Below are 144,179 nucleotides of genomic sequence, written 5' to 3' on the forward strand. Positions count from 1 at the left end.
TGTTGAATAATAAAGCTGCTTTGACCAAGTATTCACTTTCAGGTTCAAACTAACCTTGCTCTTAACTGAAATACTGTATTTACGTAGTGTTGGATCATTTAATAAATAGTTGCACGTTTCCTGTGACTCCATACTTCTGCACAGTTCTGTAGGCTATTTTATGTATTTAAAGAAAAAAAGAAAAAAAAAGAGGAATTTTTTTCTCAGTGGAACAAAATGAAATAATCCCTAGATATTCATTAAGAGAGTTATAATTTGTAGTCAGACGCACAGACTTTTTTCTTTTTTCTTGCTTTGACTGTAAAAAATATGCAAATGACGGCGGACGTGCAGGCATCTGAGGACAGACCTGCGCACTCCAAAATGGCGAACAGCAACAAGGGTAAGTAGGCCTAGAAATAAAGTAGATTTTTATCTGAACAAGAAGTCAGCGACCTTCGGTAAACACGAGTCGAATATTAGATGTGTTTTTCAACTTTAACCTCATAGTTCTGAATCTTTACATCTCTGATTCTGCTTCTAAAGAAACGCCGAAGTCTTTGAACGCAGCGTTAACTTTTCGGTGTTAGCTTCAGTTATCTGGAGCTAACTTCTAATCCGGCCTGACAACTTTATTAAGTTTCAAATGCAGCCGGTGACTAAACTTTCGTTAGGTGTCTCTAGTCTCGTCTTGTTTAAATAAACGTGTCGTTTAATCGTTTGCAGTTTGCTACTTATTAATGGATAATTGGGTTCAAAAGATTTCTGTTAACTTTGCCACTGTGGTTAAACCTTGACTTTGTGTAGCGACTCGTTGCTGTTGTATGCTAACAGTTATATTTGCTCGTTACAGAACTGGAAGAGGAGCTTTACGACAAGGTCGTAGATCTGACAGAATACGCCAAACGTCAGCGATGGTGGAATCGCCTTTTCGGAAAAAATTCTGGTCCTGTAGCAGAGAAATACTCTGTGGCCACGCAGCTTGCCATAGGAGGCGTGAGCGGATGGTCAGTATTTATTCACCATGCTAACGCATCATGCTGCCTTCATGGGTCTCATGTCAAGTCTATACTCTATTATCTCTGTGGGAAATCTTGTGTTCAGCACAAAACAAAAATCCTGAAATGGCTTATATAGAAACTGTTAAGTCTGCCTTTTTTTCATGTTGTCCCATATCTCTCTTAAATTCCTTCTGCTTCCTGCTTCATGAATGGACAGGCCTGCCTTGTGCTGCCAGGCAGCAGAACATCTGAGATCATGGCCCAATTATGAAACACTGGGCCCCTGAAAACAGACACGTAAAATGTCATCCACTTGTCCCACACAGAAGTGAAAGTGACACAGAACAGTAACAATCCATGCTGATACAAATTGTGATTTATTTGTGTCTCGTTCATTATGTGCATCATTTTGCATCACATTGTGCTTTTTACATCCCTTTGTGGGCATTTTGTTGACTACGTTTTAATGTTTTGTGTTTTCACCTTGCCAATTTGGTTATATGGCATCTATATTTGCAAAGGTCCATCAGGTCCCTTTGCAGTTTACCATGTGCAGAAAAACACATAAACCCTGGCTACACATGGGTTTGGATCAATCTCTATTCATAAAAAATGTAAACTACATACCCAGCCTTAAGGTTCTTGCAGGCTGTGAGGCTGCAGCAGTCTTACAAGTTGCGTTGTGCAAAACATACTTGAACAACTTGGGTGCAACATCACGTTGGACATGAATGATCTGTTCCTTGTGTTCCTCTGTCATGCTATGTCACATTTGGTACTGTCACGATAAGAGACTGGAAACTTATAAGCTTACAAAAAGCCTTTGCTGAAACTACTCTGGTAGATTTGTTGACACCCAAGCTAGATTATTAAGCATGTTTTGATTCTTTCTTTTGCTTCTTCATTTTTCAAAGTTGCAAAAGTGTGGCATTGATCTGCGCTTCATCATATTGCATCCTTATTGGGTAGTTTGTTGACATCGTTCACAGCAGCCGTCGCAGTGCCAGGGCTTCAGTTTCCGTCAGTATTTTGTCAGAATTTTCTCCAGGCTCTACATTGTTGTACCAGAATTGAAAAATAGCCATTCGTGGATCTCTCACATCATTTTCTGGAGCCATAGCCAGATATTGCATCACAGCCATTTCTCTGTGGTGTCTCAATGCTCAAAATCACACAGTGTATATGTACCTTTATGACTTGCTTTGTAACTGTACCGAACAGTTTAGCTGTTCTGTTTTTAGCTTTTTGGCCATTAATTGCTGTGCTAACCTAATAGTAGGTGCTGCCTGGTTGTGTTTACCTAAGGAGTTCAACTGAGCGACTGGAACAGCTCAACAAGACCAATTAAATCCTTGTCCTTGTCCTTGTCCCAGTATCCAAGCCTGGGAAGGGAACCAGTGTATGTTTGATTCCACTGTGATAGGAGGTGATATGTTCCCATTCATCCTGTTAATGTTGGGATTTTTTTCCTGGTTAACCTATCAGGTCACAGATGAGGTCAACTGCTACCATGTCCAGTCTTATTCCTTGCTTTTGTTATAAATGAGAATCACCCTGTCCCTTGATGTTACTGGCTTTTTGCTCTTCTGTGTACTGACTTGTGTTTTTTCTGGGTCAAAGCCCAGTACAGGAACTGTGGAGCATGCACAGTGCAGCGTGGCCAGTTTTGATTCCAGTTAAGTGTTTTCATGCAAGAGTAATTTGACCCCTAGCTGGGTATATTAGTCCTACTTTCAGATATACAGTTAATCCAGTACTAATTAGATTTTTAAAAGTTTGGTTTATAAGTGTGTATCACGTTACCTTTTTGTTACAGCAGTCATTCACAAATAAATCAATAGCACTTCATAGACCATAAATGGTGAAGTGCGAACAATAGGACCCCGTCACATTAACCATTCAAGTTGGTAAAGCAGAAGGGGCACAGCTAAAATATAATCATTTAATACAGGCATGTTTATCTAAAAGGTTAAAAAAATGTCAAACTGGTATTTTGTTTACAGTATCTAAATAACAAACTGCTTCCAGTTTAGGAGCTGATTCCAGTTCGATCTGCAGATCATTCCCTGCAGATCTGACACTCTCAAGGCGCAAAGCTCAGTTCACAATCACTGCCTGGCAAAAAATAAATAAAGTGGCCACTTAGATTTAACTAAGCAAATAAGTTTTAGCATCCTATTGGATAATTATTGCAATGTGATCATCTTTTAGTTGGAAACAAGTTTTTGAACTCGTAGCTTCTCATTTCTTAAACAACCATCCTTTGGTCGTGGAAAAGGTATTTCTTTTTAAAAAGAGTCAGATCATTGCCATCTAAGGAGATGCAGACGCTACTAAAACTGGGTTAAGAAGTGTCCAACACATTAAAAACTGGAAGGATAGTGGGGAACCATTGTTTTCCATTAAGAAATGTGGTCAGAAAACAGTCCTTAATGATGGTGATCGGTGATCACTGAAACGTTTCGTAAAATCAGATAGATGGAAAAACACCAGTAGAACTCAGGTCTATGTTTTAATATTTAAAGTAAGAGCATTTCAACATGAATGTTGCAAAGGGAACTCAAGGGATTGGAACTGAACAGCTGTGTAGCCATAAGAAAACCACTAATCAGTGAGGCGAACTGGAGAAAAAGGCTTCAGGTTGCTAGGGAGCAGAAAGACTGGACTCTGCAGCCATGGAAGAAGGTCATGTGGTCTGAGTCCAGATTTACCCTGTTCCAGAGTGATGGGAGCATCAGGGTAAGAAGAGAGGCAGACGAAGTGATGCAGCCATCGTGCCTACTGTACAAGTTGCTGCAGTTGGTCTTTAAAGACGGTCTTATGAAATAATGGAGTGTGACATTATTATTATTATTAAACCCTTGAATTTCTTTCTCTTTAACTAAAATTTTAACATTTCATTGTCATTGTTGTAATGGTGCTGTTATAACTAACGAAATGTTGTTTGAACTCCCTAAGACTGTTATAAAAGTTATTAAAGTGTTAAGTGTGCCATCTCAGGTAGAAGCTAGTGCATTTGATAAGTTCTAAATGTCTAATGGCCTTTTTAAGAAGGCTGCTCAGAAGTCTTGATTTGGTATAAAGTTTTTAGATATTTTGAAGAGGCTGTTGTCGTTTTAACCCCCTCCACCATGTCTGATTTCTTTTAGGTGTGCAGGTTATCTCTTCCAAAAGGTTGGAAAATTGGCTGCTACCTCTGTAGGTGGAGGTCTTCTGCTGCTGCAGGTATTTCTACATCAAAATTCAAATGCTTGTTTTTAAACACTGCAACAGACTACAAACCATTTTAATGAATCTGCTGCCACTCGTCTACTTTTTAAAAATTTTCCACTTCTCTTTCCAGATAGCCAACAACAGTGGCTACATCCAGGTGGACTGGAAGAGGGTAGAGAAGGATGTCAACAAAGCTAAGAAGCAGTTAAAAAAGGGAACAAATCAAGCAGCTCCTGAGCTGAACACATTTTTTGAAAAGGTAAAGTTTTTTTCTAAAAACTGATATAAATTTTTGTCAGTCTTCTTGGAACATTTTTTTTTATTTAAATGAAAAGTTTGTCACTTTTAATATGGGTCTTGTTTGAAATTTTGAAGCTTATACATTCATAGCTTTTTGAGTATTCCTGTAAATAGACGTTAGCAATCAGAGAGCATAACCTCCACTCAGCTCACCTTTTATTTCCCACCTAAACCAAATTCATACTAAAGTTTCGTTGGATCTTCCACCGCTCTCCATGTTTCCTAAAATTCAGCTCGAACACATACATGTACATTTCATGTACAAGACAACTCAGTGCTTACATAAAACATTAAAAGGTACATTTCAAATAGAAGAATTAAAACAATCTAAAAAGAATAAAATAAATGAATGAAGCAGAAATAGTGTGATACAAGTAAAACAGGATATCACAATTACGGTGTTGTACACGAGGGACAATATATTCAGAGAGGAATAGAAAAGAAAAACGGCGGCAAATCAGAGTTTTCAGGTTTGAAAGAGCTTAAGTTTGGAGCAGGCTTCAGGTTTTCTAGTTTGCTCCAGATGTTAGAAGCATAAAACCCAAATGCTGATTCTTCTTGTTCAGGTTGAACTCTCAGGATGGAAACAAAACCTGACCCAGGTGGTCTTAGAAGTCTCAATGGCTCATATGGTGGTAGCAGATCAGATGTATATTTTGGACCAGCCAAATCTTTGGCCCATAGTGTAGAGATCTGAGAACTGGAGTGATATGCTCCCATTTATTTTTAAAGACACAAGTAAATAAAAGCAATAAATTTATTCTTCAGACCAATTAATCATGAGAAAATAAACCTGTCTTTGTCTCAGCAGGTCTGATTTAAACTGAACTCTCTTAGAGACCAGAAGTATTAACTTTTCATGTTATAAACATGACCCGTGACACATTATTTTGTTGATTTAAAGAATCTTTGTTGCACCAACTTCCTTTGAAGAATTTTTCCAAAATCTTAAAAGAGAGCTGTGTGTCTTCTGTAGTGTGTTTGAATGAGGAAGAACCATTTGTGAACTGTACAATGTTTTTTTTGTCCTTTTCAGTCCACTGAGTTTGTGAAGAAAAACATTGTGGTCACAAGCGGCTTCGTTGGAGGATTCCTGCTCGGCCTGGCATCTTAGATTCTGCCAAAGGAAAAACAGTCTGGACGTCTGATGTTAAGAGAATCTCAAAATCATTGATAGGGGGTTTTTAATTGTTTTGACAGCCAGTTTCAGTTTAGCTTCTATGTATATGTTCTACATGAGTCATACATCTTTTAGTCTGTAATACTGTACAACCTACATAACAGGCAGACTGGAATCTCAGACCAAAAGGGCCCTCTTAATACTAACATGACGATGAATATTATGCAGAATTATTTTACGAAGGAAAAAACAAAGGCCACCAGAATGTTGCTATTTTGCTATTTATTTATTTTTACCAAACAGATGTTCCAATAAGAAAACTTGCACTGTTTTGTGCTCCTGGGTAGCCATTCACACGTCATAGGACTCAGTCAATGCAAGTGTTATATTTTTTCTATGCCAGATGTTACAATCAATCTAAAGTGTGGTAACTTGAACGTGTTGATGGACATTGGATTGTTATGCCTTTCTCAGAGGTGCTAAATGGGTTATACCTGCCTCCCCTGCATCTCTTTTGTTTTTTGTTTTTTTATGTATTTGGTTGAGCGATGAATCAATGCATGTGGTACAGAAGACTGTGGTTTACCTACTCTGTAAGTAAATAAAAATAACAAAACAAGTCCATTCTCTTATTTTTAAAGTTTTGGTCTAATTCACTTGTCTTAATTTATTACTTAAATTTGAGGTTTAAACAAAGTATACAAGGTCCTGTAGTCATAATGCAAGAGAACGTGAAAGTATTTTATTTGGTCCACATGTTCATTTGCTTAAAACAAATAGCTGATCAGCCAAAACAGCAATTCAATGCATTAATGCATGTTTTATGAGATCACCTGCTGAAGTTCAAAATGAGCATCAGAATGTTGAGGAAAGGGGATTTAATTGACTTTGCATGTGGTGTAGTTGTTGTTGCCATACAGGCTGGTAAGAGTGTGATCTACTGGACAATATGAAGCAGAGGGGCTCGACAGAAGCAGAAGACCACACCGGGTGTCTTCTGTCAGCTCAGAACAGGAAACTGAGGCTACATTTCACACAGACTCGCCAACACTGGACAATAGAAGATGGAGAAACGTTGCTGGTCAGATTTCAGCTCCACATTCAGATGCTAGGCTCAGAAATAATCAAAACATGGAATCATAGATCCATCCTGCCTTGGATCAACGCTTCAGGCTGCTGGTGGTGTAATGGTATTATCTTGGCCCACTTTGGGGCCCGTAGTACCAGCGTGGCCTGGTTTAACCAGCACAGCTTACCTGAGTGTTGTTGCTGATGCTACTTCCAGCAGGATAATGCACCATGTCACAAAGCTGAGATCATCTCCATTCTCCCACCAATATTTGTGGTGTATAATTATAAGGGAAAATAATGTAGATGTATAAAAAAATAGAAAAACATGCAAAATGTTCTGATTTTATGTCAGTATTTTACCTTTTGGATGCGTTTTGCTTATTGTTTATATGCACAATTTCTTCTTTTTTTTAATTTTCGTTTTAGCTCTGTGTATATTTATTCCAATGCCTGGTCATGGAGGACTGGAGCCTATCCCAGTGAGGCAGGGTACACCCTAGACTAGGGATCACCAACCCTGTTCCTTGAGGGCTACTATCCAGCAGGTTTTTATATATTTCCCTGTTGCAACACACCTGACTTAAATCAATGGATCATAAATTGTGCAGAACTTGAAAAACTGTTGGGAAAATCCATTTAATTTGAATCAGGTGTGTTGAAGCAGAGAAACATCTAAAACCTGCAGAATGCAAGCCCTCAGGGTCCAGGGCTGGTGAGCCCAGCCCTAGACAATCAATGTGCAGTATATCAACATACATATAAATGTAAATATGCAGTCTTATAGCTAATAACTGTGTTTTTATGAAAGAAAAAGTTATTAATCCATTCATTTTTAAAATGTTTGTTCTAGTGATCTAAGTTTGAAAAACACTCCTCTATTATCCTTAGATTACATATTACTTTTAGGAACTTAATCCCAGGCAGTGATGAAATTCATAAAACATCTGATGTCTTTTTCAAATTACAAAATTGGCAGTTAATCCTAATATTAGTAACTGATGCAGCTTATCTGTTTTCTCTATTAGATAGGAGAAGTTGTATTGTTGCCTGATTTTATGTTTGTTAAGCCTAATTTTTTGCTTGTGGAAATTTAGCCTTTTGTTGTATAAAAACTTCCTGATGTGACTTTTAAATCTGCTCCTTGAAACTTTCTTGCAAAGCAAATGTGGACGTTGCTCCTGTGGCTCTTGCCCTTCAGACGTTTCATCAGGAATTTCTTTAACATAGACGGAATCCTTGTTTTGTTTTGTCTTTTATTTACTATTTCAGAAAATTTTAATTGATATATTTCACACAATCGGCTTCATCAGTATTATATAATCTGTAATTTCCTCACGCGGTGTAATATTTGATCTCCCTCCTCGGTCGCTGCTAGGAGACGCCACAAACAAATCGCTTCCATGGTAACCAGCAAGAGACTGTTGGAAGTTAACCGCTGAGCTGTTTGCTGTGGAAAAAATAACTCAGGATTAAGTTTTATTATTATGGCTTTACCATTTCTGCCAGGAAACTCTCCCAATGTTAATGTAAGTTTTTTTTAATAATGTATTTTACATTTGGTCTGTTTCTCAGGACTGCACTAAGCTAACAATGTAGCATTTAAGCTAAATTATTTCTTTAAGCAAACTTGTCAGACAACTGTTAGATAAAGATATGAGTTACTGTTCCGCTTTGATAATGGGAGGTTATAAACTGGGATTTATCTAAAGCAGAGATAAGCTACGCTTTTGATGGTGTTATTAATTTTTATAACGTCGTCAACCTGCATGGGAAATAAAAATTTGAGCTCAGGTACAGTGCTGAGCTGTTTAACCACCTCTCATTTCTTAATATATGTGCAGCAATTTATTGATAACTTGTACCGACACTACCCAAATGAAATAACAGTTTACAAAGCTAAAGTAGAGATTGTAAAATTCTAACGAGTTGAAAGCTGATATTTGGTCTGAGCAGCTTTATTCTTCAAGTCTAAACTTTCTTAGACAAACTTTCTGTAATTTCTTAAGGAATAATTCAGGCTTCTTGAAGGACTTTACAAAACTCTTCCTTGGATGTTGGTTGCTTTTGTTCTGTTATCTATCAGGATGATCCCACACTGCACTGGCAATATTTAAGTCCAGGCTCTGGCTAGAAAATATCTCTCCATCAGATCTGTTGACACTGATTTTTAGCCCAGTTCTTGAGTCATGTGGCGTACTGTCCTCTCTGACCTGTCCCTGACCTTTTCTCCCTTTCTAAAGAATGGCTTCTTGACAGACACTGTTCCATGGAGACCATTCCTGATGATATTCCCTTTATTTCTTAAGGATATCACTATTAGATACTGTTCATCTACTGTAGTTTTGTAGCCCTGACACGTCTACTGCACATCATGCTGAGCCATGCCAGCTTTTGCCAGGACAATAGCTCTTTGAAAATCACTTTGTTGCTCTAAAAATACAATTTTTGTTTGTCAAACTATGTTATTTTTTTAATGGAATCAACTATAGAAATGGGAAGAAATGATGTGTCTTTGTGACAGGCTGCTTGTAACAAAAAGCCTGAAGATCCTATTTAAAACTGGTTCTTTGCTATCTGTTGATTGAAATGCCTTGACGAAATAAACAAACAAAAGAAAAGAGAGAGGATAAAAGAAAAGAAAAACTAAGTCTGAAAATCATGAAGTACAATAGGATTCAGTATCTTGGCCAAGAACTTTATCTTGTGAAGTAGAGGGGGGCTTAAAGGGGGACAGATAACAGAACCGGTCAGCCAGACAAACTCAGGAGAATCAGCTCACAAATACTTAATGTTACACAATATTATATTACTACTAATTGCTGGGATAGTGGGATAGGCTCCAGCTGCCTTGCAACCATGAATTGTAATAAGTGCTATAGAAAGTGGATGGATGGATTTTGATACGTATTCCCACAAAACAGAGACATTTAAATCAGAACATGAGTTTTAATAAATTCTTAATAATTAATGTCATTAATGCAACTACATGACAGCATGTCTTTAGAAAGTATGGAGATGATTAGTCTTTTCTGTTCTACAGCTGGGAAAGGAGAGATTTCACAAATCCCAACATTTTGAGTGTTTTAATGGACTCCCGATGTTGGTGGAGTTAGACAAGCCGGGTATCGGAGGAGAACGTTTATTCGGCAAAAAGATGAAATCAAAGTATTCTGTCTACCCCAAAGAAGATGGCCGTAATCTTCCATCATGGATAGCCTTTGACAAAAAGGTGGGTTAAAACTGATCAATTCTGCACACATACTGTTCACATAATAAAAGGTTTATTTGATACTACCTGCATGTTTTTGGTTTATTTTCTTTGTCTATGAACACACCAAGTGCTCCATTTGATCAGTTTATAACAATACTGCACACACAACACTATAATCATAATTTCATAAATCTCACCCATGACTTACACTATTTCTATATATCCAGGTTCTGTGCTTTGAAGCTTATTTTCATGAGGAAGTGCTGGTGGCCCAGGATGAAACGTACAGAATCAGAAAGTGCAAGATCTACTTCTACCTGGAGGATGATACCATCCAGGTGGTGGAGCCACAGCGCAAGAACAGTGGCATCCCTCAAGGTTTCTCTTGGAATGATTTTCAAGTTAAAATATCTATTTTTCATGTACTTTCAACTGACTAATTAGATCATCTTCACAACATAAAAACTCAGATATAATGAGGATTTCTTTTAGGAAATGTACGTGCTGTTTACTAATGCTGTGTTGGTGATGTGACAGGAACACTTATTCATCGCCACCGTATCCGTCTGCCTCCCCCAAATGATGATGACTTCTACAACATTTTCCATTTTAACATCAACCAACAGATGGTGTTCTACTCTCGCACATTTACTCTGACAAACTGTGATGCCTTCACAAGAAACTTTCTTACAAAACTTGGGGTGCGGCTGAATGACCCTGCCACGGTGCCTGACGATCCCTTCAGCAAGCAGCGGGAACAGGCAAGCATCAGTCACACCCATGGTTTGGAATTCACCCCTCAATTTTCCGCGACAACAGCAGAAGCAATACAATTTAAAACTAAAAATAACACCAAAATATGATATTTTGTAATGCAAGTCAAATAGGTGAACAACTACACATATTCTCACTGTGAATCTCTTTATTAATCATTTCCAAATTTCTGATCATTCAAGTTTCTCACAGCTGCCATCGTGTCAAATTAAATACACCGTTTATCAATGAGTTAAAACATCAGACGGAGATTCCAGCTCTACTGTCCTCCTGTTAAATATAAGATGTCCCTTTTCAGCTTGAGGAGAGTATGAAGCCACTTCGCCCTTACGAAAGGCACAACACTCTGAAGAAGTTCCTGGATCATGACCGCAAAGTCCTTCGATTCTTTTGCTTCTGGGATAATCCCGTTTACAGAGATCCACAGGAGCTCGTACTTCACTACTTCCTGGCTGATGACACTGTATCGATCACGGAGGTGATCCCATCAAACCCTCGAAGGCCTACTGTTTCCACATTCCTGCGCCGCGGCAAACTACCTAAGGTGAGGAGTAAGAAAAGAGATGATGCTTTACACCAAATATTTAAATTTGTGCTAGCGTGTGAGGAGATATGACTTGCAGTTTGGGGAAGAACAGGGAATTAGCTCAGGTTACACAAACTAGTAATGTCCCTACATCTGATTTATGGAGCAGACTAAACATGAGGTGACTGAGACAGAAAGGTGGTAGCATTCTACCGATGGGAAAGGTTCTGTGCTGCAAGCCCCACCTTGAAAACACTCGGCACTCTAAAAAGTAGTCTCCTGACCAGAGGTGCTTTAGGAAGTAAAATATCTTACCAATACATCATTTGGTCTGTTGTTCCTATGGTGGAAGTACAGGTCACAGAGGAACATTTCAGAAGTCCTTGGTCCCTGAAGAGAGTTCCTGCAATCAAAAAAACATAATTTGTAACTTTGAGGTGGCAGAAACAAGCTTTCACCAGTAGCTAAATCACAGGCAACCGTGAAGTATTTAGTATATACTCTGTTACAATCAGAATTATCACCAATTTACTTTTTTGTTTTGGCAGCTGTAGCTCAGGAAGACGAGCGGTTTTCTGCCCATCAGAAGCTCGGTGGTTTGATCTTTGTTATCACTTCTCTATCCTATAATCGTGATGCAATTGAAATATTCTCAGAACTTAATTGAAAAAGACACTGAACCCAACCTTGCCTGTTATATGCACTCATTTGTGTATGAGTGTTTGTGTGGTAGAACACCTCACAGAGCCTGTCACACTATATATTTTAAGAAGTTCTAGGAACTAGAAAAGTGATATAAGAGTTCATCAACTATTTCAGGGAAAGCGTAATTCCTACATTATATTCAGAGTTGTTTATGTATCAGTCAAAGTGTTCAGTATGAACATTTTCACTATCAGAAAGAATATTTTTTTACTATCTAGGTGTCATAAACCAGGTCTGATCTGGACACAATCGCAGGACACCAGACTGCAGATAAAAGATAAAATTTATTTCTTTTTAAAGGATATGGCATAGGAGATGTAATATGGTGGCTTCAGCATTCCAGCAGTCTTTCAGGGCTCTGGCAGGTCTCACAAGGCAAGGGGTAAACCCATAATGCAACAATGTGGCATCAGGAAAACTCCAGCAAGAAGTAGTCTCATGAGTAATCAGTACAAAGGACAACAGGTGGGAATATTTCCAAGTGGCCTCATGTGTGAGCGTGGAACAAGCAGCACAAGGAACATGACACTGGGTGTCTATGATGAATTATTGGAAGTATTTTGTTATGATTTATAAAATAGTAAACTGTGATTAATTTTTTACGTGTGCTTCATTGGTTCATTTGTGGCTACTTTTCACGCTTTTTTGTTTTTTTAATCTAAAGGCTTTCACTGTCTTTCTCTGTTATGATGAGTTCTTTTCTTTTTTCCCCTCCCCGTCCCTCCCTCTTTTCTTTCATACCTCATTCACTCTGACAGGACTGCTGCAGCATCCAGTCTCCCTCAAGCATTCTGGCTTACTCCCCCAGTTACTGACTGAAGCATAATTCATCTTGAAAGACACACAAACTCAATCATGATTGTGTTTGTGTGTATGTGTGTGTATGTTTTAGTCTAGTAATTTTGTTTGCTTTGATGTCTTTTATTAAATGTCAGGCTTAAAGGTTAACCAAGATCCACTGTCCAATGGAAAACCACCACCCCCTTCATTACAGATCGTTCCATCTCTTTCTCTTTCTTCTTCTCTTTTCTGTGTGCATCCATGTTTCCAGGATCCAGAACAGCAGTCACATCTGTGTAATATGTTTTACGAACCGGTTTTATTCACATCCTGTGTGGGGTTGTTTGGTGTTTCACTGCAGCATGCTCCAGCCCAAATGAAGCAGCTTGGACAGGTCACAGACCGCACAGTTCTCAATGTGTTGGCCTCCGAGAGCCAGGGAGCACGCTTCATGCTGGACAGCCTCAACGTATGTCCTGTTGCAGGTGGCCACACACAACACAGGCTGACATGACAACATGATGTTGTGTCAACAGATGCCTAGGCACTGATGTTGCAGTGCTGTCAGTTATCCGTTAACATGCTGTTAAAAGACATTTATACAGTTAATGTAAATATTCACCATCTAATAGAATTCAAGCTATGCAATAGAACTTTGTTTACACCCAGTTTTATAACGCATCACTTTTTAATCACATAATTATTTGTCAGCATTTTCTCAACCAAAGAACATCTATGTTGCGCTGCATTACCTCCACCCAACATTTCTTGCAACCGATCAGTCAGTCAGAGTCTGTCAGGAGTTGTGTCAGACTTGTTGGATAGCTTAAAGATGAGCATTACTTCTACAAAGGTTTAAAAGTTGAAGTGCTTGGGCTTTTCTATAATCTTTGCTCATTTTTGCTGTCCCGTAGTTTATGTTTTGAGGTTAGACTTTCAGCTCCCAGCTGATCAGAAGAAGATATGTTGGACAGTCAATGTGCGTCCAAGGATGTGTGGCAACATGCATGTTATCCAGTAGAGTCAGTGCCTGTCTGGTGCAAAGGGATGCAGTTTAAAACTCATTTTATATAACCTTTGCTCAAGCCTCTACATTATTTTAAGTTTGAGTTGTTTTCTGATAGAAATAAAGACCTTCCTGAAGCAACCGTCTAAGCAGCTTTAGTTTGGCTCATCTGTCTCGTAGCTGACTTTCCAAACTGAGAGCACTCTGCCTACGTCCACTGACACTACTACACATAAGTACTCCACACATTTCAACAAAAAAGAAAGAAAAAAGATAAAACATTTAAAAGTAATGGTTGGAAAACCAGAAAAAATTCTGATATTATGTCAGTTCGTACTGATTATTTACCTAAACAGAAATACCTAAAAAACAAAGAGAGTTATTTCTCTTCAACTCACTCTCTCCTTTCTTCTTTCACTTGTGTGCAGACCGGAGCTGTCGATGAGGACTTTTACAAGGACTCAGATCTGGTTGTCGGTGGGAAGGTGAATGTGTGGGGAAGGAAAGTAATTATCACTGACTGTGATGAATTCACTAAAAATTACTACCGCTCCAAATATGGCATAGGTAAGGCAGAGGTAACCAGGCCTGCTACTTTTACAAAGGTTTAAAAAGTGCTTGTGCTTTTCCAGGATCTTTGCTCACGTTTTCTTCTAATACTGCTACAGACACTATGTTTCTTTAGACAACATGGGGAGTATTTATGTTTTACTGGCTAAATTATCAATAAGAAGATCCTGTTCTCATAATGAAGAGAACAAAATCCACTTTAATGCTGATAGCTGTTGCATTGCATGAATCTGAACACTTGGGGGCAGTAAGATCAAACATCAGTGAGAGCTGTTATCTCTCTGTGAGGCTGATTTCTAAGACCACTGGTACAGAATACTTTTGTTTTTATGTTAACGTAAATATATCTAAAGAAGAGCAAGTTGAACTGAGGGGGTTATGTGTTTTATTACCCCTTGTTGATGAATATTGGAAAAAAAATGAAGGAATCCAATACCAGATAAGCAGGCATCCAGCAGTTGTGTTTCCATGGCTTCATGGTTGAAGGTAATGGAGGCCCAGGAAGGTTCCCGGCAGCAGAAACCCAAGCTTTTCCTGGATGTGTGTGCCACTCCGAGCAGGTTTTTTGGGCTTTCTGCATTCGTCACAGTAGTAAAGCAAGCACAGCCCCTCCTGACAGGCTGCTGTGATGAAAGGTCCTGTCTGAGTCAGAGCAGTCAGAGGTCAGATCAGGGATGGATTACCTGCTTCCTTCTGATTGTCTCAGCTCTCCTCCTGGGTTTCATTCTTCTTTTTAAGTGTTTTGATTTTTCTCTCTCCTCCTTCCTTTTAGAGGACTTCACCCCAGTGCAGTACAAAGCTCCCCTGGCCCCTAAGCCGCCAATGTCTGTGCCCCCCTACAACGGCTTTGGCTCAGAGGAAGACTCCTTGAGCTCATGTCAGAGCATTTTGCTCAAACCCCATAAAAAAGATTTCCACAAATTCATGAAGAAAGACGGGTGGGGTGACTTACAGCCACAATCAAATTACATCAAGTATTCCTGTGTGTTTGTGTATATGCGTTCATGTTTGCAGAAACCCCAACTCTGTTGTGTATATGTCCCCCTTGATGTGGCCTAAACAGAAATGTGCTGAATTTCCGTGCCAAAATGATGACCACTGATCTGGTTGACAGAGACAGGGTGTTCATCATTTCCTTCTACCTCTGCGATGACTCCATGAGTGTGTTTGAACAGCCACAGAAGAACTCAGGTAGGAAAGTTTAGAGCAAAGCTGCATTAGAAATACACCCAGGATTTGAAATGCAAATCTATGACTCTCATGGTAAACATTAAGATGTCAGATTCAGTTTCCAGGTACAGAATCTCATGGAAACAGATGACGTTTAGTTTGTAAATGTGTATTTCCATTGATGCAAGATGCTCGCAGTGCAGAGAGTTCAGGGACTTCTCAGTATGGCTTCAAATAAAATCCAACCATTTAAAGCCATGTAAAACAAAACGAAATCAGTGGAATTTTATTTAGCTTTGAGAAAAAAGGTTTTGCCAACATGATATAAAAATTAATGCTAGTGTATTGAATGTATAGATGAATATAATTCAGTGTCTTTTATCCTGCACTAGGCATTCTTGGTGGGAAGTTTCTGGAACGCTGCCGGGTGAAGAAGCCAGGCCAGGAGCTGTTTAAGAGCAAACCCTCTGAGTACTTCACAGCTCAAGATCTGCATGTCGGAGTCATCCTTTCCATCAATGGTCACAACTTCCATCTTCTGGATGCTGATGAATACACGCTGAAGTACATGGAGCAGCATGCTGATGAGGTATGGAAGGAACCGAGGGAAGAGAAATTTTTTTTTTCTTATTCTTATTATAAATTGTTGTTTTTGGCTCAGTAATGTGACACAGTCATTTTGTTTCCTGAGGTGTTGTTAAATGCCATGTGTGGTTTAAAAGTCAATGTTTGTGTGTTCTTGTCAAAAGTTTCCCAAAGCCAACACAGGCAGCATCCTCAGCAAACTGCGTTCCATTTCAGAGGGAAAACAGAGCGAGATCAGGAAGTTTCTGACTCTCAGTGACCCCACCAACACCGGCTTCATCCCATATGAGTCATTCAGGTACAGTCATAAACCAAGAATGGGTGCAGTTCACTCCCAACCCTACCGCTTTATTTATTCATTTTTCTTCAACCTTTATTAAAGTAGGAAATATGACCCTTGAGATTTACAATCCTTTTAACAAGAGCGTCCTTGCCAAGAGAGGCAGCAGCTCAGATCAGCAGTAACAACAGAACAGAAGAATATACTCAGATATATAGACTAAACAAGTGTTTAAAATATAAATATAAAGAGTAAATAAATTAAACAGAATTATAAAGAGGAAAAACAAAGAAGAAAAAAAAATCTAATTATTTTGCATTCATCATAGATCATAAAAGGGGCAGTGGCTGTCTGTATTTGCAGCAGATGCTCCTGCCTGCAGTTAGTTTAAACTGGTTTAGGTTTAGCTAACAAAATTTCTCAGAAGAATTTGATATAATGCAAGGACTCAGGATGATACAAATGGAACCAAAATTTAAAATATAGGTTCGAAATGGCAGAATTCTCAGGGTTTATATTACCCTGAGGATTTATTTTATTTTATTTTTTGTAAGTCTGAAGTGTGTAAGCTGAATTTAAACAAGTAAAACCCACTGTGATGCCACCTGCTGGGTTGAAGCTTTGTATTAAACATTCAGCCTTTCTGGAGTCAGAGGTGACAATTTTTGGATAAGGAGATGGATTTAAATAGTGATGCTTTACATTTAAACTAATGTGTGTTTCTTTAAAGACGCATATCTATATCATATTAAAAAAAAGCAATACATTTTTTTTACTTAAGACAACGGCATCAGAATTTAAAGTGGATCTCCAGACATTTCAGAGATTGATCCCTAAAATGCTTGAATTCATTTAGAGAAACCAGCTCACTAAGATTCAGGTGTTTTTGCAGCTAAATTCAAGGAGCAACATTCTGCATTTGAACTTAGTTTTTCCCAACTCAGTTAAGTCTTTAGGGACACATAAAAGAAATGAGATGCAGAAGCAAAACCTGTAGAACGTCCTGTTTACTGAAGGATGAAGATTTGTGGTTAAGGTGGAAAAAGACCAAAAGATAGCTTTTTAAATGAAAATATGCTGATGGTTTGGTTTACAGAAAGACAGAGCAAACCAACCAACAAGAGCATAAACTGTGCAATTGTGTTTTAGTGTTCATGAAACAGCTTGTGGAGTTATATTTGCTCCAACATATTTAAACATTTTCTTTTAAAAGAAGGCTTGAGGCTTCTCTCTTTTACAGAAAAGCCCACTTTTATTCATCAGCACCAGTGACCTAATCATGCTCCTCTCACCGTTCCATGTCAGCATTACTGAAATCTGAAAAGTGTTTTGTTGGATGCCCAGTTAGGCTTTTTTCTTTTTCTTTTTATCCCAGAGGGCAGAATGTGTCGTTAATTTTACCCTCTGTCATTGCTGGACCAGATACTGATATATAGAGGGTATTTAGTACAAGAAAAATCATATAAAAACACTCACTCAACATAGGGTTTAGTCTAATTATAAGATTTAATCCAGACTTTCATTAATCAAATTATGAAATTTGATCCAATGATGCTAAAAAAAAATAGTTAAAACAAAAGATGTGTTTCTCCTGAATCCAGGATCTTGCAGTAGTAACGTGGTTGCACCACACAGCTAATCTGCAGCCAGTCTTTTCTTGTCTGAGAGATCTCTATAAGACAGTTCTAGCTGTCATGTAGACAAGATACTGTGTTTACTGACATTACAAGATGCTTAAAGAAGCTTCTGTTGATTCAGTCTGTTAGCCTACCTGGTTATTGAAAAGAACTGTGTGTTTCTCTCAGCATCTCTCTCTCTTGAGTCTGGCATGATGTTGCACACCGATCCGGATGTTTGTTGTATCGTGGTTATTTTTTTCATTTTCTGGATATGCAGAGAGTGCAACAAACATAGCACCTGTTTCCATCTTTACAAGCCTCACAGTTCAGATGAAATTCTAAGTTTAGTTTTAACCGTGAAACAGAGGCAATAGTAAATATGAAACAGAACAGAAACATTTGTAGTATTTGTGTGGGGATTCTGATGTTATTTCAGAGCTCAGAATAACATTAATATGTAGGAGTTTTAGGAGTTCTGATATTGCATTTGAATTTTGGTTTGTTAGCATGTTAACAGGTTTTATATCACACAAAGTATGCTGGACAGCATTAAGATCCACCTGTAGTCAGCCTAGAGTTTGCTAACTGTAGACTCAGAGAAGGGCATCAAGATGTCATTAGAGTGGAAATGGAAATCTGAGACATTTCGGTCAGGCTCCTAAAGAAGAAAAATGAGCAGGAGTTGTACCAGGATGGATCTCTGGAGAAAACCACTGGTTACACTGAAGTAACCAGAAGTGATTCTTTCTGCTTGCCTGCATTGAAATCTGTAAGACGGGTAAGTTTCAAGCCTTTCAGAAGACTTTCTAGTGAAGAAGACAATACAAAACAAAACATCAAAGCTTGAATAGTGGATAATTGTCTGGATATAAATGATAAGTTTCTTTAGTTTCTGAATTCCTTAAAGGTTTAAATACTGACCAAAAGGAGCAAAAATAAATCATGAACATAAGATGTAAATCTTTTATGTGTGCACCACAGGGGCCTGCTGATGGGCCTGGACTGTGGTCTGTCGGAGCACGAAATTCTGGTTCTGGGCCGATGTTTCTCAGAGAACAAGCAGCCTGAGGTGGACGTGGGCCTGATGTTGGCCGTGGCCCAGGACATCCTAAAGAGGAAGCACTTTGAGAAGTTCCCAGAAATGGTGAAAGTATTTTCACACCATGACCGACGCAAGTAGGTGACACGCATACTTTATTACATGCATTACACACATTAGTGTATTGTTGCAATAGAAAGGCACAAAAACCCACAGGCAGATCACATCACAACAAGGCATCAGTCTTGCAGCCAGTGGCTTCATATCTCAGAGCAACAATTAGTTCCAGCAATGTGAGAGAGGAGCATTGGAACCAGATGGACCCTAAAGACCAGTATGGCATGCAGTGCTACAAGCCACAGGACACACAAACTCAGCCTGCCTTTGTCTGTATGTCTGACTCTGTCTGTTCCTTCCTTTTTGTCCATAAAATCATCCAAAATGAGGAAACATTTAACCCACCTTTAACAATAAGGTTAGCTGAAATGGAAGGTTACTGTTGCTCAGTGTTACGCTGATTGTTATGTGACTGTTGACACCCTCAGTTAGTGTCACATTGTTCATCAACATCCCTGTAATGGAGAAGGCATGACAAGAATGGATTGTCTGGCATCACTGAGGAAAAAAACAGTGGACTAAGAGCACAAGCATCCTCTATTTCACCCTCCCACATTATCTTTAATTCAACATCAGCTTGAGACATTCTATATGATTAATGAGTCTTTATTGAATTTTATTAGAACTGCAGTGTTTTTTTTTTAATAACAACAACAAAGACCAGACGGCTGTTAGTGATAAACGATGAAACTAAAGCCATAATTTTCAGCATTGGGACGGTGCCTCTTTTAACCTGGATCACCATGGTAGCCAATGCTGAACATCTGCTCCAGAAGAGGTTATACCAGCTATATAAAGCATTAGCCTTTCAGTAACTCTTTCCCAAAAGATATAGTTTAAAAACCTACAAATTCAAAATGAATCTATACTCACCCCACAGAGATTAAGTTATACAAACATGTGGAGCTGTACAAAAGTAATACAAAAAACTGAATGTATGGAAATCTACAAGTATTCAGACAGTGAACCAGAAGATGCATTGAACTAGGATTTGGGACGTAAGCTTAGTAACTTGTATCTCCAGTTTAGCAACTTTTATAATTCCTATCGCTTTATGTGAAACTATAATAAGTACAGGTACAAATCAAATCTACAAGTATGGATTAATTCTGCAAGTTTCAGTGTTGATTTGATATCAAGTCAGCAAGGAGAAAACACAACAGGACAATGTTATTAGAAGACAAAACCTTTAGCCAGTTAAGTTCATTTCACTTAGATATGGCCAAAAACTAATCTAAGACCTAAATACACTCTCATAGTTCTTCATCATAACTAATTGTTTATTTTGTCTGAAGTTCAAGGCATTTATTGACTGAAGAAGCAAAATAAGCTTAAGTTTTAAATCAAAGTCAGCTTAACTATCAATTCTGCAACATGAACAGGACAAGCAGAGCATTGAAATTCAGGTGTTCTCAAACCTTAAGGGACTTTTCTTGATGGAAACTTTTCACTTAAATAGAATTAAAAACCTCAACAACAATTTACTTAAAAACCTTGGATTATTGGTTTGAAACAGATCCTGTTTTCTTGAATTGTATGAAAAGTAAAGTAGAGGCAGCTTTTTTCCTTCTCAGATTATGTTGATTTGATCTACAGACATGCTCCTGTTTCCAGTATTATACTCAAAATATCACTCAGTCTCTACATTCATTACAGAATATTTCTCTAAAACTCACTGTCGCCTTGCTTTTATTCAGAGCTGTGATAAACACTTGTGTCTGTTAATGTGTACATGTCTCACTACATCATTCACCTCCTGTCTATAAACCCTCTCATGCTCAAGTCTCTGATTATCTGCTACTTTCTCAATAATAACTGAGAAATCAAGATGATTTTAAAATATTTAGATTAGATTAGATTATATTAGATTAAACTTTATTGATCCCACGGATGGGGAAATTCACTTATTACAGCAGCAAAGCAGAAAAAGTGAAAAAAGAAAGAATAAATAGATAAACTTAAGAATTAAATATAACACAATAAACATAAAAAACAATAACAGTATAAGGTGACGGTATAAATGACTCATCTCTATCTAAAACTGTGTCCACTACGTGTTGTACTTTTTTAATTTCTTTAATATTGCATTACCTCTAAATGATTGAGAGTGAAGGTAAACAGCTATTTCTGTGGACAGAAAGGTTTGAATGTATGAATGAATGTGTTTTCATGCTATACTTTGTCTCCAGAATTGGCCGTCTCTCCACCAAAGAGACAAGGACCTTTTGTAAAGCCTTCCAGCTTCCAGTGCCTGGGAACCTCCTCGAAAGTCTGCTCAGCAAGTAAGAGCCCACTTATCACCGCTGGGTTCATGGCAGAGCCGCTCAAGGTCTCACATTTTGAAAAAAGGTTTTGGGAGATTCATTTTGACGGCTGTAAATTATAGTCCAGATTATTTGCCCAGAAATTTTTCTTGGCATATTTGAATCATCTCTGAATGTTCATTCAAACTGAATACCATGAAAACCGTGCACTCGTAGTACGACACAGTCGGTAAGTTAAAGGCCTTTTCTGGAGACTTTAAGAGGATGTATCTGTGTCTTACCTGAATTTATGTCTGCTGTAGGTTTTGTGATGGAGACTACATCGACTATCATGCGTTTATTGCTGGCCTTAACTGGTTAGAACATCCTGCACCACCAGTCATGCCCGAGGACATCCTAAGGGTAAGTGAGAGGGAGTTCCGCAATTCATAGAGAAAATGGAACAACTTTTCAAATGAGGGTCAATCAGGAGGACACAGTAAGTAGTTTCACAGTGTGTGTGCAGATTTTTAAAAAGATGTAATTGAAAATCAATCTGCATTTTAGCCCAGCCTGTGATGACTCAGAGAATAAGTCAGCCAAAGTAAGAATTAAGTGAGTGGAAAGGAACACTCAAATGGGCAAGAGGACAATTTATTGTGAGCACAACTTGATAAAAAGTGGCGCACAAAGACAGAGGCGATAAAAAATTATGGAAGCACTGCAGCTCCTTCGTTCCTCCTTCTTTGCACTTGTTCCTTTACTATGTAATGCTGATTTGGAACGCCTCAGCAGCACAGCCAGACCTAAGCAGAAACAGCTGAGCAGGAGAGGTGTGCACTGGAGCATGACAACAGAGAGAAGCTCTGCGTGGCTGGAACCAGATTGGACTGAATCTGTGTTTGGTTGTGTGTGCATGTGTCTGCACCGGCACAACGCTTACTTGACTGTCAGTTGTACCCTGCCATGGTTTCCAGCTGCCTAACTGGAGTGTAAGCCTAAACTGGTTGCTCAGTATTTGCTCAACTTCTCCTCACTCCAAAAAAGCTTGAATGTAAACCCTTAAAAAAAACAAAAAAATGGCCTGTTAACCTTTTGTATCTTTGATGGTGTTAAACATGGCAGGAATGTCATGCTGACAGGCTCAGACTAACAAACTTCTCCTTGGATGCATTTTTGGTATTTGTTTTACTTTACTAATGTTCCTGTTATCTTTGGTGTTTTTAATACAATATTAAAATTGTCCCAATGGAGATTTACAGACTCATAAAGTTCTTTATCATAAATAAAATAATAATGAATCAATTAAATGAGTTTGCAAAATTAAAAGAGGAGCTATAAATTCATGTTATCAGAGTTTTGCAGTGACACACGTCCCTTTTTGTCTCCAGTTTGAGGTGAATCTGAGGTTTGACAACGGAGGAGCTGCACTGAAAAACATCAACTACTCCACACTTCTGCAGGATGTATTCAGCTTCAATTCCAACATTGAGGACCCAACCACCACCGTCTCAGCATAGACACTTAAAAGCAATTCTTCCTCAAGAACAGTAATTTTTCAACACAAACACTCATTCATGCATCACTCATTCCTCCATTAAAGAGCATCGGCTAAGCAGTCTGTGTTTTTTTTCCGTTGTGTGTCATGATGTAAGCCACAGGGGATAAGATGAGTGTGAATAATTTGAAAGCTTATTTTCTTGTGTACAGATAGTTTAACAGCAGAGGCCCCCCTCAGTCCATTTAACTGGAAAATGGGGGCTTTAGGGGAGAGAAACTCTGAGAACACATGCTTTTGATGTGTTTGTGTGCGTTCACAGGTGTTATTGTGAATCCAGACAAAACTAAAAGAACAAGGTGTTAAAGCAAACCATATTTCTGTTCTGGTCAACGTTTATACAACAGGGTGTTACAGTCTGTGCACCGAGAGATAAGTTGATAAGGTGCAAATTGCTGCTGGAGTGAACGATATGTTTGACATGTTGAGTTTTCTCTACAAACACAGAGTATAGATGGGCTAAGACTAGAAGCCAGAGGCCACATGGACCTCATATGTTTATCATCAGAGAAAAATTTAAGGGTGGAGAATTTAGCAGGGGAAATTAACACAAGAGTTTATTTCCTTTTTTCTTTCATTGATCTCACGTATCTGAGATGCTTATCTCCAAATTACATAGTCCATTTCAGGGTTGCAGTAACAAAGCAGAGACCTCCTCATCCCCATCAACTTCTTCCAGCTCCTCCTGGGGGACACCAGCTGGGTGAAAACATGCCGCTTTTACATAGTGGGCCTGCTAAATCAATGCAAAAAAGACACCCTTTCATGCTGCTGACGCTCACTAATGCAGGTTCATATTGACCAAATCAAAATGTTTCTGACAGCAAGAGCCAGAATCAGCTGAGAGCCAGCAGCACGGGTGTTCACAGCAGCATCTTGTATCACGGCTCTGTGGCCACATCTTCTGCTAGTTTAGCTTTTCATTTTCAGTCTTCCCTCAAACAGGCAATGTGAAAAGGGCTATGATTTCTCTAGTAAGTCTTGGGTTGACCTGTGAGCCTTCACTCACCTGGCTGTGCCCAGTAAACCTCTACTGCTCCAGGTCTTAGACGTTTTCCTGCTTTCACTCACTTGAGTTCAAATGATTGAGTTATTGTAAGGCTTGTGAAGAACTTGAGGACAAGCTGTTGGATAGATCCAGTTCATTCGAGTCAGGTCTGGAAGAATCAAAAAACATCTTTGGACAGCAGCATTTGGAAATTCTGGCTCATATTTTCCTGTCCATGAAACTGAAGGTTCTGCATTAATGCCTAGCATGCTAGTATACAGTAGCTCTACTGCCAGTAAACAGGGACATAGCAGCACAAACAAGTGGTCACTAAATCCCTGCCACAGACTCAGCTTAGGATTTATTCATATATATAAGTCAAAACATACAGAAGAGAAACAGCAAGAGTGAACTCCACAGGTCTAATTTACAAGCAATGGCAACCTTATGATGTGTGCTGCTTTCTTTGTGTGGCAGCAGTAATATATAAAAAGGCACAAGTGGTTCAGGCTGAGGCACCACTGTAATCAGAGCCTGCACTGCAAATTATAGTAAGAGGTTAGTCAAACGTTAGGTAATCAACCACCCAATCACCTCTCTGTAACCACACACATTCACACCGCTTTGCCCCCTTCACACTGAGTACAAAAAAAGAGCATTACATCAGCCGGGGCATTATCATGTCCTCTCTGTCTGCTTTCACACATACTAAAATATTAGCCTCCTCAATGACACACCACCAAAACACAATGGGTGACGTTGGATGCGGTTAGTGGTGGCAGGGAGCTTCCCGAGTGCATGCTTGGCCTTTTTTTTGCCTTCAGAAGCATGCTGTGAATGAGGGTGGAATTTTCACAGCTCCCCTCTCCTCATCCAAGCCCTTCTTTTCCTCCTGTCAGTCGCTTTCTTTTCACACCCATTTTCTGCCCCGTCATGCTCTGTTGCCCAGCAACAGCAAACTGAATGAGCTGCGTCGTCATTGTTGGTCTCTGACATCTGATTGCACCATATGACAGAACATCTCCCACAATTAGACCAAATGGGATTATGAATTTCCAATTTAATGTAAAGTATGAGGCTGTTGTTGCCAATAAATCCATGAAAAGTCCAAAACCAACTATTTGTAAGGAGGATTTATTTCATGTCTTCCCCAGCTTCTCAACCCGAGGGTGCATATGACACATGCTTTGGAAACACTGGTGATACTTCTTGTTATCTAAAGGTGTGAATGAGTGAAAATTGTGCATTTAATGTAAAATATCGAGCTAAAAACCAAGAAATTATATTTGTGTGAAATAATGGCTGTGTCTTTTATGCATTAATCCACAGTGTCAACAATATTATTTCAAGGCCTGAGTTACTTACACTGAGCACAACTGAGATTCAATTTGCTTGTTTGAGTTCATTTGTACACACAGAACAAGTGTAATTACAGTCATTAAGGCAGAGAAAGAACCTTTACTTAGTACCTGTTTTAGTACGTTTAGTTGTCAGAGTATCTCTCTGCAACCATAAGGTTACTTATGTTACAAAGATACTTTTGGAGTCTCTAAAGCTTTATGGGTAGTTTTGTGAGAAGGAAAGTACTGGTGAGGGAAGTATTGGTGCAATAGAAAAAGAACCAAATGATCTAAAATACAAAAAAAAAAAAACCTACCATGTGCATATGCAATGATTAATATAACTTATTTGAAATTTTAAGTAAATGATTGAAACAAAAAAGTTAACATATTATATCTCAAACTGTCAGTGTAAGAAACTGTATGTTTTCCAGTGGGCTCAGCAGTTTACAGGAAGAGAAAGAAGATAATGAAATCATTTTACCAAACTTAACCACGTTTACTGCCACGTGAATCAAAGTTTGCACCAAATGCTGTCATGAATCACCCTCCCTAAAGATGTCTCCTCTCAGCATGCGATGTGTTGATGTGGTTTGTGTAACTGCTTCCTGTTGTCTCTCCGTCTCCACTCAACACAAACACAACATGGAGGCCTGTTGTACAGAATCCGCCTCTCCTGTTCTGCCCTCGTTCCACTTTACTGCTGTTCTGCTCGGGACCGCCGCACAGTAAAAACCGATATACAGGAAATTCATAAACGTCTCTGGAGTGAGGAGGACCTGAACATGTTGCACACAAGCAAATGTGCACATGGATGTGTGTGCGTGCATGCATGTTGGTGTGCGTCATGTTCTTAATGGAAGTCTGGTGGAGTCATGGCTAATCTATGAAGTCTAAACAGATATCTGAGAACAAGAAGGGGAAATGTTTCTGTTTACTGGCTAGCTGCCTTTCTTTTCTCATGACAACAAATCTTAAACCTGGAATCTTACACACACACACACACACAAACACATCACAGCACACCTGTGTTCACATGTTTTTCTCTGAACTTTTCCCCAAAGCAGCAGCTTTTGGACCCACAGTTCACTCTAAATATGTTTTTAATTGATTGTTTTAGTGGAATTTTTAGTGGAAAGCCCCAATTTTACAATCTAAATGATTATGAAAGGTCTTTGTATTTCATACACAACTTCAGAGAGGCCGTAGTCACGACAGCACGGCTTCCCCTCTGGCACAGGTTCACTTCAAACTAATAATGTGTACAGTACCATGTTTATCATCTATCTATATATATATATATATATATATATATATATATATATATATATATATATGTATGTATGTATGTATATACTAAAGCATATTCATTGGAGCCATAAATTCTAAGGTAATTCGTTCTAGAAAACGAGGCTTTTAGCTGTCTTTGTTGATTTTAAAGGAAAGTGTAGTTCTGTTGTATAGACATTTCTGTGCATGTAAAATGTCCACAGGCTTCAATTTTGTAGTGGGATCATTTATTATTGGTCTGTTGAAAAGGACTATAAACACCAGTTAATCAAAAGCTCCCAATCCATCTTTTTCTGACATGGCTTCAGCATCCCAACTGCTTCACTGGCAGTTGCAAACCTCTCGGTACCTGCTGGTAGAGGTTGCTTGACGAAGCCAACAGGACAGCATCATCTGCAAAAGTCAAAAACATGATCCTAAGCTGGCCAAACTGAAAACTATTCACCCCTGGGCTGTGTCTAAAACTTCTGTCCGTAGGGACGTTTATGCACCAAACTGACATGAAGAATCAGTGAGGATGACTAATGTGAAGAGATTGTGTATGACGTGTTCAGTCTTTGCTTTCTGTCATTACTGTCATCTTAATACACTTGAATGGCAAAAAAGTGAACTCTCACCCATGGACCCTAATCTGATGCAATAATTACACACCAAAATGACAAGAAAAACAGATGTTCCTGATGGCCAGTTGATAAATTGGTCTATAAAGATTTACGGGTTATAAACAGAATCTGGGACAAAGGGCAGCCTGAGTTCCAACCGAGTTCTTACTTCGATTGTACAGACTGAATGGCTCGTAGCAAAAGCTTATATCCTGTACTCCCGAACAACCTCCAAGATCAGCACAAGGACACAGTTTCAAACTTTCACCAAGTCCACAAAATACAGGAGGATATGTTGAGCAAACTCTCCTACAGCCTTCAGTATCCTGGTCCAGCTTTCCACAACCAGGATGAAAACTGCCCAATTTCTCCTGAATCCACAGTCCAGCTATCTATTCTATATCCAACACCCAGACTTTTCCAAGGAGAATTTCATTTATTTCGTTTCATTTAATTTTTTTTTTAGATTTTTTTTAATTCTATTTTTGTTTGTTTTATTTAATTTTGTTTTGTATTGTTTGTATTTAATGTTTTTCTTATTTCATTTGATTTTATTTTGTTTGTTTTGGGATTCATTTGATTTATTTTGTTAGTTTTTTTTTCTTTTTTTAAATTTTTATTTATCTTGATTTTATTTTGTCTTGTATTTATTTATTGTAGTAGCTGCTGACAACTGCCTTGGCTTTTGTAGGATGGGAGGAATATTTTCTGAGAAACATTCAGCTTGGAAAACTAACTCAAAAGTCAAACATTTAACTGATATCTGCTACCGGTTGGCTCTTCCTCATTAGGAAGAAATCAGTTAGCTTTGGAGTGGGCTGTCATGGGGGGCATGTAGAGACTGAGGAGCTTGTTAAGTGCTCTCCCTGTGGACCACACTCTTCTGTAACAGCTCTTCTATAGAGATGAGGAGAGCTTAGTAGACTGTTTTTTGGCTGCTCTCCCTCATTCCGGTGATTCCTCTGTGCCTATGGGCATTGGCACAGGGATTGGGATGGAGGGAGGGAATGTTCAGGCTGTACTGGGTCAGCTGCTGCCCCAGGTGCACATGGGGAAACACTTAGCTGCTTTCTTGTTGTTCACATCTCTCTCTATTTCTGTCTCAGAATCTTTCACTTTCTCTTTTTTTTTACCAGACTCTTTCCACTCGCCCACACCCAGGGGTAGTGTTTTCATTCTGCGAGCAACATGATGCACGCGACTACCTGCGCTTGTATTTAGATGAGTGTTAATCTCATTAGCTGCTATGTTGTCTGCACTTACTGATGTCTCATTGCCATCTGAGAAGAGCAGTTTCTCTTTGATACCAGTGTTTTATCCCTGTGCTTGTCGTTATCCCCTCTATTCTGAGCATTTGTGCGGACTTTCTTTCCCTCTAAACTCCATTACCAGACCTGCTACACTCATCAAATATCGGTTGTCTTTGGCAGCTGCTGTGACATTACTTTACCTGGTCAAGAACACAGAGAGTTATTCTACACCAGATGTAAATTACAGCTAAGGGACTATTTTTGTCAGAGGTTTGGCTCCCAGTGGAGACCATTTTCAAGGGAAAGATGCCTGTTTTTTGTTGCACACTAGTCCAAATAAATCTCCCGAAATTATAGCCCACTTCCTTCTTTTTTCATATAGCTTAAAATAAAGCTGAAAATCAATCTTTGAAATGAAAAGTGAACATGCCTGTCAGTCAGTCCACAGCTTTTATTCTCCTACAGATAATACCCACCAGCTTGAAACAGACTCTCCAGCACTGAGGAAAACTAAAAAACAAAACTATTTAACTCTTTGGATAAAGGCCATTGCTTGGACTTGCAGATGTGTGAGTTCTAATGTGACCCTGCCCTGTTAATCCCATTCTGATGAGGAGATGACTCGTGTCATGTCACATCCAGTCACGACTCACGCACTCATGGGGACGGACAGCACCATCAGACTGCCTACAGCCAAGGTGGGACTCAGTCAGGACCAGGACATCTCTCACATCTCAATCCTAACACTCATTGGCTGGTTTGCTGATGTAACATAGGCGCAACCTGACCTGCAGCCCTAATCACCAGAGCCCCAGGGTACGCTGCAAAATGCTAACCAGCCAGTGACACATCACTAAAATGGATTTCAACAACGCAGGAAGTAAGGAGTTTATCATAATCTTTAAAAGAAGGTTACCTGTCTGCAGCTGTCACATAACACTAACTTAATTAGCCTTTTATTGCTATTATTATACCAACTATTGCTACAGAAAATGAAAGTGTTTGCACAAGTTGTCAGAAATCTGCTTTTCTAGCGGTTTATCATCTCAGAGTATCCTAGTTTTTGCTCAGTATATCTTCTGGTTTCTCCCTCCCCCCCAGCCCTCCTTTCTCCACATATGGGATTCACATTTGGCTTCACTGAACATTTTCTTAATGTGGTATTATGATACATTATCTGAAGCCATTTACTCCCTGTCACCACCTCTCATACGGACAGAGGCTGAGTAAGCCGAGGAGAGGCTGTCAGATTCTGTTCAGGTGAGTTATGGCCATTTAATTTGACACTGTTCGCAGCGGTGATCATTTACAACGCCCGAAAGTGGAATCACAATACAAACTGTGCTTACGTGGGTCTCTTGCTCTTTTTCTCTAGGAGCCTGTTGGTGGTGGATGAGTCTTCACTCCCTCCTGCTGCCGGCTGTAAATCGCCTCTGTCAAAGGTGTATGTGTCCGTGTGTGTGTGTGTAAGGGGAACAGAAGGTGAGAAATTTTGGGGTCAGCCGAGGTCCTTCAGGTAATTGCACTTCTTAAACTTTTGACCCACTAAGCTCTACTTACTGTGGTGCAGTTTGCTACCCTTATTTCCCCCGAGAGTTTTGACTCTACATACCAGGACCTTTGTGTGTGTGTGTTTGTGTGTGTGTGTTGGTGTGTGTGTGAATAAGTGTGTCTGGGCCTGATAAAATGAGTATCTGAACATATGTTATCAGCCTCACAGCTTGTGTTTTTCTTTTTCACCTTTTCTTGGCGTTGCACTCATTCCCCCATCGCCTCTTCTTTATTTAGCCAGAGCGATGAAAAATATATGCGTTTGTCTTGTTGTTTGGTCCCTGAACTGCTGTGCTGCTCTTTGCCTGTGTGGAACATATTGAAACAATAGTGCTCGGACTGTGGATGATGTGACTTATTTGTCTGGCTCTATCTATGGCTCTATTCTTTTTCTCAGACTTTTTCCCACACCTTTGTTAGAGAATTATATCTTTGTTATCAGTGTCGTTTGCTCAAATTCCAGTGTTTTTTTAACATTATTGGTAAAAGAGAAACTCTTAAGACTACAGTCTCTTTAACACGGGCTAAAATGACAGAAAAGGTGAAATATTCCCCAGACTCTGCAAGACATAAAACAGCATTCCTAACATTGTGCACAGGAAATGTTTATGATAGCTTTAATGTTCGTGTCTCTGCAACTGGAAAACCTTAACACATGAAATATCATCTGTGATTCATGTCCCGTGACATGAATGTAGGCTGTATCATGGGCAGATTCAGGGGTGGGACGTGGGGGGCAAATGCTTCTGATTTGCTCATGACATGTCCCTCTCTAGTCACTATTAATTTGGCTGTATACAGATGCGTGAAGGTTACAAACTGCAATGCTTTAAACACTTCTTACAACAAAATCAGCTATTCCAAATAGACTGGGGAGCAGTGTGCCCTTAAATGTAAACTCAGTAGTTGAAATATCCTAATATATGTTCCTAATAAAATAAATATATAAAGATAGATGACCCCTGAAGTCAGAAAACCTCCCCAGCCCTGATCTCAAAATCCAACGTATAAAAACGTCCATATTTGTAAATGTCCAAAAGTTGTAATAAGCTATTATAATCACTTCTGCAAGTTTATGTCCTATAAATCAGCACACATAATCTTCAGACTTGTTTGTGTGTGCAAAATACAGTGTAATGCATTGTTGTCAGCTTGTATTGCTAGTTGTAGAGAGCCTGGTAAGTGAGCACAACAATAAGGAAACTACTGGTTTTCCAACTTGCAACTGGGACATCTTTAGCTGGGATGTGACACCGTTCCCATCTTCCAATTCCAATTTCACAAACCAGAAACAAACTGCAGGGTGAACCCTGCTAGCATGTGCACTATTTCATGCTCCCGTGATGTTAGACTGACTGCATGGACTTTGCCCCTCGTTTTTTTTAAAACCTCATTACTGAACCTTGGCAGGTTTTCACACTTTGGAACCCCCTAATGGTAGCTAAGTTGGTATCTGTCTTTCATTCTGTCATTCATTCTCTGAGCTCTCTTGAGCCAGTAAAAGTCAGTCCAATAATAACGCTTATCTTATCTCTTCCTCTGTTGCTTTTCTTTTACTCCTTCACTTCTTTTACTTGTTATACTCTTTTTCTCTGATAATGTCCTCTTGGGTTTCTTTGCTGAATCAGCCATGGTGTGCTTTCAAAATGGCCACTGTGTTGATATCCAGTTGCTAGCATGTGATATGGCGCAGTAAATCAAAATACTGTTCTAAAGTGATGCTTCAGAACAAAAAAACAAACAAAAAAAAAAACAGTTGTGAAGCGCAGTGCAATGACAGCTCCAGGAATGTACAGACTAAATGTCACTGTACCATCAAAACGAGTCATAAGAACTAAGTTTTAAAGTTGTAAAGTTATGTAGCACTACTTTATATGCTGTCTCTGGCTTGGAATAGTCATGGATCTGGCAGTAGGCTGTAATTTATTTAAATTCCATGAGGTCAAAGAAGGACAGAGAAAGGGACTTGGGAAAAGACAGCTGTCCTGCAAAAAGAATCCGGCCATACTTACAGACACATGAATGCGGCTCTGCTGTGGTGAAACTGCTACATAAATAAGGACAACTCAGTCAAAACATGGGTTTACTACTAAAGCTGGTCATTTAGCACAATAAAAAAGGAATAATAAAAGCCCAATAGTTTGTTAGTTCAAACATTCAGCATCTGGGCCTCATATTTATTTACATAAATCCTGTTTAACACAACTGCTTGGAAATATTTGAGCAAAACCTAAAATGTTGTAGAGCAGCTTTATCTTCTTCCCTTTATGAAAGACGTTCCTGCACATTCCCCACTCTTCAGGAGATAGTAAAGGAAATTTAATTTAGAGAATTGGACCAGCTCTGATACAAGCCGTTATTTTTATGAGTCTGGAATCTTCCAAAGAGAAGTGGCTGTTCGATCGGATCCTCTGTTGAATACAAACACAGAAATCCAGAGAGGGGAACCGGGGTGGCTGACGTAATGCAGTGTATTGCAGTGATTTGGCAGCAGTTGTGCACTTTCAGAGTTTTATTAGCTTTCCATTGATTGTTGTTTGTCCTTTTTATATTTTCAGAGTGTCTTCATATTGAGCCGTGTTAGAGTGATGGATGAAGTTGTTTGAGTTTGGATCTGTACTGTGTTGCTGTTGTTTTCCTCCTTCCTAAACACACAGGCACTAGACTGTCACATAATGTATTTGTAATGCAGATGAAGACAAATGGTTCACAGAGAGAAATTTCTAAATTAAAACTTTGAACTCTTTGTGTTTTGCCCCCAGGTGAAGGATAGAGTGAAGAGAAGATTGCCAAGGCTTCTAATGAAGCCTCCCTTTTGACTCCTCTTCTGTACACCCCCACCACTTGGTGGGGAGACAACAAGGGCCAGTTGTTTTTTAATAAACTAAATCCGCTAACAGTTTTATAACCCTGACCTCGTAAAACTGGCTGCAGCTTTTGGTCATCTCTCCCCCTGATGGGGTGAGCAGGGCCGTCCAGGCCTGGAATTCCCATTTGCCGCCGTGGAGCGTGTCGGTGCGTCAGCAGCTGTGTTTGTGAGGAAGACAGAGAGAGAGAAAAGGGCGTATGATATACGACTGCTGTGTCACGATCCACATGTGACGGCCATCCTCACGGGCAGAGCATCCAGGCTTCTCCCTCGTTCCAGTGGCTTCCCCTGTTCAAGACGAAGCGAGGGAGAGTGTGTGACTGTGGGACAGAAGAGAGGGAGAGGGAGGAGGTGAGACTGAGACAGAGGGAGGAGAGAGTAATGCTCAGACAATCAGTGTGTGTGAGAGAGAGGTAGAAACAAGAGGAGCTGGCTGGGAAACAATAGTAGAACAAATCCAGTGTTGCATGCAGAATCTCAGCTTCTCTGCTGCCGGCGCTGAAGGTAAGACCACCATCCTGGGTGTCAGACACTTGGATCAGCACACTTACACACTGCAAACTCCTTTTTGGTGAAAATTCTTCATTATTTCTATGTTTGCATTTCTATATTAGCTGCTGATGCATCACACATGTACTCCCACAGAGTTTAGGAGACACTTCTGCTCACTTTATGTCATCCTGTCGTTGAGGTGCATGCTCTTTTTTATTTATTTTTCACTTTTTTCCTGCTCCAATTGAGTCCAGAAATGGCAAGTGGTTGCGACTGGGAGTGTGACATGACTTGTAATATGAGGAAACATGTTTGTGTTGGCGCTGCTGGATTTGCTAATCAGACACTGACAGCAAGGCTAGAAGGGTAGTGTGTGCTCACTTGTATTTGGATATCTAAGAATATGTGTTTTACAGGTTTGTTATGTCCTTGAGTGTATGATTGACTTGGCCTGTTGTGTTGGACCCCGCGGCTGCTGACTTATGGTAGAGGGAGATGATGACAGATATAATAGACTCTGTGGTAGGTAGGAAGAGGAGGAGAAGGAGGAGGAGGAGGAAGAGATGGGCTACTACTTTCATTTGACTGAGAAGGAGAGGAGTGTATATGTGTGTGGGAAAGAGAGAAGGTGTTTAGATGAGAAATGAAGTGACTATAGAAGATCGGTTGATAATAAGAGGGGTGAGTGAAACAGCTCAAGTAAGAAGAATAAACGTCTGAAAGGGAAAGCAGGCAGAGTCAGGAGAGGACACAACAAATTGGAGAAACAGGATGAAACCGAGATGTGTGAGAGAGGTAGAGAGAAAGACTGAGTGAATCAAACATCTCTGCAGATATCCCTCTCAGCTTCCGGCGACAGCAGATGAGAAACAGTTTGTACGGTCAGAAAAGTTTTCAGGTTCTTGCCTTAAACTCAAAACCATCTCCCAAACTGTTTGGAAAGAAAAACCCGACAAAGGCGAGCTGGAGGTGTGTTTGAAACGTCGCAGCCAGGTGCAGATAGACAGCAATGCTCTGGCAGAGCGGCACATGGGTAGTTTTCATGTCTGAGTTCTCGTGTTTCATATTCTCTCACATGCATGCAAACACACACACTGAGGCCCATTGTGAGTGTATTTATTTGGACAGTGTTGAAGCTCCAATAGGCAGTTCACAGTGTCTCACCGCTGCAGGAATGTGCTTCTGACAAATGCATGCTCTGCACGAACCGCAGGCCATCAAGAGGATCCTTAACGCCACCCTGCCAGACAAGCATGTGACAGATATCTGCTGCCTTAAGAAACCTGGTCCAGCACGATAAAACAAATACGCTTACGACTCCTTCACTCGCTCCTTTCACCTCAAGCTTGGAGCTGAATGGAGGATTGATCTAGTTTCACGCACTGCTTTTAGCCTGCAGCTCTGACATTCCATGCATTATCCTCCTTTTTTCCTCTCTCTTAATGTCTGATGAGTAGTTGGACTTTAGATTTTGAGATGTGTGTGTGTGTGTGTGTGTGTGTGTGTGTGTGTGTGTGTGTGTGTGTGTGTGTGTGTGTGTGTGTGTGTGTGTGTGTGTGTGTGTGTTGAGTCAGGAAATTAGAAAGATCTGTTTTGATCAAAGCAGCTCAGATCTCACACGGCAGTAGCTAGAAGGAAAAACAAACCTGAGAATATACATGCAAACGCGTCCTCTGTATCTCTTTCAGTGTGTGTAATGTTTCTGAGAAGCTTTAATTGTAAAGCTAACACAAGCTCAGCTCGGGCTCACTTGGCCACCTGTCATTGGCTGCACACTACTCTCAAATCCACACTGTTTGTCTTATCTTTACTGGGGGGGATATATTTAGTGAGGAGCTTAGCTTTTAGGAGGTTGGCGTGTGGACAGGGTAAGAGAGGGTGAGTGTGTGTGTGAGAGAGGAAGTTTGTGTGTATGTGTGTTTCGGCTGCTGGCGTCAGTAGATGGTGGAAGAGCTTGGCACTCTGCATGCCAAACTGTGTGTGTATTTGTGCATATTCAGTAAGTGTGTGTGAGGCTGGAGGACAGGTCTGTACATCTCCCCACCCCTCCAACCCCCCCACGCTGCAGTCAGGAATCTGCCCTTTAGTTTATTAAAAGCTGGTGAAACAATGGAGGGGGTGAGGCTGGGGATGAGGGCAGGTGGGGAGGTGAGCAGAAAATCATGACGTAAACTCTGGGCACGGCGCAGCACTCAAGCAAATCAGAGGCGAGCATGATGATGTAGTTTGAAAAGAAGACAAAGGGGAAACATAGAGGTGGTCACAAGGCCTCTACCTGTCAATACGCTCCTATTTCCCCTCGTCGTTCTTTCACACACCTGTTCTCACAGCAGGGGATCCCTTCCATTGCCCATTCCTGAACACCAGCTGCTGGTGATAAAGCAGCGGATCCCTCTCTAGATCAGGCTCCTCAGCTCGACCCGCTAGCATCCCAGTAATGTCCGGAGCTCCATATCAGCAGAGGAACGCCACGTAGCCCCTTGTGTTCTGCATGCACATATGTGTGCAAGTTTCTGTGTAAGAGAACAAAAGCCATAAGTTCGGTGGGTGGGGGATATATATACATGCACCCCACTGTGAAGAACAAAACATTGTGGCAAGAACAGAGAAATTCTGTTTTACACAACATATGGCTTGTACAGTCGGCAGTCTCCATGGTGTCGTTTTTCAGCTTTTCATAACAGATTTTCAGATTTTGATAATACTTTTTTTTTGGGTTGGGGTGGGGGAGGGGGTTGACAGCTTCAGGCTGTCACTTTGCTGTGGCTGTGTAGATGAGATCATCTCAAAGTTATTGATTCATCTGCGTTTGGTCTTTGTGAATACAAGGCTCTGGCTACCAGGTGTCCATTATTGCCTAGAAACAGACATATTGAATAGTTCCAGTAACTTCTAAATTGATGGACTGAACCAGAGTTTCAGTCCCTTTCAACAATCAGGTTTGGTGTTTAAATTTAGATACAGGCATGAAACAGAAAGTACCCCAAGATTTTCTTTCAGAACATTAAAGAAAACTATGCAGTTCTTATCAGGGGCCTGTAATATGATGCATGTTTAGTTTTAGTAAGGGATTTTCTGTTTGACAAAGATGTTTTTTAATTTTATGTTTTAGGTTGTATCACCATGGCAACATGCCTTTTTAGGTCCTGTCCACACATTATTGGTGTTTTGACAAACGCAGATTTCTCTTACTTTTTAAAGCTTTTGTTCACATGCAAAAGCAAATTTTTATGAAAAGTCCTTCCCGGGTAAATATGTTCGGATAATTCAGCAGCACTGTTTATATGTGGACTTGATAACCAGGTTTTTTTCTTGCAGCTTACTAGCGCTAATCTTGTTAAAGTGGCACTAACTAACAACGGCTACAGCTGGATTTATACGAATTTATATGAAATATGGATTTATATTAAGTGTGGTTTCTCAGCCTTGGGATGCTGCAGGGCAATGACGGCTCCAGGAATGTGCACAAAGTGCAATGAATGTCTGTACCATCAAAACAAGATTCAAGACTCAAGCTTTTTTATTGTCAATTTCTGCAGTTTGTGAGTACATACACAGTAATCGAAAAGGATGTTCCTCTCCATTCCAAGGTGCAAAAATACAAAAAAGATAATATGAAAGAGTCTGTCTGAGAATGTATACTTTATATATATATTTGTATATATATGTGTGTACATACTCATGCAAATCTACAGTGCTAAATACACAAGCAGGTGATTCTGTGGCAGACAACAAATCAGAAGCATGGAATTTTTCATGTTTTGCGAGTTAGCCACCATCTACAGTGAGAAACAAAGGCATCACATCACATTATTAAGGATACTGAAACATAAAACAATACATATTTTATGTAAATATTTTGTCAGTCTTTTTATTGACCAGCTTTGTTTCAGAGGTGAGGGCTAGATCACCTTTTGGTTTAGATTGCTTTTATCAGCATTTTAATCGCATGGAGGGAGATTTTTTTGTAAACAGTGCTGTGTGGTTGTGATTTTTTGGGGCAAAACATGATAGAGAAAAACTTAGTATTTGTATGGACATAATTAAAATCCTTCAAATCATCCATTAACTCCTCATATGTAGCCGTCATTTAGTTTGTTCTGGAAAATTGAAAAAAATTGTTCAGCCTATCTAATACAACAAGATCTCACTTTGTCGGTGTATCCTTACATAGGAGGAGTAAAATCTTAACAAATAAATTGCACACACAATCAGTAAGTATAAAAATGTGTTTATATAATGTTGATCACTCATTAGATACTTTGCTGAGTGATGGAAAAAGAATCATATCACTTCCTAAAGAACTGCAAAACCACACCTGCCACTGTACCGTGGGTGAGGGTGGGAGGCATCTTTCCCATCGTAACTTCTAACAGAGACATCTCAATATCATCAGAACTTAATCTTGGAATCAACATCTCATAACTCCCAAATCCAAAAGCTTCAGACCGGATGGATGGTGGCATGTAAGGAGGGGTTATTTTATCATGATGGGGTTCTGCTCTCCTCTTATTCTTAAACCAGTCTGAATCATTTTGCATATACTGAGACTTTCATAAATTATTTGCCCCTTAGCCATGCTGCAAAAGTTGTACTTGCAAAACATAAGTGGAATTTGCTTAATTTGATTTGCTCCATGAAAGATGATATGACTTTTAATAAGCAGTAAATTCAGACCTACAGACTGGTCTGAAGTTACATAAAATGCTTGCCATGTAATAATTGTGTCTGCCTCCAGGCCTCCAGCTTTGGCTTTCTAATTAGTTTTTGAGTACCAGGAACTCCACATTGGTTGCTTAAAGAGGAGATTGCTTTGGATTATTTCGGGGCTTTTATGCCAAATTATTGAAGTTATGATTTGTTTCAGGTAAAGTTGAGCCAGAGGACAAGCTCCACTGAGTAATCATGCACTTAACCTGGAGGCCAAACAGGGTGAAAATAAAAGCTGGAGCAACTGAATTTTTGCAGTAAAAGCAACCACATTTACGTTCACATTTCAGGTCTGTGCAGCTTTGAATTTCTACAAATTTTAGGGTGATGTGAACAGCCCTGCTGTTAAAGCAATACAAGCAGTACTTTGTAATGACTTAGCATATAATTCTAAGTAACATAGCATGCTACCTGCTGTAGCTGACTATATGTCATGCTGTGCATGTTTTTCTGGAAATGGGAGTATGTTTAGAGAGGTGAAGCATTCATTTGCTATCAGATCAGTGTTAAGAAGTGCCTGTCTGAAGGGGATTCTACTTTTAAATTCCTAAAGCTAATCAAACTGCTGGTGAGAAAAATATGAGAAATAAAGTGACAAGAAGCTCAAACGATGATGTCCAAGACAAAAAAAACAAAACAAAACAAACAAACAAAAAAAAACTGTGCTCTCACTCAGGTCTTGAGATTTAACTTTAAAACTTCTGACTGATTTTGATGACACACTGACATTTTAAACTGTACATTCCTGAAGCCGTCATTGCCCAGAAGCGTCCCATGGCTGAAAATCGAAAGCATCGCTTTACGGTAGCATTTCACTTTACAGTACTGCGTTACATGCTAGCAACTGGATATCAACACACTGGCCATTTTGAACACACACAGTAGGCTGATTCATCAAGAAGAGAAAGAAGAAAGGGACAGAACAAGAGATAACACAAGAGTCAAGATTGGACTGACTTTTACTGGCTAGAGAGAGCTCAGAGAAGAGACAGGATAGAGGAAAGATGCTGAATTAGCTGTCATTAGGGAGCACATCACTGAGAAACTCTGCCAAAACTCAGTGGTGGAGATTTAAATACAAAGATCTCATCTTGTGCAGATTTTGTTGCTCGCTCATCCCGGAAGTGTCTCCTGTCTCTGAGAGTGCATCACTGCTAAAGGACACCTGTTCTTAAAGGGTTAGAAACATAACACTGACAGAAAAATCAGATCTGACATGCTCAAATTTAACATAGCAGGTAAGTATTGCAGATAGTGTTTTTAACCATCTTCTTGAGTTTCTATGGTAAAATCTGGGAGTAACAGTCATCATGCCCGATTCATTGTTTCAAATCGTCCATCGTCATCACAATAAACTGCAAATGCAGGACATCTCTAACATGCCTGTTTAATGAAGTCTCATCTCGACCGGTTGAGTTACTTGGTCTTTAAAGGCTCATCTGCTGCAAAATTGCCTCATAGAAGCACGACACCATCCATTCTCTCTGATAATGAAGCTGCCATTCTGGACTACTTGTTTTGGACCTTCTTCATACTTGGCAAGGATGTGATAACTAGTCCAGCATGCCCCTCCTGCAGATCTGAACACACTCTGCATTCCCGCTGAAGATGAATAACTGCATTTTTTATGCAACAGCAGTCAATCAGCTATTTTCTGAAAGTTGAAGATCAATGGTTTTACACAAATAAAGTGGCTTTGTTTGTGGAAAAAGAAAAAAGAAGTCCATTCCACTCTTCCTGAAAATGGAAAATGTGTCTCTCTTGGTGGCGATTTACTGGCTGGAGCCTGGCCTTGCAGCAGCGTTTCTACAACAGTCATCAAGTGAAGTTGTTTACGTTAATGGAGGTGAAATTTCATGGATAATTCAGAATGAATGACTTGTTGTATTTTGCAGAGTTCTGCTGCCAACAACCCAAGGTGACACAATGAGTTCGGATCCAACACTCCTCCCAAACATAATCACTGCAGCTTAAACCGCCGCAGTGCAGCAGAGTGGTATGAGCTGATGGGGCTCTCGGGTGAATGAGGAGAAGGTGATTTAGAAGGAATGAAGGAGGGACTGGTTGCACTTTAAAGTATGCCGCAATGAGGATTTGTTTTTGTAAGTTCATTTGAAAGACAAGTGTTGTTTGAGGAGATGATGGGGTGTATCCAAACGACAGATCCAGGAAAGACACAGTGCATATCGTTTGCTTGGTCATTACACTTGGACGTGAATGCGAGGTGGAGAGCTTGAGAGGCTCCAGCTGCTTTTTGTAAACTAGCAGGGCTCTATAAATCTGAGCAGGACAGGTGAGGGTGAATTTAGGAAGAGGAGGCCACACTGCGCCCTCCAAAACCTCATGACCTTGTTTACTTCACCTCTAACTAACACAGACACTCGTGGAAGAGTTCTCACCCACAGTAATTAACTCGCTCTCTCAGACGCATTCTCCATTTATTATCCTAAAAGCCCCCATTATCTGAACCAGCTGCCATTCATAGCTATGTATTGATATCACCAGCTTTCAGAGCTTAAGCCTAAGCAGCCAAAAGAGACAGTAATTATGATGTGTAGTCACCTTGTAGTGAGGGATGTCCCTGCTTTAGTGCTGCTAGAGCAGGGCAGCCTCGTCTGGTGGCGTATGAGGCAGACGACAATCAATAGGAAATCATCTCTGCTGAATGTAAAAAGGTGGGAACGTCTGGCCAGCTCCACTGATTGTTAATCAGAGAGGACAAAGCTGGCTGTAAACCAAAATTTATTTGAGGTAAAGGAAGGTTTAGTTGGCCTGTCCTGGTATTTACTAGGCAGACTGCTGCTGTCATTATCTTTGTTTGCTTTCTTTCATGGTAAGGCCAGGACCTGTTGTCTGTTTAACAAAAACACATGTTCTAAAGGAGACCCGTGATTTATGAGGAAATGCCGAGGATGTTTTCCTGGTGTGACCATAACCAGTTACATTGTCCTGTTTGATCTGAATTGATTTAGCATGTTTTCACTTCACCAAACCCATTTACAGGGTTTATAGGATGCATCATACATGCTTTCTGCTCATCCATGCAAAACAGGAGTATCAGTGGGAGAAAGCTGGAAACTGTTTCTGGGCCCCAAAAATCCCAAATTCTTGCCATGTGTTGATTTGAGTGGACATTTGCAGACTGAAGTTGCCTCTCGACCAGACAAAATTCTATCTTTAAATATTCCTTTTTGTCTTTGGTTGAAAAAGCTGGAATCGGTGTTCTGTCCCACAGCAAATAACTCTGCAGTGAGTGGCACAAGAGCGACCGAAGCCTCACAATACAGTCACGTGAAAAAGAAAGTAAAATAATTATTTATTTTAAAGGTTTGACAAATTGGGACATGGTAAAAAATATTTATCATTTTTAAAAGAAATCAAAACCCCTACCAGGTCTGAAAACAATGTAAATTCAAAGCCAAATACATTATTAGTGTGTGAAAAGCCAGAGGTCCAGCCCATGGTCCAGTGGCTTGTAGAAGCTGTTTTAGCAGCAATAAGTTGAAGTAACGGTTTTCTGTATGTCATCATCAGCCATACAAATGCTTGTACAGGAGTTTTGCTCCACTCTTCTTTCCAACGTTGCTTCAGTTCATTGAAGTTTGCAGAACTGGTTCCTGCACAGCTCTTTGGAGGGCCCACCACAGCATTTTAGGTCAGATTGAGGTCTGGACTTTGATTGGATTTTGTCAACATTTTGATTCTTTTCTTTTTCAGCTATTTTAGTGTAGACCTCCTGCTTTTTCTGGGATCATTGTCAGTTTCAGCCAAACTTTAGCTGTCGGACCGTTGGACTCACATTTGACTCTAAAATACTTTGGTATCCAGAGGAGTTCAAGGACAGCTCAGTGACTGCAAGGTGTTCAGGTCCTGTAGCTGCAAAACAAGCCCAGATCATGAGGTGTTTGTGCTGACATGCTGTGTTTGGTTTGGTGCATTCTGACCAAACATCTCCACTGTGGTCTGGTCTGTCTAGAGGACATTGTTCCAGAAGACTTGTTGTTTCTTCAGAGGCTTTCTCATTCAAACCGTCTAAACAAACCATGCTTGTTCAGCCTTTTTCTAATTGGTAGACTGTGATTAACATACTAACTGAGGCCTGGAGAGTCTGTCTTTGGCTTTTTACAGTTTCACTGAGCATTGCATGGTCTGACCTTGGCCTGAACTTACTGGGACATCCACTCCTGGGAAGATTGGCAGCTGTCTGAAATGTTTTCCACTTGTGAACAATATTTCTCTCTGTAGAGTGATGGACTCCAAATAGTTTTCAAAATGTCCTTATAACCATGTCCAGGTTTACTTTATTTCTGCATGCTACATAAATTATTACTCCAGAGCAGCAAACTGCCAAAACTTAGCTTTTATAGAGGAACTCACACTGATGATGAACAATTAAACAAGTTAATTTTACCAGCAGCAACTGCCTGCTACACTCTTTACTTGTTTCCTGCTGCAGTGCATCAGAATCAGATTGATGGGTCAGTATGTTTGGGCAGAACCTGACAACAAGCTGGTGAGGAGAGTCATTTAATTTGAATCAGGTGTGTTGGTTCAGGGAGACATCTAAAACTAGTAGGTTTGCAGCCCTCGAAGGCCGCAGCTGGACACCACTGATGTAATGCACTGTTGTTTATTTGTGGTGCATTTACTGCATTTTAAGACTTGGTAAAGATCAGATTAGAGCATATTTCTTTTTCACATTACTGTAAATTAATTACAATAACAAGATGTTGATCTACATGGCACATGGCATCTATCTCGCATGGGTGGTTTGAAGATGACAGCAGCAAATAAAATCCAACATAATGTGTCCTTTTTAACGGTCTTTATGGTGACTAGCAGCACTTCATCACTTGTTCTTTGTAGAGGTTGGCCCCTGTGGTTAAGTAACAAAAGAACAAAACTGTATTTTTCTGAGAAGGTAAAACTCATCAGAATCTAGTCCACCACAGTCTGTAGAATAGTTTACTGTCATTTATCCTTTTTTAAAAAGTCTGCTTAGTTTTCTCTGAGAGAAACTAGAATTTATAATTCAAGCATAAATCAGGGCAGTCACTGTGATTCTAACAAAGGAAAATAATCGAACCAAAACCTATATGCATGTGGTAATTCTGGAGAATAAACGGTATGACGTAGAATATTTATAACACTGGACTAAAGAAATTTGCTGGTTTCTCGTGTGGAAGGAAGAACTAAATGATCATTTTTTTAAGTTAATACAGAAATTTTAGATCATTCAGTTAAAGTTTGCCTACAGGCACCTGGTGGATATGAAAATATTTTCACTCATGAACATTGGAGAAAGTGTGAAGAATTGGGGTTAGACTTATTCTGCTTTGTCCCATTCAAATCAAATATCTGTTTCACGGCGAGACGTTCTCTCCTTCAGATGCTCCCTCACGGCCAGAAATACGCTGAAATGAAGCTTGCAGAAGGCAGGATGCAAAAAACTGTGGAAATTGCAGTGCTTTGTTAAAGAAATGTTGTAAATGGTGAATGAGGCTCCCTATCAATTTGTTACAATATTAATGTATATTTTCATTTATGTGGAATAAAAGAAATAGCAACATGCAGGTCATGGGAAAAGAGAATGATGTACCAGATAGTCAGAGGATTACTAATTCTGACATTTTCTGGAGTTATTACAAGTCTGGTTAGGTAACCTCCACAAGAGGCCAGAGCTTAATGCTGTGGACAGCCGTGGTCTCATACAGTTTCTGAAAAACGTCTACGAATTATCAGGTCTGCAGTGCATGTGTGAAAATGGCTATTGATATCTTTATTTGGTCTTCACCAATTCCTGAGGGGAATATCTGTCTCTTTCAATGAACCCCTCTGTTCGCCATCTGTTCATCAGCTTTATCTGCCTTTTGCCGGTTTAAAGCTGGTTAAAAACGGCTACCTGCTGTGTCTGGGAACAATGATGTGAGAACTGAATGTGTAAATTTGAAGACAGGTCTTATGGTATTAGCTCATCTTGTAATTTTTTTATTAGCAAGCAAAAATATCATGTTCTTATCACTTTCCTTGGAGACCATATGCATACAGCATTCCAAGATAAAATTGTATTGCATTTATTTGCAGAGATCTGGGTTTAGTGTTAAAATAACACTTAGCTAGTTGTTTATAGGCCTTTGGAGGTGTAATAAAGCTGTCATGCCTAGCTTGTTGTGTGCACGGCACTTAAATGGAATTTTAAAAGCCATGGGGCACATGTAAAATGCACAGAGGGCAGTAGGTGAGGGTTGATGGGGTGAAATAGGGTCCAGATGCAGATTTTGCCTCAGTGGTCCGATAAAAGTGAGCACCCATGCCTTCATGAGGCGTGGGAAGTAGGTGTATGAATCTTCTCTTTATTTTGTCTCATCTGTTTAGCATGCCTCAACTTATCTCCCACATTGTCTCGTGTGTGGGTGACCAGTCATTGATTTAATCTTTTACTTTTTCTCTATCCTCAATAACTCAAGTGTGTGATGCCTAAAACAAGAGCGGCAATGATGCTGATCGCAATACCAGCAGCAGAAATGGAGATATAAGCGGTCGTTGCACCGCTGGCAGGGCTGGAGGTGCTGATGGGTGCTGGCTGTATACAAGAAGACTATATAAACCCTGTGACACATGTTAGACGGGCCAGCAGAATATCTCTGGGAGTATTTATTTTAACAACCCAAATGATACTTCTACTTCTCTCAGGAGGAATGTTAACATTAACGTTATGATTCTCCTTTGGAAGAAAAACATGGTGGCTGACATGAGAGGGCCTGAATACTGAGGGATGGGTAGAATGTATAAAAATTTTAGCTGAACTGGATGCTCGATTTAATCTAAAATTAGGAAATTGGTGAGGTGGTAGAGTAGGTCATCCAGTCATCGGAAGGTTGGTAGTTCGATTCCCACTCCCCCAGTCAATCTGTCGTTGTGTCCTTGGGCAAGCCACTTAACTTTCCTTGCCTTCAGTGTCGGCATTGCTGGCTGCCACGTTTCCATCAGTCTTCCCCTGACCATCTGTTAGCTTACCATCACCAAGTATGAATAAGGAGTGAATGAAAAGCGCTATTTAAATTTAATCCATTATTATTTATCAGAGTTATGCTGACTGCATGCACAAACAAATAAGTTATAATTTCAGTAAACCAGATATTAAAGATTGTGCTCACATTATGGTGCATCATTGACTTGCAGGATGACATCATCACAGCAACAAAAAAACTAAATTAATTTAAATCGAGTCACCACATTCTTCTTTGAAGGTGTCATTTTAGAGATTAAGCTTCAACCTGCGCCACATTGGTGATGTAAGCAGTGGCATGGCTCGGTGGGTAGAGTGGTTGTCTGGTTACTAGTTTGATCCTCAGCCTGTTGAGCTCGTGTCGAGGTGTCCCTGAGCAAGGCACCGAAACACAAATTGCTCCTGATGGGTCGTGGTCTTCAGTGTGTGAATGTGTGTGTGATAATAATGGGTGTGTGATAATGTAAAGCACTTTGGGTATCATTCCAGGTACAGAAAAGCGCTATATAAATACAGACCATTTACCATTTCTTTTGAAACATCACAGATGTTTTCTAGCTGGGGAAAAATATGTTTTCTGGACCCCAATTTACAGTGTATTGCAGTTTTAGTATTACATCTGGTTCAATGGATGGATGGATGGATGGATGGATGGATGGGTGGGTGGATAGATGGATGGGTGGGTGGATGAATGGATGGACGGACTTCTTGGTGGATGTATTGCTTAATGCATAGAGAGACATGTTATCATAAATACAGCTTCCCAGGCTACATACAGGCTAACTGTATTGATGTAACCTTTTGCTGCACACATGTAAAAGAAGTTCAAATAAATAAGCAATATAAGCACAACTTGTGTAAATCAGCTGGACAACAGTAAGAATGCAAACCAAGTTACAAGTATTAACAATTTCTAGTAAGTTATTTACCCCAGTCACTGAGCTCCTCTCTTCATGACTGCACATATACCCATAATTCTCGATAATTCACAACACATTGCCTTTTAGAAAACCTGCCTCAGCCAGCAACAAGCTCCTTCTTAACACAAACCCTATTGTATTGTCAGAAGGACTATAAAATATGAAGTTGGAAAAAAGAGGAGGGAAAAAAAACCTAAATACCTGTGAAAATATGCTGCGGAACTAGCAGAGGGCTTGCAGTCATGAGAGGGCTTGTTGGGAGAACGATTTGTTTTAATGAAAAAGTCGTTCCTGTGGAGAGGAAAGGGCCTGGCTGCAGGCTGTTTGTGCATGGCTTAAGTTTCTCCTCGGTAATAAAAGCAGCAGGACTTATGTGTCTGCATGTGTGTGTCCAGAGTGTGGGTGTTGACTGGCTTGACCGTGGAAAACAGCAGATAATGTGGGCAGCCAGGTTTGGAGAGACATGCACACTCAGTCAATCACTAAAACTGGCAAAAAATTCCATGAGAAGCTGTCTGGAGGTAGCGCCATGCACTTCACACACCCTGTAGTATGAAAAATTGACCAGTCACTGTACTTCTGTTTGAACTGATCTCTTCTTGTTTATCTTGTTCCTCCAGACTAAGATGGATTGAGACAGCTGAGGATGGAGCAGCCTGAAGAAGCCACCCTCTTGCCACCTTTCTCCTTACAACTTCCAGACTTTGACCCCCCTCTGTATTAGCAGGAACAGGAGAAGTTAAAGTCACCCCCCACCCCCCACCCCCCCACCACCTATTGTAAGACCCTATTATATAACATTGCCGAAAAAAAGGACAGAACTGGGATTAAGAAGCATTTTCAGAAAGCAACAGCGTGACTTATTGGACATCCTGCGAGGAGGATCAGGAGCCCCAGGGTGTCCCGATCATGAAACCTTTGATCTCCGTGGGTCCCCCCTCTGGCCTCCTGCTGGTCTTGATGTGCTGCCCCCTGCTGGGCTTGGTCCAATCTGCCAGCAGCAACAAGGGCAGTGATAATGCACACCCACACCTGGGTGAAAGTGACCCAGACCGCTGCATGAGGCACCACTTTGTGGAGACCATCACGCACCCAATTTACAAATGCAACTCTAAGGTAAAGCAGAAACAAACCTACACTAACACGACATGCTGACGTCTACTTGACAAACCCACTAATTTGTTTGAGTATCAGATAAACGTTCTGTTCCAAATCAGACCTCTGGGACACAAAGAAAACCCCGGAACATCGGCCAAAACCACTTGTATGACTCTTATTCCCCCTCCGTCATTTGGTCAGTCCAGCATCTCTGTCCTTTATCGCTTTCTCTAACTCCATCTCTCCATCATTTAGAAGGGTCACGCTCCGTTTCTCAGGGAGTGTGTGTTTGTGTGTGTCTGTGTGGTGCTGGACATGGGCCATGCTGCACACATATTCTGCACCTCAGCTGGGACTCAGTTGTTGGCCAAAGCGGACGTCTCCCCGTCAGGGGCCACAGGAAGAGAAATGGGCTGAGGAAAGAAAAAGAAAAGTGGAAAGTGAATAATGACACAGTGTGGCGCTCAATGTGATGTTTTAGACAACTTCAAGACAAGCACTTAATGTAAAAAGACTGATGATCTGCGGAGCCGTGCCAAATGTGTGAATGCTGCTGTAGAAAGGTGTTCTCAGTTATCTCCTTTTCCTGTCTGTTGTTCAGCAGAGCAGTTGTTCCTCGGCGTGAGTGATCTGTTCTTTGGTCTTTTTTTAAGTATTCTGACTGATTGCACTGAGCAGGTGGTGAAACCACCGCTCAGCTCAGGTGGGGCCTGCCTGCACAGCATGAGCTAGATGTTATATTACAGTACACAGAGAGCTGAGTCGAGCCTGGCTCAGCAACCGCTTCACACCTCAGTCTGAACAAACTCACACAAAATCCCCTTGCACCGTTGCTTTTTAACTGTTCATCTGTGATGGTCATCATATCTGCTGCCTGGTATAAATCTGTGTTTTAGAAGTACCTTTTAATTTAGAAGTACCTGTTTTAGAAGTTACACAAGACAATTTACACCTTAAATTGTAAATGAAACTATATTTTGTTATGATAAAAACATCATCCTCATGATCATTAACCCATTAAAGCCCGACCCAAGAAAAAATGAGGCGAAAAGTCAATTTTTTTTATGTGAAGTCTTTGTTTGACCCTTTAACAAAATGTAAAAAATTAATGAACATATTCTTTTTATATATTTTCCATTTATTACATGTGAAATGTCAAAATTACTGTAGTGCATTAGTGTATTAATATTCTGTCACCAGGGGGCAGAAGACAAGTATCAGATTGTGTACAACAGGGTTTAAGCCAAGTTTTTACCATAAAATGATGCTAAATGTTTCACAAACCATATGAATCAAATTTTGATACATACAGCATTAAAGGCTTAACCCTTTCATGCCTAAATTTATAAAAACAGTGCCACCTTTTTCATATGCAATATTTTACTCTTACAGACATGTACAGAGATACTTATTTTTTATTTATAATATTTTATTTCTATTGATTTATTCTTATCTATATATAGAATAATATATAATAATTTTTATATGATGTAAATATTTTATGAAAAAAATCTAGCTGTATAATTTTCTTTCCGTTTTTATCACTGAGACAAATTTGGTACTGAAAATTATAATTTTATGTAAAACATTTTATTTATTCTACAGTTTATTGCATGGTTCACTAATGTCCAGTGAGGTGGCTAATTCACAAATATACCATCTTCAGCTATGAAAATGGTAGAAAAAAGCTTTTAAAGAGGTGTCCGCTGTAATGACCACTATGCATGAAAGGGTTAATATTATTTCTGGACAGTGGGAAGAAGAGAAGTGGTAGAGTGAGGAGAAGAGATGAGGAGGGAGTGAAGATGAGAAAAGGAGAGAAAATACAAAAAGATTTAAGCAAAAATATAAAGAAAAGTTATGGACTGAGTTGTGTTTAATGAGGACTGCAGTGTGTGTTTGATCAGAACGGAGGAGGAACCCGTCGCCTCCGCTGTCTGCTGTTTGACTGCATGTCAGCAGCTGTAACTCACAAGTTTGATCATTATCTGATCAACTCGGTGGAGAAGCTACAGAGCTCACTGTTACGATAAATACCCTTTTGATTTGATTCAATTTGGGCTCAATCCATCGCCATGAGACAATATCACAAGCTTATTTAACAAATCAAATCATAAAAACCAACTTTTCCCCCCTGAACTCATTCAGACATTTAAACCAAGAACTATGTTTTTCTTTTTTTAAAAAAATAAATAAATAAATCGACTGAACCACATTCTGTTTGTTAAGCTTGAAAATGTTGACATCATGTAAAAGAAAACCGACATTTAATTGGGATATACCAAATGTTTTTTAAATTTGTTAAAATTACCAAGGCAATTTTATCATAGTTATCACAGTTTCATGTGTTTTTTTTCTGAAGCATCTTTTACAAATGATAAATGCATGTTTGGTCGATTTATTGCTACACCCTACGTCATGACACGGCTGCCTTAAAGACTTGTGGCAGGAGCCTGAAACAAATATACTGTGTTAAAATATTTGGAAGTGAAAATGATAGCAGGCCAACAGCCAATTTTAATGTCTGCAATTTGAGTATTTCACATAATATTCATTCATTATAGAAAAATTTTATTAGCCATGCAAAGGTTAAACAAACAAATGGATGAGACTGTTTTAATCCAACGATGGCCCCATCAGTTTTACTCATGCAGACAGTAAGGTCGAAGAATAGAAGACCCAGAATAAAACTCAACATGCAAATGATGAATTTAATTTTAGCACCTAACCGTGATGATTTTATTTATCATGTTATCGCTTAAATTCAATCAGCAAGTGACAAAGTGTTTTTAGAAATATAGCTTTATTTTCTATGTATTTGTGTCTTTCATTCATGCAAACAGTTTTCCGGCACTAAAAGCAAGTTTTAGGGAAACGGCTTTTAAGATGAAGATTTTTAGTAAAATGTCTGGCTGTTCTGTTAATGTGTGGACATAACTGGGGGTCTGCCGGAGCTGCAAGTGGCTCTCTGGTTCTTCCAGTGGCTCTTAATACATGGCTAAAATGCTAAAGAACTTTTTAAAAATAATTATAATAACGAACTAAATTTCTTTTCATTAGTTTGGAAACTATTTTTTAACATAATTTCCCGCAAATATCTACATCTCATAGAAGAAAGTTTTCTTTATTTTAAAAACTAGAAATAAAAATGTGGTTGTTCAAAAATGACAAATTTCCTATTGTAGATATTTAGCAAATATTTTAAGTTGTCTTTTCAAAAAGTCTCATAACATTTGCAGCTCTAAACAAGTTTTATTTAGCTGGGCTGAGGGGAAAATGGCTCTTTGGGCTGTAAAGGTAGCAGACCCTGGGATAACCGGTGTTATTGGTTTGCAGAGGCAGATTGTGACGTTAGCACCTTTGTTTCTCTGGTGATGTCAGATTTCTTTTTTTTTTTAACCTGTCCTGTCCAGCATCTTAACAAGCCGAATGATGATAGTCTGGTTGCTGTGTTTTATTGAACAAATTTGATCTGCCAAGAGGAAGTTTATGAATATAAGGCTCCTCTTAATAATCTGATTCATTTATTTATTTACTTTGAATTATGGAAACTGTGGAATCTTGCTGGACCTGATGGCAGATTCAGCCAAGATTATGCTGGTTCTAATGCTGTTAATAGGACTTTCCTTTTTTTTAATTTTAGATAAAACACAAACACTATAACTCAATTAAAACACAGTCAAATACCATTCAGTCACACAGGATAAGTATACGAACAAAGAGATGGCAGCACATGTATACATATGTACATGTAAACATCTCCCGCATGTAACAAAATATAACGAACAAAACACTCAAATACAAAACAAGGCAGATGTGTACAGAGATTAAAAAAATGCAAATAAGACTCTGTATTTGCAGAAATTCAGTCTGAAACAAAATCTTTAGTGAATGATTTTATCACTAGAAGCAAATTAATTCAGTCATAAAAGCCACACAGAAACTTAAGTCTGCAGCTGCTAACTGAACTGGACTCTGCACTCATCTGTTAACCTAAAACATTATCAAGACTAGTCCGTTAACCAGAGAATAAATTACAAATAACACCAGCAACAGCAGGGGTGGTACTCTGAAATAAACTATATTTGACGCGCTTTCAACTCAGAGCTGGAAATCAGGACTTCCTGTAGTGGTCTGAAGTGGTTTGTGTGTCACATCCATCAGCTTCAATCCGTAAAACACATTTCAGATCTACAGAGAAAAAAGTTGCTCTAGTTAATTGGGCAAACTTCATTCATATGAATGTTTATTAATGAGGAAACTACTAAAAACCCTAGAAACCAGAATATTTCAGATCTAAACTGAGCCTAGCATAACTTTGAGTGTGTTGTTAATAATGAGAGCCTAACTTTACGAAATTCACAAAGGGATTTAAAACCATTTTCATTGTGGGCTGTGAACGTAGATTTAACTGCAGGGCCCAAGGCAACACCCTTGACAGAGCCAAAACCCCCAGTCCTCACATTTCCCAAAAATGAATGCTCGACGTGAGCGTTGCAGAAATTTCCTGATCCAAAACATTTTAGAATTATTCCACTTATGCTCTTAAATATAGTCTGGTCTTAACTTACGAAGTTGAGATGTAGCCAGAGGTCATATAATGAATCTGTGGTTATAATTTCTTGTTCTTTAATCTAAATTGTGTGTTGCCTTTGCATGCTTATAAAGTCTTCAAACAATTCTCTCCAAAAAGTTCACTCACAGAAAAGTACTTGAAATTTCTTTCTTTCTTTTATTGTTTTACCCGATAAAATAACATTTTCATATTGTCTGCCTTGTAAAATTTTGGAAAAACTAAATAAATTGGAGGTTAAACAAAGCAAGTGGAGCAGAAGTAAGAAGTAAGAAGTATAAGACAATTTCCATTTCATTTTATAACATGTAAACCTCCTCTAGTTCTAGGGCTGGGTATCACACTAATGTCCTGAATCGATTCCTTTAGTTTGATTTTATTATAATTCAATTAAATCCGATTTGATATTGATTGATTTACAGATATTTATGTAAAACCATGTTTTCCTGAATATTAAAAACATTCTCAGATAACTATTTTTATGAGACACTGACCCTGTTTACATGATCAACAAAACAAGATATCTGCCAGTAATCAGATTACCATTGTAATCTGATCTGATGTGTCTAGATGCACTTCTGAAATACGATATTTGAAAAATTGTTGCCTTCACTTTCCAGTCCAGTTATCAGAATTGTTTCGCAGTACGTACATGTGTGGTGACATCATTTCCTGTTGTCTTCCATAACATTCGCTGTTTTTGGAACATGGCGGAGTTAGCGTTAGCTGTAGTGATGTGCGATACCACTCATTTTCTTTCCGGTCCGATACCAAGTAAAATACAAGCAAGTATCGGTGATACCGATCAGATATCGATACTTTGTATAGAAACTTGATGTGTTTGGAAAATCACTTTTAAAGCAGCTAAGCTGAGAGGAAAGCAAGTAGTAGTTACATTTTTATAGAATACGTTGTGACTCAAACTGAAATTTCCAGTAAAATGCATAAATAAATATATAAATCCTACAATAACTGCATATTTTTGTCAACACCTACATATTAAAATATTTTGTTACCATCAGGCTGAACAAATGAGAGAGATTTATGTTCTTGTCTGTTTATCGTATTAAATATTTTTCATCCATATCTTTACTTTTAAAAACCCTACAATGGCTGTTATACTGAATACTTAATGACAGCAGCCTCTGCAGCTTCCTTACCGACTGAATCTAGGCCTGCTGAACTGATGTGAGCTGATCTCAGGGACACATTTCACTCCAAGATGAACTCATACTGATATTTATTTTCTTATTTCTTATTTTCTCATTTTCTTATTTCCATATTTAATGCTGTACATAACAAAACGGGATGCATTAGTCTTTAGAACGCGGGGAACTCACAAAAACACAACACAATCTTTCTCTGAGTCCTTTCCTACAAATTTAGACTGCTTCCCATTTGTCCAAAAGACATGCAGGTAAACGGGCCTCTCTTGTAAATGAGTCTGCGTGTCTCAATGGTACAACTTGTAAAAAATAAAGGTTAGTAAATTAAAGAAAAAAATATTTTATTTCTCTATATTCACAATATTTACTTAGTTAGTACTTTGTTTTGTACAACCACAGATGATATCCTTTTACCTCAAATAGAAAGAGTATTATGTCTTTAGATTACATGAATGCTTCTGATCTCATGCTTTGTAGATACATGAATGGCCGTCCGCTTTATCTGTATTTATAACGTAGCTGCTCGTGAATGAAGCAGGAATGGTGGCGACAAAGAGAGAGCAAGTGCAGGAGGAGTGTTTGATAGCCTGATCCCCAGCCTGGACAAAGACAAATGGTCTTAAAGTGGCGACAACACTCCTGACGTGTGTGTGTGCATGTGTCACCCTGCCATGGCCCCAGACAGGCTTTTGTCAAAGTGGGTACACGGGTGGCGACACACAGCAGCTGACAGAAGGACATGACACAGGAGTCTGTTTAGGGAGGCGACAGGAATGCAGTGACCCACAGAGGAATGCCGGATGGTCAGACGGCCCCGACTCTAATCAGGTTGCTGCTTTGTATGCATGTGTGTGTTTGATCTGACTGGTCCAACTTGGGAAGGTGCTTGATGCTTTTGGTCTTATTTCCACCGAACAGCACAGGAAAAAAGGCGGTGTGACCCTGAGGTGTAGCAGGTGTAGGAATGTGTGTCTGCTTTTGTTTGCTATCTCTTAGTTTGCAGGTGCAAGGCCGAGGCTGGGAAGCTGGGAGGCTTAGGAGGTGCCTCTCACTGTCCGGCCAGACACAAACTCTGCCTTATTGTACTCCGTGACCCTTCCTGTCATCCCTTACAGGAACTGAAGCTGATAAAACCCTGTGTGATTAACTTATCTGTATCTTCCTTTTTCTGCATGCTGTTTTTGTAGATGGTGTTGCTGGCGCGCTGTGAGGGCCATTGCAGCCACACCACCCGCTCCGACCCCCTCATCTCCTTCAGCTCAGTGCTCAAACAGCCATTCAAGAGCTCCTGCTCCTGCTGCCGGCCACACACCTCCAAGCTGAAGGCAGTGAGGCTGCGCTGCGCTGGTGGGACTCGCATTACAGCCACTTACAGATACATCCTAGCCTGCAATTGTGAGGAGTGCAGCTGAGCAGGCAACAACTCCCTCCCAGACCCTCAAGACTCTCAAGATCCAGCATTTTTCTTGGCCTTGGACCTCATTCTAAAGCTGCTCTGAGTATTTGGTTGATTATTGGATCAGAAAATTGCCCCAGAGATGCTTGTCGTTAACTTGGGAGTGAAAGTTTTGAGGAATCAGATCACCATCACATGGTCTTCAGCCCTCGGGACTCCAATAGAACATACTATACCTTCTCCATTATGTACATTCAATCAGTGCAAACCATGCACAGCACATTGCTCCAGCTCACAAGTCCATACACCACAAACTGCCACTCCCATGGGCCAGATTGAGACCCTCCTCACTGCAGAGACACGCTGCACTCATTACAGGTCTCTGTAATCCATAACACAGACACTCACCAAGTGTGAGAGCTCATTACATGTATCTGCAGCAGCCAGCATGCATTTGACAACAAAACAACACGCCTCATTAGGAAGCAGCATGGGAAAGCCTGAGGCCTTGACGGGAACGAGGGGGTCGACATGAGCCCAGGCTCATATGGTGGACGTATAGAGGAGCACCTGCACCCTGCTTTCTACCCCAATAACATTTTACACACTCCCTGCAGACTTTCATCTAGCTGTGTAAAACACGACCAATGCTGACAGCAGAGCTCGTCAAGCGCACAATAAATGCGCCCGTGAAAGAGGACCCCTGAGGATGAAAGATGAGCAAGGATGAAGATGTGACCAGCCTCCGGGCGGTGGCGTGGTGCAGACTATCTAGAAACTGTCAAAAGTGTTTGTTAAAAGTGTATTCTATTTGTGACGTTACAGTCGGCATTATTGTAACTCTGCAGCCTTTTTTCAATCAGCTCGTTGGATAAAACTGTCGTGTATCATTACTCATGACATGTCCAGTATTTTGATTGGAGGACGCTCCAACTGTTAAAACAGCTCTATGGTTGCTCTGCAAACGTCTGTGAAGCCTGAATACAGAACCTACAACTCTCCTGCATTTCATTCTGCCTGTGTGAGTCGTTGCGCTGCGTAACTTCGGCGCTGTCATCTAGATTTAAAACATCTCATTGTTCCAGCTGTGGCTTTGATATAATTAAAACTCTTTGGATGGAAGGAATTCAGTGGTTACGTTTCAGATTTTAAGGAATAAATAAAGGAATTTATGGAAGCAAAGAAAAACTCAACAGAAACTTTTAAAAATGTCATTTTAATCTGAACACTTAAACCTGCTCTGTGGAATTTTATGGGTTTGTTTTAGTTTTATTTTAAGAACAGTTGTACTCTTTTTCTTTAGTGGTGTGTTGTTGTGTATGTTGGCCCTGTTTCACTTCGAGCTCCTTACATATTTAAACTTTTTCAGGACCCCCCTGGCATTGCATTGTAACATAGGGATATTTTTTCATTTTCTATCAAACAAAGATCTCTTCCTGACCCCAACCCAGTCATTTTGGTAGCTAAAACAAAAACAAGCAAATGAGAATGAGCTGTAGAAACAATGCCCTTGACACATGAAAACTGCAGCCTGTACAGCAAAACTAAGCGAAACAACAAGAGTCCTGCTTCCACTCCTCTTACATCCTGATGTGAAATCTATTGTTGTAAAAGTTAAAGCTCTTTCTCTTTTTTGCATTTTTCGTTAGTGTAGTACCTGAACTTGTATTATACAAACCGGGGGTGTCCAGTCAGTCCTGGAGGGCCACAGTCCTGCAGGTGTAGATGCTTGCTAACTCCAACACATCTGATTCTAAAAAATGGCTCCCCTCAACATCTTTTCATCAAGTCCTGTCCAGTCATGTTGACCAATTACTCCACCACAGCAGGAAACATCCCAAACATGCAGGACAGCGACGGCCGGGGAAAGATTTTTGGAAACTCTTTGATCTAAACTTAAGTAAAGTCTTTCAGTGAATTAAGTGGCATCAGAGCTACTGTGTGAATAATTCTGTGTGTAATTTTAGGATCTTTATCTTTATCTAGCCTTTAAATAGCTGTAAGAAAGTGAAAGTGAACATTAAGGCTTTCATCAACGGGCAGTTAAAAATGGTGATGCTTCATTGCACACACACTCATTTCCTGTGTATTCTGGCATGTGTAAAGCATGTGTGAATCCAGTCCATGATCTTTAAAGAAACACTACATGAGTTTTCAACCTTAAAACTCAGTGCTTCTGATAAGCCAGTAACTGGATATGAACAGACTGGCCATTTTGATTGCACTTGTGGGTGAAATAAGGCAAGAGTCAACATCAGACTGACTTTTACTGGCTGGAGAGAGCTCAGAAAAGAGACAGGATGCAAAACTGATGATGAATGAGCCGTTGTTAGGGGGCGATATCTGCCAAATAGCAGTATTACCGCTTTAACAAGATTACCACACGCATAATCTGGGTCATCCAAACATCTACACCCTGGAAAAAATTTTCATAAAAGTTTGTTTACTTGACCCATTTGCATTTGCATATGGATGAAAGCTGCAAGGGGGGGGGGGGGGTTAGAAGTACCACCATATGTTAAATGGCCATCCATCCATCCATCCATGAATGATATTAGAAATGTGGTTTAATGTACTGAAAATCCACTAATAGTCTAAATTTGTAGCTATTAATTAAAAATAAGGCAAAAATACTCTGGCTTTTCTTTGCTTCCATAAAGTTATTAAAATATGAAGCTATAGCTTGTCTTGTGTTTGATGCTTTCAAGAAAAGGTCACTGTCTGTTAACACCGTATTTTATCAGAGAGTACGAGAAAGGTGGAGGCTTGCAGGATGGTTAGGTGGTTGGACTCTACAGAATCAGCCCGTCTGGATTAACAGTATCCATGAAGACACACTCTCCAAACATGTGAGAAGTGTTTGTGCTGGACACAGAAAGGAGTGCAGAGCTCTAAGACCTACAGACTCCATGGTTTTCATCCACGCCCATGGAGTGTATGCTCTCTGTACAAATATCTCTGCTTGTGTTTAAAGCTGAAATGATTCCACACACTCTGTAAAACACCATAATACACGTTCTGCATTCATTTCAATCCTGACTACAACTGACAGCACGGCCTGCTGCTTCACACGTGAATCTAATAAAATCCTTTTCCCTCCAACTCTGGAGATTAATCTGCCTCTGTCTGCTGTCTCCTCTCGCTGTGGCCGCCCTTCATCAACATTCTTACACAAAATGCATGAAACAATGTGGAAGGAGGCTTATTGTGGCATAATTCACCAGGGAATCAGAGTGACAGAGCGACAAGATAACGACTGTCAAGCTGATGCTAACTGCTCCACTTTCAAGCTGTGCAAGCAGAAAATCACAAAGGAGACGTTGGCAATGTCTAAACTTTCTCATTAAAGAAGCAAAACATATATAAATATATATATGATTCATCAAGTACATTTATTCATCTCAGTCTCATATTTGCAGGTGTGAGGCAAACCTGGCGGACAGATGTGGTCATTTTATAACCCCTTCACATAAGCAGACATTGCACACTTATTCATTCCTGATGCTAATCAGAACCATCTGAGCATTTATTAAAAATCATAGAAAAGAGGCATTTTATTGGAGTGCAGTAAAGGTGCCTCTTCATTATAGAAAAACTCACGTCTGTGTGTTTATTATTCCATTATAATCCCAGACATGGAGCACAGCCATGTGCTGGACGCCTCACAATATGACTATTCACTGCCTTTTGCCTTCAGAGCTGTGAGGTCTGTGATCCTGCTGTCAGCACACACTTTACTGAGAAATAATCATCACAATTATGCTGAAATACTAAAAGTGTAGATTCATAGATTTTAAGGTCTGTCTTAAGACAATAATCACCTGCCCAAGAGAACAGTAAAACAAGTTCAGCTCGCTGTTTTATTTCATTTTGGTGGACGGTGCTCCATCATCAGGAAAATAACCTGTGCACGAGCCAGACTTATCCCTAAATGCTCATTTTCATCCTTTGAATCGGCCAGCTTTGAAAAATGCAGCCGAAAATGATGAGAAATCCTCTGGTTCAACCTGGATATAGTAGGAACTTTTCTGTATGGACTACTTTGTTCAATATTAGATGAATAAATAAATTACAGATATTTATATAAATAAATATGTCTCTGAAGTAGGTAAATGTAACCAGGGCTGGTCTTTCCTATAGGAAACATTTTCAGTCGTTTAGGGTTGACTAAGGTGGCGTGGACACAGCAGGTTAGATTTCTCTCTGCAGATCTTCCCCAAAACCGAAGAGATAAATGTTGTTAGTTGTTCATCCACCTCATTAGTTATGCCTAACAGAAAGTGGTGATCAACCTAGCTTATTATCGATCAGAGTGAAAACACCTTAAGCTTGAGCTGTTTTTGTTCCAATCCCTAAAACTGTGAAACTGATCAATGTTACTTCAGGATTCCTCATGAAGTCATAAAAAATGAAGAGCAAGCTAAAGACAAGTGGCTTGTAAGCCTTTTGTTGAGTTAAAACTTGCTAGTTTGCAGTGATTACTTGATTAACAATTGAAACAAGTTTACTCGGGTCCTTCTCTGTGAGTTTCTGATGTGTTATGGGTAGATTAAACCTGCTCTTTTGTTTTAGCCCACCAAGACTGTGGTTGCTAATTTTAACTTGAGCTAATGTGTTTGCTTCATCTACCAAAATGTTCTAACAATCTTTATGAGGAAGATGACATAGCCTGGCCTCCAAATAAGAATCTAAGGCATGATAGCGTTAAACACGTGTAGCAACAATGCTATAAAACTCCAAAATATGTACTTATAGAAGCAGAAAAAAGATTAAACATAAATAGTCTTCCAAATATTTTCATCACACACTAAGAAGTTAGACATCCAAGATTTCTATGATTACATCTGTGTGGCTGTATTAAAGCTCGTCTGTGATGGCATAAAAATCTATGCCATCACGGAGCTCAACAATTTGAAGAAATCAAGTGGAAGAACATTTAAACTTTGATAATACACTGAAAACATCTCTCATCTCTCCTGTGTTTCTTTGACCACCACTTCATTTAGAGGCTGCAAAAGTCACATGACTAAATACCAGCTGCTGAAAATAACCAACGGAAGGAACAGAGGAAAGAAATCAAGACAATGGTACTTATTCATGATAAAGTGGGGTTTCTCCCCTTTTATCACTGCCCCACTATCAGTGGAAGACCTTGGAAGATTGGCAGACAAATGAGCCTTCATCTTTAAGGGAGGAACACAGCAGGATGAACATCATGAATGATTCAAGTCAGATGTCATCAAAACATTTAGAAAAATGAAATCATCATTAAGTCATCATTTATGTACAGAGGAAAGTGGAGATAAGCAGGAAAAAATACCCACTTAAAACCACTTATAGCATGAACATCTGCAGGGTGGCAACTGCCAGTAAATCATCTCAGGGTGCTGCTGCCCTCTGCTGACCACCTGCAGCACACACCTACATCTGACCCGACTGTTACCTGCAGCACCATAGCAAGAGAGCTAGAAGGTTTAGCTCAGTTAAAAACTCTTTTTTTGTCCCCAAGGGATCATTTGAAAAGCACAGAGAGCAACAAACAAAACAAAACAAAACACAAAACAACAAAAACCGGTGTGCAAAATGCAAAAAGACAATCAAAACACAAGAAAAATTGTCTGCCAAGGCCACTGACAAGTGTTTAACACTAAAATGCTACATGTCAGTAAGAAAGGCGTTTTCTGTTTAGAGACAAGCTGGAGCTGGAAGGACTTTTTAAGAGTTTAAGAGCTGGACAGCTGCGGGGACAAAAGTGCATCCTGCAACCTGGACATCTCAGTGTCCTGATGCAAGCAGCCCAAACACGCCCGTGTAAGATGTGTGAGGGGTCAAAACAGAGAGGCTGTCCAATGATTTTGGAGAAGATGATGTTGAAACACGTTCGGTTTTACAGGGTGATGGACTGATAGCAGCAGGTAAACGAACAAGCATTTTCTCAATGAAGGAATTATGACAAGGTTTTTATTCACCGCAAAGCATCTTAGTGACATGAATGGCAGCAGAGGTGAGGACCCAAATGCAGGCAGTCAAGGCAGGAGGCAGAACAGTGCAGGTGACAAGGTTTAGTTCCTTAAACTCAGGACAGGGAACCACACACGACAGGATTAAACCAAAAGGATCTGACAGGGAAGAGCTGAAACCATGGGGTATGTGTACACAGAGGAACAAATTGAGAACAAGTGAAGTGAATCAAAATCAAACCAGGTGAGCTAATGAGCCAGGGACAGAAAACACCGCACGTGAGGGAAAACTGAACTAAACATGACAAAACCAAAAATTTAACAAAAATCATAACAGAACTACAACACCACAAAACCCCCCAAAACCTAACCCATAATCATAACAGAAACTAAACACGACCAACATCAAACTATAAACCAAGATCAAAATATGCCAAACCAAAATAGACAAAACCCAAACACAAGAAATAAAACCGTGAAACACGACACTTATTTTCCTGATTAAATATCGTCTCTGATGCTTTTTCCTCCTGACCTCCTCAGACAGCCGTCCAAGATTGTGCCCAGGGACCTGCAGTCTTCCACAAGCTCCACAGAATCCCATAAATGGTGCTGGAAACAGCCTCTGTCAGCCATCGCTGACTGCTGGAAAATGTCACAGAGACCGCTTTTGTCTGAGTTTAAAATATATTTTGGCCTTGTATATATTATTCAGCTGGTAAAGAGCTGCTTTGGCTGCTACTTTAATATGGCTGTTAAAGTTCAGCTCAGAGTCCAAAACGAAACCAAGATTTCTGACTTGATCTGTTTTTTTTATCACTGCTGACTGAAGCTGGGCTTTAAAACAACCAGAACCAGAACCAGGAAGGAAAGCTATCTGCCTGGGCCAGTTGGGGTGTGAGTGGACAGTGTGGAGACATTAACAAGCAACATCAGACCAGGAACATCTGCTGTGTAAAAGAAGAGGAACACTTAATGACAGCACAATAAAAATTACATTGGTCAGAAAAAGCACTGGGAGTAAATTTCTGACCCTCAATGTAATCTGGGCCCTGAGGCCTAATAACTGTAAATAAAGGCAACTAAATGTGCCTTTTGAAGGCATAAAAGGTACACTAATGTTCCAAAATAGTAGAAGGAACATGAATGGTAACTCTCTCTTTTTTTTATTTTTTATTATATTAACTACCTGTCCAGAGACAGCAGGCGGAAATTAGCAGCTTTGCTAAAGCCTGGCACCAAACATGTTTCCCTTTGAGATCAATGGATTTCTGTGCATGTCAAATAAATAAATTACTTTCATCCAATGCACCATTTCCTCTAAATGGTGCATTCATGAGGCAAAACATTTCTGGTAAACAACAGTTTTACTCATATTTTTTTAACATTTGAAGGTTTTTACAAATGACTAGATGGTAGAATTGTATTAAAACACCCTATACTATAACTTTATTTATACATTTAGTTATTTTTATGTTTGCTTTTATGATACAGCACTCAGATTATTGTTATTATTTGTCACATGGTCAAGGGACAGCATGAAGAAAAGAATAATTTTCTAACTGAGATGGATTTGTGTTTTCATTTCAGTCTGGTTTGGTTGGATTGTGTGGATTGTGTGTCAATAATTGGCTGATTGATCTGAACTAAACCAGCTGTCGGGAGTCATCTGTAGGTCTGCTGCAGAAGACAGAACAGAGACAGAAACCTAACTTTAAAGGTACTGGCAAACCTTTCAACATGAAAGAATGGGAGAAGCACTTATAGAAGTGACTGAAGCCGAAGCCTGAAGATTCAGAGGTAAGTTCTCCATTTAATTGCATGTATTTATGATAAAACACTGAGAATTATTCCAGAAAGAGCATAAACTGGAGCTACATTCATGTTGTTTTTTACCTTGGCTGAACCTCCATCAGGCACACCACAGATCACAACGTTAAAAGGAACATCTTCAGCTTGCAAGTACCTCAGTTTGAAAAGCTGGCATCTAAACTCAGGTTGAAACTGATTTCCTAGTTCAGAAAATGATCCTGTTTCTCTCTTAGTGTGAGGAAGGACAAGAGCTTGTAGCTGTTCTTGTAATTTTTACACTTTGACTACCCCATCAGCCTGGAACAGACTATAAAATGACTTGCAGTCTAAACTGAACTAGAAGCCTCCATTTCAATTTTAAACAATGCATATTTTACACATTTTAAACATACAGTGTGATACTATCAGGCAGTGCCCATTCATTAGCATTATGTAGCTGCCATAAATCATACCAATATCACTTTGTGGCTTTAAAACTTAATATAGTAGCAAATTTAAGAAAAGCCCTAGTATTCATTTGTACTTTTTAACAGGCAGAGGAAAGTATGATTGTACAGAACCTGCATTTGAGAATAACAGAAAACAGACAAGACACACACAAGTTTGCAAAACATGCAATCTTCCACTACAATGCAGCTTAAAATTGTTGCTAACGTGTCCTTGACTTCTTACGTTAGTGAACCTCTAAGTTTCTAGAGTGCTCTGCTGCACAAGAAACTGTGCATGTGCCACATGTCAGCTGCAGAAGAAACTGATTAAACGAGTGTTATTTGTGTCCTTACCAGACATTTTTCAAGTATGCCGTGTAAAAAAAGTTTGTTACCATTTTTATTTCCATTATATAACACATGCAGCATTATTATTAAGACTACATATATATATATATATATATATATATATATATATATATATATATATATATATATATATATATATATATATATTTTATCAAGATATTGATATTTTCAAACTTGGGGAAGGGGCTGGTGGCCTGGGAACCCAAAGCAACCTCTTAGTTTGCTCTATGCGCCGGGCTGACTGGTTGGTTGTTAATATTCACGCATCAAACAGAAAATTAGTTCAGCTGTTTATTGTTTTTATGTTGATGTGTTGCTGACCTATTGGCAGGTTTTTCTTGAAGCTGATAGAATTTTAGGGACTGATACAGAAATGAACACAAATTTAAATCTAAAGAAATTTATTACATGAAAAAAATTAGCTGGTAAAACTTTAAAAAGGGCTATAAGGAAGAACTGAAGAGAGGAATTTGTTGCTTCAGTTTATTCAGATTACATAACTCTCAGTAACTGTGTTCACCTCACTCCATGCCCTCTCCTCCCCCCTTCTCCACAGTCTCGTCCAGACTGCCCTAGTCCCTGAAAGGACAGGGATGTGCTAGCGTGGGTCTTTAGTAGCTTATTCCATAAATGAGGATTAGGATTAACCACAATCATGCTCAGATAATCCCTTAATGTAAAGCCAATCTAAAAAAAAAAAAGAAAAAAAAAAAAAACAAAGAATATATGTTTGTGAATCACATCTCACAGAACGTTTATGGCTGAGACAGATTTTCCGATTCAATCAAATATTTATTAATCAGAAAATATAAAGAAAATAATAAAGGAAATTTGTATTTCTTGGTTAAATTCAAATTGAGAGATTATAGTAATTCAATCCACATCCTAAACCTTGTCAGAGTTGTTATTATTAGCAGCAATTACCTGAAATATGCCTAAAACAGCATGTACAAGCCACGCATCCCCCTCCTGCTGCAGAATGGGGCCCAAACGTTGCACAACTCATGCAAACATCAGCACCCGTAGCCAGCCACAAGAGGGAAACAGTAACTACAGAATACAAAGTGAAGCCAGTCAGGAGGATTTTACACTGTATGCACATGTATGTTGCAAAGCCAGTGAGTCACCGTCCACAGACAGAGAGCTTTACATGTGGGCCACTGTGTCAGAAGGTGAAATATAAAAATAAACCACTAATTCAGTTTGTAACCACCTCTGTGTGAGACAACGTGCTTCTGAGGAGTAGGGCTGCCAAAAGATGTGTTTGTTTTGTTTTGTTTTGTTTTTTTATGACAGCTGTAATCATCTGATGATAGTATGAATAAAATTTTTTATTGCTTGTTTTTATCAATGAAGTCTTTGGGCTTAAAACAATCTTATTACCGCCGTCAGGTACTTTAGAATGTGGAAATGTAAAGAGGTGAAAGGTATGTCTCTGCAGGTCAATGACACTTTCTAATAATCCTCCATATCCACAGAGCAGCACCCGCTTTACTATGAGTGGGTGGAGCCAGGAGGGAGTGGGCCTGCCCGGCGCTTTTAATACAGATGCGCTCCTCCGTGCGCCCTGCGTTGAGCGGCGAGCGGACACGGTCAGAGCAGGGTAAAGGCATAGCAGACAGCACCATGACTGCAACCAACAACACCTACGATGTTATAGTGGTCGGCGCGGGCATATCAGGTAGGAGCCACTTCAAAACTACTTCATTTTAAGCCAAACTGGGGAGACAAAACTGGATCCAAGCCGCCGCGCAGCGCCTGAAGCGGAGCTGATGCGCGTTGTGTGAGGTGACCAGACAACTGTTGCACAAGAGACGCTCGGATATGGTCGCGAAGCTGCGATCAGCAGGGAATTAAAGAGACTTTTTTTGGGCAGAATGCGCATTTTCCTCTCTCCTCTCTGTTTTTCCAACCCAGTTTCTCGTCTCTTCCGTGAGGTTGCCTCTGCCCTGGCACACCGCTGTATCACCGCAGCAGTGTGTGTTAAGTAACAGCTAATCATCCAGAGCATACTTTGTATTGCATAAGAGGAAGCGAGGGGAGCCACAAATCATTACTGGTTGCATCTGTAAGGCTGACGTGTAACATTTATAGGCTTCTGTTTCTTTGTGTTTGCTTGTGAGCCAGTTGGAGACAAGCTGTGATGCTGAGGATGAGTCCAACATGTGAGGATCTGATCCTGCATAATTTATTTTACAAACAGCAGCTGATGATGTAAGGGCTGCAAACAGTCTTCATGATGATCCATGTAAGCTGAATAAGGATGCATGACTGAAGAACATGGAAGAGGAAAGTGGAAAATAGTTACCTCTGGTTCTGAAGGTTCTGTGGCTCTATTAGACTTCTGTTATGTAACTCTATTTCCCAGGAAGGATTGGTTCATACACTCCAGTGCAAAAGTCTTGAGCGATAACTCAAATTCTAAATATATGTCATTAGGAAAACAGGAAATAAGTGGCATGATTAACTGAGATGTTCATACATTTATGGGAATGCATGAGGTAAAACCAGAGTTTGTCCAATAAGGAGCTTTAAATTTAATATTTGGTCTGAGCACCCCGATTCTTCAGCACAGTATGAACCCTCCTAGACAAGCTATTTCTTTAAGAAAAGTTCTCAGGCTTCTTTAAAGACTTACCAAAGCTCTTCTTTGGATGTTTCTGCCTTTTGTTCTGTTCTCTGTCCAGATGATCCCACACTGCTTCAATAATGTTGAGGTCCAGGTTCTGAGGAGGATCCATCCCTCCATGAGGCAGGGATTTGAAACTCTGGTCCTTGAGGGCTGGTGTCCTGCAGGTTTTAGAAGTTTCTCTGCTGCAACACATCTGACTCAAATAATTAACAAACTTGTGCAGAGCTTGACATCAATAAGGCTTCAGCCAACATTAGACGAATCAACTAAGGTCCAGATGCATCTGTCAGGTCGTGGTTCAGGGCTTTGCTGGTTTTGTTTCTGTTTCTTCAGGACATCCCTTTCAGATCCTGTTTATCTGCCACAGAGAATTTTTTTAGTCCTGACTCTTTTGTCCTCCATGTGTCCTTTCTGGACATTATGCTGAGGTATGCCAAGTTTCCAGCTCTTTGGGAATCTGCTGCTAAAATCCTGTTTTCTGTCTGTCAAACTGTCTGATCTTTGCTGTTTTTTTCATATATGCAACTAAAGAAGCTGAAACAAATTATATATATATCTGACAAAGAGCCAAGAGTTTTGAAGTTTTCTATGTCGACACTGAACAAAGGTTCATCCCTTGAGTTACAAACCATTTTTATGCCTGAATGATCATAGATCAGTGTTAAACAAACAAAAAACTGGCTTGAAGGCAACACATATAAAAAGATATTAGGATTTTTTTTTTCAGTTTTTTGCATTGTACTGTGGTTCCTTTACTGTGGTTCCAAACAGATAAATGCTTTATTGAAACAGTTAATAAAGCTCCAGAGAAGTCTCAGGATTGCATGTTGATACAAAAAACTCCTGCAAAGGAGAGAATTGGCTGTCTCTTGTGTTTCTGCAGCTTTCAAACTGCTCCAACACTGCAGATGAACAGTCAGGCGTTCAGGTGGGAGGATTTAAAACGGCCGTCAGCTTGTTGTTGTGCTTTTCTGACTGGGATTGAACCTCCAGCCTCTGTATTCCCTCCGCCTGACCGCTGCCCTCTCCGTCAGCTACAGCTCTATCGACTGCTCGTCCGTCTGTCTGTGAAAAGAATTTAGGTCAGTGTCAGGTCAGATCGCAGTCAAACAGGGAAAACCAATTCTGCAGAGGAAATGTTAATTTAACAACAGGAGCCCCCGCTGGCTCTTCCTCTGCTCTGCTCCTCTGTTAGGTGTCACATTAGGATCTTGTAATTACGCCATTTGTTTATACCGCTGCCCTTTTAAGGCCTCCAACGAGAGCCACATATAACAATCACTGTCCAGTCAAAGGACACATCTCCTTCACACCTCTCTCTGCGCACCCTGTTTGCTTGCAAATGCAATTGTCATTTTCCTGCCAGCGAGACTGCGGCCCCCCGAAGGGCAGCCAGCTTTTTCTGAGAAAACATTAAACGCTTGTGACAACCTGTTATCAAACCAGCAGCCCAGAGGATGCCAAGGCAGAAGAGGAGAGGTCAGCGGAGCATAACTGATGGGGGAGAGAAGAAGGGAATCTTCATACTGTTTTGCTTCAGCAGCTGAAAATCTGGGAAGTCAGTGTATTGCTGTAAATTAAGAAAGGAGGAAGAGGAGGCAAAGAGATAAGAATGCCTGAGAATTGGGGAAGGGAGAAAAGGAAATGTGTTTATAAGGCAAGTAAATAAGGAACTTGAGGGAAACATGAAACTGGAAGGAAGATAGAAGTGACAAAACATGTGGAGTTCAAAGGTAATACATGGGGAATAAAACAGAATAGAACAGAACAGAAACTTTATTGTCATTGTGCAGACATACAACGAAATTGAGGTGCAACTCTACAATTGTGTTTTAAAAGGAAGCCGTAGAATGACTAACAGTCACGCATTTCTCACATTTGCGCTTAGTGCAGACCTAAAAGTTAAATATAAAAAACAGATAAATATAAAATAGATTAATAAATGTGTGAGGCTCATTTCTCATGAACTGAATTCTGTGTAAAGTTGCTTTTTCAGCTGCGTCTGCAGGGCAACAACCTGCAGCAATAAAGGACAACAAGCTACAGAGTGGAGTTTTTTTTAAAAAAAACAAGCTTTCTTTCTGTTAGCATGAGCTAATAACTACATGTTTGTGTGGAGTCAAAATTTATTTATTTTATTTGTTTATTTATTTATTTTTTGACTTATTGGTGTCAAGGAATCATCATTCCTGATTCCTGAATTCCTGTGTGCCCATGCAAGAGTTTTGTTGACAGCTTTGTGAGCGCCAGTAAGTCACAGGATCTCTGCACATTTTCACTTATTTGTGTTTTGTCACTTTTAATGAACATAACTAAGTTTGCTACCAAAAGCAACTGTAGAAACCTTTTTCTGGATGATATTTCAAGGTTATTTTTTTATTTTTCATGTATCAATCCAACTGTATTGAATGGCATCTGCATCAATGCTCAATTATTTAAATTAATTTCAGTAAATACTTATATAACTAATAAAAAAAGTCAAATAATTAAAAGATTAAATAAAAAATGCAAGAGGCTCTCAGTGTATTCTGCAGTTATCAATTAGTTTTTATTATTTCAACAACCACATATGAAGAAACATTCTGTTGGAAAAGATGCAGCTGTTTCAAAAGGATGACATTATTGATCTGCACCAAGCACATAAAACAATTTAATGAGCCCACTAAATATTAATGTCAATTTAAAAACAAAATCCCACAGATTTATTTACATTTACTTGATTTATTTCATATTCAGAAATTTTTTTAACTGTATTTGTTTATTTCATTATAATAATTGATTTAACTACTTATTTTTTATTTAATATAAAGTAAAATGGCATTTCATAGAAAAGCAGCTAATGTCTAATAGAAACTGGCAAATTAAGCAGATAAATGATCAGGTGCAGAATTTCATGCCAATTGTTTAGATTCATTACAAGTTTGACTGACGCTCTGTATTCTGTCATGTCATCGCATCCTCTTCTGCTACTCTGGTTGGAGGTTTAGCACAACGTGTTGCTTATCTCTGCAAAACTACTTTATTTAAAAAAGCACATATCAAAGACAGCAGCTTGTTTAAATATATAGGTTTAAATTTAGGATGCAAAACACTGCTAAGCTTGCAGGTTGATGCACAAGAACCAGACAAGTTCTGACATGAACTGACTAGTCTGTTGTGTTTGCAAGGGTTAAAACAAAGATGAGAAAAAAAGCTTTCTATGTGAAACCAGCGATTCATTCTTTGGTTCATGTAAACTTGTGTTTTCCCGAGTTTTTATGTGACTTTCAGACCTGCCAACTGACAGCGACAGATATCACAGCTGTATGGAAGCAAACCTTTCCTTTAAACTGGCCTTGCTGTGTTTTCATTAGCTAAGCCTGAAAGGACTGAGCAGACTCACCGCACAGACTGAAGAAGCCTGTTTATGTTGGGGAGGTGCAGTTTTAGGGGAGGGTTGCTTTTCTCTAGAGTTTTAGAGCCGGGAAATCTGCCAGTGGCTCATTCTGGTTCATCAAGGCTTGTCAAGGTGGCGCCAATATGTGCTGGCATCCATGGCCTGCACAAAGCATAGAAGCATGGCACTTATCTGCAGCCCAAATATTAGCTGATGGTTTGTTTTGCTTCTTTAGTGTTTATATAGTAAAGATTCAAGTATAGCAGTAACAGGTCTTCACAAAGAATCAAAGGAGCTGCTTGTTTGTCATGTCTATGTAGAATGTGGGAGTCTTGTTTGCTTATTTTTTATGATTATGAGTAACAGCTGACACTTTTTTTCCTTGTTAATTATTTGTCAGGTAGTGAATGTTATTCTTTGCTAAGCAGTTTGAAAGTAAAATTGAAGTGTGCATGTACTTGTATATGTGCATTTCAGGGCCAATGTGCCTTTCATGCTTCATTATTTTTGCAAAGAGAATGATCTGAGTGGCAACAAAGAACAACAGCTCTCTCACTGACAAAACTGCCAGCACACACACAAGCACACACATGCACATACCGGGGATTTGCATGAGATGAGCTATAATTTCATGACAAATTAATTGGCACACCCCACTGTCTCTGATGTCACTTGAATCTGTTTGTGTCATCACTAAGGCCTGTTACACACATAACGATTCTTTTAATTTTATGAGATTTTTTATCTGGTCGAGACCTCGCACGTGAAGAAAACACACACATAACGATGCTGTCCCGCAACTTCTCTACAATCTAGTCCTCCGAACCGGGCAAACATTGAAACGTAGAAGAACCATAGCAACCACTGGCAAAAAACAAAGAAGAAGAACCATAGCAACAACCCGAAAACACAACATCCAGCATGGAAGAGGATCTATAGGACGAGGGAATGATGGTGGTCTTGGGACTATTGTTAACAGACAAATAGACGGCGTGAACACGGACTTTATTTACTTCCTTGTTCCCCAGCCAGCTCGCTCTCTGATTGGCTACATTCCGTACCACGTCACCATCCACACAGTCACAATGCACGAGTTGTCGGCGTTTCTCAGAAATTGGGTCTGAAATATTGAACATGTTCAATATTCCCAATTGTCGGCTACGACCCGTTTCGGAGCGGATTATCGGGACAAAGCGGCTCATAACACATCACAGACCACATGATAAATGGACGGGGAAATCTCACAATGATCAGGTGTTTGCCGTCCGAGGTTGAAAAGAAGCAAAATCGGGACAAAAACAGTCCAAAAATCGTCAGAAAGCTGGAAAATTAATCCAACACGGAAGCGATATAAAAATGCAATTCCTTGGATGGCCACTTGGGGGCTGGCTCCAAAAACGAGTCAATTTTCAGAGATTACTATGTTTAAGCCTAGTGTATACAAAAAATAACAAGAAAATGAGTCCGTAAAGGAGGTCAAAGCAACCAAACTCTCCTCAAAATAACTGGTACCAAAACAAAATTAACTCAAACAAAATGAGACAAAAGGGAACTTAAAAAGCCCACGAAAAAACAAAAAGAGGTAGAACATAAAAATATTATTGAAACCATTACATTTGTAAGAAGCCAAAAAATAAATGTAGAATAGATGTTATGTGATGCTTTTTATTTTTATTTTTGATGCCACATTTTTGTGGTTGTAGATGCAGCCAAAGCAGACGTGTTGGGGTGAAACTGGGCTACTTTTAGCACTTATGGCTTAGCTACGACACTGGCAAGTGTTGTGTGGGCCAGATGTGGACCAGATGTAAATTGTCAGCCTGGCTTGGGTTATGACACATCTCCTGTGGGCATCATGTGGTCCAGATGTCAGGTGTTACTACTGTGGAATAAGGCAAGCATTTTGTGGGCCAGAAGTGGTTCAAATTCAGGAAGCCTTCCTTATGAAAATAAGGATAATAACAATAAGGGATTCGATTTATAAAGCGCTTTTCAAGGCACCCAAAACGCTTTACATGGTATCCATTATTCATTCACTCCTCACTCATTCCTGGTGATGGTAGGTACATGTGTAGCCACAGCTGTCCTGGGGCGGACTGACGCAAATGTGGCAGCCTCTCCAACCACCACCAAACCCTGGAGGCAAGGAGGGTCTTGCCCAAGGACACAACGACTGGGGGAGTGGGAATCGAACCGCCAATCTTCTGCTTATTGGACAACCCACTCTACTACCAGAGCCACTACAGTGGTGGTCATGTGGCTGAGTTTTGACAGCCACAATCACATTTAGTCAAGGCTGTAGGTCAAGGCCACATTTAGGCTGTATTTGGGCTTGTGTGTGTGTGTGTGTGTGTGTGTGTGTGTGCGTGTGTGTGTGTGTGTGGGGGGGGGGGGGGGGTGTTAAAGGTACTGGAGAATAATAATAAATAAGCATCATAACTCTGAGCCAGGGAAACCTGCTGAGAAAGAAGAAGAGAGATGACGATCAAAACTACATTTTAATCTGGTAAAAATAAGAATCGCTGTATTTTGATTTCCTTACAACACCCCATTTATATCAAAACACTGGCTTCCAAGTGAGCTAGCTGGCATATTTTCCCCACAGACGTAGAAGAGGAGGGTGAAGTTGTTCTCCCTGTCTGCCTTTTTCCTTTATCTTTCAAAGCTACAAAAGCTGCAGAATTTTTGTGACTCAAAAACTTTTTTTTTCCCCTTTTATGTAGTTCTGTGATGCTTTTCTGTGATTTGGGTTAGCTGTCATCATATTTGAATGTTCCTACAGTGACATGAACTCTTACCTTGGAACTGCACATCTAACTTCTATCAACATGGCTGCAGTACCACATTACTGCTTTCTCCATCCAGCTGTGTAAACACGAGGAGCTTTTGGATGACCTGCCAGATACAAACATTGGACCGACACCTCGTGTGTTTCCATTTGTACTTTCCCCATGCTTGTGTCTCTGTGTTTGTCTTGCATGTGGCAGGTAAAGCCATGAGAAATGTGTGGTCGTAATCTCAGCAGGTTAATCTTATGAATGATGACACTGATTGCGTGAAAGGTACGTGTAGCTGATGGATGTTTGCACAGCTGGAAAATCCTCAACATGTATCTGTGATAGTATAAAGAAAATACTGGAAGCAGGTGCTCTGGGGGAAATGTTTCCACTTAATCTTTTTTTTTTTATTTTTTGCTTACTGTTTGTCTGTATCAGAGTACAGAAACCGATGCTCTCCAAGATTGCAAAATACATATGAAGCTAAAGCTTCAATTTAAACTTAAGGCAGGTACAAATAGGAGAAACCCGCCAACCAGCCAACTCCACCGTACTCTCATGCACATATATCTCACGTGTTTGCTCTGCACAGCAGCAGAAGAGGGAAATATGGTTGTTAGCTCTTTTATGGTGGATTATGTGCTGCTAGACTTTTCATTTGTTGGGACCAGTAATTTCCTGAAGGTCGTTACTTTAAGTAAACAGATAATAACCGTTTCCAGTTGTGGCAGAATGATTTTCAATCAAAAGATTATCATTTATGATGCACAGAGATTTATAAAGACACGTCAGGCAGACGTGACGTTTATTTAGTTTAAATATTCGGATCTAACATGCAAACAAGTAAATCATTTCTGCAGGAAATACCGTCTCATTTATTCATTACTGTTAAAAAAGCAACAACAAAACATGCTATTGTCAGAAGTGTAAGAAATGAGGCAGTGTTGATGTGTTGAAAGTTAAGTAATTTTGACCCATAAAGGTCTAAAACTTAAAGAAGAAAAGCATAAAAATAGCAAATTTTTGAGTGGTGGTTTAATTTCCGCTGAGCTTTTTGAGTCTCTTTAGTGTTTTACTGTAATTTTAGATCCTGCGGGGGGTCGTCATGACTACGACACAAGCAGCTTTCAAGTTGATTTCACATTTCAAGGCTCATTAAGATGTAACGCCTTCCTCTCTTGAAGTCAGATTCCTACTATAGATATAAGTTTTCACTCCCAGCTGGGAAAAGATTGGTTTTATCTTCTTTTTACCAGTTGTCTATTATGGTGACCTTTTGTATATGAATGTCCCAACTAAATATTTCATTAAGCTGCATTTTGTGCTTAAAGATTTGTTATAAATCTCAGATCTTTATCTCTCTTCCTACCTACACATGTAAATATATTACATTAAAGTTAACTTGCAGTCGTGATCTTCGGTCAGTCAATCCGAACCTAAGATAAGGGATAAGAAACGGGAAGGTGCTGATCACCTGGAACAGGCTAAAATCACCTGAACTCACACAAGTTGGTAATGCAACCTGAATTTAGCTCCTCTGTTAGATGAGTCCTTTACTGTGTAATCATGCTATCTTGAACGTTATCTGATTTGTGCTTTATTATTTTTATTGATTGATGTTTCCTTTTTTAAAATCTTTACATCTATTTTTTATTTTTATTTATTTATTTTTTTTTGGTTCTTGTGTCGCCATCTTGGCCAGATCATTTTAAAATAAGAACTTACCTCAATTAATTGGTATCCCTGGTAAAATAAAGGTTTAAATAAAATAAATCCTGGTTTTTATAACATTAGACAGAATAACCACGATATTAATATTCAGTAAACACTTTCTCTGATTCAACATCTTACACACAACTCTTTTAAAAGTGTTAATGTATAAATGTACTTTTAAAATAAACTTTTCTTTTTGCTTATTTGACCTTATGATCTTGTTTGTTTAAATTAGTAATTGCTCGTGTGTAACACTCGCCTTTTTGCAGCCGCTGGGAAATGTGATTGGTTCGTAAATGTCTCCCCACGCAAATCAATGGAGCCTTTTGCAAAGTCTTGATTCAAGTGGCACACTTGTCAATCAGCCACTATTGGATTTTTTTTGTTTGTGTTCCAGGGCAAATAACAGTTTTGCTAAAGAGCACACACACATGCACACACCAAGAAATAAAATGTCACTAAAAGATTAGCAGCCCAGCAGCAAGCAGACTGTTCTGTCCAAATACTGCCGTTTTTATAAAGACACGTTTATTTATAAAACAAATTTCAGACATAAGTCAATCCAACATTCTGTAAATGATCAGAAACAGACAGGAAAATACAGCGAGTTACATATTATACTAACAGACACCATTAGTATCATCACAAGTGTACATATTGAAGAACATAGACTCAAAAAGAAAAACTTCTTTGTGCTCTACCATTTTATCCTCCTGAGTACTGCCATCTTTATACATGAACATTTTATTAGGTTAAAAAACAAATTTTTCAGGAACTCTAATTAATCTTATTAACACCCTGAACACCTGAATTTATTTACAGTAAAAGATAAAATAAAATAAATACAGTGGAAAAATCTGGAAAGAAAACTGAAATAAAAAGACTGTAAAAAAAAAAAAAAAAAACAGTACAATTTGTTCATGTTCAGACACATGATAATAATTCATAAAAGAACAAAGGTTTGAAGGAGACTTCAATTTTTCTGGTAATTTGGTGCTGAACGTTAAGGATCTCTTGGGGAACTTCACAAGCTATGTTTGCTTGAATGGATCTACAGTAAATAGTTGCCGTCCTTCATTTAGGATTTAAACCAATTCAGAATGGGACCAGAGTGTCCCACCTGATTTTCCAGTCAGGATGTTACGGTCGACTGTGTCAAAAGCAGCTTCGATGTAATAGAATCACAACCAAATTTTTGCCACCATCTATGTTTACATGGATGTCATTCAAGACTTTGACGGGTCCAAATCCTGACTGAAAGACATCAAAACAGTTAAGTGACAAGAATTTGTTAATAAACATCTTTTTCTAAAATGTACTTGTAGTTGTTGGGTTATGAAGCGGCCTATGAGCTAGGTAGACAACTCGAGCTTCATCCCATGTGATCTTTCATGCTACATATCAAACATACATGTCCAGTCTAGTCTATTTAAGCTGCACACTTCCTTGCTGTTTGCTTTATGCCTGCTGCCACGGTTGCTGCTGCTATCATAAACCCTGCATGTTGCCTGCATTTGTTTTGAGCCCCTCGTCCACTGCAGCATCCACCTGTATATTACGGTTAAAAGACAAAATATTGTGCAGCATTCATTCTAATGTTTAATTTATTTAAAATTGTAAAACATGCATGCATGAGGAGTGATCAAATCAGAGCTTATCCCCGAAACTGCAACGCTCGATCAAGCTTTTATCCATCAGCTCATGAGCTGTCTGATTGAAATGTATTAAGCCCCATTTCCACCAAGGGTCCAGCTCAAGATGAGAAAGTTTGGTGCAGTTTGGTAAACCCAGATCTCTGTTGCGTTTCCACAGCCAATAATACTCTTACATAGAGGTGGAGTATAAGCCAGATAACTACGTAATAGCATGACTTCATAGCGACCCTGCCTTGAATCTTAACAAAGAAGAATGTGACATTCAGCAGTTTTTGTTTTTTCCTTCTGGCATGTGGCTTTAAACAACAAAATATCCACCATATTTTTAAACATGGAGTTTTTCCTGCTTTGTTCATATTGCCGAGTCTCACAGGAAGTGATGATTCTTTTGACCAATCAGTGGATTGCAGTGTGTCCAGTGCCAACCTTTAGGCTCAGCTCAGTAAGACTGGGACAGAAGGGTCCCAAAAAAGTAAGCAGCTCAGACAAAATGTTATAGCAGTCTTTCCAGTTTTTTCCTGTAGAAATGAAAAAAAAAAAAAAAAAAGATATTAAAAATCTTGCTGTACCAACCTGGATCCGTAGGTGGAAAAGGGGCTTTAGTATAATATTAAACATCCGTTTTAGAGAGTAATGTTGTCAGTGAATTTTAACTATATTCTGGCTGCCATAAATATTGTATTACACATTTATATTCTTACTTTAAAACGCAACCTTTTCATCCTTTCATGTGCAGAGCTGTGTTCATGAACATAGTCTGCAAGTATCTGTTGATGTGATATTCATGTGAATCTCTGGTACTTTTAGAGCTGAAAATCTACATTGATTCTCATCTTTCACTGCAGGCTACTGATGAGAATTACATGATTAATCCTGGGGAACACTGGGGGAGAGTCAGACAGCAGAAGACAGGGACCAGCAGAGAGGAGAAGGCAAAAAACAGGAAATGGCCTTTCAAGGACAGCAGTTTTGCAACAGCCACATGATTAGATCCATGCTGGTTAAAGAGAGAAATGTCTAAGCTGTCATTACTGACAGAAGTACGATGTTCTGTGGTCAGGATTTACTGTGGCTTGGTAGTGCAGTTTGATATGCTGCCAGAGGATTTACAGCATTAAGAGAAGTTTTTTTTAATTCAAATAAATAATCAGTAAATCAGATCATGAAGGAAGACTTTGGGCTTCTGCAGCTGCAAACACTTTATGTAGACATGGGCAAGCTGTCTGTCATTTCTTTAAGTAGTCTTCAGGAACAGTTCTCCAGGCTTCTTGAAGGACTTTCCAAAGCTCTTCCTTGGATGTTTCTGCCCCTGTTGTCTGTCCAGATGATCCCATACTGCTTCAGCGAGCATCATCCAGGTTCTGGGGAGGATCCATCCTCCATCAGACCTGTTGCTGTTTCAGACCAGATCTTGTGTCATGTGACATACGTCAGCCTTTTCTCCCCATTTCCCTCCCTTAAGAATGGCTTCTTGGTAGCCATGTTTCCATGGAGACCATTTCTGATGATTAATCGGCCAACAGTAGAAGGATCAGCTGAAGGTCCAGATGCACCTCTCAGGTTCTGGTTCAGGTCTTTGCTGCATGAAACAGCTTGATTGACCATGTGCATGAAATGTGCTATATAAATAAACTTGCCTTGCCTAAGAAATGCTAGAACTGTGATGTGTGTTGTAGTGTGTGCGTGAGGTTTGTAGGACTTTGAGCATATTCATGTTCATGTAGATTGTGAAAGATGGCAGAGATTCAGACACACACACACACACAAAGTATATATACAGTTCATTCCTTGCCAAGTGGCTCCATTTTAACAATTATTGTTGTCAAGGAAACTGTCTTCCCCTTGCTTTATTTCCAGTACAGAGGTTAGAGGATGAAAAGAAATGTGTTTGTGCCTCTTAGAATTTGTCCAAAAAGCTTCAGAAACTCACTCTCATTGAGCTTGAGTACCTTACCAACACATAATAATAATTTGAAAATTAATTAGAGTCTATGGCCAGTTAAAAAAGTAAATAATGCAGTTGGATTTATCTTCCTTTTTTCTCAAACATCATCGAAACGCCAGACAATTAGGTCAGCTAGAGCCTCAAGGTGCTGCAGTGGAGGGAATGAATAGAGAGATGACTGAGATTAAAAGAGATGAAACAGCAGCAGAGAGAACAAATTAACCCACATTAAAGCATCAGCACTTCCTTTATGCATTCAGTTTTTACTCATATGTTGTGTCAATACATCTGCATGTAATGTAAATTAATCAGCAAGCTCATGATATGCTCTGTAATTAAAAACTAAATCAACTCTGAGGAGCAATAAGCGACTACTTCTGCTTCCCAGCCGGTTGTCACTGTGTGTAAATAACAATTTAACGTACCTGCACAAATTTTAACTTGTTTTTCTTAGCATAACGTACACTACAATTAACATCTTTAAATATCCGTGAACGATGGAGGTAGTTGCTCTGCTGAATGAACAGCAGCTGTGCCTGAGATGAGGAGGACCACACTTCAAGGTGGCTGCTGCATCTGTTTGATAAATATCAACTTCTTTTATTGGCAGTTATCATGATGTGAGAAGCAGAGAGCCTTTAACAGCAGGAGATCAGGCTCAGAGGGACACGAGGAGGAAGACGGATCCATCTTCTCTTTTCAATTCTTCATGGCTTCCAACTGCGAGTGGCTGACATTTGTTTCTTCCTTGGATAAAATAGCATTCAGGTGCTGCACATGTATTTTAACAGGCTCTTTGTTGCAGTCAGAAATGAAATCTTGACTCATACTCTGGCTGAGAAAAAATGGCTAATTTAGTTTGAAATACAACTATTTTAGCTTAAGAAAGCATTTTGAATGCCTATTAACTCCAGGATATGAAACTTTTCCAAAAAACTTTCATCAGTAAACTAATAATTAACCTATGCTAGATCACAGCAACAGAACCTTTCTAGGGTTCAAACTTTCTGTTTGATCCACTTCCACATCTGACATTGCCTTGTTTTGAACACAGATGGTACCCTGAAAGCATCTCTTTTGCGTGTGCAGCATTTTCTCATCTTGTAACACAGTGGTTCTTATCCTGGGGTCCGGTACCATGGGTGACAAGGACAGTTCAAGGAGAAAAACCACGGCAATCTCCAATCTATGTGTAGCATCAGGGATAGAAAGGATGTTGGTTAAAGACTTGTCCTAATGCCACTTTATCTCAGGGTTAGGGTTAGGGGTTAGTCTATGGCAAAAATATGCACCATCCATTTTTTATCCTCACAAGATGTGTTACCAAGTTCAGTGTAAATCCCAATTTACTTTTGGATTAATCAAATATTTAATTTCGAGCAAGTTGACTTTTCAATTGACTTTCCATGAAATTGAGTCTTTGAAACAACTAAACAAGTTGAGCAAGGCTGACATGGGAGAGTTAGTTCAAACGTCTTGGGGGTATAAAGAGATTTCTTCAAACTGACATTAATTTGAGTCAGGTGTATTAAATCAGGGTAACATCTAAAACCTGCAGATGGTGGCCCTCGAGGACTGGAGTTTGAGATTCCTGCTTTATGAGATTTGTGTTACCATTGGCCCAGCCAGTGTGTTGCATAGCTTACCGCCAGAAAGAAAGATTACCTTAAACATGCATCTGCATGCAGATGAAAGGCTTTTGAGTGTTGGATCATTTCATAGCCACAACTCAAAAGTTATGATCTTTGAGCTTTAGTTCTGTTGTTGGATTAGTTCTTGTTGGGTTAATGTCTAATTTTTGCTTAGTCTGTCCCATCTGTGTTCTAATTAACTTCCATTTCCTGCTTCTCCTCCGTCACACCTGCTTCTCATTTACCGTTCGTCCCTCAGAAAGCTCCAGCTTTCCTTTGTACAGTGCCAGATCATCGTGTTTCTTGTTTCTGTTTCATGCTAGCTGCAGCTGGTTGGTCAAATCTTGAGTTTTTCTCTCAGTTTTGTTTTTGTTGGTTTCCATTTAGCTCCTTCTTCATCCTGCCTGTGCAACGCTTTCTGTTTTACCCAGGGTTCAAGGTCCTCGTCTAATGTCACCCATGGACTTTGACAGAGGCCTGAACTGTTAACTAAAGGCAGGTTTTAGGTGTTTTAATTAATCTAATAGGTAGATGTTTGAATCAGACCCTGCTAAGTATGTTTAGCATGTGTTCTCCCTTTTCCAAATGGATTATGTGAAGGACTCTCCAGATGTTTCTCTGGAATGAGACATCTTATTGCCTCAGATTAGGCAACAACCACAAGCCAGAGCAGGACGGTTTCCTTCTGTCATTAATATAAATGATGAAAGGGGGCTGGTAGATTTTGGTAACATAAGATTATGACATAACTAAAATCAATAAACTCATCTATAGCAGAAACTTTTGCAGCTAAATCAGCTGCTTGTGCAGCTGGGATAGTGAAGTGTGTTAGTGTATTCATGAAGTTGTAAGATGAGGGGATTGAGACAACCTCTAAAGCTTTGTAAGATTGACAAGACCCGATCCTTCACAATCCCTGTGAAACAGCTTGAGTCTGACATAACGAGGCCTTGGCTGGTGTGGTCACGTGACTTTTGAAAACAGTGCATGCTTCATCAGACCGATACAAAGTCAAGCAGACGGGCTCGAGCATAACATCATTAGCTACCCCAGCCCCCAAGATTTCAACACTCCTTTGCCAGATTCTCAAAGTTCCTCAGTGACATGTTTTCCAGTCTTTTGATCCGTGTGATTCGTAGACTGATTTAACTCACTGTGTTCCTGGATTCGGTCTCAATGGTATCTGTGCTTCATTGTGTGTTGTTGCTTGTGCTAGCTGTGTTAGCATCCAGGTATTCCTGATGTGTCTTCAGAGTTGTGTTCAGTGCTTCTTCCTACATATATTTGATTTCATGGTGCATTATAAACACTTTTAGTCATTTTGCAAAGAAAAACTACTGGTGTGTACATCACTGTGTTAAATGTTGTGCAAACTTGTGGAAGAATTGGTTTGATTCAACTGAATTTTAAAATAGTTTTTTCCCTTTGATCCAGTGCCAGATGTACTGATGGAATTAAATCTGCAATGTTAAAGATTTGTTCAGACTCATATCAGTTAATCCAGGCAGTCCTATTAAATTCTATAAAGAAAAATAAATCCTAAAATGACTTTCTGTAACTTTCTGGGCCTGACGAGGGCACACGAGTGCTGTGAACGTCATGTTAGTTAAATATTGTATTAAAACAATGGAAACTTAAAAATCAGTCCTGATTAGCTTTTAATTTAACTGTAAAATAAAGTCAGATTACTTTCTGTTTTATTTAAACATGAAATTCCCCTGCTTAAATTGCATTAAACTAAAACTTCCCCGGAAATCTCAGCCTGTATCAGCCAAGTTCAAGAGTTTTATTTTATTTTATTTTATTGTGCCTCAACCATTTCTATTTAGTGAAGAGGAATTTTTGTGCTGAAATGGCTCATAGTGCTGCCTTTTGTACATTTAAAATTGATGTAATTATGTCTTGCTAGTATGTTGCGTAACATTATGACTAAAGTTTGATCTTTAATCATTAAAGGAAGTCAAGCCAACAAAGATCCTTTGATAACACAAAGTACTTCAGCCCTCATAAATGCTTCCAGTGAAGACAGTTCCTGTGAAGAGTTGTGAAATCAGTTCAGTTCTTCTTTAAGATCTGCAGTTTGCAGAAATCTGCAAGCTCATTCTCTGGACAAATTCATAAAGCCGCAGGAAAAATGGAGCAGAATTATTTTATCTGCTCACGGTGCAGGATGGGTTTTTACTTCCATTACTCAATTTTATTCATACAGTCTAAATTTTTATTTTTGTCTCCTGCTGCTCCATCCTTCCGTCAGGAACAATCTTAGCATGTCTTTTCTTTGTTATGACATAGAGTTAAACAGGAAAAAGTTCAGTTGCAGGCCAGATCTATTGCATTTCAGAAAAGGCCTTTTTTAAACCAAAGGAAAAGGTGAGGCCTCAATTAGGGCAAACAAGCTATCTGATCAAAGTATTATCCCAACAGGAAGCTATGTTTCTGCAGTAATTGCTGTCGGCATAAACAGACAGATGCTCTTTGTTTTCAAAGACAGGGGCTGACCTTTTGAGCTGCATGCAAGTAATAGCATCAATTTAATGGTGGAAGATTTGTGGGCTTTCTCTGGTCAGAGCTAATGCCTTCTCCAAAGCTTGGCAAGCTGGGTGTGTTTGTACAGGGAGGAGAGGCCGTGCTTGGCAAATACAGAACAAACTATGTTTAAACTCCCATAAACCTCGCTAGTTTCAACAAGGCTTAGCAGGATTTGGGAGTAGAGAGTTAAGGGGAGTGAAGATGGTGAGGAAAGAAGGGAATTTGGGTCAAAAGACAAGAAAACATTTGCACAGATGTAGATGCCTGCTGAGAGGGCAGCAATGAGGTGGTGTTGTCGTCTGTTGGAAGTTACCTCCTGCTTTTGTGCTCTGCTTACAGAAGGCCTTGTGGTTAGAACTGTGTTACAGACACATGCACATTTTTGTCTAGTTTTATTGAAAGAAAATAAAAAAATTTCCATCTTACAGAGAGATTTTAGACATTTGTTTGCTTCTAGTTTTACCTTTAACTTAGTCATGTGATAGTTTTATATTATACAATGAACCAAGTTTGTAATGTAACTCCCATCAATTTGCAGGGTGTTTTGAAGGTGTTATTCAGTATGTTTACAGGACTTTAGGAAATAGAAATTATTTAGTCAGGATAAATTTGTAATAAATAGGAAATCTGGACTTAAAATGTATGGAAAGATGGAAGATCTACAGATAACATGGCTGGGATGTGAACTACTGCTAAATGCTTACAATAATTTAATTACAAATCGGTCAAATCTTGCATGCTCTAATGTCAAAGCCGTCTTAGGCTTTGACTCAGAAGATGATCAGAGATGCAAACCTTTGTTCATAAACTGCATACCCATAATGAAATGAGCATATCTCTGCAAATACAAGATCTATTTGAATACTTCTGGTGTCATAGTAAAGGCAACACTTGTGAGATTTGTTAAGATGTGTAAATACCAGCATGTGTGTTATTGGTGGAGAATAAATTAAAACAGCACATAGCACAAAAAATAATAAAAAAAAGTTTCAGGCATGACTAAAACAACCAAATCAAACACTTTCAGGATGAATAAGAATAACCCATTGGAAAACTGTAACAATCAGCTCTAAATCTATCAGATTATAGTACAATATGTCAGCATTATCTCTGCAAAGACCAACTCTGATTGAAGTAATGCAGAACAAAATTAAAGAGGCCATTTGTCCCCATCTGTTTATAAAGACCTCAGAATTTAAAAGGTTGTTATATACTTGTTTCACTAAATCTGTATCACTCCTGTGTTTGAATACTGGACTCATAAGACCAAAAGCTTAAATTTTGTCAGCATATTTTATATTTTCTGTGGATATTTGAGATGTACAGAACCCAGTAATTATAAAAACTATGGATTTGTTTTAAGCAGGAGGTAGTGTGTGAGTAACAACACGTGTCCTCAAAGGTGCAATGTGCAACTAAATCAAAGGACCACAGAAGAAGACAGTACACACATACACAATGTTACCTGTAGTGCAGTCATCGCTGCACCTGAGGCCATTGGATCCATTTACAGATAAAAACATGTTTATATCTGCCTACTTTATTTACTTAGAGCCAGTCAAGAGGACAAAGAGGACACTGTGAAACCACTGATAGCTGATTACTTTAGCCTAAATAATAACTGAGCTGGTGAAACAAAGCCCTCTCACTCTATGCCCAGCAAACTTGAATCTACAGCAACAAAATTACAGTAATGTCAATAAAATTTTAAATATTGTGAATTTTAGGTGAATATCGGGTTTAGAGAAGCTTTTATTCCCACAAGAGGACAGATAAATTCACTCCTGTAGTTGTATTCTTAATCAGCTTTTATTGTTTTATGCTGAAAATAATAATAATCTTGGTTATTTAAAACATTTTTTTTCCCGAACATATTTTTATGGATCATTAGGGTACAAAGTTAGGAAAGTAGTTGCAGACATTAGTTCCCAAATTATGGCAAAGTTGTAAATTAGTCCTGCAGCTAGTTTGTTAAGTCTTGGTTATTTAAGAGCAAAACTAGAAAAGTGGAAGCTGAACCAGTAAAAGCAGTGACTAATATGCTCTATAAAATATAGATACATACTCTCTTTGTGGCCTCTGTGCATGTAGAGAGTCTGGTGCTGTTGAGCCATACGCTTTTGTAACCGTCTGCACATGTGTACATGCTCAGGTTCATGTATGTTATGTCTGATTGAATTAAAGTTATGACCAGGTTTGCCTGAGGTCAGGGGCTGATACACTCTTTGGTTGGTCAGGCCAAGAACAAGGCAGCATGTGAAACTGGTGCTCTGCTGTTGGCTCTGCCCTCGTTGTCTCCTCACATGATCAGCAGGTCAGCTGCTCTGTGATTCTTTGTGGAAGATTTGCTCTCTGCTTCTCAGGCCTGCAGCAATCTCACCCTCTGCATGTCCCTCTCAATGCACAGCCTTTGTTTTTTGTTTTCCACAGATCTCTGGAGTCATGTGAGGAATAAAGAGCACTAAAAACAGAGCTGTGTAAACAAACAGTCAAACCTATAAACGTTTCTGACCCGGATCATCTAAATCATCCTGCTTATAATGGCACACAAACTTTATACTGTAGGATTCTCACCTGTATGATTGCTGTGTGTTTTGCAGGTTTGAGCGCAGCAAAGCTGCTGAAAGCCAGCGGGCTGAAACCTGTAGTGCTGGAGGCCAGGGATCGGGTCGGTGGCCGTACCTTCACCGTGCGGGTAAGACCTGGACGACACCGTCACTGCAGATACTATTCTGAAAGAAAAAGCGCTTTAATCATTCATTCAACAATAACAGTAATTATCTTAATGTTTGAAACATGTTTATAACCCTGCCATCATACAATTTAAAGACATTTTATAGAAACAGCAGGAAATCTTATAGTAAAAAACATGGTTGGAGTGACATAACTTCAGGTACTGAAAGCTGTTTGGCAATACAACAATTGGTGCAAATAGATGAATAAATGAGGTAATAATAATAATAATAATAATAATAATAATACATTATTAGTAGTAGCAGTTTCTTGAATGTTCACGTCTCTTTTTTTATCTTCATGATTTGTTTAAAAATGTTTCATTTACAATGAATGAATGAATAAATACAATCGGTTTGTGTCCAGAGTTGGTCCTTGAAGACTGCTGTCCTGCAGGTTTTGGATGTTTCCTTCTGCAGCACCTGAATCAGATTAATGGGTCAACATTGTTTGGGCAGAACTTGACAACAAGCTGTTGAGGAATTGATTTGAATCAGGTGTGCTGGAGTAGGGAAACATCTAAAACCTGCAGGACTGTGGCCCCTGAGAACCAGAGCTGGACATTCCTGATGTAGCCTTTAAGCCACGTAGTATGTAAAGATCTACAGACTCTACAGCTAAGGAACAAACCTTTACGAGAAAACTCAATCTTGTGTTGCCTATATTTGACTCATCTCACCTGAAGAATCATCCCAACAAACTGAACCAAAACAACAGGGCTGATTCTTTTTTTATATCACAAAAATGTAGCAAAACAGGCAGGATTGCTTTCCACAAAAACACAAATTCTGAAGGAGTTTTTAACATTATCTGTAATATTTTTATTTTTTTCCAGAACAAGGAGACAAAGTGGGTCGATCTGGGCGGGGCCTACATCGGACCAACTCAGAACCGCATCCTACGGTTGGCCAAAGAGTACGGCATAAAGACCTACAAAGTCAATGAGAAGGAGAATCTGGTGCATTATGTCAATGTGAGTGTTTTTTACTTGTTTCCTACTTCAAGACACGGCTGCTGACATTTGTGTGCAGATTCAAACATTTTCCAGTTGTGTCTTACATTTTAAGTTGTCCATTAATTCTGGTAGCTTCCAGAAGATAGCACAGGCATCCTGTGTATGCCCCATTATGGATATAATATAAAGTTTTTGCCTCAAGAGTTCAATTTACTGTATAAACTGAAAAGCTCTTATTATTGCATTAAAGCCAGAACCCAAGTGGTGACGCAGGTTTCACGTTAGCAAGTATAATTTAAGCAAATTAGATAATCAAATTAAAAAATGAGATTACGTACAATCAATGCCCTCCAAGGAAAAGGTTTAAATGTTTGACACTTGACAGCATCTTGTTAATGCACAAGGAAAAGATCGTCCCGGTTACGAGGACGATTCTTGTGTTGACCATAATTTGGAAATTTGTTTACATGCAACACTAATATGCATATTTTGCTATAAATGCAAAGAGAAAAATCACATTTATTGAATATAGCATGATATGTACACAACTACAAATTATATTTAAATTTAATCTAACATATTGCATATCATTGGACTTTTGGGTTTGGGGGTTTGCAGGTAGGGCCCAAATGCAAACTATCAAGATTAATTGTTGTAAAACAAAAATCAAAAATAATTTCTTTAAAAAAAGACATAAACTAAAGACGAACAGAAGTAGGGAACCCAGCTTAAGGCCATGAAAGGACTAAATACACTTTTTTACACACAAACAGAAAGATTTACTGGAGACTGTGCAGAAATTTGTTTCAGACTTTCGTTGCAGTTCAGTTCACGTATGTACTTCACAGCTGGAAATACTGCACCATGTTTATTTACCTTTTATCCACAATACTGTGGAGCAAGTGGGCAGCATCACATCAGAAGAAAAGTTTATGAAGAAGCTCAGAATTCATCAGCGAGGCGTCAGTAAAACTGCAGCAAGATATCCAAAGTGATTGCAATGGGGGATTACATACATACAGGGAATATATCAGGAAATTTTAGAGCTGCAGTTCATCTGAAAACTAATAACTTTAAAACTTCACCAGCATTTAAAACATGACTGAGAAAACACAATCAGCCAGGAAAGGCCCATTTATGTTCTACGCTAAAGACGGATACAGAGCATTTGCTCAGAGATGTCCAGGGGAATATTCAGAAGAAAAGCAAATATAATGTCTTTGCTGGGACTTCCTATATGTCTGTTAAGCAGTGAGCCAGCCAGCCTTAGCTCTGCAGCATTAGCAACTGGAGATGCTAATCTTTGCCTAAGGGGTTTCTGTAATGCGGTTTCTCTCTTCTCTGAGTGGTTGAAAGGCAAACAGAGATACTGAGGTCATCTTTCTTTGTTCTTGTTATTCTTTGCTCTATATCTCATTAGTGTGGGTGCACCGCTGTCCTTAACACAGTTGTATTCTTCCACCTGATTTGATTTGCCGTTGCTGCTGTACCCTGGTCAAGCTACCCCTGGTTGTAAATCACTGGACTAGACTGAAGTAGTGTGGCTGGCAGCCTTGTCTCTGTGTGTTGGGTGGCTGGAGAGCTTATCTCCATGCAGGCTGTGTTTCAATCAGATCTTCAGAGGTGGACTTTGAGCTGCTGTCCCAGGGGTATTTGTGCAAACACATGCACAAACTTACAAACCTAAAAACACTTTCACTGCTCTTTCTGGAAAGTTGTTCTCAGATCAGAGGCTGCATATTGACCTCCACCACTGTTTCATTATCATCACAGTTATTACCCTTACTAGTCGAAACAGGTTCTGGCAAGTCTGTTGTCAGCATTTTTGTATTGTGTATGTATTTATGAGTACAATGACGATGATAACCTTTAGTATATGTTTAATTATAGTGGTGATAGTAGTGATAACCATGATCATTCACTGGTGGTGGTGACACTGGGTGGGTGGGCTAATGCATACATTATAAAAGGCAGCTGACGACATTTTAACATGAGTATTACATCTGAGATACAAGATTTAAGTCTTTGAGCCGTGTGACTACTTTTTAAACCACTGCTGAAAATTGCATACCCATGATATTGCTAGGCGATTAATCGAATTTTAATCTCTGTTACGATCTGGGTTTTCAGCGATAATAAAAATGAAATGATCCGATTATTTGCTCCTCCTCAGTTTACGCTTGTGCTGTTTTCAGTTGCAAATCTAGCTGCAGCGCTCTGGTGCAGACTCCTCCCACAGCTCCAACCGCTTTGGTCTTATTCAACTCGTGTTGCAAACACCTCTCAAATTATGGGCTGGGCACATGGGAGTCGCTCCTTCTCCATTCATTTTCTATGGAACTTGTGTGTGTGCACACGGGGGCTCGCAGCGCGACGCAAGAAAATAGAAAAATGTTCAGTCTTTTTTGTGAGTCGTGACTAAACAATCCACCAGCTCCCAGAGACACAGAGAGACAAACGTTATAAACAAGCAGAAGTTTTTCTTGCCAAAGACCAGTGAACAACCCGGGATTTAAGAAAGTCATCAACACTTTAGACAAACGGTATCACTGCCACCTCATCACTATTTTAGTCGAGCCATATATAAATGTCACGCTACATTTCATTGACGCGGATTTCAGCATGAAAATGAAATGTTTCCAGAATCAATTTTTTCCAGATCACATCGGGCAGAACATAGCTGCTGCTCTGAGACAAACAATAGGTTACCACAGACAGGGCTTCATGTTTAGGGCTTACTTTACAAAAGGTCAAGGTTAAGTTTATTTATACAGCAAACAAAAACTTTCAGGATGTTAAAATGTGTAAGTATCAGTATGTGTGTTACTTGTGAAGATAAATGAAGATGACACATAGCACAAATGAAACAAGCTTCAGGCTTGCCTAGAAAAATAAACACTATCGGGATGAATATGAATGGTGCAGCTAGATCTCTGTCAAAAATTAGAGGTTTTAGTTAGAGCTGGGTTAAAAAAAAATCAGCTAATTGAATTGATTCAAACTGAATCAATTCAATATCAATTCATAAAACTGGGAGATCAGTTTTGTTTTTAATGGTTCCCTTTTCCAGTGACACTGCGTATGCTTGCGTGACTTACCGATGGTTGGTGTGATCTTAGCAGATACGCAACTGAAAAGTTTGCTTTTGTCCAAAATTGTCTTCTCTCGCTGAGATGATGCTAAATTCTAATTTCATTCACCACTGTATTAAATTCACCTATAAACTGTTTAGCAGCTTATTACCTCTCACATTAGCAGCTAACGCTAAGACCATGAACTCCACCATGTTCAACAAAGTCTTATAGTTATTTTGAAAATAACTATAAATGATGTATAACTGTTTCTTGTTGAAACACTACAATGGCTGTGAGTGTATAACAATAATAAAATCTAATCAAACTTTATTTTTCAAGCACGTGTCAAGCATAACAGCAGCACAAAGTGCTACAAAATAATAAAAACAACAGTTTTTGCATCTTAAAAACACAAGCAATCACACACCCGAGTTTATCACAAAATAAATCAAAGCACACACACACACACACACACACACACACACACACACACACCACTTTCTTTCTCACACACACAAACTAAACTAACATAGAGCCCCACCCCCACCCCTCAATTCCACTCTAAAACAAACTGTCTCTTAGTAAAACACAAATCCGATGAATACATATTCGAGGCTACAATACTATAAAAAGTTTTCGCCAAACACATTTTTTAATTTGATAGAAATTTAGAGCACATGTCTGGGTAATGGTCACCCTAGAAATGACTCAACTTGTGTGGTGTATTTAAAAGTCTGTGCAGCATGTTGACTATCCTGTCAGTGCGCAATATGGGTAGGAATCAGCCACAATGCAGTGCTGGTACTACTAGTACTAGTCCACACTGGTGTCAGATGAACACCACCACATTGTGGAGAAGCAGAACAAAGAACAGAGAGTTCTTTATTCTGCAGACAGTGACCTTGTTAAACAGTGACTGTTGACTTTGATGAGGGATATCCTGCAGCTCTTCACATGCAATGGAACATAATTATGTAATGCACTTTCTTCAAATAAAAGCCAAGATTTACGATCTTTGATAAAGATTTGATGTTTCAAAATGATATCTGGAACTTGTGCACCACATTTCTATATATTGTTAGCCTCATAGCATAATTGAGTCATATTTTGGCTAAATTGTGATGTTTGTCTAACTGTACTCTCCTTATATTGCAGATTGGCTGTGTATAATTACCTTTAAAACTTTAAAATATGACTAAGGCTAACAAAATATATGTGTTTATATGATCTCTTAACCAGAAATTCTGATGTGCTAGAAAGTTTGGAGTTTTTAGAGTCGTATTTTACCAACACTGGTGCTGAAATTATGGGAGTAATTAAAAAAAGCACCTGCATAGTAGCACAAAACTGATGACACAGTACACTTTGCTGCTTGTCTTGTATTATCAGTGTCGCACTGTTGTTGGAAGCATATCTGTATCTTATCAGTCTTCTCACTCTAATTTGATAGAAAGTCCTCTGATTTTTGCAGCCTCTTATCATTATAGTGGTGCATGCAGGCCAGAAAGTGCTTTAGGTTAAATGAATCAAATGCCTTCATTGTAAGAGGAGGATATATAACTTTGACAAATGCTTAATATAGTTCAACAAAATGTTAGTGACAGTGATTTTATGAAATTAGATAAAAGTGGTATTTTCCCTTCTGGTGTACAAAGTACAATGACAAGCATGTGTTCATTCCTTTTGTTCCCATGCTGGTCATTTTTCATTTGTAAGGCAGCCAAACTTTGCAGAGTTTACTGTGTACTGAGCTTTAGAGTCTCTGGAGGATGTGCATTTGTAGAAATGTTGGTTATGAGGGAGCTTTTTTTTGCTTTGTTTTGATTTTTTTCCATTTAAAGACTTTTATTAGGTTAAAAAAATATAAAGCCGGAAAAATTATAGAAGAGGTGTTTCAGAAAATAAATTTCCTCTAAGGGCAGTCTATTATTTCCCCAGATGTACCCAAAAAGTACTGCCTACTACTGCTAGAACTTCTTCAAAATAAGTGTTATGTGATCTGATGAGGTTATGGTTGACATCATGCTTCATAATACAGAATTATTTAGTCATTTATTAATGACTGATCTGCAGCGAAGCGTGGTTTCATCTACTACTGTGTCAGTGGGGCTGATGGACTATTGACCTACTTCACTGTTGCTGTGAAATGTCACAAGCATGACGTTGGGTGCAGACAGGAGTCAGAAAATACATCTGAGTGTTACTGCCAAGCCACTTGTCAGCTCTAAGTGCATTCGATGCTAGTGTCTCCTTGGCGACTATCTCAAGATCCACTGAAAGAAATCACATGTGCACAGCACTCGTAGCTTCCTGTATGGTTTCCATGGCAGCATCCCTCATCAAAAGCTGCTCTATCATTGTCGGACTGTCTGTGCAGATGTGTGCAGAGGTGAGGAGTAAGTTGTGTTTCTCCCACAGCTGACTGTGCAAAAACAGGTGAAGATCTGAAATGTAAAGGATGTCTTTACTTAAAGGACCATGCAGGTGATACTTCATTGTTATTGTCTGAGAATGTGAAGGAATATCACACTCAGTTGCATAGAACAGTGATCCCCATCCCTGGTCCTCAAGGCCCACTATCCTGCAGGTATTAGACGTTTCCCAGCTGCAACACACCTGATTCAAATTAAATGGATCTCTGACGAGCTCTGCACAAGTCCGCTATGATGTATTGGAGTCAGGTGTGTTGCAGCAGGGAAACACTGACTGTCTGCAGAACAGTGGGCCTTGAGGACCGGAGTCGGGTATTCCTGTTATAGAGAATGAACATGTGATGTCACCGTAGCTTTGACACCATCTTGGAGGAACCCAGTTACTAATTCCATCACACTTTCAGGTTTCTCACTAGTAAACTGTGTTAAAAACATGCTGAAAAGAAATGCCCACACTGAGATAAGCTCACAAGAGAAGGGAAGAGTTGTTACGATGCAGAAACACTAATTAATAACTTAGCTCATTAAAAGCTGCTGAGCAAGGAACGGTTTTCAGGTTTAAATGCATTTCCAACGGTTTCAGTCTCAGATGTTGGAGTTTATTTGGTTTTTGGTGGAGGTTCCTACACCTGTCATGAATTTAAAAATTACTTTACTTTGCAAACAGATGGATTAAAACCTGCAAGTCTACAAACATACATCATACATGTACATGTCCAGCTCAGAGGCTACCTCCAGAATTTGGGAGTACAAATGCAATGAAGAGCCTGTTTCTTCAGATTTCAACCATCAAATTCAACAAACAACAACAACAAGCTGTTTCACATTGGGAGAGATGATTTGGCAAGTTTTTCATGGGCACAGCCCACATACTCGACTCTGCTGTTCATCCCTCAAATGCATTTTCTTTACAAATGTAACTCCATTTAAAGGGGAAATAAGCAGGCTTTCTAACTGTATACTATTTATTTCCAAGAAGCATTGAAATAATCCACAAAACACAAATTGTATTACTTTTCGTTTGTAGCTTGTAACTTGCTCGTAAACATAAACTTTGAACAATCAGTCTTCTGAGCTACTTTGGATACTTTAAAGTTGATTAGATTAGATTAGATTAGATTAGACTTTATTATCTCACAGTGGAGAAATTCACTTGTTACAGCAGCTCTTGTTATAGAATAAAGTGAGTTCAGTGCTTTAGTTTTAAAGCTGGTGCTCACATTGTGAATCAGATGCATGCAACTGTAAAATGCACTCCCAAAACAGATCAACTTGTTAATCGAGGCACTGAGAATAAAACATCTTATGGTTGCTGGCTTGACTTTTGTGGGTCTGTTTGCCCTGCAGCTCATGGAAAGCTCTAATTCCTGCAGCTCAGAGTAAATCAACTCATTACCCTCATTCATCAGATGGACTTTCAAAGGCATATGTTACTGTTTGGAGTTTTACAACGTTGTTTTGATTGTAAGTAGCTTTGGATTAACAAAGAAGTAAGAAAAACTCCCAACTGATGTGGCATTGGGCAGGTTTCCTGTTCCTGCTTGAAGTTTGTGAAGGAATATAAAGTGCAAAGACTGAGACTTACATCTAACGTATACAACAATGTCTGCATTTCCTCACATGACAAGAGCAGGAGTAATAGTAAACCATCATGTGTCCCGGGCCTTTCTGTAATTAGGGTTAGCTTTCAAGCAAGCTGCGAAGCTAATCAGCTTTACTGTAGCAGATTGTAATCCAAAAGGCCAGAGCTGGTTTCCCTTATCAGCAAACTACGGGCTGATGCGCCTGCAGCCCTCAGAACTGGATTTATTGATGAGCTATCATTATCAGAAATGCGGGGGACACACTTTGATTAAATACCCTTCCTGCTTATGGGAGACTGAGAGAGCGTGGGATTGTCCTGTCGCTCCCACAGTTCTCCTGACGTCCTGCACGTTTGCAAAGGAAACCATCTGGTGGTTTTCAAGTGCCTCTAAAGTCGTGGTTCTCAAACTTTTTTCAGCACTGTGGGATGAGTTTTCAGCTAAGTAACCATAAACCAGGGGTATCATTTGTGTTTTAGTTCAGGGGCCACATGAAGCACCATCTGGTCTCCAGTGGGCTGAACCAGTAAAATATCAGCATAATAACCTTTAAATAATAAAAACTCCTAATTTCCTGCTTTGTTTTAGTCCAAAGAAGTACAAGACAATTAAAGATGTTTACATTTAATGAATCTTTTCTGTAGAAAAATAAACATAGTTTCAATTATATTTAGCCTTCGCTACATATTTATTTTTATTCATTTATTCATTTACATATTTTATTTTTACTATATATATTTTATATAATATATATCTGTAGTTATATTATATGTTTATAGTTTTTAAATACACTTTATAATTCTTTATTTAAAATCTTTAGTTTAACATATTTATAAATCAATTCTGTTAACTTCATACATATTATTTGATTTAATTTACATTCATTTAACATTTATTTATTGAATTAATTTACATTCAATTTCATTAACATGTTTGACATATTTACTTTTTTTTATTACATTCATTCCAACGTACAGATCACAAGGATCTATGAAATCACAAAATATTTAATCCCAGGTATTTGGGAGTGAAATATTAAGTATTTTATATCATGATCAGAGTAACTTTTCAAGCTCTAGAACTTATTTTAATGTACATACATATAATTTTCCACGTGTGCAGTAATCCTGACTCATCTCATAATATAAACTGAAGTCAGATCTATTAAGTAAGAAAAACATGAAAGATAGAATAACTTATTTTTTTATTTTCTAATGTACCCAATGGAGTGTCTCGACTGGTTTCACTTCAACTTTTGGTCTTTTGACTAAAAATATCCAGCGTGGAGTCGAGTGAAGCTGCTGTTTCCATTGTTAATTTTGGAGCAAGGTTTTCTACAAGTGAAGTCCATCATTTCACGTTCAGTCAGAAGATTAAACTTTCTGAATATTAGTTGTGAGCTCGCACTGTTCCCAGCAAGCGATGCACCATATTAAACATTTCTACACCCGTTCCTGACCAGATCTCAACTGCAGAAGTCACTGCTGTAATTGAAATTAAAGATGTGTTTCAGGAATCTTGTTGGACCACAGCTGCTGAGAATGATTTTAGCAAAAGGTCAAAAACATCTGTATTTACTGGCTTATCCTCCCCCAAGTATGTCTCATCCAAACAGCTGAAGATGCTTCATTTTGACAGTTTGTTGGATGTTTTAAAGGTGGAAATTACAAAAAACAGCGTTGATGCTTTTTAAATGCATCCAAGTTGCTGCAAATTTGCACATCTGGTTAAGATTTTATTTCAGTTCCCTTTCTCTTTTTGACTTATTTGGCTTCTAAAATAAAGAATGGAGGATACAACACTGTAGACGTCCTCAGGCGGCCTTCATGTCCATTTATCATGAGCAAAATGGGAAGTTGGAGGAATTACTGAACCAAGGAAACATAAATATAAATAAAGTGGAAAAGAAAAAAAGAGTTTGAACAATTCTAAGGATCTGAAAAGTAAAAATTTAGTCTGATCAGCATTATTCTTCAGCACAGTCTGAGCCTCCTCAGACACGATTTCTTAAAGTAGTGTTTATGGATAGTTACCCAGTCTTCTTGAAGGATTTTCTAAAGCTCTTCTCTGGATGTTTCTGCCTTTTTGTTTTGCTCTCTGTCAAAATGATCCCACACTGTTTCAATGATCAAAATCAAATCAGCTGTATTTAAAATAGTACATTTCAAAGACAAGTGTATCACAAAGTGCTTTACAAAATGCATAAAACAAATAAATAAATTCATAAAAATAACTTGTTAATAGAAGTATTGTTCACAGCACTAAAAGTGAAAATAAAAAAATATGAATTAAAACGTTAAAATAAACATGGCATCCCAAGGCTGAGAAACCAGACTTTACGTATTTTTTCCCAGGACACTGCATCACTTTACAGCATCGCGTCACATGCCAGCAACTGGATATCAACAAACTGGCTGACTCAGCAAGGAATCACAAGAGGTATTATTGAAAGAAGCAATGAAAAGAAAGAGAGAACGGGACAAAGATATAAGACAAGAGTCAACAGCGGACTGACTTTTACTGACTGGAGAGAGCTCAGAGAAGAGAGCAGAGTTAGCCTTCATTAGGAGAAAATCTGCCAACATTTAGTAGTGGGGCTTTGAAAACAGAGAGGGTGTCAGTATTTCAGACCCATGTGAGTTTCCACAGGAGAGGACCTTTAAAAAGCTAACCCTGAGCGAGTTCATTTTAAGCAGGAATATTTTTGTGCAAAAAATAACATAATCTGAGCAAACAAAGGTTAATTCTGTGCACACAAAATGAATTTCCATATTTGCTCCAATCTGTGTAGATGTACAACGATAAAACAAAAAAAAGTTTGAAACAACTCTTGATTTAGAAACCATCTTTTCCAGTGTTATCATGATGCAGAGAAGCAGCCAATCAGGATGACTTTGTCCAAACCTGTGATTGGTTGGAATTGTGGTATATTTATAGCGCTGCAGCTAGTTGAGCAGTGTTGACAGAAGTGATCACACGGTTCACTGAGAGCGTGTGCACAGGTGTGTGGCAGTTTGCAGAGGAGAGAACAATGGGGGGGAAGATTAACAACACTGAGGGAAAGTTTTATCTATTTGTGTGCACAGAATATATTCTTGTTTGTTCAGATTGCTATTAATTGTACAAAAAAAAAAAAAAAAAAAATACAACTGATCTGCAAAAATGAATTTCCTGCCGTCAGAACGTCCCTCTGCTCGTTAGAAATTAGACATAATGATGACGCCAGAGTAGTAGTCCATCCTAGATGTAATGAAAGCACAGAGAAACCTGTTTAAAATCTGGATTAAAACATAAATTGTGGTCAAAATTTACTCAGAGGTTCCCTGCAGTAGTACAGGGAGCCGCAGTAATGCCACCTAACGCTGCAGTGTCGTTGGAAATAGAATTTCTGAGGTTGCTGCAGCCAAAAACAGTGACCTCAGTTTTATCTACATTCAACAACAGGTAATTGCAGGACATTCAGGCTTTAATGTCTTCAATACAAGATCAGACTTTTCTCAGGTCTCATGGGCAACATCAGCATAAATATGAAAATTAATGTCATATTTCATATGTTTATTAATAGTAACGTATATAAAGAAATTGGACCAAGACCAGAACCCTGAAGAACTCCATAACAAACTTGGGTATTTTTAGAAGATAGAAACAACTTAAACCAGCCTAAAGCAGTGTTGTTGATCCCAATGTTCAAGCCTTTGTAATGAGATTTTATGGTCACTAGTGTAAAATGTGCCACTTTGATCTAACAGGACCAGCAAAGAGAAAAGACCATTATCAGAAGTGATAAGAAGGCCATTTGTAACTTGGAATATTGCAATTTTAGTACTGAGGTGTGATCTAAATCCAGACTGAAACAAATTTTAAGGGGCGGTGTGGCTCAGTGGGTAGAGTGGTCGTCCTAAGGGTTGCCGGTTTGATCCCAGCCCGGAGAGCCCATGTCGAGGTGTCCCTGAGCAAGACACTGAACCCCGAATTGCTCCTGATGGGTGGTGGTTGAGCTCCTTGTATGGCAGCTTCCGCCATCAGTGTGTGAATGTGTGTGTGAATGGGTGAATGTGACATATATGTAAAGCGCTTTGGACAAAAGCGCTATGTAAGTACAGACCATCTCAGAGGTAAAAAGGAAAGTTGGATATAGGTCTGTGCTTGGCAAGAACAGATTAGGCTTTTTCAACAATGGTTTTATGTTGGCAACCTTGAAGGCTTTTTCATAGCCAGTTGATAAAGACAGATAAAGTTATCTGGTTAAGTACAGAGGTGATGATAACAGGTACAACATCTTTACATATGCAGGGGTTAACAGGCTAGTTTATGAATTTGTGGACAGTGCTGCTTTGTTCTACACTTGTGTGGCTTTTCTGTTTGTATTGATAGTAGCAGCGTATGGTTTGATCTCAGGGCGTAAGCCAGTATGTGAAAGCAGTAATTTGGCTTCCCACCGGTTTAAGGACAACATCCATCACCTGAAGATAAAGATGAATGAAAATAAAATATACTTTATTAATCCCAGAGGGAAATGGCAACTTTTTTTTCTGCAAGATCAGGAACAGGTTTATGTGTGTTGCTCTGCATAAATGACATACGCTAGCTTCCTTGGCTGTCCTATTGGTGCTGTCCTCCTCCTCACTGTCACATTTCTTCTATGGTAGACACCTGCTGGAATCTGAAAAACATGAGACATTCAAAAGTGACTCAATGAGCAACAGTGAATTACGTACCCAGTTACTGTCAGTGTGAAGACCTGATGTTGAGGTCCAGGTTCCAGGAAAGACTCATATCTCCATCAGACCTGTTGCCACTGATTTTCAGTCCAGTTCTTATGTCATGTGACATACCTCAGCCTTTTCTCCCTGTTTCTCTTCCTTAAGAATGGCTTCTTGACAGCCATGTTTCCATGGAGACCATTTCTGATGAGGCTTCGGCCAACAGTAGATGGATCAGCTGAAGGTCCAGATGCATCTCTCAGGTTCTGGTTCAGGATTTGTTCCTATTTCTCCAGGACATCCCTTTCAGATCCCATTCATCTGCTGTAGATAGTTTTTTAGTCCTGACACTTCTTTTGTCGTCTTCGTGTCCAGTTTCCTGGAATGTTTTTAGGGACAAACATCACGCTGAGAAATACAAGTTTTCACCTTCGCTGTTTCTGCTAAAATCCTATTTTCTGTCTGTGAAACTGTGTAATCTTTGGTGTTTTTAATAGATTCAACTAGAAGGAAATAAAACTGAGTCTAGGTTGCTTATAACTTTTGACAAATTGTCTAGGTGTGGATACAACGCTGGGTTATCCCTTGAGCTGGAGCCTTTTTATGCTTGAATGATTCATAGTTATAAACAAAAGATATTCCTCTGAAAGGGGTCAGGTTCAAAGTCAGAACTGAAAAACAAAAAATACTGTTAATAATTAAAGAAAGACCTTCAGAAATTCTGGTGATCTATTTATCACTACTGAAGCCGCTGGAGATAATTGGCTTACTGGTCCATATCTGTGGTTATAAATCCCAATACTGTGCATTTCTATAAAGCTTTATTATGATCTCCAGCAGAAACATTAGAGAACCTGAAGACTCTAAATTTCACCATAATGTCTGTCATTTTATAATCTTTGTGAATTTTATGGTTTGCACACAACCACAATGATGTGTTTACCACTTCCTTTTAAGTAGTAATAACAAGTAAATATGTATCCTGACACACTTCCCTCACTAGAAAACTGACTTTTTGTGCATTTGATTACTTGATTGTGATTTAGAGGCTTTGGATTCAACACAGAATGGAAAAGTAAAGACTCTTAAGAAATAAAACATGTAGCTTTATATACCCAGTTTTAAATCATATGGCCTATTTTTGTTCCTCTAAATAATTAAGTTAACCTCTAAACTTATACCTAATAGTGTATTAAAATGTATGTATTTTGCAGAGCTGCAGGCCTAGTTACGGTTGGCAGAATCAAAGAGCTTCTACAGTTATGCTGAACAGTTAAATCTTCAAAAAGAAGTTGGAAAAAAATTTCACATACACATGTAGTGAACATCTAATCTTTGCTGGCACTCATTTACCTTTAGCCGTAAACTAAAAAGAACTTCAAGGCCAGATTAAAAGTCAGAATATTAGGGTCACATCCCTGCAGGAGTAAAGAAAAGTTACAGAGAAAATTAAGTTGGATGTTTGGTGATTTAATGCCAGTGTGACCGGGAAATAATCCTAAATAAACTGGTAGGTTACATAAGATGCAAGAATAAGATACTTTTCATAATAATGATCCATTATTGGTCCAGTCATTCTTGTTACTGCACGAGTGATACAAGTAGCCCTGTTCTCTGCAAGTCTTGCAGAGCTTTCTTGCACTGAAGATGTCATGCTAGAAAGATTAATGTAAGATTACATAAACATGGATGCAGAGGGGACATAAATTCCCTTCCTGTGAGGCAGTAAAACTTCTATAAACACTAAACTCTGCTGCATCAGCATTCACAGTGTTGTATACATATAATCTGCTTCATTGCTTTGAGTCTGTGCCCTTTTCCCCTATTTCTCCTTTTCCACGTAAGCCATGTAGTTAATAAGTGATTACAGACGCTCTTATCAAGGTTGATAGCTCCGGCTCGGTCATATGAAATTACTCAATCTCTCAAACCTGTCCAATCATTCTGAATAAGTCACGTAGACCTCAGTTTTGCAGAACAGAAGGATTTCAGCTGGTTTTATATATTCATATATTTTGTAATTTATTGGTATATGGTAAGAAAGTCCATTAAGAAAATGAAATAGGAAAGCACTACTCAGAACACATCTTAAGAATGTGATGCTGTTCTGAATTATTTGACTTGATTACTGATTGTCATTTAGATCTATGAATTCACACACACACACACACACACACACACATATATATATATGTGTGTGTGTGTGTGTGAGTTTTTCTGCATTTTGTTGCTGCACTAATCATCATAAAACTGATACAGGACCATCTGGTTCCTGAAGTTGTCTTTCTGTTTTAGATTTTATAAGTTAATTCTGTTTTTTGTTTTATAAAAACAAGTAACTTAAAAAAATGTGCACAAAAATTTAAATCAAACTTGAACTTAACACCCAAATCCAGGAGTACCGATAATTATAGGATAATTACTAAAGTACATTGAGCTGCTTCCATCATGACTCAGTTGATCCATATTATTGTGACATGTAAAAACTCAGTTTTAGACTTCACATCTCTCGGATACAAAACAAACATACAAAAAAGAAACAGAGAACAGAGGTGCATCATGGCTTTATTTGCTCTGATTGCCTCTAATTTAGCCACAAGGGGGCAGTGTAAAATACGTCAAACACCTTCGATCTATGTGAAGAAGTCATTGCGAGAAGAAGTAGAAAAGAATAGGAATCAGAGCTCATTGTCGCAGTCAGTGCAGTTGGATCAGTCGGCCTTTTTTTCTTGCGTTAGTTTCCAAATTTATCCGATCATTTGACCAATTAAAAGTACATGTTGTCTCATCACAGATTTAGCTACCCTGTTTGCTGTTTTAAAGACTGCATGCAAGCCTGTCTGCACTGGTCGAGCACCCATAATCCTCCACTCTGCATGGTTTGCGAACAGCACAGAAATATGACTGTGGGATCATGAATCCAGTTTAAAGCGGTCTCTCCAGGGAGATAAAAGTGCACATAGTTTGAGTTCCACATGGACCCTGATCATTGCTGCTTCCAGCTTTAGTTTGCACTGTAATTTACTCACTATTCACCATTTTCCAGCTGATTACTGTCCTGTTTTTTAAACAGAGGCGGGAACTGCTAAAAATAACTTTCAGATATTTAGATTGCAGACTTTATACTGCTGCTAGTATTACATTAAAAACATTAAAATAAAGAGCTATTAATGAAGGAAAAAATGTCCCCCTCCAAACTGTTGATGCAGGGGAGACACAGTTTTGTATTTTTGTTTACCATCATTGAGACACGGAAACTTTTAGGTTACTTATAAAGATAATGTTTTGATTGTAATCTTTTTCCTGATCCAACAGGGAAAGTCTCACCCATTCAAAGGCTCCTTTCCTCCCATGTGGAACCCTCTCGTCTTGATGGACTTCAACAACCTCTTTAGGACGATGGATGAGATGGGGAAAGAGGTAAATCCAGTCTTATGCAGCTGAGCTTTTCAAGCTTATAAATCTCCTCCACGTTTTGTCCTTTTGCTGAACCTTCTGGTGTGTTTTAGATTCCTAAAGAAGCACCCTGGAGAGCTCCACATGCCGAGGAGTGGGACAAGATGACCATGCACCAACTCTTAGAAAAGATCTGCTGGACCAGGTAACTCACAGAAAACATTTCTGCCCTGGGAAATTATGGGGTTTTACATATTTTTTTCTAATTCTTACCAAGACCTCAAATATTCAATATATTGTATGTAAAAGCACTAACAGGGGCAGAGCTAAGATGTGTCCATGGGCAACTTGCTACCACTCTGGCCACCTGATACATTTCCTTCAGAGGGCTATTTATGTACTCACAGAACTGAAGTTGCATTTAAAAAAACATATAGAAATATATGGAAAGATTACATAACCATATAAGCTTTTTTTATCTTAACTGAAAGACGTACCAAATTCAACACAAGAGAAACAAGAAAAAGATGCAGTAAGAATATTAGAACTGAGACTTTTTACCATTTCATGGAAAATGTGAGCTCATTTGAACCTGATGGCAGCGATACATCCGTGAAAAGTTGTTCCAGGGTGATGTTTAGTATTGTGTAGCATCCCCGCTTCTTTTAACAGCTGTCTGGGAAGTGAGGACACCAGTTGCTGGGATGTTGTCCCAGTCTGGTCCTATGCAGGATTCTAGCTGCTCAACAGTACTGGACCTTCGTTGCTGGATTTTTGGTTTCATGATAGGAAAAAATTTAATATTTGAGTTACATAAAGGTTTTTTATTTGTTTCCTTCCTAATTGTCCTTGAAATTGTGATCAAGAGCCCCCCCACAACACAAAAAAATGACTTAGCCACTGATTAAACTTTGATGTTGTAATTTGATTTGAAGTTGCTCAAAATGTTTAGGCATCCAACATAATCTCGTCCCAGGCCAGGCAAACTGTCAGCCGGCCTGACTAGCAACCTGTCCAGGGTTTACCCAGCCTCTCGCCTGGTAGTTGCTAGGATAGGCTCCAGCCCCCCCAAGGCCCTGCATTGGAATAAGCAAGTATAGGAAATGGATGAATGGATGTTCCACAATTTTTAGTTTGTCTCAGACTGGTGAACCTTTCTCCATATTTCCTTCTGAGAGACTCTGCCTCTCTGAAATGCTCCTTTTATACCCAGTCATGGTACTGACCTGCTGCCAATTAACCTCATTAGTTTGTCAAATGCTCCTCCAGTTAATTTTAATTGGTGAGCGTTACTTTTCCATCCTTTTTGTGCTTCTATTCCAGATTTTTACAGATGTGTTGCAGCCATCAGATTGAAAAAAAAAAAAAACTCTAAATATTTTCAATGAAATTGTAAATTAATTATTTAATCTGATGTTTTTTCTGTATGGGATGAAATATTTATTTAATTTGCAAATCATTGCATATGCTCCTTGCTTTGTTGTTTTGTTTTATTATATATGTATTTATGGTTTTCTATAAATACATAGAGGACATTTCAGACAAAAACTTATCATTTCACTTAGTAAATGCCAACAGTAAGATTTTAATGGGAACAGCATTGGGTAAAAAATGATAGTCAGTCTGGGTCTTAGTGCTTTTTGGTTATGATTTCTTACTTTTCTTTCTTTCTTTTTCTTGTCTTGCAGTGCTGTTCGTCGCTTTGCCACACTGTTTGTCAACGTGAATGTAACATCTGAACCCCATGAGGTGTCGGCTCTGTGGTTCCTCTGGTACATCAAACAGTGTGGTGGAACCATGAGGATCTTCTCCACCACTAACGGAGGACAGGTAAGTTTGTTTGTCTGGATTCTGTGAAAAATAATTTTGAAAATACTTCCTATAAAAAAGGGGAAACAATACACTCAACTAAGAATCAGAAAATGTCCGGTGTTATGATTGGATTTCCAGCAAATCTGCATTTAAAGACATTCAAAGCAGAGGGGAGATGCCAAGAAGTGGACTTAGTGCTTTGCATCCTGCAGAGAATCATTCATTCATGGATAACAGAGCTGAGCATCAGTGAGAGAGGCTAAATCAGAGCCAGTACTTTCACCTTGGCCTGCTCTGCATCAGCCCAGAATAATTATGAGCCCCACAAAGGATGCTTTCTTGCAGTGTTGGCGGAGCTCACTCTGCTGCTGTACTTTCCAAAGCTGAGTGACCCTGTTGCCATGACCACAGAGGACTGGGATTGTGTTTCTGCAAACAAATGAGACTGTAGTCAGCTCTGATGTCATTTCCTGTTTGCTGGAACACTCAGAACATGTGCACATGTTAACGATGGATGCACAAGAGTGTGTATAATTTAAGAAAATATTTGTTTAAACAGAGACCTGTAATTGAAATGATGAATGGCACATTTGGTGTGGGTTCATTTTTTCCACTAAAACTGAAAATAAATTCAACAGGCACAGGCTCACTTTGTTTCACTGCCAGGACCCATTAAGGCTTAGTGCATAATTTAGCAGCGGCTGGCAGGCCACTTCATCCAAATGCCAGGATGGAATGCACACAATGTGTTTCTGGTCTTGGAAAGCAGGGAGATGTTGACACTAATCTTATGGAAAAGGTCACAGCCTTATCAATTTTGTGTATCAGAGCTAATCTCTCTCCACCCACTCAGTCTTTTCTCATCATTGATCAGCCTAAGCTGTCTAAACACAAATTTGTTGTGAAGGAAAGAAGTAAGATTGAGGATAACGATGCAAAACATCTGGAAAGCCAAAAGATTTAGCAGTTGCTTTCCTAAACACGGCTTTTCTTACACTGAAGGGGTCAAATGCTGCAAGGTCGGATGGGACAGAGAGTGAGAGTATGCAGAGCAAAGAAAAAGCTACACTACATCCATATAATCTGCAGTGATGACTGATCCTTGTTCTCCTTCGTGGACCTCTGAAGGAGAGAAAATTTGCAGGTGGCGCGGGTCAGGTCAGTGAGTGCATGGCCAAAGAGTTGGGTGACCACGTGAAGCTGGGGTCGCCCGTCTACAGGATCGACCAGACCGGTGACATGGTGGTGGTGGAGACGATGAACAAGCAGACCTACACAGTGAGTGGATCACAACAGTTTTACTGTCAGTGCAGCCATGTTTATAAAAAGAAAAATGTTCAGTCGAAACAGACTGGACTGATCTGCAGCGTAATTAAGATTTTTTTCCTTATTATTTATATTCGCTAACTTTACCAGCAACAAGACAATGTTTTTATATATATATATATATAATTTTTTTACTTTACAATTTACAAATGGGAATAACAAACGTTCTAGTCAATAACAAAGATTATATGGAAAGAAGAGAAACAACTAAATTAACAAGATTTGGGAAAAAAAAAAAACAGGCAGAGTGAAAGCATGCAAGCGCAACCTGGATTTAGCATCAGACCCTTCGTTACTAGAAGCTCCGCTGGTCCAGACCACAGCACAAGTCACATAAAGTTATGAGCTGCTAAAAAGGGTCTCCAGAAAAGTCTTGGATCTGTTGTTTTAGCCAAGTTTGTACAGATTTAGTTGGTCTAAATGTGTAATATATAACAACAGTATGAGCTAATATCTAAAGGAAGGTGGGGTTGTAGACTTCCAGCTTCTTAGCTACACCATTCTTTACTGTAGGGCAGTTTGCATGTACCGTTGTAGCTCAGAAGTTTGTAGAGAGCATGCAAAGAAGGCCCGGCTGTAGGGCTGAATATATCTACAATGTGCATCCGAAAAACTTTAAAGGTTGCAGACAGGAAGCTGTATAATGCTGGACAGAACCAAAATAGATGCGCAAACGAGCCCTCTGCACCTATTACAAGGAGACAGATGAGCTTTGTTTTTGGGAAATGCAACTTGTGTGAGACCTCGTACTGAGTCAACCTGAGACGAGAGCTGATGGAGCAGTGTTGAATTTGGGACAGTGCCTCCTTCCTGAGCTTCTCAGGTACTTCACCGTTCAAAGCTCCAGCCCAAGCTGCGCTGATAAAATCAGAAGTAGTCACAGCAGTAAAACAGTTAAGTTTTTACACGGTCCACCTTGAGTCTGTGGGAAGTAAAAGGTTCTCTGCCAGCAAGAAGTAAAAAAGAAGTGGCTGATTTGTGATGCAGATTCAGAGGAATCACTTAAAAACTTTATTAATTCCAATAAAATAAATTTTTTTAAATAAATATATTTTTTTTTTCCAAAGGGCAAAAGCTGCTGGCATATAAAATAAATACATTTTAAAATAAATATAAATATGAAAATAAATGGAAATAGAAATATGAATATATACAGAAGCCTGGAGCTGCTTTGATTGAACTTTTTTGAGTTACTTCGAGGTGATGGGTAACTCATTACCTTGAGATATCAAAATAATTTATCTTGTTTTCAAAAAAGAGCTTTTTCTTTGCTCTTTTCAATAGTTTTCTTTAAGTTAAACAAACAGAATAACACATTTGCCTCAGCTTACTGACATGGATTCTCACCACTTGCAACAATTACTAGTTATAATTAGTTACTAGTTACTCGTTGCTTGGCTTGATCATCTCGCAGTTTCAGGAAAACAAGCTTGTAACAGCTTATCTCACCATCTTAAGAAAGGGCTCATTTCTTAAAATGAAGAGAAAATGTAACTTGTTATTGTATGAAAACAGACTTTATTATCTTAGGAAAACGGGATAATTAACTTGTGATCTTGATAACAGCATAAATAAATTATTGCAGGAATGGCTGCTGTCAGCTTCCGTAGATAAATAGGAATTTACATGTTTTCTAGTCAAACTATTAGAGCTGTCACAGTATTTACTGCATAAGTACGATTGCCCAAACAGTCACAATAATATTGTTATTATATCAATATTAAACTTGAAAACTTTGATGTTTTCATCTCATTTGTTAAACTCTTAAACTATATGAAAACCTAAATCTGCAGTGAATTTTTTACTTTGTCATCATCAAGATCCAGCCACAGTATTATTTATTATCAACACGTCATTGATATTTCATTCTTATTCGCTCTTTAATTAACCTACAAATTAAATGTGAACTAATGCTCTCTTTATAGACTACCATGTTACTTGGAGACAATAAACCTACTTAGTTGAGAGATATTTCACTTGGTGTTTTTTTTTTTTTTTACTTTATTACACTTTATTATATTAATTTATTTATTATATAAGTTTTTTCTTTGTAAAGTATCCAGACTTTACTGACACTCGTTGTTTGTATTAAACTCAAACTGAGGATGTATTTTTCTAAAAACTGGTGGTTTGTATTATTTTCAGTTTAATAAAGGGTTTTAAAAATATTTTAAATTGTTTAATTCTGTTCCGTCTGATGTGCTGTTCTTATTGTACTGTTCTTACCAAATTATCTGAAATTATTTTTTAAATCCCGTTTCAGGCAGATTAGATTCTGTTAGATTAAAATTCGATTTCTATGGCAAAACTATGGATTTTCTTTTCTCTTTTTCCACAAAACATCTGGTAATACATTAAACTTAAAACAGCTACTAGTTAATGTGCTAAAACTAATCTGTTGTGCATTCATGCAGGAGTTTTACCAATCCAGCCTTATCAATAATAATTTGTTAGTGTTATGAGATATTATTATTTCTCTGTTATATGTCTTTTCGTACTGGGATTTAAATGGAAAACAAAATCACTTTAAAATTTTAAATGGACTTCGTTATATAGCGCTTTTCCAGTCAGCTTAACCACTCAAAGTACTTTAAACTACCTGTCACATTCACCCATTCACACACACACACAAACACACTCATACCTCGATAGGCACATCGGGAGGGAGGTTAAGTGTCTTGCCCTTCAACATGTGGTCAGGGAAAGCCTGGAATCGATCCACTGACCTTCCGGTTCCTCCCGAGCTACAGCTGTTCTTTACACCACAAGTTGTTGCTTGGCTGAGTGGATGTTACTTAATCAGAGAAAAGGAGAAATATGCTAATATGCTCCTCTGCTGTCACCTACTGGTAGGTTAGCCACCTGCTTACGCTGTTCTCTCCAGAATCTGGTTTCATACTGTTTGTTGACCTGTTTTTGTCTTTGCCTTTGTTTTAGGCCAGGTATGTGATCATGGCTACTCCCCCCGCTATGAACCTGAAGATGCACTTTAACCCTGAGCTGCCCCCGCTGAGGAACCAGCTGATCAACCGTGTCCCCATGGGCTCCGTCATCAAGTGCATGGTCTACTACAAAGAGAACTTCTGGAGGAAAAAGGGTAAAAAGCAGACAGTGAGATGGACAGAGCGATGCAGGCTGTCATGTTTGTTTTAATGTTTGGTTGTGTCACCAGGTTATTGTGGCAGCATGGTGATCGAGGAGGAGGGAGCTCCCATTGGACTGACGCTGGATGACACAAAGCCTGATGGGAGTGTGCCTGCCATCATGGGGTGAGTTCATAGCTGTATTCTTGTTCTAAAAGGATATATTCTGCTTATCCTAACAATAGTACTTTTAAGGCATAAAGTGTGTAAAGCAACAACTTTTAGTCAAGTAAATTACTCAGAAACTAAAAAAGAGTCTAACAGGACATTTTTCCCCTCCTTTTCTTCTCCAGATTCATTCTTGCTCGCAAGACCAGAAAGCTGTGTGACCTGACCAAAGAAGAGAGGTTAGAAAACATGAACACAGCATAAATACACAAATACAATTTGTAAACCTGCACAGTGAGTTTAATCCAAACTCTTGTATGTTGTATGTAGGTTAAAGAAAATCTGCGAGATTTATTCCAAAGTGCTGGGCTCAGAGGAGGCTCTGCATGTAAGTCTGGATACAAATAAACATAAACAGCTAAATTCCTTCACTAGTTTCATCATTCATGTGCCCACTTGTGTGTTTCAGCCAGTGCACTATGAGGAGAAGAACTGGTGTGAGGAGGAGTACTCTGGAGGCTGCTACACAGCCTATTTCCCCCCAGGAATCCTCACTCAGTATGGCAGGTGAGTCACACACAGTCCAGTGAATGCTCAGTGGTTGGTGTTGGTTTTAAATGTCTTCCTGGAGCAGGTTTCATACAGAATCTGTGTCTTTGTGCAAACCCATGCTGGTTTATCAGATTCCTGCTCTTGTTGGCATATTTTTTCCTAAAAGAAAACATGAACATGATGAAACTTGTGCCCATCAGTGTCTATGCAGTTGATGCTTTGGGCTTTTTTTATGCTTGGTTTAACATTCCTGGGCTTAATGCTTAATTGCTTCCCATGTCACAGAATCACGGTTAACGGCTCAAATTGAACTAAATTGCGTAATTAAATTTATAAGCATGAAGAATGTCATTCATCCCCATAACATAGAGGTTTTGAATTATCTGCTAGGATTTTGTACCAATGTAGGCCATACTTATAAACAAACCATGCAAACTGCCCACAAGGCAACACTTCAGGAAGGTGTTAAAGCCATAGTACAAGTTGAAGCTTTTTCATTATTTAATTATCTAAACAATGTTTCTTTGTGTTTGAGGCAAACAGTTTTCTTGAAAGAACACAGTTTGTGCACAAAACTACTTTACATCAAGCATAGGCAGAGTAACAGACAAGAAAGTAGTAGCACAAACATGTCTGTTTATAATGTGAGCAAATGTGAAATAAATAAACACTCTGTGAAAGAAAAACAGTTTTAACCCTTTAAAGTTCACACTAAGAAAAAAACAAGGCATTTTTTTTCTTTGGACAATATAAAGACTCTGTTTTTAAACAAGTTGTTGAGGAAATAGTTAATAATGTATAATAACTTTATATATTTGGCATTAAATTACCTAAACTGAATGGTATGGAAGGGTCATTCAGGTTTATTCCACAGGTTTTTTATTAAATTCATCATAGTCATTAAAAAAATGGCTCAACCAAAACTGTAGAGCACGCTGTCAAAGGATTAAAAAGTCTTATGTTTTGTCTATTCCTGTCTCCAGAGTGCTGAGGGAGCCGGTGGGCAGGTTGTACTTTGCAGGCACAGAGACGGCCACAGAATGGAGTGGATACATGGAGGGGGCAGTACAAGCTGGAGAGAGAGCAGCCAGAGAGGTCAGTGCTCTGGTCCACCTCAGCGCACCTACTGAACCTTTAGAAACAGCTGGGGCACAGCATGCAAATTGTAGAAGAGGTTCTACAGAAAGCAAAGCTTTCAGGTTCATTGAAAAACACTAGCAGGAGTAGGAAGAAGTGTGAGGAAACAGCTAAAGTTCTCTGCAAAATCTTTTTGAGCCACTGCTTTGTGCAATCAGTTCACACACTCGAAGGGTATTAACACTACATGAGCTCAACAGCATCCTACAGCTAACTGTGTAAATGACACAGCAAAACAAACCTGTTTATTCAGAGAACACATTAAGAATAGAAATACAGCATATTACATGTGAATCATCTGCAGAACATCAGTGAATAAAAAGATTTGTCAGCTCTTTCTACAGATCACAAGTTATATTAGAGGCATGTATTATCAAATACTTTATGCAAATAACCTGCTATTTGATATTTCTACTTTATACAGATGTCAGTATTGCATGACAATTGGCATTCTGACTAACATAAGCTGTGTGTCCTTCCAGGTCATGTGTGCCATGGGTAAAATTCACCAGAGTCAGATCTGGATGTCAGAGCCGGAGAATGAGGTGAGGAACGTATTGTATTGACCTTGATCGCAGTCCAGGACATGTTGACAGATGATTGTTTTGCTTCCAAAACATAAGCTGCTACAAAAATTAAAAATGGAGGAATCAGAAATGGAGGACTTGTATGTATTAATTAAAAATACAGATCTTCAAAAGTTCGAGTGTTGCCTGTCAAATAGGAGTTCCTCATGATTTTAAATAGAGCTCTCCAGCTGCGTCCTCATTTAGTTTTGAGGTACCTCAAGGCTTCATACTGGGCCCCATTGCCTTCTCATTATGATTTTTTTTTTATATAAAATCCAATTGATAAGTAGATTCAATAAGAATATGCTTATTTATTTTACTTTTCCTTCTTTTTATGATTATGATTTTAACAGGTATATTTCCATTTACCCCATTGCCCACTTTGCATATCCTCAATTAAAACCCAGATTTGATCAGTCACTTTGCTCAGTATGTTATTTAATAAATTTTCACATTCAGTCATTAAAAGTACTTTATTCTTCCTCCTTTCCTCCTGCAGGAAGTTCCAGCACTCCCGTTTGAAACCACCTTCTGGGAGAGGAATTCACCTTCAGTTGGGGGTTTTTTCAAGCTCATGGGAGTTTCTACCTTCCTGTCTGTTGCTGTTGCAGCAGGCCTGGTGGCCTACAAGAAGGGCCTCCTGCCACTGAGTTAAACTGCCCACACTGGTCATCTCATCATCTCATCTGCATCTCAAGGGAACACAACTCACTAGAAACTATATTCATGCACTTCAGGTTCACTACTTTATGCCCTGAGCTACAACTTGTGAACAGACTACATAGGGTTTAGAAAGAATTTTCCTTTTTTAAATTTTTCTTTTTATTTTCTTTTTTCAACACTGTGCTATGTAAGAGACTGTTCATTTCATGCAAAAATGAAGAAAATAAAGCAGTGATGGGCTGGCAAGTTGAGAGATGTAGTTGGAATGGAAGAGAAGATTAAACTTTCTAATAGTCAATCTGATGTACAGACTGTGAAACCAATGAAGGAAAAATATCTGAATTTTAAGGGGGAAAATATATTACTATTCCACACTTTGCCAATGACACTCACGTTCATGATTACATGTGAGTTTATTATCTCATCATGCTTACTTGTGTGTATGAGTTTCGTGACTGTATGTACAAAGTGTGTGTGTGTGTGTGTGTGTGTGTGTGTGTGTGTGTGTGTGTGTTTCCAGTGTGTCTAATGACCTCTGTTTATTTTAGTTGCTGATTTATTTTGGCCAAGATGTTTGATGAAATTCAGTAACATTAGAGGAAAATAGACCTGTGCCATCGTCCGCTTAAAATCACAGATGAGGATCAAAAAAGAGGGGCTTTTCTGTTATATTCTCACTTTACATTAACAAATCCCATGAAAAGAGAAATAGCTGCAAATGAATGGATACCTGATGTCTATTTTCCTTGAGCTTTTGAGTTAATGTCCAAGTATCATTTAAAAACATTTGTAAATTTCAGCTTTCGATATTCCCACTGATACTATCAATTCTCCTTATGACAAATAACTCTAAATTTTAAATAGTCACAGGTATTTTGATTTTGTTAATCCTGTCAATTATTGTTTAATGCCATTTGGTATTAGATTCATCATTTGTTTTTTGTTTGGGTGAATAATTAGCTTGGATGTGAAAGAGAAACACAAGACAAATAAAACGAGACTAAAGTTTATAAATTTGGTAAGTTTCACCACTTTAAAATACAGTTGAAATTCAATAAGGTAATTGAACCATTATCTAAAATGTTATCTCTAAATTAGGCTACTTAAATCTTACACATTCTGGTTCAAGATTTTTCTTTTTTTTCAACAAGCGTACCAAATTTTAGGTTTCAATTATCAGGTTTACCGTACACAGTGGATAACTATATTTCTTATATTTAATTATTTTTATGAACAAAAAATAGTTGTAAATATCAAAATGCTGAGATTTCTCCCTAGTTAATTATGACTATCTAAAGCTAACTAGCTCTGGCTTATTAGCTATAGCTAACCTGATGTGGCTAGCTAGCTAAAACTAATTAGATGTGGCTAGCTAGCTAAAACTAATTAGATGTGGCTAGCTAGCTAAAGCAACAGCAAACTAGATGTGGCTAGCTAGCTATAGCTACAGGTAGTTAAAGCTAAATAGCTGTGGGTAGTTAGCAACTAGCTACAACTACAGCTAGCTAACCACAGTTAGCCAGTACTTGTGCATAAGTGTAGTGTGGTTGTTTTCTTGCTTTCATTTGTATTTCTGAACCATAGAGAATGTGAAGCTACATAATGTAATTTTGCATGCTAGGTCAATAGGACCATCTTGGAAGGGATCCTTTTTTAAACCACTATTTACAAGCTTGGTTACATATTTGCCTGGCTAAAAGTACTCAAATTGAGCAGAGAGGGGAAGTGAATTGAGACAGCAAAAAGGAGAAAGAAGGAAGTAACTTAACCACACTACACTGAAAGATTTCCCCCTCACTAATTATGAGATTTGTTACCAATTTTTTAAAATTCTGAAAACTAATACTTCAAGATGAGGATAAGAAGAATAATGCTAGTCTCATTCTTTAGATTAAAACCTGTATTTTGGGGTATGTAGTGTTGTTAAGCTGCTGTGAATGGTTGTCTTTTGGTAAACGTAATAGAAGCACTTGAATGTATTCTCTTCAAAATAGATGACACATTATTTGTTGTTGTATTAAGATAATCAGATTTTAACTTGTATGTGCTTACCATTTTAGTCACATTTTAGATTAACACATAACACAGGGGTCTATTGTAACAAAACCATATGATGCATTTAAAGCCCAAAACACACTTTTTGTCTATCCATGAAAGTGCAAACTGACAAAAAAAAATTATATATATATATATATATATATATATATATATATATATGGCCAGACTGCATCTTATATGTCTTATATGTTTATGTTTTAAGTTTTGTTTTATTTTAAATTTGATTAGTTTTAATCACACAGAATGTAGCTGAATGTTTTGTAAGAAGCCATTAGATTTGTTTTTGAAAAAGCAAAACAAAAAAAAAAAAAAAAAAAAAAAATTATTCCCAGAAAAACATTCCATACACAAATTGAGAAAAGGAAAATCAAGCAAATTCCTGCAGTAAATTTAAACAATTAGCTGCACTTTAATGTTAGCTGTTAATTGTCAGAGTAGAAGTTGTGTTTTGTCCTACTGGAAGTCTGATTTTGGAGAAAGAGTCCAACCTTCAGATGAAAACTTCTAATAATTCATCCATTATGTTGAAAGCATCGTACAGTGTTTGCAGCTCTGCATCCCCATGGCGAGAATCTTGTTTTTGTCCCAAAGACTGGTGTTTGTGAGTGTAGTTTATCTGTTGTGCCTTAATGGAAGTCATAGTGTTTCTGTCATTTTTCTCAAGTGCCTGTCTGACTCTGACACTGTCCATTTTCCCCCTCCATTCCCTGCTAACACAGGTTAGATGAACCAGGTTAGGGCATCGTCATTACCCATTTACAGGGAACAACTAAATATTATGCCCAGAATTTTACTGTTTTATATTAGCCCCTGTATTACCTGAGTTAATCCTCACTATAAACTTGACTCAGGTTAAGCCAGGTATATAAACTCAGCATTGGCTGTGATTAATAGCACTCTTGACTGTTGGGGTGATCAAAATACTTTTTTCTCCAGTGAAGCCAAGTCTGTGTATGTTTAGTATTGTGATTGCAGTGCTTCATTGTGTCTCCCCTTGTTGTGGTGCCCTTATGTCATTCTGGCTGCTCCCTTATTCACACATTGACCCACCAACCCCTCCATCCCACCGTCTGCACTACTTTTATGCTATTCCAGGCCGAATCTAAAAGAAAGGATTGGATAATTGTTATTAGTCACATTTTAACCCATCTATTAACAAGTTCTTGTTTTCGGTTGGCTGATGTCAGTGAACAAAGTCACCATGCTCTGTCCGTCCATCCTAAACTACAGTGCTGGCACCGAACCATCAGCAGACATAACCGACATTATCTGAACCATCTGGGTTTTTCCTGAGACTGTTCCTCTTGTTCTTCTGTGGACATGAGCCTTCTTAAATATTCCTGTGACCTGTTCTTGTATGTCTTTGATTCCTCAAAAAAAGCTGATAATATTTAAAAGAAAGAAATGTGAAATAAATCTTTTAATCGTCATAAACTAGTTTTGTGTGTATTATTGGGTATTTGATATATCTGCATCCATTCAGCGGCGGTACATTTGTAGTTGGGGGGTATTTGAAAAGATTGGGGTACTTCTACTAGTAAGAGGATGTTTTTATGTGATGGAGTGAAATACAGTATATGAATTATGTAAAAACATGTTTTACAAGGACAAATAATATATAATTAAGACAAAAATCTGTCTAAAAGGAATATATTTCTATTTTTCCTGCAAGCATAGGCTAGCTGCACAGGGCATACCTCCATTAAACGAGGTCCACTGGGCCAAGGGGCTTGTGTTTTAAAGATTAATATTTTGGCATGCTATGCACAATTCAGCTTCTAAAAAAATGGTTAAACCACTATGAAATGTTTGAAATTTGAGTTGTTTGATATGGCACAAACTTCTGTTAGTTATCACAATTCTTCCCTGATTCTCCAAACTGAGAGTATTCTCACTACTGTGTACTGCAGGTAATATATGGTCTCATGAGCACTTCACATCGTCTAATAAATCCCCTATAATGTTCTTTGATTTGGATACTTGATGTTTAATTGGGATTTCTTACACCAGTCAGAGAAATTTGACACCATACAAGCTATGATACGATCATAACTGATGAGAGAAGCAATTACAGGATCATTCACGATACTAAAAAAGACATATTATGGCCTATTTCAGAAGCTGACATAATTTCCTGAGCTCATTATAGCATATAACATGATTTGGTCAATATAGCACAGTGACACATTAAAGCAGCTCCTTTTTCTTCCATTAATTTACGCCTCTGTTCAAATAGATCATTTAAGCAGCATGGAGTGAAACAACTCTCCACCCCTCTCTTACACAGGGTCTGTCTTTTCTGAAATCTGTAGTACTCAGTAAGCCATGGAACGTGTTATTTCAAAATGAGAGAACATGTAGTGAATAATCAGAGTTGTTTAACCAGTTGTGTTTTCTAAAATTTCATCAAGCATGCTTAGAGAGATGTGAAAGCAATTTATTCTGGATTCACAATAAATATACTGTAGTTTATCCCTTTAAAAAAACGCGTGTACCAAAACATTTAGATCTCTGACAAACCCTAAGAGAACTGTGATTTAGTGCAAGAATCTTTAAAGTGTAGAGAAACTATATCGCTTCCAGTTAAATGTCAAACTTCAAATGTTTCACTTTTAGTTCTGGTTTACTCTGATGGTTTCATTTCTTATTTAAAACACACTGCAGCTTATCTCCTTTGGACCAGTCAGTCAGGCCCCTTCAGTGTGTCTGTGACTTTGTCAGGACTTTAGTTCTGCCTGGCTGAAGTCCTATTTTATCTCCACAATATTTGATTCAATCTTCCCTTTGAGCAGCAGACTCATTCATAAAAATCTGCAAAGTTGATATGAATCATGGCTACATGACAATGTTAAGATGTTGGTCAGAATATTAGCTCTTAATTTTTTTTTTTTTTTTTTATGTTTTCCTGCCTTCAAGTGTTTGCTCATGTGATTATATTTCCTTGCAGTAATGTACATCACCACTAGAGGGCACGTGACAACCATCAATGCAATACAGACTGCTGTAGAAAAAAATGAAACCTGGTCATTTAGCCACAGACCATTATTTTCTCTGGTGATGTTGTCGTTTGTTACGGTACATATACAAAGACTTGTGAAGGGAAAACTGTCACATTAATCCTGGGCTGGGGTTAGTCATGTTGTCTCCAGGCTGCTTTTGCTGGTTGACATATGGCACTCATGTTGCTTTCATCACTCCCTGTGTGAGCTGTGATAGCCAGAGGCTCGTCCAATCCCAGATTGACACAGCATGGTTTAGTCACTATGAACACTTTCCAATCTCATGCTATAAAACTGTGGCGTGCTTTCCACTCTGCACAAAGGTTGTGTAACTGCAGCATGCATCACATCAGCAGCATGAGCAGAGGCCTCAAATTAGTGCCATCGCTTCACAATGGTGATTACACATGTGCGTGCAGCTGCACATGCACAAACGAGCACCACCTTTAGGCACACTGTGGTTTCATTATTAGGCTGAAGCCCTGCTTCCCGGTCCACTGCAGCTTGCACTTGTATGAAATCTGACATTGTCAATTTGCCTCCCAATCCGTCAGACTGTGGATTGGATTCTGATGCCTGTTTTGTGTGGACCAGGAACTCTGACTGTGTTGCAACCGCTAGTCATCCATAAAACCCACTACCTCAACAACTCAGCAATGAAAATGTCTGCAATCTCTTATTAAATGTTCCAACTCCAATACTTGATTTTTTTTTTTTTCCAGGTGTTCGCTGATCAGAATCCCTCTTCTGAAGGTGAGATGAAACAACAAAGTATGCAAAAATAAATAAATAAATACACACTTTCTGATGGAATAAGTGTCTGGTTCATATCATCAAACTAAATGTTTGATAAAATATTTATGTACAAACTCTTAAGCTGCACCTCATTTGTTTGGATATAGTGGATATGTTTGTTTGTAATAATAAACAAACATACATACAGCAATCCCAGTAATCTCCCCTCTCCCACCCTTAAAACTCCAACCCAGCAGCATCATACTGTTAGTACATATATAAATCAGTTATACATACATCATACATCATCATCAATTAAATGGATCCAAAAGCTTATGAAGTTCTGCACAATGACTTATTAATTTGAGTCAGGTGTGTTGGAGCAGGGAGACATTGAAAGCCTGCAGGACAGTGGCCCTGGGGGACCTGAGCTGGACAACCCTAGCTCACATCTTTCCTAGATTTAAAGCAAGAACAAAAATGCTCCAAAATGTAAAAATATTATGAAATATCTTCTCACACTGGACAGACGTTTCAACCTCACGTCTTTTCAAATTATAAGTTGACGAAGCTGAAGTTCTGTTGTGTAGAAATACCTCAAATAACCACAAAGTTATTTCAGCACTCAACACTTATTTATGTGTTCGTGGTCAGGACCACAGACATCAGTGCAGAGTCAGCGGTGGGGCTTTGTCATGTTGTATGCAGGACTTGTTTGTTCTGAAACAACCAAATAAAAAAAAATTAAAATTAAAAAAATCTTCACTAAATTATCTGTGTTCAGGCTGCTCCTACAAATGGTTTGGATGACTTCTTATAGAAAATAATGCACTGCTCTGTTGTATTGTCTGCATGACATTTCTGGCAGGCTGTGCAGTCACACATTCATCTTTCGTGTTGCTGGAAATATGTAGCCAAATCTATAAATGTTGTATATAACTTTTTGTTCAGTGTTCTATGAACAGGTTAAAAAAAAAGCCACACATCTCTACCTAAAAAAGTGACGTCGTTAGAGAGCAAAACTTCCAGTGTACCACAGTTGATTTTGTGAAATTATGTTAAAAATATTAAAACCTTTTTTGTTTTATTCTTTCTGCAGAAGTTATCCTTTTTAGAAAAGATAACTCGTGTCTTTATTTTGTTGTTCCAGTACCAGAAAAGTCGTGCAGACGCCATGCCAAAGCTCCACCATCGACTTAACATGCCCTGTTTTCCGTAGTCCCGGCACATAATTTATAACAACTATGAGCCGCAAACACGTAAATAAATGTTGAGACCTTGTGGTTATTCCAGGTATTTCTGTTAGATCAGGCTGGCACAGGACTAGGGATGGGGGATACCAACATTTTTTCTGTTGATACAATACCCTTAGTTTACGGTACCCTTTCATCGATACCAGTATTGATATCAATACTTCTTGTTCCTTAAAGGAAATTCATGATTGTATAGTGTGCATTAGTGTCTTTACTGCAAGTGCAATATGGAATATAAATAAAACTCAAGAACATCAATACTTAAAAGAAATGCTTTAAAAACAATAAATTATACTGATGAGTAAATAAAAAATGAGTACAAATCTAAAATACATATTAATATAAGATTATTCACATCTATTAACTAGAAACAGAATATGTAAAAGTAACCTGACAACTACATTTAAAACATAATGCACTATAGCCGGCATTAAACCAAAAACAAATGGCGTGTTTTGTATCAGAAGAGTGGAATCTCATATTCAAAATATCAAATCCGATATTTTGACTTGCTGACATCGAGGTATCGACTCCAGAGTATCGCTACGCCCATCCCAAAGATGGACATAATTTGCACAGAAGTGTTTGATTTAATTTTCTGACAGTGCATAATATTCCCATAAATAATCATAAGCATACGAGGTGCCTGATGTTCACGGTTCATCTGTAGCTTCTCTCTTTTCACCTGCCCTTGCCGTTTTAGAGCAGGCCAGCGTTGCCTCGGAGCATTCCTGGTTCGTCATGCTTGAGTGTGCAGTGCATCGTGGGTAACACAGCGTGAAGTAGGTGTTGCGCCGGGGAAAATGTAGTGTAGCAGAACCTCACAGTAACCTCAACAAGTTCACATTCAAGTTTTTTATTTGCAAATGGTAAATGGTCCATTTGTTTTGGTTTAACATTCACAGAAAAACAAACATGAATTTGAATTTGTTCATGCACAACACTGCTTAGTGCCCTCTGTTTGGTACCACTTTTTAGTTTAAGTCTTAACCCATAAGAGCCCGACATGACATATATGTTACATACAATTTCTGAGACATTTTGCCTCAATTTATGGTATAAACTTTGCTCAAAATCCTGTTGAACACAATCTGATACTTGTCTTCTGACCCCTAATAGATACCCAGAAGCAGAAAATCATTTTATAATATTTTAATGTATCACATGGTGGTAGATATCCCTCTCAAAAAAATGTAAATTTTTTTGTTACATTTTGTTAAAGGGCCAAATAAAGATCTCATAGTAAAAAAAAATGGACTTTTCTGACCATTTTTTCATGGGTCGGGCCTTAATAGGTTAAGAATGCTATGCAACACTCTTGCAATGCTCATGCAGGCTTCTTGTCCTCACTTTCATGGGTGCAAACTGTTGTAACTACTTTTTCATAGTATTTTCTACTGTTGGAGGGAAAGAGGTTTCTTACTATTGTGGGAAATATCCCTCTATTATGTGCCCGGAATGTAGGAACTGTTAATGATTGTAGTTCATAAACACTCCATTTGTCTCTTTTTTGTTGTTGTTCTTAATATTCAGCTTAAATTTGCTAAATGAAGACTTTGCACTACACAGGCTCTTGCATTGTAACTCCAGTTGGATGCAGAGAGACATAACATATTTCCATCATTCCCTGACCAGATGATGTTTTCCTTAAGGTGAAAGACTTTAAATAAATATTTTGCTGTCAGATCGGCACTTCCCTAAGACAGCCTTGCACTTATCTTCAGTACCAGTTCAGAATGATCAGTTACAGTGAAAATCCCACAACAAAAACGCTCTGATTCAATCCCAGGCACTCCTGTGGGGTAACACTGCTAACCAACACTCCACCCTCTACGCTGATAAAAACAAACCTGCAATGTTAAGTAGTAAAAGGAGCACTGAAAGGAAATATTTGACTACAAAGGAAATACATGCTTACTTTCTCCATAAAACAGCTTCAGTGTTTGTGCAGACTTAGCTTTCTGCAGTGTTGATTAATGAGCTTTTGACTTGAAAAAAAGGAATTACTTATCTTTGCTAATCTAAGCTTACTGTTTGCAAGCAGTTGCTTCCTATTTAACATCGAGGTTAAAAATCAATCCTTTCATCTAAAAGAGTTTAGTAAAAAGGAATTTCCAAAAGTGTTTATTCCATGATGTCCGTCATGAATTAATAATTTTTTAATTAATGAAGGTTGGATTTTTTTTTTTTACAGTTTGACCAAACCGGATTTACTTTTTGGTAACGGCTGTAAAGATTTAGACAAATTTAACTGCTTTTTCATTCCCTGCAGCCACATTTCAGCCACTGTCAATCTGTAAGCACTTTACATCCTATCAGGCATTACATTGCATGGAATAGATCCATCACTCTCTCTCATCTCATCTGACTCTAACTGGAGGACTTCAGGACTGGCATTGTCTGGGATGGAGCCATCCTAGCTTCCACTGAGCCTTAAGGTCTTTGGAGCCATTCCCACCTCACAGAGCTATAGGGTCTCTAACTTATTGTTCTGGGCTGGTGGGACTTCTGCAAGATTTACTGCAAGATCCTCAATTGATTACACTATTGCCTCTTGTTAGACATTTCACTTTAGCTGAATGAGGAAAAATGGGTTTTCCAGTCATGCACCCTCATGATTTATGGAACATGTTTGCAGAATTGTTGTCATGCAGAGAGAAAGAGACGATGCACTCCAGGCTGGGTCAAAGAGGTCTTGCAGGAATATCTTGCCTAACGCATTTGAATTACTTAAAATAATTGTTAGGGGTTCTACTGGGTAGATTTAGCCCCTGATTCCAGTTTTTGTGGCTCTGGCTTTATTTTTATATTATAGACATGGCAGACCATCTTGCAACATAACAGCAAATAAGAGTAATTTTTTTTAATTTTCAAAATATTCTTTTAACCTCAAATAATTTCATCATAATATTGGGGTATATTGGTTATTTTTAGTCTGAAGATCCTGTTGCTAGAGATGGATCATTAGCTGCAGAATGGCTTCTTGGTGACGTTGACAGAGCGCCGAGGAGAATTTCCTCTGATACGGAGCCATCAGAGCTTAGTAATGATCAACATCAGTCACACTGCCAAAGCTCATAGACAAAAGAAAGAGGCCAAAAAGTAAAGTTAGTGAGAGGTAAGATCTTGGTAAGGAACAGGGCGCAGAAATATAACAAAGGCAAAAACAGGGAATTCAGACACGTGTCAAACTGAAGGCCCACCGGCCTAATTCGGCCTGCCATAATTATTTATGTGGCCCACAAGAGATTGTTATAAATGTCTAATCAAAGCAACAACTCCCATTATGCATTAACTTTAAGTACTACACTATCTGCAATGCAGAACACAGTCCACATAATGACAGCATCATCCTGCTGCCAGAGGGTAGTGTAACTAGGGCAGTTTTTTTTGTTTTTTTTTTAGCAGGAGATAAAAATTAAAAATATTCAAATATCCCAAATGTCCAAGAAAAGAAAAACTGATGCTGAGGGCAGAAAATTTAACGAGTGGTGGGAAGTTGAATATCTGTTTGTGCTTCAAGGAGAAAAACCAGTAGCCTATGTCTTCTGTGTCATAAGGCTGTCGATAATGGAGGACAACTTACGCCAGCACTTTGACATTAAACACAAAGCTAAATATGCTACTGTCAGCCTCGATAAAAAATGTCAACTCTTAAAAAAATAATAAAAAAAAAAAAAAAAACATTCTGCAATCCCAGCAGAATATGTTTACAAAAAGCTCAGCCTGACGTGATGTAGTGGTGAAAGCTAGCTTAGGATATCGTCCATGCTGCAAAGTATTTTTCAGAGGGTGCATTTTTGAAGCAGTGCATGCTCAAGGTGTGTGAGCAGGTGTGTCCTGAATGCAGGCATTAGTGTGACAAGAAACACCATTGCAGAGCCAGTGAGAGAACTTGATGTTGATAAAGGCACCAATAACACAGACACTGCACATTATTTTCATACGCAGAGTGAGGAAAGACACGAGTGTCTGTGAGGAGCTTTTGGATGTAACATCACTGCATGGGATGACAGGAAGGGACAATTTTGAAGCATTGGATAGGTCCATGAGTAAAATCAGTTCACTTTCGGAGAAGTTAGTGAGGCTGACTATCGACGGCACGCCTGCAATGTGTGGAGAAAAATGGGTTTGGTTGGACTAACGAAGGAGAAACTTAAAAAACTAAGTGTCCCGCAACTCTGATAGTTTATCATTGTATTATCCACCAAGAGGCTCTGTGTGGAAAAGTTCTGGAGCTGGAAAATATAATGACAACTCTCATAAAAACTTAACTGCATTCGGGCTCGCGGCCTGAATCACCGCCAGTTTTTGGAGGAGGTAGCATATGCCATACCACACAGAGGTGAGATGGCGGAGCAAGGGCACAGTCCTCAAACGAGTATTTGAGCTCAGAGAAGAAATTGATCTATTCGTGAAAACCAAAGGAAAGCCCATGCCCGAAATACCTGATCCAAACTGGCTGTGTGACTTGGCTATGTTGTGCTACATAAGGGAGAATCTTGCTGAACCAAAGACTGCAGGGACGCAGACAAGTCATCACAAAGATGTCCGACCTGATCACTGGTTTTCAGCATAAACTGCTCCTATGGAAATCTCAAACAGAGCAGAACAATCTGATCCTCTTCCCTTTCAGCCGCATTTCCAAGCTACTTTTCATGCACTCATCTGGGCTAAAACTGTCCCAGTTAATTAATGAGTTTGAACGGCGCTTCTCTGATTTCAGAACACATCAATCAGCAATGCCGCAGACGTCTATGTCAACCCCACATCCTCCAAATGGAATTAATAGATATCCAAAGGGATAGTGACCTAAGAGCAAAGTTCCAGGATGCTGAAATCCAAGAGTTTTACTAATCTCCCCTGCTTTGATGCCACAGCTCCCACTTCATGCTGCCCGTGTCTTGTCCATGTTTGGGAGCACTGACCTGTGTGAGCCAGTCACGAACCTAAGCAACACCAAGCACAGATCACACCTTACTGATGACCATCTTCACGCTGTCTTAAGGATTGCCACTGCACAAGACATGAAGCCAGATATTGACGAACTAACCTCTAGAAAACAATGTCAGACTTCAGGCCCAAAAAAAAATAGGCAAATATTAAAAAAAACATTAGGTGTGATTTTTAAAAAATGATTATTCACACACACATATTGTATATGGATAAACATTATATATATTACCATAAGTAAGAGTGATATGTGCAGTTTAATGGCTGGGCATGCTTTGTGTTTGGTGTTTTACAGGAAGTGATTTGTGGATGAGGAAGGTAGAAGGAGAAGGGGTCATAATCAAGACTAAGTCACGTCACCTGTCATTTCATGCACATAACAAGCTTGAGCATTACAGCTGTGGTTGTCAACTCAGACAGCTTTCACTGACATTTTGAGTTATTTAAAAAGATTTGATTTGTATGCATTTTGTATTTTCAGTCTGTGAATGTGTTCATTCGGCCCAGTGTAGAGTAATTTTTCATTAGTAGCATTCAAGCCAGAGGCCACTGGTTTCACACATGTTGTAAGCAGACCACCTTTATTTGCTGCATTTTAAGTCTACTTCTCTCACATGTGACTTAAAGTTTTGAGCAGAGCTAGTACCTTGCTTTTGATAATATTTGTTGTTGTATACGTAATTGGAAAAGCTTTTCAGCTTTTCTTGGCTTGATTAATAAAATGTTTGCTATAACACAGGTGTGTTTAAATATTTTATTAATGTGAAAAGATGTTAAATGTTATTTCATTTTAAGAAGAACTCATCTAATGCAGAGAACGCTATTTATTTATGTTTTAACATTTATGATCTTGATGTGATCTTGAAGTGGAAAATGAGTTTGACACCCCTGGTCTGATATGTATTTAAAATCAGTGGTAGTCATGATCTTTAGGTTTTACTTCTAGAAACATGATGCAAGGTTGCTAATAAACTTTGGTTGGCATGCTGTATATGACCCACAGTAAGAGTCAAGCTCTGAAACACAGAGGACAGGACAATAAACTTCAATAAACACCTTAAAAAATATGGGTGGAAATAATTCAGAAGAAATTACAACACTTTTTAAGACTTTTTAAGAGGATTGTAAGTCTAAACCAGTAAAAGAACAAAGTCCTGCAAGTCCAAAAGGTTGTGAAGAATCTGCACTCTGATCCCAGGTTATAACACATATCTGATTTTCCATTAAGGATTTACCTGCACGTAGAGTTTTTGTTTGTGAAAACAGTACATCAGCCCATACAATTTCCTAATTAGACATGTGACAGCTACCTTAGTTTTTGCCAGTTGCCACAACAGCTTACATTGCTAGCTTGGACTGTGCTTTTTATATAAATAAAAATGTCATCATTCATTAATTCTCTGTACTGTTTAGTCCATTATGGGTCATAGGTAAGCTGGAGCCTATACCAGCATTTTTAGCAGGTGAGAGGCAGGTACACCCTGGACAAGTTACCAGTTCATCGCAGGGCCAACATAGTTAGACGAACAACCATTGACACACACACTCAATCCTAGGGAGAATTTAGAGTGACCAATTTACCTAACGTGCATGTCTTTGGACAGTGGGAGGAAGCCAGAGAACCCACACATACACAGAGAGAACATGCAAACTCCACACAGAAAGGCTGTAATTTCCCCCCAGCCGAGGCTTGAACCAGTGACCTTCTTACTGTTAGGCTGCGGTGCTAACCACCAGCGTGCAGCCCTGTCATCATGGATCACTCAATTCTAATTTTGCTTTATTTTATGATAAAAAAAAGAATCTTGAATCCAATATGCAAAGACATTGTTTGATCCTAACATTGACGATGCTCTGTGGTGTTTTATTTCATCTTCTTTTTATTATGTAAAGCACTTTGTGCTACTCATGCATGAAAAGTGCTTTGTAAATAAATAAAAATATATATGTATATGTATATGTATATGTATATGTATATATATATATATATATATAGTAACTATGAAATAGATTTTTGATGGATATCTCTAAATATCCTGATGTAGCCCCACCCACAACTCCACCTTCCATGAAATAAAAAGCTTTTGCTAAAGGGTCGACAGGAGCTTGCAGCCATTCCTCCAGCTTGAGTAGCAGATGCTAGCGGTTAACGCCCTAGCTCCAGGTACTAGCACTATAGCCTGTTTGAGACAGGTTTATTCCTGATAGCTCACTTCTGTTTGTCTATTTATTCTTGCTATGCCTAGCACCAGTGACGTGCGGTGAGGTTTATGGTTGGTGAGGCACTGATTTAAAATTGTAAGAACTGAAAAGAGCATCTTATTTTAATATTCATTAAACAGCATTCAACTGGTAATGCTTTATATCCAATCAGCATTCCTCTTTCAATTACACTCACACACACATTGTTACTAACTCTTCAGTGAGAAAAGTAGCTACTGGCTGTCTTAAAAGTCGCTAGAAATCGCTAAATGACATCATCTAATGTGCATAACAGCCTGGTACATGGAGGCTGCTGTGGAGAGGAATGTCATGGGAAAGGCAAAAATGGGCGAAAAGACAAGCTAAAAATTTTTAAAAAGGCAAAACTAATAAAATTAAAAAAATTCTTTGGTTAATATTTTCTTTTATTCTAGTTTATTTTTTGGAAGTGTAGATTGTTTTCTAATTAGGAGGCTGCAACATTTTACAACACTTGTTTTTCCTCCACACTCTTCATTAATAGACATTAATATCTGACGGTAAGCCAGCGCGAGATCATCCTGCAGCAGCTTTGAACGTTTCATTTTCAGCCTGGTCATGAAACAGGTGATCATCTCCTGCTCTGAATGCAGCTACAGCTGCTGCCAAAAGCCTCTTCTGATTGCTTTTGGACAGGAGGGGCCTGCGCAGCAGCACCCACTCCTCATTGAGAAGAATAAACTACTTTCATATACGTTAGTCTACAAAAGTCTCCAAAACTGAAAAAGTTACTAGATTTGTCGCTAGTTGCTTTAAAAAACAAACACAAAAATAGGTCGCTAAGTTGGCAACACTCACACACCAACACGGTGTGTGAGTGTTGCGCCCCCTTGAAATGAGGCAGAGTACTGTTTGCCTCACCTGCTGACTTTTCTCTGCACTTTATTGAACGATAAACGGGAATATTTCTCTCACAAATACATTAAATACATTACACAGACTGCAGAGAGTCATGGTGTATAACAAATATTTCTGTAAAGTTCATATTGGGAATATGCTGAGGAACAGAAAACGGCACGTTACATGCAACCCAGTTTGTATTGGGTGGTGCTGTCAGAGCTGAGGCACAGCTCGCCCGTGCCTCCACCGGGGTTTCTGCACTGGATTTGATCGGGAAATGCTCAGATTTGGCACTGATCACTGCCTAGCACCAAGCTAACTTCTACTTGCAGCTTGTATAGTTAGCTCCTCAAAGCATGTGCATAATAGCTGCACATGTTTCCTCAGTGAATCGTACTGCTTCTTCACCTCTCTGACACCGTGGTTGGACCTAAAGCAGAAATACTCAGCTATCACATTGTAGCCAACTTTGCTCATATGTCTTGTAAGACTTTTAAAAAAAGGAAAAATACAACTTATGAAGATGTTAGCGAGGACATAAACTTGATTTAGAGAGAAGTAGATTTTGAATGGCAGATGCTCAGACAGTATCTACAGAAGGGAAAGCTCTCCATCCCCAGACTCAGACGCTTTCTCTGATGAGGGATGAGAAAAAGTAGTCAAATCAATTTACACAAGCTTGAGAATTTTAATTCCATTCCTGACAAGTCTGTCACTCTCTCCAGCCCTGCAGGCCCTTCCATCAAAGCCCTAAAGTGATAAATAACTGGAGTAAATAGTAAATCCACGAGAGGCTGCAGCAGGAAGGGGGACAGGAGGGAGGGAGAGTCAAGGGAGGCTTTCTGAATCTTAATCCCTCAAGTGAAATGACTGCAGCACAAGCAAAACCCTGGACCTAAAATAGTATTTTCTCTCACTCTTGCTCTCATTTTCTCCGTTTGCACAATAAAGACTCCCCTCTCTGTCTCCTGCCGGTGTAGGTAAATGCTCCATTACAGTGAAGCAGAGAAATAAACACTCTCAAGGACTGCACTTAAGGGGATCAGATGACACTGTCATATTCCCAACTGTTAAAATATGTCCCATTTAAATGCATAATGCCTCAGAGGGTGGAAACAGCTAATCACAACTCATTCTAAATTAGTCTCCGCAAACAGCAACCTGGCTAATTCATATTGGAAAGCTAACTGCATGGAGAGATATTGGATTATTCCGCCTCATCGCAGACCCAGCATGAGAGCTTGTGTCTGCAAGGGAAGTTGGGTATTTGTTTGTGCTTGCAGAGAAATGCATCAAAGATGCAAGAAGCATCATCACACTCCATCTGTTCACCTGTAGAGTCAACATTGTCGAGGAAAATGTGTCTCCCAGTGAAATCAGGCCAGTGTCAACAAGGGGAAGAAGGATGTGTGAGGGCAGCAGAGTGTCATTATATTGTGGGAGAATTGAATAATGCAAGCACTGAGTTAGCAGGAACATTTGAGGGATTGTCGTAATGCATCAAACTTTCACTGTAAGAAAAGCAGAATGAATCTGTTCTGGTTGGCCTTGTTGGCAGGACGTTGGATTTAATTCAAACTCACTAAACCGAAGGTGAACAAGAAAAATACAAACTATGTTTGTCTTCCCAAATCCATCAAGGCACAGGAACATGTAATAACACCTTTGCAGGTGCATCAAAATAAAAACCAAAGCAAAACCTGTATTCTCCGTAATCAGAGGTCCTCTGTGTAGATTCTCCTTTTTCTTGCTCCTCTTCATCCTATTCTTTTTCCCTTTTGTCTTTCTCATCCTCCATGATTCCAAATACTCACCCTTACTAAAACATTACAAAGCCTGAGGTAAAACAAGCTTTTGATTTAATTTTATCCTAATTTTAATTTCAATAATGTCTTAACCTAGCATTAAAATACATGCTGTAAAATGGAATAATAGGAGTGCCACAAGGGACTGCTTTCTCACCTCAGATTTCTAATACAACTAGTCCTGTCATCTGCACTAATACTATGATTACTCTGCAGTTTGGGCTGTATCAATAGCTGTGTTTATGTCTATTTCCAATTCTGAACGTTCAATCAGAATAACAATATGTTGTGTAAACACCTCAGCTTATCTGAACGAGAGGGGTGGTTTAAACCTTTTCATCAGCAGGAAAAAATAAACCATGTCTAGATTCATTCTGATGGTTTCTGTCGTGGATGATGTTTTTCCGCATTCTTGAACCACAGGGGGGTTCAAGTATATAAGGACAACTGAGCATCCTGATAGATTTTAAAAGGTTCAAAATAATAAAAAAATATCTGCATGTCAAAAGTGTTACAATTGAATTAAAGCTTTCCATCATGTAAACACACAGCTGATCAGATCACTGTATCTACCCTCAGACTGATTTCAGTCGGATAAATTAAATATTTGTCCATGTAAATTTAGCCAGTAATGGACAAGTTCAAGTTCAGTTCAAATCATTTTTATTAATCCTAATGGGAAACTTACAAAATACAGGTCCTCACAATATAAAAAAAACAAACAATAAAATCTATTCACACACATCAAACATGGTATTATCAATTAAAAAACACTGAGGAAAGAAAACCACTAAAATGAAAATAAAAAGGGAAATAATGCACCAAATGACCCTTAAATAATTAAAGATAAACACTTAAAATGAAAAAAAACACTACAAAAAATTATCATTCAAAAAATAAATAAAAGAATAAAATCATCTGTCGCTGTTTGCATGTGGAACAAAGCAGTTTTTCAGTCTTGAGGTTCTGAATCTTAGACCTGAGGGAGTCGGTTCAAAGTCCTTGTGTAGAGGGTGGTTCTGGTTTCCCATAATGCCTCTGGCCTCCCTCACTACCTGCAGGCAACGAGGACTGAGGGAGGCCACCTTCACCGCCCTGCTTAACTTGATATAATCTTTGTTGTCACGCTTCCAAACCAGGAAACAAGGAAAATGTTAAACCGATTCAATATGAGACATAAACACAAGTCATCTCGTTTTTTTGTTTCTATTTGCCATTTCTGTCCAAAGTTCTAGAGAAGATTGTTTTTAGCTAATTACAATCTTTTCTAGAAAATAACAACATATTTGAAAAATTCCAGTCTGGTTTCAGATCTCGTCAGAGCACTGAATTCTGCAAAGTACAGAATGATATTCTCTGGTCCCTCAATGCCAAAAAAACTGTTCTGCTGGTGATGTTGGACCTCACAGCCATCCAGTCCTCATCACTCGTCTGGCTCAGCAGGGAACAGTGCTTGAGTGGTTTAAAACTTGTTTAACTGACAGTCTTTTTCTGTCATGATAAGTGACTTGTCCTCCTCTTCAACTCCGTTGACCTCAGGACCGATTATTGAATGCCATCATCTGTCTTTTCATCTGTATGCAGATGACCTGCAAATCTATCTGCCAGTCACTCCCAATTCTCCACTTAGTTTAAACTCCATTGATGGCTGCTTAAAGGCCATTTGCTCCCTCATAACTTCCTCCACCTAAATAATGACTAAACAGAATGGATTTTGTTTGATGTTTCCAATAAGCCAGATCCCGCTGTTCCCGGTCTAGGCCTTTCAGCCCCCCCACTTCATCAGGTGGTTAAAAATCTGGGGATAAAACTGGACTGTTGCTTGAAATTAGACAATCTTCATGCTGTTGTAAAGTTTCTTTCAGCTTCGTCTATTGTCCAAAGTAAAGCCTTTCCTCAGCTGCTGTAACACCCACACCAGGCTCTGCCATGGACACACCTACTCCGTCCCTGCATCCGCTTTCCGTCCCCTGAGTATTGATTATCATCAGCTGTGATCATTTAACTCAACCAATAAAAAAAATAAAAATAAATAAATAAATTTAACTCAGCCAGCCGTATATACACCAGCTCCACAGTCACTCTTTGTCAGACCTGGTGCTAACACGAACAAACTCTCCATCTCTCCCTTTCCCAGTCCCGACTCACCCGATTGCAGCGAAAGATTCCAGAGCCGCTCTCCTCAACCATAAGAAGTCTTGTGTGAGATCCATTCAATATTAAAGCTCGTATCTATTTGTGCGTGGTCCTTCATAACAGCTGCAGTGATCTGGAAAAGGCCACCTGTGCCTTTGTGAGCTCTAGACCTGATTACTGCAAAACTTTATACGTTAGTTTCAATCAATCTTGCATCTCCCTTTTACAGCTTGTACAAAATCCTACTGAGTGTCTCCTAACCAGCACTCCCTTCCTGTTATCTCTGCAGTGGCTCCCCGTTCACTTCAGGATACAGTAGAAGTTGTTGCTGTTTCTTTATAAAGCACTGAATGGTTTTGCACTTCCTTACTTACCAGAACTGTTGAAAATCCAACAGCCCAGCTGGTCAACATCTGTTTTTTTTTTTTTTTTTGGGTGCGTTGGTCAGGATGCAAGCAATGGGGGGATCAGTCCTTTTCAGTGGCGGGTACAACAGCTCCAACTAGGGAATAGTCTTCCCTACAAATGGCGCACCCACACTGATCTGCCTCTGTTTAAGGCCAAACATGAGACCTATTTATATAAAAAGGCCTTTGGCTTGTTGTATTTTGTTTTAATGTGTTTTATACTTTAGTATTTTCCTTGTTATCTATTAGTTTTAATCAGTTTTGTGCTTTTACCCTTTCTATTATATTTCCTTTATTTTAATGTGTATTTGTATTTATATATTTTTATGAAGTTAAGCACCTTGATCAGCTTGAGTGTTTTAAGGCGCTATAGAAAGAAATTTTGATCATTTTTCTCTCCAAATTAAAAGTCTGTGACTTCCAGAGGAAGTACAGGTGTCAAGATGTCCCATCAGGAGGTGAAGTAAAGTAGTAGCTGAGTGCAGTCAGTTTGTGAGAAGATGTTTAAACAATAATCTTGTTTTAAACACAAAACAAAAGAGATGATTTCGTATTTTAGGAAGAACAGGATAAAACAAAGCACTCCTTACATCCGGGTTAGAAGTTATTTACAAGACCAGATAGAACAGATTATTTCTTAAGTAGGCTGGGATTCTTCCGTGTCTCCACCAAGATGTTTTATATCTTCTGTAAGTCTGTTGTGGAGAGATCAATCAGCTTTGCAGCATCAGTGTCGGAGACTGAACAAACGGATAAAGGCTGGTTCTGTGCTGGGAATGACTCTGGAGCCGACTGTTCAGAGAACATTGCTGCAGAAGACCCTAATCATAATGGACAATTCACACCCTTTATAGCAGGGAGTCCTCAAGGACCACTGTACTGCAGGTTTTGGACATTTCCCACTGCAGCACCCTTGAATAAGAATGATGGGGCAACATGTTGAGCAGTTGAGAAGGGCCATTTAATTTGAATCAGATGTGTTGGAGCAGGGAGACGCTGAAACCTTGTGGGATTGAGTTGAGTAGCACTGACGTAGAGGCTTCGAGAATTCTAGAAGATATATTAGAAAGACACAAGAGGCCATCCCTGCTAGCAGCTATCATCATCGAGAGCAACACTTAGAATGTGAAGTAATTATTATTTCTAAATGGAAAAAAGTACATTACCCTCAGGGGATTCAAAAAAAGTATTTTTGAAGAAGAAGAAAAGGAAGATTTATTTATAATGTGTTATATTCTCTATTGCTTCTGCTTTGATCCTCCAATTGGTTTTCTCTTTTAATTACTTGTGGCAATTTGCTGTGTAACCTGAAAAAATTGTGTCATTTCAGATCATCATCTAGTACCTGCAATGTTTCTGTGTGGGAAGTTAACCGCTACTCTACATCTACCCCTTGATGATTTGATAGAGGATGATGTTTTTGCATATCATTTTTTCCTTCACTGTGAAGAACATAGTAACATGAACATCAGGATGTAAACAGTCTGCAAGTTTAGGACCAGAATCTTGCAAATGCACAGATTTCTAAAAGAAACACATGCAGTAGGAAAATATCCAAAGCAATTCAAAGATGGAAAAAAGCAAAATAGGAAATGGTGAAGGAAATTGGAAATGGTAAAAGCAAAAGCTATTACATAACACAAGCAAGCAAGGTAGAAAATAAATAGAAAAGGCAACTGTGCTGTGGAAAACATGGAGAAATTCCACATTGTATTTTTACATTCTTTCAAATTTAATCATATTTCCTTCTTCATTTTCATATCTTTTCAATTTTATTTTCTTCTTCGTGCTCCAAAACATGCATCTGTGTAAAAAAAAAGATATACATCATTTTATTGCCTGAATGTGTTTCTCAATAGTTTTTTTCTGTTTTTATTTTAGCCCGTCTGGTCTCCATTCTCTCCATCTGACTGCAACCAATGAATTTCTACATGGACCCTAAAGCAACAGATAAATAAGGTAAACGATTTTGCTCTCATCGCTTTGCCTCCTGAACATCATCCTACTTTATTCAGTCACAAATGTCTGTATGGGCCCGTCTTGGCTGCATGTTTAAGGAGTTAATGAAACTCTGTGTGTGTGTGTGTTAGTTTCTCTGTGATTACCTTCTATTAGCATTCAGCTCAAATCAAATGATGTACTTTCATATTCTGTTATATGCACAGACAATATTTATTAGATTGTCTCCCTTGAGTGCTTTCCAAGCATTGCCATCTCCTGTCATCACATTTACTAATAGATCAAATGGAGCACTGTTGTACTTCAATCTAGCAGAGCATCTGAGAGGAGATCATTAAAAAACTGTTTCAGTAAAGAAAACAAAACAAATGCCTTTTGCACCACAGAACGATTAGCAAATAAAAGTGATTAAAAATTCCAAACTTTTGTAACTTGACTTCTAATCATGAAATTGGGGTCAAACCCCTCGAGGTAAGCATCTGAAATGAAGAAAAACTGGGGAGCAATTTAAAATATCTTGATATTTATTTAAGCGTTCCCTGTAAGAGGAGAGAGGCATGCCTTTTCATGCATGTTTTATTGGGCTCATTTATAAGTTAATAGAATTTTTTAAAAATCAAGTTGTCATGGTTACAAAAAGCTCTGGACATTTTTTAGTAGTCACATCATGTTGTGTTTTTGCTCACCGCCGGCTCTGCGCTGTATGCCCTGCAAAGTTTCAATCAATTCTGATCTTCAGCCATTACTTGACCTGATACCCACCTCCACACCTGTTTCCAATTCCCAAATCTGCTGCCCAAGCATGGAAGCACATTTTCTGCCTCTCTGTTATGAACTTCTTGACCTGTTTTATTTTGCCTGTTCTGACTTCCTTAATGAACCAAATCCTGTTTTTGAGTTTTTTGTTCTTGAGAACAGCACATTAGCTGTCTTGCTGTTTTTGTATTTTTTATTATTATACAGAATTAAATTAACACATTCAGTCTCACTGAAAAAGAATTTCTTGACTTAAGTTTTTCACAGTATCACTGTAAATGCCGCTTTACAGCATATACAAGTACACTGAATATTATCTAAGGAAATATAAATTTCCATCTTTCTCTTTTGTGCACCATGTCACAAAGTTCAGGTCACCTCCACCTGCTTCTAGAGCATGACAGTGAGCTCACTGGACTCCCATGGCCTCCACAGTCACCAGGGGCCTCATTTATAAAGCTGGTGAAGGTACAAAAACCAGCGTACACCAAATATAGTCAACTTTTGGGATTTATAAAAACCAACGTTGGCGGGAGAATGTTCCTACCTCCATGCAAACTTTGACTATTGCACACGCAAAAAATATGGAAAAACAGGAAACTGCGACACCAACAGTGCAGAATAAAATCAAGGAAATGATGAGGTGGAGAGTTTGCTGCCAAAATCTACCAGTCAGTAAAAGAAAATGCAAAAAGTAAGCTTTGGTCATTTATTGTGAGATCCAGCAGAGTGGGACAGACTGGAGCATCTAAAAGTGATGCAACGCTTATGAAACAGAGGTGGATTTCCTTTATTTATTTATTTATTATTACACAATACTTTTGTAATTGTTGTCCCAATTTCCATCAAGACGGTCTCCATTTCCCGCAACTCCTTGGCCACATTGTTAATAGCGCTGATCTGTGATGGTGTCTTTCTGCACCTGCAGGACTTCATCTGAGGACACGTCAGTGCTGCGTGGAGTCTCTAGCCGACCCAGTTCGAACACCCAGGAACTATAAAGAAATATTATTTAACACAAAATTGATTGCTACCAATCTCAAATGCATCTGTACATATTTATTTTATATATTAAAACAAAAGACTTCTTTACCGGCATCATTACTGTCATTTAGCAGCTTTTCTCCAAAACCATTTGCTGTGGGCGCACAAGGCCCCAAGTGGAAGGTGTTGCTGTTCACCACTGTGAGATTCAAACTTTGATCTCCCGCATGGCAGACGGATGATCTACCAACTGAGATATCCAGTCGCAACACCCGATGCCTCTGGCATGTCTTGCCTTCGTGACAGCATCTGCCACCTGCTGCCACTATTCTGCCTTTCTGACACCAGTAATGCCCACACCGGGCCCACCAATTAAACATGTGTATGTTTGTCAACATGGTCCATAAGAATCTCAGTCTCACACCCAAAAACGTCTATTTTTTCCCTCCAGAGCCATCATGGAAATGATGTGATGAATATTTATTATAGGCATTCACCTGACCATTTATGGCCACCATGTGGGCGTGGCAAGGCATTCCCTCATGGAATCTGAAGTGTGCTGCATTTCCTTTTTGCGCCACAGACGCCATCTGTAGTTTGCTTTGCTATGCACAGTTTTATGCATTAGGCCTCAGATTTCAATCCAATAGAGCAGCTTTAGGATGTGGTGGAACAGGAGATTCTCATCATGGATGCAGCCGACAAACCTGCAGCAACTTTGTGATGCTGTCATGTCAATAAGGAGCAAAACCTCTGAGGAATGTTTCCAACACTGTGTTCATACTATTCTATTATTCTACAGTCATTTAACAGACACTTTTCTCTAAAGCATCTGACATCTGAAGCTGGTTAGGCAGTAGCCTAAGGACCCAACTGGAAGGTGTTAATATTTGTTTCCTATCCAGCCATGAATGACACCAAGAATCAGACATTTGGACGGACGGATAACTTTATGTACACATGAATGAGCCCCTGTTGATCCGTCTTATGTCACCACAAAGCCATCAGAGTTGTTTGCTCTGGATGGAAATTTTAAATTTAAGAGGAGAGCATCCATTACCTGGTTAATTGAATTTGAATGTGGAAACCCAATGAGTGAATATGAAAATTTTTCTCATATCTTGTTTATAGTGCTTCTCATCCGGAAACACTGATAAGAGAAATCTACTTATACACAAGCTGAGACGGCAAAGAGCTGCAGAGAGAAAACAGCCAACTATCCAAAAAATGTTTTACATCCCATCTTCCAGAGGCGTTTTAAAAATTTATATATCAAAATGTGGACATTTAATATGGAGGAGCTGTAGCTGTTCACAGTTTATTCAAATTACACAAAAAAGAAACTCACATTGCATCAATCATCAACCCTCCAAGCATCTAGAGAAAGGACAGGCAATCAAGAGGCAGAATACATTATAGGCCCTCTGTTGTTGGTGATGCAGAGGAGACGGTCTCAGGAATTGTCATCCCTCTCTTCCCCATTCACGGATGGCAGCTTCACTCTGTCTCCCATCTCCCGGGCATGACCCCATTCACATGCTTCGCTGGCCACCCACACTGTGGCTGCAGAGTCTGGTGAGAGGCTGGCCTCACCTTTATCTCTGACGCACAGGTGAGAATCGATGAGAGGTGGAGGAGGACTGGGTTGTCTGCGTGAGACAGAAGAAGGCCGTTGGCACTGTGATAGATGGAGGTCAGACAGGAAGATTTTGTTTATATGAACTGTCAACTCACTTATTCAGAGTTGTTCGGTGTGTAATTTGGGATTGTAAACCATATAAATATAAGCCATGAGTGGTTACAGAGGGACAAACAGAACAGCATGTTTTCGAGGAGAGAACCCGAATGCAGACTCACATGAAGGAGGCAAAACTAAAATTAACTTTATTTACTTGCACAATGAAAAGCTTCCCTACATAGGAAATCCAACAAAACCCTAAAACACAAAATCCAAATAACTTGCATAAAAGGATTTGAAGTGGATCAGGAACACTTACAGAACAGCTATGATGACCTCACAAATGGGGTTATGTGGTTATTTATTAACAGAGTTTTAGGGTTTTACTTGGTCTTTGTTTTCTATAGATAGCTTTTAAATTACACGGCTGTTTGGGGGAGTCACACCAGCCTTTATGATTGGAATCCCTGTTCATTTTCTTTAAAGTCTGAATAATTTTGTCATGGACACCGGACTCTAGAGTTTGCTCTTTTGTTGTTCCGCCCCTATGTGTGTTTGTGGGCATGATTGTTTCTTCAAAAAGATTCCTATGGTGCAGCTGCTTCTCATCTAACCATCACAGCTGCTACCCATCTACGCATCATGACTACCAGTCATCTACTCATCTGCCAGAGTATTTAGACCACATCCCTCCTTCACTCGACGCCAGAGCGTTGTACCAACCTCACTTGGTATCTGGTCATTTGTATTTTGAGAGAGTCTGTCAAGCTATTGTTTCCTGGTGAAATTTCCGTTTTGTCTTCCAGTGAATCCTGCGTAAACCTGTCAGATCCAGAGCCACGCCTGCACCACTCAGCCCCTTCAGACCAAGGATCAGCTGTCTGCCCACTCGCCGTTAATCCAAACCATTGTTGTCATCAAATAAACCATTTTCCCTCAGTTCTAGACCTCTGTCTGCATTTGGGTCCACACATCCACTGCATTGTGACAAATTTGGGGAACTATGAATGCTAAATGATAAAAAAAAAGATTCGAAGGGGAAAAAATGGCCTCTGTAAATGTCACCTTTAGCATTTTAATGCTGCATGTTTCAAAATGTCCCCCTGTGCCAGTTGTAAGGGAATGTTGGTGGTTCTAGTGTTAAAAAAATTCCTGGATCCAGGCGATGATCCGGATCACCCTCAAAATTTAATCTGTTGTTCCTCTTGCCAGTTCAGAGATTTCCTGAAAAATTGATCAAAATCCGTCCATTACTTTTTGAGTAATGTTACTAACAGACAGACACCGAAAACATAACCTCTACCTTGGTGGAGGTAATTCTGCTGCCAATAAAGCAGATGACTGAGACTAACTAAATTTTGCACAATTAGCTGTGTTGCTCATGCGAAAGCAAGAATAGACTGTTTGGTCTAAGAATTAACTCACTCTGCTGCTCTCTGGTCTTCAGGAAGGTTATTCCACAGACGTGGGCCATAATAAATAATTTTGAATAATGCACTAACCTCGCCTGAGGTGGAGCTAAATCTAGAATTACTGAAGGAGAAGACAAGACAAACTACATCCATTAATGCAGGACAACTTCTGTTTCTACCACTTAAGTTCCACTTTCTGCATTTGGTTTACATGAAACAAACAGAGACTTACGTTTTTAGGCCGACCAGAGTTTGCTTCTTTGATCTGCATCAGTGCTCGGTTGCACATTTGTTGCACCTCTTTACATGACAGGAGTTGGAAATCAACACACCTCAGAGAGCAGACATGTTTGGGCCAAAACTAGGCTACTTTTGGAACTTCTGGCTCGGTAATGGCACTGGCAAGTGTTGTGTGGGCCAGAAGCCAGAAATTATGTGTCGATAGGGGACACGTCACTGAGAAAAAGAGAAATGCTGCTTCAGCAAGGGCTGGGATGAATGCATCCTAAATTAACCTTTTTTGCAGCTTCACCCTTTAAACAGCCCTGAAATGATCCACACAGGCTGTAGGCAAAAACCCAGTCTGGAGCTTCAAGTTCCCAAAATGTCACACGAAAAAAAAAAAAAAAAACCTCAAAGGTTCCCAGAGTATCTGAATCCAAAAAAAGATCCTTCAGCAACTCACCAGCTGTGCCATCTCCTCCAACTGAAGGCCAATCAGGCTCTTAGTCATTCATAAGTTTCCACTTCAAACATTCAGATTCATCAGTACATCAGAACTTCATCAGGTTCTCAAATGAGCCCATCGTAATATGATAGGAAGACTCCCCAGGGTGCACACAACCTCTCCACTCATAAGCTGCTGCACTGATTTGACTGGTTACACTCCTCGGGGGTAACCTTTCCTCCGTCTGTTAGGTCTTACATATCAAGTGGATTTAAAACTCAGCTCATGTATTCACTCAGTCTTTTGTAGTTTCTGACAAAAACTTTTTTGGAGCTTAATCTCCTAAATATTAAAGTAATTAGGAAGACTTTTTTTCCAGGATATTGTAATCCCTTTTATAATGATCATAATTCCTACTTACATCTATTTGTCCAGATCAAAGAACTAACCTGTTTTTTGTTTGTTTGTTTTTGTTTATCAAATCTGAGCATCACAGTTTTGTACAGATGAGGAATCTTGTTGAATCTGTTAAAACTAAATTAATATGAAGTCCAGCATGATAGTTCTACCAATATTATCTGCAGTACCCTGCAGTCAGCTGTGCTTTATCTAAGCACAGCTGCCTCTACCACCCTGTTCAATCACTATCCCCCCTTTTAGTTTCGCTCCTCTGTCTGTCTCCCTTGCTATTTCCCTCGGTGTCTACTAAGGCTTGACATTTTCAGCAGGATAGAGAGATAGTCAGATAAGAAGCAATGGAAAGAGGAGACGGGGGGGACTGGTAGACAAGGGGTGGAAATAAAGGCGCAGGTCTTAATGAAGACATGGGAATGAATGTGATGAATGCATGGTATGGCAGGCTGTGAAGAAGCTAATGTATGGCAAGAGTAACTGAGGAGGGAAAGGATGGAAAGTGGGAGGGAAGCAGTTTCCATAGCAACCTGTAATGTGAGTATGGAATGAAGTAAGAGGGGAGAGAAAGGTGGAGGGAGCGACAGTGATATAGAGTTATGTTGTGGTTTAATTGCTGCTCTCCAGTCTAATCTCCTGTAGGCCCAGCGGATCCCTGAAAGCTTCGTCTGTCTATGAATAGGATAAGACTCCCATAAAACTGCTCATTGTGTTGAGCTGCGGACTCAACTGAGTTTATAAAGCTTATAGCCCAATGAGAAAGACCCACAGCTCACTGATGTATAAATGTACATGTGTATATACTGTATATACACTCACTGGCCATTTTATTTATTTTTTTATCAGATTGGACCCTCTTTTTCTTCAGAACTGTCTTGATTCTTGGTGTCGTAGATTGAATAAGGTGTTGGAAACATTTCTCAGAGGTTTTGCTCCATATGAACATGACAGCATCACACAGTTGCTGCAGGTTCGTGGGCTGCATCCATCATGAGAATTTCCTGTTCCACCACATCCCAAAGCTGCTCTACTGGACTGAGATCTGGTGACTGTGGAGGCCATTAGAGTCCAGTGAACTCATTGTCATATTCTAGAAACCAGTTGGAGATGATCTGAGCTTTGTGACATGGTGCATTATCCTGCTGGAAGTAGCATCAGAAGATGCTCCACTGTGGTCATAAAGGGATGGACATAGTCAGCAACAATACCAGGACACGTTGGTACACCATTATAGTGCCAGTAGTCTCAACCAAGGCAGGGTGGATCCATGTTTTCATGCTTCGACCAAATTCTAGGCCTACCACCTGAATGTGGAGCTGGAATGGAGACTCATCAGACCAGCAATGTTTCTCCATCTTCTATTGTCCAGTGTTGGTGAGTGTGTGTGAACTGTTGCCTCAGTTTCCTGTTCTTAGCTGACAGGAGGCACCCGGTGTGGTCTTCTGCTGCTGTAGCCCATCTGCTTCAAGGTTGGACGTGTTGTGTGTTCAGAGATGCTGTTCTGCAGACCTTAATTGGAACCAGTGCTTATTTGACTCCCTGTTGCCTTTCTTCAACCAGTCTGTCCATTCTCCTCTGACCTGTGACTTTAACAACATTCTGGTCCAGACAACTGCTGTTCACTGGATATTTTCACCTCTTCAGACCATTCTCTGTAAACCCTTGAGATGATTGTGTGTAAAATCCCAGTTAATTAGCAGTTTCTGAAATACAGCATATACAAGCAACCATGCCACGTTTAGAGTCACTTAAATCCAATTTCTTCCTCAGTCTGATGCTCAGTTTGAACTTCAGCAAGTCAATCAAATAAAGCGGAAGCTCCGAGGAGATGGGGCCTTTGCTGCTGCTGGTTCCAGGTTGTGGAACAACCTGCCTCTGCATATCAGACAGGCCTCCTCCTCCTCCTGATTTTATTTTTCTGTGTAGTACTTTGGTTCACTGTGGTTTATAAATAAAATTGGATTGGAAGTTGTCTTGACCATGTCTATATGACTAAAAGTATTAAACTGCTCCCATGTAATGGTGGTGGGGTGTTGGTGTTGATGTATTCAAGAGATCAGTTCTGCACATTGAACTTCATCAGGTCTCAGGGAATATTGTCTGCAAAAAAGTTGTATAAACCCTTTCTGTGGCTGCAGAGGAAGCTGCACAATTTCCATTGTAGTGCGTTGCAGCTCTTTCAGCCATTTTAATCAGGAAAATAAGACATTTAAAATCTCCTTTGCATGAGTATCCTGAGCACAGTCAGAGCAGACTCAGACACAAAAACTAAAGAAGCATAAAATTCTTAGTCACCAGTTAAATTGGGAGCAGAGCAGTCAGGTTTCATTTGTAGGCAGATCTGCTTGCCTCCAGGTCATTTAAAATGTCCTTAAAATCAATCACAGAAACCTGCTCCCTATGGCGGTTTAGCAGATTATTCCAAGCAGAGAGAGCAGCATATTTAAAAAACTATTTTTTCTCAACTCAGAGCAGGTTTTGGGTATGGTGATAAATGTTCAAAAGGACAATAAATTTTCATCCTTTTTAAATATGATAATGGGAGCAGAGCAAAAATAGCTTTGCAAATGAAAATATGCCACCGGATGAGTTCACATGAGGGCAAAAGGAAAGGCAGTTTCACAGCCATCTGTAACTTGACAACAAAACATGTTGGTCAGGTAGATAAACAATGTAATAAAGACTGAGAATATGCAGAGACAAATTATCTCTACTTGCTAAAGAACTGGGATTATGAATGTGCAGTGCCGGCCCTGACCAGTTTGGTGCCCTGGGCAAGATTTTAGTTGGCACCCCCCTTGTAGCACAATCTTCATACACTTACACAGAAGCTGCATGCATCTAGATTTCCGTTCTTTCAAGCAGAAAATAATATGTCAAATAAAACTGACACAACATAAATTATTAAATCAGGTATTGCATAGAAGAATGTTTTTTCACATGCAAAATTAAAGCACTGAACATGAAAACGAGCAAGATTATATAAAATGAGCCAGTGCAGACACAAGACACATTATTTAACAAAATATTACAAAGAGAAATCATAGAACTCTTGATTTGCTCTTGATTTTATCTATTTAATGTGATTCCAACAGAGGAAACTGTCTGCATGACGGCTGTAATAAAGGCTTTAACAGCACCTCAACTAACACACCTTAGTCTTTTTAATGTCATCACATAACAGCTGCGACAATATGATGGAAATCCCGCAGAGATGTTCTTGTACCATTGTAGATCTCTGGTAGGTTTTAATAAACCTGAACTTAGATAAGCTTCTTTTAGAGTCTATCGGTGCAATCTCTGGTTCTGATGCTGCTACTGGGCTGTGCTGAGGAATTGGAGCAAGTGATGCTGAGGTGGTGAAAATATTTCTCAAGTGTAGCCTGAAGATGGAGGAAAAGAAGAATATGTGACTTGACGCTACATTTTAATAGACAGGGAGAAAAATTATGTGCTATACATATGACTAATATAAACTAATAATGAAAATCCATCCATTCATCCATCTATTCATCATCCGTTATCTGTCTGTCCGTTTGTCCATCCATCCATACACCCACCCATCCAGTACAATTTCGGCAGTCCATCGCGGATGTATGCGTCCTTCCAACTATCTGTAGGCTCGTCAGCTTGAGGAATCTCCTCCCCGCTTGCGGTGCCTCACATCATGACGGCCTTAGCATTTGCCTATATAGCCTAGGCCAAGGGCCACCTCTGTGAATGGAGCTACAATAAATTCTCTTTACCATGTCACAGTCATGTTTATGGGTGCTTCGCCTTTTGCTGTATTTGGTTATTTCAGTTGTTTGAAGCATGAAACTTAAAGCTGTTACTTCAGCGAGTCGTAAGAAAGGGAGTGTAAGCCAAGGATTTTACAAAAAAGACACAGAAAAAGGTAACTTATGAACTTTTTGTTGGGATCCAAAGTATCTGAGTATGCCAGAGTTTGTTAGGATCCTTTTATTAAAGGTTTGTAAATTACTTCAGTTGGCCAGGTCCTTCTCTTAGCTTCTACTCTGTTGTAGGTAAATAAGACTCTGGGATGCTAAAAGTTTTAGCTGTCTTCTTGTTTGATTCTCCAAGAAGTAAACCAAAAACCACATCTGTAATGCAGTTTTACCAGAATCTGTCCAGCATTAGCAGCAGGAGGCAGTGAATTATGTTGTGTTGTACGTCACGTCCTCTCTTTGGTCCATTGGATGGTCTGTTTGCTTTTATACTGTCAGCTCACTGGACCAGAGTTCACATGCAAGCGGACAGAGACCCCTGTTTTTTACTAGACCAGCGTTAGATTCTCTGGTCCATACTACAATTTGAATGCACATTCAAAAGGATGGGACCATCCCTGGAAGTGGTCCAGGGTTTGATTAAACTGGATCAAACAGTGAAATAGTGTGAATGTGCCCTAAAACTCTCTCCTGAACCAGTACTGGAACTGCTTTGATCAAAAAAGGGATTTTTATTATTATTATTTGAGAGCTTATTTGAACCTAAAGGCAAATAAAATGGAAATTAAATAAAAAAAATAGCAACATAACAAAATGTCCTTGCTCAAAAGGTTTGGGAAAAAGCCAAAGATGATTTAGTCCCACCACTCCTCCATACACCCATTAATTATCACAAATGTAATAACGTATTACTAGAAGCTTGTCACATAAAGATCTTTGAGATGTTAAAGGACACTTTGTTAAGTATCTCAGAGACAGCTGGGGCTGAACAGAATGGCTGTATTTGACTCCAAATACACGATCGGCACAACCATATGAAAGATCCCACTGTGGTCCTAAAGTGAGTGATGTCAGGATGGATGAATGGGGTATTATAAAGAAAGATCTTTTTTTAAAACATACTTTGGTCTAGGAAGATTTTATTCAGAATGTTGGGCTAAAGAACAACAGCCAACCTTTACATTTTAGTCAGTGCGATGAATATCAGGTGGTAAATCTTTCTTATGTTTGGACAAGGCCAGATTTGCTTTCCATCTTTGTTCAAAGACGGCAGAAATGTGTTCTGTAAATATGAGAGTTATCAGTTTCCTGGTACTGACTTTGGTATTTTCCAACATGTATCAGTAGTTCTTTATTTGTAAGTTTAGGAAGCTGCTGGCCGCTGAAGTCGCTCCTCAGGGGTTTCGTTATTACTCCTCCACTTCCTTCAGCAGGTCAAAAGTAACCCGCAATGATGTAGAATGAAAAACAAACCCCGTGCTCTATTTTCAGCACATGCACACAGTAAGGATTTAGTTTGTTTCTGTACTTTAATCAGGTAAATAATCAGAATAACGACAGACTGATTTATATGTGGTTCCTCCTTCCTCCTGACTACATCCACAGAGGTCTGTAGAAGTCACTGACATGAGATCAATGCACATTTCTTATCTAAAAGACAAGTTCGGATCTGTGTTGTAGCTCAAAGTGTGTCTCACTCTGCACAGTTTGAGTAAATAATTGTTTGCATGCATAAAGTGACTATCTAAGGGTCCAGTACCCACAGCTGTGTGTGCATGCATGTGTGTGGTTTTTAATAGCTTAATTCCCTTCAGAGGATGGAGAGAGGCAGTGGTCCAGGCAGTTAGGGAGATAAAGAGCTTTGAGATAGTTCGACTGCGGCACCCAAATCCAGTCCTTATTTACTTCTTCCCCCTTTTTGAAGCCCTTCATTTGAATATTTCAGTGTGGGGAATCTTCTTAGCTGCTCTGTGATCACTGACGACCTGAATCCCAACTTGTTTATGTTTTCATCTCTGTGACAAACCAGCCTCCAACTGTTGTTGTCAGTGTACAGGAGTAAAAAACGCTCCTGAACGTTTTTTCTTTTTTTGTTCTGTTTTGTTTGTTTGTTTGTTTGTTTGTTTGTTTATGTCAGCATAAGTTTGATCTGAAACATCACACTATTACCAAACACTTGTAAAAGGAAAAGAAAACTACATTAGCAGCTGAATGTGTCAGTGCCATATTATATTTAATAATATTTAAATACAGTTCTCAGATCATCTCAACGGGCCTCATTAACTAATATCTTTTTACAAATCTTCTTAAACTTGTTCTTGTACTTTTTTTTACAAAAACTTTCTGTCAGATTCACAAACATATTCATAGACTGCAAATTTGTTTGCATCTTTCCACTTACATTGGTTGAAAAGACTTACTTTGCAGGTAAACATACAAAAAATGCCCCAAAAATGTTCATGACTTACAGGCCATGTGCAAACAGGCTGAGACACATGAGGAAAATTACAAAAGAGAGTGCCAAAGACTTGAATGAAAACAATAAATAATAAGACCTGATTGTCCTCATTTATTAAAGTGATGCATTGATTAAAATAGCTATAGAGTGAGATTCAAATCTTATAAAAGCAGCTTGTACAAATCGGTCATTTACTACTCCTGAACTTGGACAGCAGCCTCCAGCCCAAGCAAGTGGAGTATCTGATGAAATGAAACCTCCAGGTGAGTTTGTAGATTGGTCCATGCAGTCAGGGCAGAACTTTGATTCTCTAATAAAAACTAATCATTATAATAAAAATACACAGTTGTAGTACATTTTATGATTAAAGACCACATTGAGAAGATGGATCTGGGAGCCACTGGGAGTGGATCTGATGAAGGTGCTTTACTGCACACATGTGGAGTTTGTGGCACCGATGGCATTAGGAAGATCAAGAATAGAATAAAAAAAACCTGTCCTGACTGCAACTTATCCATCAAACGAAAGACTGAAAAATATAATTTTTTTCCTTGAAGACAATTATAATGTTATGACACAATCTGCAACATCTTGCTATGTGTTTTAAAATAATAATGCTGTAATAATTCCCAAAAGTTACTTTAAAAATCTGACAAACAATAATTTTATTACTGTATTTTAAAGAACAGAACATGGTGAATGAGGAACAAAGTTGTATCACAAATGAAAAATTTTCTGAACTAAATTGTGAAAGTAAAATCTTGTGTTTCTGTAACTAAAGAAGAACTTAACTCAGCTTCTACCTCCAAACTACTGCACTTTACTTTTATTCTTTAAAACAAATTAAAAAATTATGTTTATAACACCATGGGATTTGGAACATTTTGATTTCTTTTTGTTTATACAAATGTAATAGCACTTCACTTTGAACTTGAGCAAGTCATCTCGACCATATCTACTCTAAAACCAGTGAGTTTCTGTCATGTGATTGGCTGATTAGCTATTGTAGAGCCGTAGTAGCCGTGGGTTCAAGTCCCCGGGCACAGATAAACCACTGTGGGCCCCTGAGCAAGGCCCTTGACCCCCAACGACTCCCCAGGCACTGAAATCTGGCAGCCCCCTGCTTCTAGCAACTAGGATGGGTTAAATGCAGAGAAAGAATTTCCCAGTTGGGATTAATATAGTAGAATAAATATTATTGTTTTCAGTTTTTAATTAGTTTAAATTCGTCTCTTTCAAACCTCAAGTTTTAATCACAGCTCAAGCAAACATTTTAAGATTAAGAGCTTAATTTAGAGAAAAACAGCAAAATGAACAAATCAGACTTGATTTATGGAAAGATGAGTTTCCATTGTTTGTCTTAGCCACGTATATACATTCTCATTTACTTAGTAAGAAATGACTTCACATTCACGTCTGCTGCTGCAGTGCAAAAGCAGCAAAATGCAGAACAGATGACAGAAGAGTTTTTCTGCATTCGAAGGAAATTTTACATCCAGAAACTGAAACTCATGACTGCAATTTATCTCTAAGTGGCATATTTTTGTCAGTAAGGGGGTATCCCC

At 39.0% G+C, this 144,179-nt stretch overlaps 4 protein-coding genes across 6 annotated transcripts; all 4 read left to right on the forward strand.

The window, feature by feature from the left end:
* Positions 1-292: 292 nt before the first annotated feature.
* On the forward strand, positions 293-5,852 carry fundc1 (FUN14 domain containing 1). Its single transcript, XM_042001026.1, has 5 exons — positions 293-382; positions 833-986; positions 4,130-4,205; positions 4,324-4,452; positions 5,530-5,852. Exons 1-5 carry the CDS (start codon positions 310-312, stop codon positions 5,605-5,607), a joined length of 510 nt encoding a protein of 169 aa, XP_041856960.1. The 5' UTR covers positions 293-309; the 3' UTR covers positions 5,608-5,852.
* A 2,093-nt stretch (positions 5,853-7,945) lies between these two features.
* Positions 7,946-22,918, forward strand: efhc2 (EF-hand domain (C-terminal) containing 2). Its single transcript, XM_042000824.1, has 15 exons — positions 7,946-8,210; positions 9,725-9,913; positions 10,123-10,273; positions 10,433-10,656; positions 10,968-11,213; positions 13,042-13,149; positions 14,115-14,253; positions 15,029-15,194; positions 15,320-15,447; positions 15,819-16,015; positions 16,176-16,309; positions 18,892-19,086; positions 21,256-21,348; positions 21,633-21,732; positions 22,701-22,918. Exons 1-15 carry the CDS (start codon positions 8,169-8,171, stop codon positions 22,827-22,829), a joined length of 2,241 nt encoding a protein of 746 aa, XP_041856758.1. The 5' UTR covers positions 7,946-8,168; the 3' UTR covers positions 22,830-22,918.
* Positions 22,919-29,538: 6,620 nt separating this feature from the next.
* On the forward strand, positions 29,539-56,597 carry LOC121649730 (norrin cystine knot growth factor NDP). Of its 3 annotated transcripts, XM_042000731.1 has the most exons (5): positions 29,539-29,597; positions 29,713-29,781; positions 46,284-46,409; positions 46,509-47,004; positions 53,913-56,597. In XM_042000731.1, exons 4-5 carry the CDS (start codon positions 46,798-46,800, stop codon positions 54,135-54,137), a joined length of 432 nt encoding a protein of 143 aa, XP_041856665.1. In that variant the 5' UTR covers positions 29,539-29,597; positions 29,713-29,781; positions 46,284-46,409; positions 46,509-46,797; the 3' UTR covers positions 54,138-56,597. The 3 variants fall into 3 exon arrangements, with proteins under 3 accessions (XP_041856665.1, XP_041856664.1, XP_041856663.1); XM_042000730.1 differs by lacking the exons at positions 29,539-29,597; positions 29,713-29,781 and adding an exon at positions 32,961-33,261; XM_042000729.1 differs by lacking the exons at positions 29,539-29,597; positions 29,713-29,781; positions 46,284-46,409 and adding an exon at positions 32,961-33,261.
* A 7,644-nt stretch (positions 56,598-64,241) lies between these two features.
* On the forward strand, positions 64,242-109,380 carry mao (monoamine oxidase). Its single transcript, XM_042000979.1, has 15 exons — positions 64,242-64,371; positions 83,549-83,643; positions 84,517-84,654; positions 99,744-99,848; positions 99,938-100,029; positions 101,513-101,654; positions 102,765-102,914; positions 105,900-106,059; positions 106,135-106,231; positions 106,399-106,452; positions 106,544-106,601; positions 106,683-106,780; positions 107,749-107,860; positions 108,385-108,447; positions 108,971-109,380. The coding sequence occupies exons 1-15, from the start codon at positions 64,317-64,319 to the stop codon at positions 109,124-109,126; spliced, it is 1,575 nt and encodes a 524-aa protein (XP_041856913.1). The 5' UTR covers positions 64,242-64,316; the 3' UTR covers positions 109,127-109,380.
* The last annotated feature ends 34,799 nt before the right edge of the window (positions 109,381-144,179 follow it).

This window comes from Melanotaenia boesemani, chromosome 12 (assembly GCF_017639745.1).
Source record: "Melanotaenia boesemani isolate fMelBoe1 chromosome 12, fMelBoe1.pri, whole genome shotgun sequence".
In the NCBI taxonomy this organism is placed as follows: domain Eukaryota; kingdom Metazoa; phylum Chordata; class Actinopteri; order Atheriniformes; family Melanotaeniidae; genus Melanotaenia; species Melanotaenia boesemani.

Coding starts and splice junctions, on each gene's coding strand:
- fundc1 (XM_042001026.1), top strand. CDS start 310: ATGCAAATGACGGCGGACGTGCAGGCATCTGAGGACAGACCTGCGCAC. Junction 4,206..4,323: donor GAGGTCTTCTGCTGCTGCAG/GTATTTCTACAT, acceptor TTCTCTTTCCAG/ATAGCCAACAACAGTGGCTA. Junction 4,453..5,529: donor TGAACACATTTTTTGAAAAG/GTAAAGTTTTTT, acceptor TGTCCTTTTCAG/TCCACTGAGTTTGTGAAGAA.
- mao (XM_042000979.1), top strand. CDS start 64,317: ATGACTGCAACCAACAACACCTACGATGTTATAGTGGTCGGCGCGGGC. Junction 101,655..102,764: donor CCACCACTAACGGAGGACAG/GTAAGTTTGTTT, acceptor GGACCTCTGAAG/GAGAGAAAATTTGCAGGTGG. Junction 106,453..106,543: donor GACCTGACCAAAGAAGAGAG/GTTAGAAAACAT, acceptor TGTTGTATGTAG/GTTAAAGAAAATCTGCGAGA.
- efhc2 (XM_042000824.1), top strand. CDS start 8,169: ATGGCTTTACCATTTCTGCCAGGAAACTCTCCCAATGTTAAT. Junction 10,274..10,432: donor GAACAGTGGCATCCCTCAAG/GTTTCTCTTGGA, acceptor GTGATGTGACAG/GAACACTTATTCATCGCCAC. Junction 21,733..22,700: donor TGCCCGAGGACATCCTAAGG/GTAAGTGAGAGG, acceptor TTTTGTCTCCAG/TTTGAGGTGAATCTGAGGTT.
- LOC121649730 (XM_042000731.1), top strand. CDS start 46,798: ATGAAACCTTTGATCTCCGTGGGTCCCCCCTCTGGCCTCCTGCTGGTC. Junction 47,005..53,912: donor TTTACAAATGCAACTCTAAG/GTAAAGCAGAAA, acceptor CTGTTTTTGTAG/ATGGTGTTGCTGGCGCGCTG.